Raw genomic sequence first — 143726 nt, forward strand, 5'->3', positions numbered from 1 at the left:
CATATCTATGGTAATGAGTTAAAGGGAAACATACAATTCTGTACTGACTAATCTGAGATAGTTGGCTTAGCTGTTACTAAACAGCAGCTGTAGAAGCTTTGACCAACTTAGTGGTGCATAAAAATAATGTTTTCAAGGCATGCATAAGGAATATACAGAGAGCACATGCCTGTAAATTAGCAGACTGCAATTAAGAAGCTGAACTGTGGAATAAAACTTGTACACCTGTCCTATTTTATATTTGGATGTATTACGTTACAGAATGCAAAGTAGAAGATTGCTGAAGTACAGTTTTAAAAAAAATACCTTGGTCTGAATGAATAAATACCTCTCAGAAGCCACAGCATTAATGTTTTAATTTGTTGTACATCTATTGCTGCTAAAATGACCTGCTGTGTTGAGTGGGTGAAGGACCAGACAAGCCCAGTCTGCTGCAGGGCTGCCCAGGGCTGTATGACTGCTTACCATTCCCACAGCCCCTGGCCACACTGGCTGTGTAATATCAACAAAGAAACAAAGTTATCTTCTCCAACAAAAAGCACCATTAGCTCTGGCAATACTGTCAAGCACATCTTGAATGATCGCTTAAATAAGAGGCAACTACAGAAGTGAGGACAAAACAGTCATGCACATTTGACAGTCCTCAAATGACATGTAAGGAAGCATTGAAAAAGTCAGTGACGATTTGACTCTAGTAAAGAGTCATTTAAGTAGAGATTTATTTGTCCCCCTTCCACACCAAAAAAACAAACCCAAACCAACCTAGAAATTCCTACCACCATTGATTCTTCTGCACACTACTGAAAAGATATAAAATACATCATCTTCCTAATCAGGATTAGCCTGCTGAAAATGAGTACCGACACAGGAAGAAGCCATATGAAAGAACAGTGAGAGTCAACCAGTCATTAAAGACAAGGGAAGGAATTGTTGCTTATTACCTATTCTTTATTTATCTTTGAAAGAATTATTTTTCTTTTAATATTTGCATCTCTTTAAGCCCTATAGCTTAATTTTATGCATGCCCATACACTTCAGTTCTTCAGTGCTGCTCCTCTACCCTAAAACTTTACCTAAACTAATTTAGTTGGTTAAATTAATCCCTGACATCCACTGCATGTAGCAGAGTTGTGGTAGAATTTTACTGGACACAATCTAATTTTTATTTATTCAGGCAGCTTTGAGGGAACAGTAAAGGTGATTGTTCTTTCTGAAGACCTCTGAAGGTCAAAAGTAGAAAAATAAGAAAAATATAAGCATGCACTGAAAACACTTGACTGTTCCTCGTCTAGGGAGTCTAAAAGGGTACTTTTACCAAATGCAAGCTGAAAATATCTCCAGCTGGAAAAACAAAACAAAGCCCACAAAAAAACCATAAAATCCAGAAGTGTCATTTTCTACCTAAACTTTCCGTCTAAACTGTTTGGGACTAGTTCCTTACAGGAAGTTCTACTGAATAAACCTTGGTAAATGTCTTTCCGGAGTGATGATAAACTGAAATGATGATTACAACAAAACAAAATATAAGCGAGAGGGATTTTAGAAATAACCAAAACTCCTATCAAGTCCTTAATGAGGCTGGAGTCATTAAATTTATAGGTACTACCCTTGGCAAGGGAACAACTAGGAACAAGGAAAAAATATTTGTTTTAGATACATCAAAAACAATTAGACATTAGTTTTAACAACCTAAAGTTAAACAGAGTGAAACAACAGAGCATTCTCCCACTTGCATCATTTAAAGTCCACAGCCTGGAGAAAGCACAGTGTAAAAAGAAAACAGTGTCTTATGTGAATTGTGTATCAAATATCTAATTACCTTTGATAACATCAGGTGCAAACCTTCAAGCAAAAAAGCTTTAAAGAGCTTTTGCAGGTGAGAGCATATAAGGAGAATGAAAAGGCTAATAGGAGGAGAGTGCATTGGGCTCTGAAATCAGTACTGTGTTCCTGATTACAGGGATAAGCTATGGACAGGAGTTACACAGCAGCTACTGTTTCACATTTGTCAAGTCTAAATGCAGCATTTCACCATGGGAAAGAGAGATCGGGAGGCTAAGTGAGTTTCTGTTTTGACTCTTCCTTTACTTCAAAGTTGGAGCATTACTATGTGTGTTCTTGCTAGTCTGGAAGCAAAGGAGTATCTAAACCTGGCTCCTGTTTTCTTGCCTCCATCTCTTCTCTGCAAGGGTTGTGAGTGGGAAAAGGTGAGGGCAGGTGTGATTCTCCTGAATGAGCAGCTCTTTGTGCAGGAGGAAGGCTGCTCAAAAGGGTAGGCCAGTAGCAGAAGCTAAAAGATCTAAGCCTCCAGATACAGCTCCATGTTAGCAGCAGCCCTTCAGAAATGGTTGCTGAGTGCAGCTGCTCCTTCCATCATGAAAAGCCTGTGATTCCACCAGCTCCTGCAGTAGCTCCATGCACTGGCTGCCCGTTAGCTCAATGGTGACACATTCTGCTCATTGTTGATTTCCTGCTATCCATGGAGACCTGTTGCCTGTCTGCATAACTGGCAATGCCATGAATTTTGGTTAACAAACTGCCTCAGATAGGTGGGAAGGACACATCTGTGCATTCCTGGTCAGCAGCAGGTCTCCTTGGTTTTCAGGAGTGACTGTGGTGACCTTTACAATTGGAGGCTTTGGGGAGTGGGTACAGAAGAGGATGTCTGGTGGAGTCCTTGTGTTTGGATTGCTCAAATTAGATTCTTCTTTTTGGCTTTTGCAATAAGGTGGAAAATCAGTTTTTGATTTGTTTTCTTCTGCCTAAGTGGTCCTTTCACGGTGTTCACTGATGTCTTCGTTAAATATGTCTCCTGACTAAGCATCTACTTTAAGGAATAGCCAGGATAATCTTTCATTCTGTCAAGGTGAAAAAACTGACAAGTAGAAGGAAAGCAGCTCCCAACGGGCAGACAGGCAAGTGGGAAGAGATGAGAAAACCCGGCCAGGGGACTAACCCTGTAGGAGGAACTGTAAGCTAATAACTTGAAGCCCTTTGCCAAAGAAGTTGACTTGGTGCCTACTGCCTGAACTAGATGAAAATACGGGCATTGTATCTGGATTACTTGGTTATCCTTGTCTCCTCAAGTGCTTTCCAGAACCCAAAGGCAGAGCAGGAAGCCAGTCACCGTGAGCATCCCCCTGAGGTGTCTCCTTTGGCCACCTCACGCATTTCAAATGAGCTGGAGAGTCCATGCTAACACCAGCAGCACCATTGGCACAGGAGGCTGCAGCTGCAGGAAGCTGCTGCCATCCGAGCAATCCCTTGTCTCCCAGCAATTCACCAGTCCCATACAGCAGCAGACCATACTGAAGGTTGTACCAAGGCTTTACAGATGCATTCTCAAGGTATTTTAGAGCTGTTTTGCTTCAGGGGCTCCTGTTTGTGCCTCCTGATTAGTCACCAGCTGTGACACTATTTTCACGCCAATAAACCTTCACCTACAGCCTTTTAAGAAGATATCATCCTGACTCTCCAGGTAGTGAGATACATAACTGAAAAGAAACCATACCAACACAAAATCAAGTCAGTGTCTGAACTATTTGGTCTTGGTAAATCACATGTCAGAACCATAAGGGAGCTCATCAAGTCATTTGCAGTTGTTTCTCAGACCTGAAAGTGAGAACTGTCTATTTAACTGTTCCTGAAATAGCAGCTGGGATGGAGAAGGAAAGGCGGGGAGACAAAATTGCAATGTTTGTCCATTAAGAGTGCAATGGTTTTGCTACTAAGACCTTATAAATGTGGTACCAAGAGGGGACACTAGCAGTCTGGAACACAGGTCTTGAATAACTGTGGACATAGGAATGAAAAACTTACGGCAGGCTACATTTGCTGTTTTCAGTTGATTTCTACTAAACAGTGTGCTACAAAATTACAATCTGTGCATCTGACCTTTTAGGAGCTCTAGCCTGCTTTTCAAGGGCTAAGCTCAAGAAACTAGAGCCTGGCATATCTGCTTGCTGGCCACTCAGCAAGGGTGGTGGTGCAACCTTCCTAAGCAAAGGCAAAAAGATATTGTTTCCCACCCCAAAAAGGTGTCAGCATACACAGTGCTATTTGTGTCACTGCTGTGCTCATTGCTGATTCTGCTAAGGAGAAAAAACCTTTTTATGCCTTATAGGCATTACCAGGAGTTTCTTAGGCTGATGCTACAGGATGGGGAAAAAATGTAGCTTTACATCTATTACCTGGCAGAATATCTAGATAAATGGGATACTGTGTGGCAGGCTAGTGAGCATTTCTCATCTAACTTTGTGTGTGTGTAATTAATTGGGAGATTAGTACCTTGTTAAAAGCTTCGAGTACAATCTTGCCTCTCCCCTTTTTTCTGGCATAGCTTTTGCGTTAAGAAACACAACATGCTGGAAGAGGATGTTGGGTGAGAAGCTACCACATTCCAACTTTCAGTACAAGAAAACCAAAACCCAGAAATTTCATGTTCTTTGTGCTAGCTACTTTTGGTGTGGGGGATGTTGCTGAACTTTTGTTCCACGCAAAAGAAAAAAACCCATCTTCTTTCTCTTGCATCTGTCTTTTATCTGACCAATTACTGAGATAATCTTCATCTAACTTACTGGTAAAAGGCTGAAGCAGTGATGATTCTCAGGACAGACTTATCAATGCATTTATGATGAAATTAAGGAAAGTCTGGCCATGAATAAGGCCTGTAACACTTTCAGTTCCCCAGAGAGCTTCTGTCAAAATAAACCTACAGTGAAATATTTCCTTTTTAAAAGTCATGTTTGAACCAAGGTGTAATAAACATTTTTCTGTTACTTGCCTGCCAAAATATTCTTTACTTGGTATCTGAGCACGGTGGTTGGCATATGCAGCTCATTTTTTTTAAAAAGTGTGTTGTATGAGTTGTAAAGAAAACAGTTTGCATTTCAGATGAAGAGACAACAGTATATCACAAAATATTTACTCAGACGAGCAGCAATTTACAGAGAATTTAACAGCACTTTAAGAATATTTTACTGTCAGTATGTGTACACATTTAAAGCCTACAGCTTTGTTTTTAACTAAGGTTTTCATTTGTATGCTAAATCATTTTCTTTAAGTAAAAGAATTAGATCTTGACTGACTTTGAATTTGTATTCTTCCAAAAGCAGTAAGGATTTAGACCTGTTTTTATAGCATGTAACACGTAAGGTGTGTTTAGTTTCTTCTGGATTTTTTTTTTAGATATTTTTCTAACAGATCATAGTCTTTATTCACTCTTTCTGGAGAGGGCTTGTAAGCTTATGCTTAATCTCATAAGTGTTTTCTTTTAAAAAAGGTAGAAAATCTAACCCCTTGGCCTGTGTTAGTTTCATGGTCTTGGAGCATTCACCAAATAGCACCATTTTTACAGAGAATGGATCTCAGTCCTCCTCTTCCTCTATGCTATCAAAAGTTTTTAAAAAAGAAGAAATCATGATCTCATTAATAACTGGAAAGAAAAAAAAAACCTCTCCACAACATCTATTTTTCCAAGGATCCTGACAAGTGAGGGTAGGAAGTAGCAGTGTTAAGGAAGGATAGGAAGAGCTCAGTTAACACAGAGGCCTCAGACAGATGCTTGTAGTCTCTTGGTCTGGCAGTATTGTGTGAGGAGAGTAAAGAGGCACATGGGAGTTTTGTACTGCCCTCCTTGGACTTCATGTGGTCCCAAAACTGTATTACAGGACTCTCTTTAAGCTTTGTTGATCGTAATGGCAACGGCTATGTGCAAGGACCAAATATGAGCTTATTTGCATGGAGATTATCCCATAAACAAAGCCAAACCCAAGTGAAGGTGCTTGGAGTCTTCGGTGCCAGACAATTTGTAAATCTGACGGTGAACCACACCTGCTCACGTCGTGGGGGCAAGAAGTTCACTTGTTCGTAATCAAGTACAGTCTAGAAGAAGAACATCTATTGGTGCTTGGCTTGTCTCCAACAAGATGGAGCCCATGGAGCTCCTGTAACTCCCTTTGCAGGGTATGCCACCACTCACTGTGCTGAAGCACATGCTCACAGGCCACAATCGAGTTAATTAAGCATAGAAGAGCTCCAAAAATGGACCTTTTGAGTTACCAAATATACATTAAAAAGTAATTTCTCCATAATCCACATAGCTACCAATCTGTTAAGTAATGTATGTAGCATATATTTATATATCTTGGTGATACCTGAAGACTTTGCCTAATTGCTGTCTGTCTTGTGGCAGCAATGCCTCAGAAGAAAGTCCTTAAACCTTTTGACGGCAGCAGGGGCTCTGGCTCCCACTGCCATAGCAACAGAAGCACTCCCTGCTGAAAAAGCTAGCTGAGTCCAGAAAAGGTCATCAGAGACCTTTAGAAATCCTGGGAAGTTTTGTCCTCAAAGAAAAAGGAAGAGGCACAAGTCTGAGTCTGGAAAGACAAATGGTTTGCCAGTGGCAAGCATCCAAAATTCACCAGTTTACCTCAAAGCATATTTTTTGTGTGTATTGACTTTCGGACAATTTGACCTCTCAGCAGGTTTTGGGAGTGGAGGATGATAGGGATTGAGCAGCAAGGATAGGAAGGTTATGTTTGTTCTTTAGTTGTCACATCTGGAAATTATTCATAAAGCTGCAAGGACTAAGGTCTTATGGAATCAGTCTCAGAGCTTTAAGAGCTGGTATCTAAAGAGAGAAAAATGTCTTTTCTCTGGCTTCCTTTCTGCACTCACACTCCAGCACTTGGCAGAGCAGATGTAAAACACGACACAGTTTTTGGAGATGCTGGTCACAGTACCAGGTCTGGGGGCATCAGAGATAGCTTAGTCCTCCTGCTTATGACAGGCTGAACTTGTGAACTGGTGAGCCCATTTATTGGATCCAGTCAGGATCATCCTCTGGTTGGAAACCTTTTTTAAAGAACTACAGTTTTTCATGCACCTCGTCATGCTTAAGGCTGTGTATGATTGCAGGACTTTACTCTTGCAGGCTTAAAGCATTTGTATAGCACTTTCCTTAACCTGTATAAATCATGTCTGATGATAACTATTTTGGGGAAATATATAATTTTGGGGAAAATATAACTATTTCCCCCCCAAAAAAAGGTGTATTTAGGCTGCTGTAGTTAATGCAGGTAAGATGCTGACTGCACATGAGCAAATGCAGCCTGGCTCACTGACCTGGAACACTATGCTAGCCAAGGAACAAAAGCCTGACTCTACTCTCTCTGCTCTCCTTTCCTAAAGCAACTATGTCAAGTAACATCACTGGGCAGCAAAATAAGTCACACCACTCCCCTTCCTTCTATATTTAAAGAGGATAAATTAAAAGGTGCTGGATGGGAATGTGTATTGAGGATTCAGACACATGTTGGGTACTGCCGCCTCCTCTACTCCCAGTGCATGCTAAGCAAGTATGTGATTCTGAATGCAGGAAACATTTTCTTCAAAATAAAAACACTTAATTTGCCACAAAACATGCTTGGTGTTAAAATTGTCTTGCTAAGGAGTTAAGGATTTTAAAAATAATTATTAAACCACACTTGTTACAAGGAAAAAATAGAGCATAGATAAGAATGAAGCTTTTTAAACACCTTAACATGTGGAAATACTCCACAGTCTTAACTTTTATGCCTTATCTTTCTAGCTGCTGTTCAGCTTTTCACGTTATTCTTGCAGCCCTAATGTTTTCCAAGGTCTGCAGAAGTCTGCAGCTAACAGTTTAATTTTGTTTTTTCTTCCTCAGGGAATAGTTAAATCCAATCAGCGGATATTGCTGTCTTAAGTATGGACATCTCAATACACTTGCACAGCTCTGAGTAGCGTGAAGAACAGACCCAGTACAAGCCTAAGTACCTTAGTTATCAATTGATGACTTAGGCATATGTGTAACTTCATGGTCATAAAGTCACTATCTTATAATCCCTGAAGAAAAGGGAGGACAAGTAAGGCCATGTGTGAAAACCTGTACTAGATAGCTGGACTTTTTTCCTTCCCTCACTCCCCTCCCTTTGTTCCTGGATAGTTGCACAGCATTCCTGTTCTCCACTTACACGTAATTATGTTTCACATAGCTCATTTTTAATGGAATCAGATATTTAACCAAAAAGCTGACAATGAGGCAAAAACTTCGAGCTCAAAATGTGATATATGGAGGAAATAGTGCGATAATTTGCTTTTTGGGGCTGCAAAGTGTTTCAGCACGTACTTTGATTAGCTCTGAAGAAAATAGGAGTATGAGAGGTGGTTTAGCTGTGCCAGAGGAGGCAGGTGGAGGAGGAAGAAAAACAATACATGGCTACACCCTGGTTCACATCAGGGCGTGCTAACTTCTGGTTTCAGATCGCTGCAGAGGAGTGCTGGGTTTATCTTAGACAATGCAAATATTCTGGGGGAGGGGGGGGGCAACTTGCGCAATCACTGAAGCCAACCCACCTCATTTGTCATAGCCAGCCATCCACGTGGCAACCTGGCCTACCTGTACTACAGCATCAGTGGGGAAATCAACAAAGGCATCCAATCTTAGGCCCAGCAAACTCAACCCAAATTACCAGGTCATGCACACCACAGGCAGTAATTAGGTGCTCAGCAAGCTTATTTGTCATGGCACTTGATGTGGAATAATAATACAAAGAATAACAAACTATGAAATGTCAGGAACAATTGTAGCAACTTAGCCAGCCTGCAAAACCCAGGCATTTTAGATTAACATTCTAGGCATTGCTAACTTGAAAAATGTGGCACATGAGTCTACCATTTTGGATTGGACTGAAAGTTTGCATAGGATATCTACAAGTTGCTGCTGCTTACACTTTGTGTCAGATATCTAGAAGTTGTTGCCACTTATCACTGGAAATGTTTGTCAGGCAAAGGAAGAGAATGAGTCACCTATTGAAGGCATGTGTAATGCAAATATTTTATGCATACAAATGTCAACTGCAGACTGCAGGCAAATTGGACAAAAGCCACAGAGCGTATCAGCTCTTGGTTGACACACCCTTAGGTTATAAAGTTGCATGTTAAGGATAGATGTTCAGGAGCTCCTCAAGCACAGTAAGCAACCTGGAAAAGGGTAACCGTGCTGTAAAGGATGTGTGCTCAGAGCACAGCATTTACAAGGCAGCAGCACAAAGAAACTGATTTTTTGAAAGTCTTTTAACTCAAAGAGTAAACCTTTAAAGCAGCGCAAGGGAGTCATGCACGCAAATCTCATTATTCTGAAAGCTGCTTAGAAACTTTAGCCCTTAGAGTCAACATACCACAATGCATTCAGAAGTACAATTTCACAGAATTACAAATGCTTCTAACAATTAGTTAATTTTTTTAAAAATGAAGGAGAAAAAAAAAAGGATTTAAAAGGATTTAAAAGGAAAGAATTACAGAGGGGTTATATGTTAAGAAGGAGGTAATTGAAAGGGATTGAGAGGGGTGCAGTAGGAAGAGGATGTGGGTAAGGCATTTGCAAGATTAGTTGGAGTCTGGTAAAACTAGAAGTAGGAAGCCAAATCCTGGAACAAACGAATATCATTTCTTTGATGTATTTGAAGCTGCATGATATACACATACTTAGCATCTAGCCTGTGGACCCTAAGAATGATTGGGTGAAAATAGTGAAGAAAGCTTATTAAAATCAACTAGAAAAAAAAGAAAAAAGTAGTATATAGTGTTTGATGCACAAAAGGTACTTATTTTCAGAGATGAAATACTGAACAGCTGCAGGTATTTAGGCCTCAGGGGTCTTACGGAATTAAGCAACTTAACAGTAATGGAAGCTGTGACTTGCTATGCAAGCTGGTTTATTGAAAATAAAAATTGCCATAGGATTGATTACTGCTTTAGAGATGGATTTGAAAATGCATCCTCAAAGAAGCAGGATTATATGAATGTTACAACTTGACATCCCCTTATTAGAGGAGATACAAAAACCCCTCAGGTATTGCAAAATATGTATCTATAGAATATATACTGAAACTCCCAGGCAAGTATGTTGTGTGTGCATAATTGAGGTCTCACCTTCCTCCAGGATGAAGAGTCTGTAGGTACATGCACCGTCCTGTAGGCACTCTGGTAACAGACTGGACCAGCCTGTGCTAGGTACTGAGCAAACATTGGGTAAAGATACACAGCAGACAGTGTACCAAGCAAAAAAGACAGCAGAGAAAGATACACAAATAGCTGAACTAGCTCAGCACAGCAGTACCCCAACTTTGTGCTCCCTAGTTGAGCATGCAAAGCTCCTAGGATCTTTTTTGTATTTTGCATACTGAAACTTCAAATTCAGAAAGCAAGGGAATCTCTGTCCTGACATGAAGCAGACTCATTTCTAAGATGACTTATTTAATTTTCGTTGCTTTACTGATCCAGCACCATGTTCAGAGCACTATCTGCATTTAGGAAGAAGAGACAAGCACTGAGAGTTTTGTGGCCATAAAAATAAACACTGTCAGCAGGATACATAAAATAATGTATTGAATTTGAAACACAACATGACAGGAGAATGAAGAGAACCAGATGCATCTGCTAAGCATTTCTGGACGGATCAGTTTACATAATGCCGATGTTTAACTATGCAACTTTATTTAAGAAGTTGGACAGGACAGTGCTTCAGATATGGGATGAGCAGCAATCAACACCAGATCTTTATTACTTCAAAGGAAACAAACAAAAAGATATCATCTCTTTTACCTCAGTACAAAACTCCTCATGATGATCATCCTCAGAACCCATGAGCTTTTACTTGGTTGAAAGTTGGGTATGTTCAGACAATTACATGAAAATTTGTCAGCTTGATTTCTGGCACTTCTTTAGTGTTTGGGTGTAGGCACATTTAATACAAGGCCTGCTGGGACAAAGGCATGTGCTGCTGTGCAGAGGTGAGGAACCTCAAAGATACAAACTTGGGCAGGGTGCAGGTATTTGTTAAGGACTCTGCCTCTCAAATTCTTGAACTCTGACAGCCACTTACTGAATGCATCTGCCTGTTCTTTGCCTTTTATAGCAGGTCTTAGGATTCATCAGTGACAGACTGGTATTACCCTAAAGCACCAGAGGCTTATTTGATTGCTGTGAGAAGCTGCTCCCACGCCTGCAAGTAGCAGGGAGAAAGCTACAACACCAGAAACTTGAAAAAGGTCTGGCTTTTTCTTAGTGTATGTAGTGAGTGTAGGTGGTGGTGCTATTGCTAGACCTCTCCACACTCTGTGGGGAAGGGTGAAACACCTTCATAATGGAGATTATTTTGGATTGTTGAACAGAGATAATCATTTAACTGTACTCAGATAATTAACAAGGAAACTGAAAATCCTGGTATCAAGGTTAGAGCCTGATGAGGAACTCAGTCTGTATAAAACAATTTTCTTCTTTTTTTGAGGCAGGGGGAAGAACGACGTGCTTGCTAACAAAAGGGCAGTAGCAGGAAAGGAAGGATTTGGTGAAAGTTTAGAGTGATAAGAGTGGATGCCATTTTCAGATTGAGCCATTTCTGGGACACATACAATGAACTATTTTAACTCTTCAACAACAATTCCAGTTGTGAAGCCACTAATAAAAACCTAAAAGCTCTTTTTAAGATAATTGCATGCATTTTACATGTACTATACACACTCTTTCAGTGTCGCTCCTGACTAAGTTAATAGTGCATCTCTGGATTGAAAAGCAATAACTACTTGTTGAATTAACCTCTGTAGTTATTACAAGGAAAATTATGCCTAACAAAGTCTAAAATCTGGATTCTTGAATGTAGGAAAATGCTAAGTTTATGTGACTAATGCTTTTTTAATAACAGCTTTGTGGTTTTCCACTTGTGTACAGGACAAAAACACTCCAAGATTAGAGCCTGTAAAATCCCCACAAAAAAAAAAAAAAACCAAAACTTCTCCAGTGCCCATCTCCATCTCATCAAACTGATATCATGAAGACTACAGATAACTCTAGCAACTGTAACTTTCACTAATAGTCTAGAACCTGCTCAGCTTCTTGAGGCTGATGAATTTGAGAGGCTGGTCGGAATAAAGTGGTGAAAATCTAGTAGCCTAGTGGGTATTGTAAATAATGGGGAACAATGAGGTTAGAGAGCATTTAGGTGTCTTCATATCACTATCACCACCAAACCAGAATGTGTACAGTGTTTGAACTGAGTGATGAAGGAGAAGGGGTAACATCCCTAAGACAAAAGGACAAATATGCTAAAATCTCTAAGTAACTGTACTCTATCCAATAGTTTCAAGCTTATTTGGATCTCTTACTTAATACATAGCACTAGGAAGCCCATCACTGTTAGAAACACTTGTACAAATCTTGTTGATCCATCAACTCTTAATTGAGCTGCATGACCAAAATCCAAGCACAGCCTACCTGCCACGTTGCACACTGTTAACTGCATGTGCTTGTAGGACTCTGAGATTCATTGTGACCCATGTTTCTGGCTGTAAAAGATGAGTCTTCGGTACCATAGTAGGGGGCCTTGGTGGAAAACCAATGTGAATCATGGTGACTTACACTCTTGACTATAAATGCAATACACCTATATGTACTTATCCTGTAGGTGCATTCATCCAACAGCTAAGAAAATCTGCTTTCCTGGTTCTAATGTGAGCTAAAACATAAGACGGGTTCTCAAACATTGTATACAGATGGGCAGAATGTTAACGCAGGTATCCTCTGACCCACCAATATACATGTAAAGAAGTGCAAGTAAATTTTAACTTAGACAAAACTCATGATTGGTACTGATTTGACTATTTCTCAAATGAAACTTAAGAAATATAAGGTTTTCAGTATGAATTTTTTAATATCAAACATTTATGAACAGCATTTCCTGCTTTAGTAATCAACTCATAGGAAAGGAAAAGTGTGTGAAAAATCTGCATCTTATTTGCATTTGTAATATTACATAATTCTGAAGGTATCAGTAGAAGCATTTAAGTGAGGATTTTGACAACAGTGCTGTACCAAATGCAGAGAAAATCCTTTTGATGTTTAATTAATGGAGATAGTAAGGACATAATGTGAAAAGCTGAAGGTGGGGTTAAAAAAACATACCTCACCCACTACAAAAATATTTTAAGTGCATATCTCCCACAACAGGTAGTTCTTGTTCTGCAAGCAGTAAGTTGTCTTGTCATCTGGCACCTCATCATCAGATATAAAAACAATCATTGGGCTTTGTGCATAATATATTAAGGCATGTTCATAGAGCATTTATTTTAAAAGACACAAAACTTTGCCCTCAGGATGTAAATGCGGTACTGCTTTAGATACCCAGCACCTTGCATAATTTCATACAAATTTAGCCTTGCTAATTAATGCTCTGCTTTTTAGTACTGTGGTTCTGTACCTCACTACTGCGATATACAGAACATGGACGCATTATATTTTTAGCTCAGTGAAGTGTGCTGACTCATATTTTAGTGGTCACTAGTTGTATATCTACTGCTGCACAGTGGCAGCTCATCTTGATTTAAGCACCTCCCCAAACTGATGAGTGTCTTTGCAAACTGTTTATGTAATTCTAGTAATGACCATGGAATACTGAAGACTGTTGTCCAAACTACAGAAAACCCAATCTAGCCCCTTAACTTCTCCCAGTCTGCAATGGGCTTTTAAGGTGGAGTTCTGATTTTATTTTGTGGATCTCTTCCATTTCCTGAACTTAATTTGATTAAACATGTGTTATTCACTTTAGAAAAAGGGGGGGGGGGGGGGGGGGGGGGGGGAAGTGACTATTTTGAATAGCAGCATAATCTTTAAAACTGAGAAGGCCATAGCTGGTAAACTTTGTCCTAAAAACATGTGGGGGTGAAATCTTGGCTCTATCTAAATCATTGCCAACATTCCACTAATTTCAAGTGAATGTATTCACCTCTACTAAATACTTTCTATCCTAAGGGCTCTGTAAGTTGTTGCATAAACATTGTGTAGTTAAGATGACAGAAAAACCACTCCCAGTTGCCTTTAGAAAAGGGAAATTCCTCACCTAAGGTAAAACTCTTTGCTGCCAGGTTTTCATGGGAGAAGCTGACAGAGGTAATCCATCAGTGATGGAATATTCTGGGATTAATTAGACATGGCCTAGATAAACGCCAGAGAGTATCAGAGATGACCTAAATGTTGCAAGGAACAGTGCGTCTATCTCTTCCTTGCTGTTAATCAATCCTGACACCACAGGCTTATTATCAGGGCAAGTTTGAAGGAGAGTATTTGGATATAAGCCTGAAAGAAAGGCAAATTTTTTACTTTTTTTTTTTCAAATTATAAGTATGCTTATTGAAATCTAAAAGGTATTGAAGACATTTTTAGCTTTCTGTATCTCATAGCTCAGTAAGAAATCAACCAGGTTTTTCAAGCAGTCAGCCAAGAGTCTATAAAAGCCCTGCTGTGGATGGGCATACTTCAACAGAAGAGGAAGTTTTCCTATTGCTTCTACTTTGTCCCAAAACACAGTTTCAAGGAAAAAAACCCAGAACAAGGAAACAGTTAACTACACAGATGCTGTGCTCATTTTCAGATATAGATAAATATGTCAAAGTTGTTGATATTAAATGAGAAATGGAATAAACTTCACTTTGGCCTAGGCCTGAAGTTTAGAACGGCATATTTTACTACTCAAAGAGTCAGTGAATGGGAATAAGAATAAATCAGAGATTCTTCAGTTTAAGTTGAAATAATGCTAACTGGAATAGCCTCCTTCTCTCTAAGCATGCTTTTGATGTTATAACCATTGAAATAATTTGAGGTTAGGGGTTTTTTTAGGACAAAACTCTAAATTAATCTTTTCACACCTAGTCTGTAACCTCCAAATAACTTCTACACCTAAAAGATGTCCCTGAGTTGATAAAACTACTCAGAACAAAGATTTAGTTAAGCCGGAATAAAATAAAAGCACAGTCTTGAGATCTTCCTGATAATTGCATGCAATTTCTGGTATAATTGGAATACTCAGCCAACTAGTTTTTAAGACATTGCAGTTATACATGAGCAAAAGAGAGTTGAATGGCAGAGCTGAGAGATATAGAAACCTACAGTATGTGAAGGCAGATGAGATCCTTCCATTGTCACTATTACTTGTCACAGGTGATTAAAAAGCAACAGAGTTCAAGTTGCCAAGATGATGACTTTATTACAGTTCTTCACTTTTATTTCAAAGTTCTTTTTGACAGATCTAGTAATTTTTTCTTTCAAGTTGGTTGCTTTTTGAGTGGTTTTGGTTTGGTTTTGTAGGTTTATGGATTGGGGGGGCTTAGCATTCAGTTTGGGAAAATAATGGAAAACATACTTTTTTTTTGTATCTATATCAATACCCAAGCTTAAATGGTACACGTTGGAAATTGTTTCATTCATATCAAGTAACGATATCTGTATGTAACTTTGGACCTGAAAAAAGGGAGAAACTTCCACAAAATGATTCATCTGCATGTTGTGCTGAAGCCCTTATGATATCTATTTCATTATGATTATATTTAGTCAAAGTCTTGAATGTGTGCAGTGTTATGATCCAACAGCTGCTATTGCCTGCAATTCCACAAGCAATTCCCACAAAACATGTCTTTTATAACAGAATCATTCCATTGAATTACCAATCCATACAACTCAGTGTCAGATGATACATAATAGAAATAATCTACTGTTTTAAGAATTTCTCTCCAAATAGCAACTCGGTAAGAAAAGAGCCTGCTGAGTACCTTGGTACTGGTTCTCAGCTGCTAGTAGCATCAAGCTTACAGCTTATGAAATGTGCAAATACGCAAGGAGGCTCATATCTGCCAAGCAATGCTTTTATGATTCATTGCTATTAAGACTCTCAACTTGCAGTTACCAATTTGTGATGGGGGCTCTGTACTGCAAACTTCAAATGACTAATGGCGATAGTCTGGCTGTTTTCTGTTGCAGACACCTTCTCCATTCCCCAGCAACCCAGGGATTCCAGTTTGAAAATCAGAGCCTAGTGGATCCCTGTGATGTTGTTCAGCTTCAATCATTTCAATGTTAATGTGTAAACCTCTCTACTGGACTGGACTTTTCCAGTAATTATTAATTGACCTTTTATCTATTTATGCAAAATGAGGCAGACAGTGCTCTCTCAAATAGCACTTTGCTCTCTTACCCTGTGGCTAACTTAAGGAACAACATGAGATAACTTATTTTAAGGGCTAGTAACTGTTGCACATCCACGCTTTTCATGTAACAACTTTCAAGTGTCTTTTTTCATATGCCTCTGAAGATTCATAGGGCTTTATCTTGTTCAGATTTGAAAGGCAGGCTTTAGTGAACTTATCTAATGCTTTACAAATGTTTACTGTGTTCAGTAGATAGAATTTGTTTAATTTTGGACAACATACCAGAATACATGCTAAAGAAAAACTCTCAAAATTTTTTAAGACTTAGAGGCAATATAGTAGGTATCAAGACTGAATTGATAGCACCCAAGAAACCAGTTACTTATTAGACTGTCAACAGTTTATTACTAAATAATAGAAGTCCACAGAAATAAGGATCTAATTAATTTATAGTTGCAAATTGTTCCATTTTGTACCTCAAATAAACAGTAGATCTTGTGCAGACTGACAATTTCATCAAATAAACTCCACCAATTTACTATATTTTCTAAGTTTTTTGGAAAAGCAAATAGCATCTGAAATGTGGGTGTTTACACCATTCATTTTTTCAGCATAACAGAAACTGCAGCAACCTATTCCAATTTTTGCTGCCCTAGATTCAGAAAATTATGCAAGTCAATTTCCGTTTGAAGTGCTCAGAAACATGACAGCTTGGAAAAGGATATTTTCTGAACCTGAGATATATGACTATATACATCTGGCTCAATATACAGGTGAGAATTAAAAAAAAAAAAGAAAGAAAAAAAATCCATTTAAAATATATATTCTACTTTTTAAATGGAAAAACCATGCTTAGAGTCATTCCAGTTCTTTTCAAACTTAAATGAAACACCCACGTAACAGACCATCCTTTCGACTCTTTTAACAAGATCTAAATCTGTCAAAGATCGTCAATGCTCATCATAGTGTAGGTACTTCGAGGACTTGCAAATCCAAGAGAAGTTGTTACATTTCTTTAGAAAAAAGCAGTATTAATAATACAACATCTTTGATAAAGATTGATTGTTACTCAATATCAGAAAGGGCAGCTGAAAAAAAAAAAAAATATTTTTTGCATTCCAGTCTTCAAGACATAGGTAGAATCCAGACCAATGCAAAATCATGAGCTCACTTACTGTTGTTATGTGGGAAAATAGAAGAGAAGCTAGAGGTGGTATTGAAGGAGGAAAAACGACTAAGTAGGCATGACAGGAGTGTGGGGGCTAAATGTAATGACAAGAACTTCATAACATGTTCTTCATAAAAGTGACAGGAAAAGCAAAGGAGGCAAACTGTGCTCTGACAAAAACATCCATTTGAATCCTGAAGTACTGAAGGATAATTTTTGTAGGACACACGTTGCTAAACCTCTGTCTTAAAAGAAAGAAAGATAAAGGAGAATTAGAGGAAGTATTGTACTGAAGACTAGAGATCACGAACACAAAACAATTCAGATGAAGCCCATTTCAGTCTAATTTGCAAAAGTATGTATTATTACTGAGAGACACTTATTTGATTAAAGTATTTTTTAAACAATCACAGAAATTAGGAAGAATTTAAAATCCTGTATTTCAGTTCGTTTTTATCAACTCTGTAGTGAAACATACACATGTTGTAAATATTTAAGGCACAGCTTCACCTCCATGGTAGTGTATACCAAACTTTGCCCTTCTATACTATTCCAATCAGCAACCACCTCGTTAATCCAGAATCTCACCACAAACCCTTCAAAGCTGGGGACAGTGTATAACATAAGGTATATCTGTCCAGGCTTCTCCAGCCCCTCAAGGTTGAATTTCCACCTTCTCAGATGCAAACTAGGGAAGGAGTAACTTGGATTCCACCTGGACACCCCAGGACTTCAATATGCAATACTAATCAATACACAGATCTGCTGTAGTGCTGATTTACTACGTATTTTCCATAAGTGTCAATGGCCAGCTTGCCTTAGATCCAAAGTAATAAAATGGAAAACTGCATAAGCTGTTTTCAAATATGACCCTTAAATGCAAATGACCCTAAAAGTGCTGACAGTGGAGTACAGAAGGTCAGAAGGGACAGGAAAAAAGATTGCATGTATCTGTAAGTTTTCACTGCAGTAGAGGTGTTGCTTGTGTTAAAGGTAGTCAGTTTAGGAAAGCAAAGTACTGTCTGCCAGCTAGCATTTTCCAGCACTTTCTTCTTTAATCAAAGCATAACCAAGTTTGCTGTTGCATGTAGCCCAGAGTACATTATGTAGTGAAATACTGCACTGAATGAAGTGTCCATAGTTAAATCTGGAAACTTCTAAGGAAAGTAAAATTGCTTGAGGTCTACAATCCACTGCTAATTTCAAAGAATCTATTTACATGGAAAGAGATTTTGAGAGAATGTGTTTTGTGCTTGCTCACTGTACTCAGTGGAAAGACTCTGACTTGCAGATTTTACAAGGGAGATGTACGTGTTGTCAGAAAACAACCCACAGACAGGCAAAACGGATGAGTTTATGTACAGTGAAGACTTTACAGAACCTTGTTATATTATGGAACTTTCTCCTACATGGTTTTCATCTCTATAGGTAGAAAAGTCTACAGGAATTTCCTTTCAAACATTTCATTAATGGACAAGCTGAGCACTTTCTTGTAGCCAAATACCCAGGACAAGAGTTAGGAGGCATATCCAGGTCCTGACACTTCTCCAATGCGAGCAACTGCATGAGATTTTGACATTTGTTACTGACCCTGACACCATTGCCCAAATCCCCAGCAATAAGGCATCTGCATGGCTTAGGGGATTGGTAATCGGATACTTCACCTCTAGGTCAATGTAGGTCTCTGGTTCAAGACCAGCAAGGCTTTGTAATGACCTAAATGTATTATTTGGAGGCATATGGAAAGGCGAATATATGATTTCCATGCAGCAAGCAGGATCAGGTCCACATATAGATACAAACATTGTGACAGTTGCCAGTCTGTTAGAAACATTTGAATGACAGAGTATCAATATCACAGAGGCTGATTAACTCCCTAATAACAGTCAGGATTGCATCTTGTTTTAGTGCTGTCTGGGTAGCAAAAGCATCACGGTTTATACAGAGTTTTGCAACCAGAAGAGGCAAAAATTCACATTTAACCCCCCCAACCTCTTCCACTCCATGTCATAAAAAGGCTTTTAACAATGTTTTAGAATGTTACTAGAGGTAATACAAAGCCAACTTTAAATTTTCTGTCTTAGCTGGTACAAAGTCAGCAAGAGAAAAAAAAAAAAAAAAAAAGTATTGCAGGTGTTTTTAGGCACTTCACTACACTGGAAAAAACTAAGTGCAGAATTTGAAATTCCAGCATGTCCTTAATGAGGACAAAACAAACAAACAAAAAAACCCTAATTCCAAAGTTAATCTGATACCTCTGGAGTCAGACTATATGGCTTGTGTGTGAGGGAAAAAAGAAATGGGTGGATGATGCTCCCTGTTGCGGACATGCTGGTGTAAGGGTAAAACAGAAACACGAAGCTTTCTCCCATCCTCTGTCAGTGTCAGCTTCAGGAGAGAGGGCCTGGCTGGCATGAACACCTTGTCCATTGGTCCGTACTGCCTCCCAGTGGGCATCAAGTGCTTCTTTCAGTGGGCAGGAGGGTGAAGGCAGGGATTTTTAAAATGCCAGTACAGAAACCACTGTCCTTAGACAACTAATGGGGAAATCCACTGACGGCAAGACTTTTGGCATCAAAAACCAAACCATACAAAACTTCTGGTCACCTTCCAGTGTGCAGCTCTCTGTGATTATCGCAGACGCATGGGTCTCCCATGGGTTTCTGCAGAACATAAGCCTCCATTAAAAAACAAACAAACAAAAAACCCTCAAAAACCCCCAGAGTAGACAAACAGTTTCATCCGGCAGCCTTACAAATGTGAATTCATGTAGTATCGACTCACAGGCAGAGGGCCCTGTCCCTGTCAGCCCCAGCTTTGACAAGCAGCAGCAGAGCGGTATCATATCACATGGCTGCAGACAGTTTTACAGTACCCTCTGTGCTGTGCTATGAGTAACTTATTTTTTTCTTTTCACTCTTCTTGAGTGTGCTCAAACTACCAGCACAGAACAGTAAAAAGGGATCCCAAAAATGGAGAGTAGAACAACAGGAGGAGAGAGCAGCTTTTGCTGCAGTAAGGTCTCTGGAAAGCTGGGAAAGAAGATTTGGGGAGGGACATTTCCACACTTCTTTGGCAGACTGCGGAGCTGTAGTTTGTAGCCCTAAATGACGTACCAGGCTCAACAAGACACAGAATCTGTTCAGAGACAAGTTTCTCAACTGTATGCCTATACCTCAACTCAATCCATCTCGGCCCTGTGCAGGTGCTGTTTACCAACCTGAAAAGTCAAGAAAATCTTTGTGTTGGGATACTTGTGTGGTTACTGCAAATGCAAACAGGGAGGGTACTTTGGAGAAAACACCTCTGGGGACCTGCAGAAGTCACAGGGCTGTGCAAACTCATACGGATTAAAGCTGTTGCCTATGCTTTAAAGATTGCATTTGTCTAAGTCTCATATAATGATCTTACAGAAGGGAGGGGGGTGGGTGTGCAGGGAATCACACAGTACTACAGCATAACTTGAATGAATAAACAAGGACTTCTGTATCTAGGTGCGTCCAACTACAAAGGTCACTAAGGTGTGGACTGTTTTTTTTTTTTTCCCTCTTCAGAGTGATCCTGTTCAGGATGTAATATCCGTTTTTATTTCTATGGTGCTTGCCATCAAAAGCTAATGTTCAGGATCCTTGGATCTGATACCTTCCTGGTACACACATGAAGTAGAACTGAAAGATGTCAAAGCAAGTGGATAGTACTGAATACACAGAAAAGGCAGAAGTATTACATTGGAAGTGAGGTTCCTGCATCACTCTTCTTTGTGGAAAGCTCGTTATCGAGTTTGTGTGTGTGCATGTGTTAGACTGTCAAAGGAAGAACCAGTATGCCTAACTTTCAGTGCAGAAAATTAGTAACAAAACACACACAAACTATGGGCTGACAATATCTCTAATCTCATTATCTGCTACCCTCAAGAAAAATCAGTTGACTTCTCGACGTTATTGTGCCCAGGCTGTGACTGATACATGGCCTGGTTATCCCGCTCCCATGACAATCACTGAGGTCAAGCGTTTACGCCTTCATTTTCACAAGCCGGTGCTCAGAAAGGCGCTGCCCCTTAAGGAAAGCCCAAACCGTCCTCGAGCTCTTCCATCCCTTCCGACGTGGGCAGGCGGGGTGCTGGCGCGGTCACCCGCCGCCCAGGCTGAGGCAGGTGCAGCGGGCGCCAGGGCCGGGGCTGAGGCCGGGGCTGGTGCGGGGCGGCCACGTGGACCCGGGGCTCTCACTTCCTGCTCCGCATCACCCCGGCGCGGCGCCCGGTGGGGAGGGCACGCAGGGGCGGCAGCCCGTAGCTGGGGAGCCGCGGAAGGAGCGGGGAAGGAAAGAGAGGGGCGGGGAGGGAAAAAAAAAGTTTGTACGTGCAGCGGCGGCAGGCGGCAAGCCTCGGCTGGCTGGCGACTGCCGGAGAGCAGCGGCGGCTGCTGCGGGAGTAGGAGAGGAGGAGGAGGCGGGGGCAGCGGCGGCGGCGGGGCCGAGCCGAGCCGAGCCGAGCCGCGCCGGGCGGGGGGCGGAAGCCCGCCGGTGCGCGGGGCCGGGCGCTGCGTGCGCGGCGCCGGCGGGCGGGAGGATGCGGCTGAAGCTGGGCTTCCTGCTGCGCGCCGTGCTGCTGGCGGGCAGCTTCTTAGGGCTGCTGCTGCTCTGGTCTTCGCTGTCGCCCCGCGCCGAGGAGTCGTCTCCCCCGGGACGGACGCGGGTGAGCGTACGGCCGCGCCGGGCGGTTGGGCGGGCGGGACGGAGCGGGTGGCGCCTCCGCTGCTCGGGATGTGACCAGCGGCGGCAGCGGGCGGGTGGGGGGCGGCTGCCCGAGCTGCGGCCTGCGGCGCCTGCAGGCCCTAGAGGGGAGCGCGAAGCGGCGGGGCCAGCCCCGGCCGACCCCCGGATCCGGCGGCCCTGCCCGGGCGGCCCCGCTGCCGCCGTGCGGCTGCTCGGGCCGCAGCGGGGCCCGGGGTCACTGTAGTCCGGTGGGCCCCGGCGACCGGGCCCGGCGGAGGTACGGTCCAGGCTGGTCTGCGCCGCCTCCCCTCACCCTGCGCGAGGCCGCCGCAGCTCCCCCCACTCACCGAAGCCCGGGTTCGGGTCGTGCTGCCGCTGTCCGCTGCCGCCGTCTCGGTGCGGGCGATGCCCGACGGGCCCTTCTCCGGGACCGCCCCGCTGGCGATGCCCAAGGCACTTACACCACCTGGATCCGTGTCTCTTTCGGGGATTTTTCCATCCCTAAAATGACCACATTGGGGTAAGCTACCCAAGCACCCTGTGAAGGTCTCCCCCAGAGCTTCAACAAAGGGTGCAGGTGTTCCCCTTTCCCCAGTCACTCCACCACTGTGGGTCAGCATCCCGAGGGTTTACAGACCAAACAGCAGGTTTCACCAAGGAGAAGCATCATAACAGGTAATTTAAGAACAGCGCAGGGAAAGCCCAGAGGTATTGGATTAGTCATGCTGGTGGTGCAATCTCCCACCCCAAAATGGTGGGGTGATCCCTGACTTGTGGGGTGGACAGCAGTAATGTCTAGAAATGCTACAGGAGACCAAGCACACAAATCTGCAGAGCAAGCCTTGCCATGGCCTCAAATTAGTCTATCAAGTGAGAATAATCTGACCCTTTGACACCAGGGTCTCAGAAGGAGTTAAAAGTGTTAATTCTGTTTTCGCCAGACACTTTAAAGCTGTGGAACATAACTGGACTTAAGGAGGTCAGCTTGGAGTAAGATCAGTCAAGATTAAAATAGTCTTGGTAAAGTCATAACATTTTACAGTGGTTATCTTAAATATCATACGTTTGCTCGGACCTGTCTAGTGGGCTGCTTTGAGTAATTGTGGAAGGCAAGTGAGCTGACAGGATTCTTGCTTTTGAAATCTGGAAATGACTTTGTGCTCCTTCAGCAGATGCTCTATCTTCTGAATCTGTTAGTTTGCTGTATCTTGGCAGTTACTGCTGAGATAATAAGCCATAGCACTTCTTTTGGAGATATGCAGTTTATTAAGTGGCAAAGTTTCTGTAATCTGTGCTTCTAGACACAACATGGGCTTTTCTCTGTGCCTAAGAATCTTGAGGAATTTTACTTGCATACCTAAAAAACCAAGAATTTATTTGCAAGAAAACGTGAGGCAGTAAAGATTTTGCAAGGAAACCAGTTGAATTTTCCTGCATAGGAAACAGTAAGAGACCTATGGAATTACATCCTCTAGGGAAAAAAAATAAAAAAGAGAAGAAAAAGTTAGGGTTGTGTTGCTGTGTAGGGCAGTGACCAGCTTCAGATGATTATTCTGGGGTGACAACTGAAATATTGCTGTTCTGGAGTGTGCGTGCTGTAGCAATTTGTTCAGGAGCTGTGATGAATTGTGCTGTCCTTTCTCATGAGCCTGAAGGCTTTCGCTCAGAGACTTTTGAGCTGAACCCTTGTATCATTCTCCATTTGCGCTTGAGGTCTAATTTGGAAGTCTTTTCTAGATAGTGCACGTGGCAATAAAGGAGACGGAACAATTTCTATAGTCCAGCCCTCATAAAGCAGCATTCTGTCTTGATTATCCCTGCCTTGACTAAAGGAGGAAATATTTGTGACAGCCACACCAGGAAATAATTCATTCTTTGTTGGGAACAAATATAATTATATTAAGTAAACACTGTCAAAGATGAAATCTAAACAGAGTATCTGGTTCATTAACTGGATCAGCAGTTTACTTGTCATGGTGATATGTATGAGAGTGGGTAACACATGCCTGCCTCTTCATCATTTTCAGGGAAACAGTGTTGTTATTACTAAACTTGTGTTTTGATTTGGACTGCTTTCCTCCTCCAAAGCTGCTCAGGTGAGGAATAGTAGCTCCACAGCAGTGCGTGGCCTCCCTAAGCAGCAGTGAGAGGACCGTTGTTAGTTGCTGGAAAGTTTGTTAAGCTCAGAGATAACAGAATGATTCTTCTGCTTCCCATACAACACCCTCCTCCCTTCTGCTTACACTGAAGCCTCTAGCTAACAAATGTAAATTCCTCTTGAGACACTACCAGCTTAAAATAGAACTCAACTTTTTATAGCTAACCTCAGGCAGTACCCTTTCCTTCCGTGCACTGTAACCCTGGGCACTTTTTAATAACACTAAGGTATTAAAGAAGCAAATACAAAAAAGTTCTGCTGTGTTACTCTTTCTGTGTTTATAACCTTGAATCTTTTCCTGCATACAGCAACAGACAAAAACAGATAATACTGAAGATTTTGCAGTAGTGTTATAACTTTGTGCTTTTAAAAGAGGGGTTTTTTTGTTCTTTCACACATTGTCAGGGTTTTTTTCTACTGATTTAGAAAGATTTCTGAGATCTTTTGTAGAGGCAAGCTGATTAATGTACAGAGTTTTCAAAGAAAAAGTGAAAGTGGTGAAGTGGCTGTTTAGGAAGGAAATGAGAGAACACAGAGGTATTGACTGTAGTACAGGCAGCTGAGGAGAAGACCTACATTTCTGATAGAAGGCTACCACAGATGTGTATGTTCACTGAAAGCATATTCAGAAGTTGTGAGGACAAAGCTATTCTCCAGGTAACCTAACTGTGGAACATTGTTTCTGCAAGACACTATTTGAGGAAAAAGTGCTTGTAGGATTTGGAGGGGGAGGTTAAGTATTTATTATCTGCATTACTAGAAATGTCCAAACAGAAAAAAAAAATACTAAAGAGCTTTTAGTTTCCAATCTAAACCAAGTGGAAACAATAAGTTAAGGTCTGTCCTCAGAGTCTTTAAAAGCATATCTGCTTTTGTGTACATAAGGACACCTGCTATCTGATGGCAAGGATTACAGCATAGATTTAGGCAGGAACACTCTCCTTTATGACTGTGAGGAAAAGATAAGGCAGAATCATCCATTTTATTATTATGTGCATGTTGTGGGGTGTTTTGGATTTTTTATGATGCCTTCTGCTGTTTTGGATCAGGGGATCATGGTTATGGAGCTAGCAGGAGATGATTGAGGCTATTCATTGTAAGAAGATTGCTGTAGGGATCCCAGCTATAGTATTTGTTGGTCTCCAGCGAGATGTGTCGCTAATGATCAGCCTCGGAGGTACAGCCTTAAAAGCTGGTGTCATCAAGGAGTGGATAGTACAGCAGGCAGAACTAATGGACTGAAACAGTAAAGAAAGATTCATTACTGAAAAGTGGAAAACAGCGTATTTCCAGGAGTAAATGTTGTATAGGTCAGCTTTGACTCTCAAAATCCAACCAACTGTAAAGTGATGGAGTGACCAGATCAGTATTCAGAAGCTTTAAAAGCTATGTATAATTGAGATTGATGGCTTGTTTTGGTTTTTTTTTTTTTTTTTTAAAGATCTGTTTAGCGTACATGACACAAAACTCAAAGTACAGCTTTGTATGTTCAAAGTCTGTGTGGTGGTAGTATGATGAGTGGTGTCATACTTCTCTGATCTTCACTGAGCACACCAAGAAGCCAATAGAAATTTCCCTACTTGTTTATCCATATGAAGGCCAGTAAGAAAGAAAGGTGTGTCCAGTGTGTTACTAATCCCCTTCCAGAGCCCAGGAAGGCAATAAAAGGTTTGCTAGAAGTGTTGCACAAGCCAGAAATGCAGTGGTGAAACAGCAAACCCCACAAAAGAAATTCCCTATTCTGCCGTTTTCTTACGTGCAGCAAGGAGAACTTCCTGAAATCTTGGCACAGGCCACCTGGCTTCATGTCTGGGAACTCAGTGCTTCAGATTTGAAGTGCTGCAATTTTTGGGGTGTTTCCCAACTTCAGCTAGCCCATAGCCACTGCCCCTGAGCCACTCATGGGCTGCCTTTAACGTGCCTCACCAAGTATTGAATGCATTTAATTTTCTATGTCTGTAAGTGACATGTTATTAGTGGGCTCTTTTTTTAGGGAGTATTTGTTTATCAATAGTTCTCAGACTTCCTGGACTGAGTTCTCAGGGCTTTTTTTGTGTTTTTAAGTAATTGAACCTCTGTCCTTCCTACCACTCCTGAAAGCATGCACATCTACACTAGATGTGCTCTCAGTGCTCTGTAACTTCACAGGAGGTTTTTGAGGTGGCAGCCTCCCACTGTGCCATCTTCCCACCAGCACAGTTAGTCATCCTTGCTGCTGGGAGTAGTGGCAGAAGAGCTGTCACGGTCACCCTTGGATTGGGAAGTGGGGCTCTGCCGAGGGCCCTGGTGCAGGTTGTAATTCTGACATGGCCCTCTCTTCTTCAGGAAACCAGATGATGGTTGTGCAGCTGACGATGTAGGCCCTCACCAACCACCAAATTTAAACAGCATAATTCCCACATGGCCACTAGAAGGTGGAGAATTTGTGGAGGTGGAGGAGTGAGAGGGAAAAAACCTCAAAAATAAAAGCTGAATGGACATTTTCTGAGCTTTCTGGTGACACTCCTTCTCCCTCACTTTGACTGCTAATATCCTGTATGCCTTGGCTGGATTGTCACTGAGAACTTAATGACAAGTTGCAGACTGAACTTGAAGTGTTATTGTGGTTTAAATTAGATTCTTTGCAGTGAAGGTCCCAGCGGAAATTCTCCACTTTCCCTTAAGGAGTAATGGCAAATATGCTTAGAAAACAAACCAAGATGCAGGAATTTGAAGTTGATAGCATTACTGAAGGAAAGGCGGGAATTGGAATAAGATGATAAATCTAATATAACGGAGAGCAGCGTTCAGTAGGGAAGGGATTAAAATTGTCAGTGTTTGGTAAAAACATGATGCATTGTGGAACGTAAGCAATCAAAGAGCAAAATAATAACTCTCTCTCCCCTCAATTGCTTTGTATAGTTGTCTGTACGTTGGTCACTTTTTTTCACTGGTTTGCATTCTGTAACTGGGTGAGACCCAACACAAAGTAGTGCCACGTCAGTTCTGCCACTCTGGCATTATCTGAGAGCTCAGTGCACTCATTCATCATCTGGGTGTGAAAAGCTTCCTACAGGTGTGAGGCTAGACCGCCTTCTACAATCAAAGCTGTAATAAGTCACCACTTCTTGTGTGGTCACTCAGCAGAAGTGAACACCTTGGCAAAGTTCTGTGCATATGGAGGCAATGAGCTTACCATAGCCAAAGTATTGCTGTTGGAAGAAGTAAGCATCACTTTCTTTCCCCCTCTCTGTTTATTACAATAATCTTTAGTGTTGCTAGGGACAGTAATAGGCAAAATGTTTTGACATATTAAATGCTAATTTTTTTAATGCATGCTTTCATCTAATTTGACTTTGAAAAAGCTTGTAAAAATCTGTCATCCTTGGGAGGGTGTAAAAACCCCAATCCCTATCATGTTAAATGTGAAATCTTTTGACAAATGCTTCTAGTTATGTTGCAGAATAAATGACCAGAAAGTGAATAATGTGAAGAAATGGAGGGGGGTGGAAAAAAGCCTACATAATTCCTACAATTTATGTATACAAACATAGATTGTATTAAAACTTTGTTGAACTCTTTTGTCACTAAGATCCCTTGTAATGTTTGGTAAATAACCCATTATTTTCTCAAGACTGTTAACAATGTAAACATCTAGTCCTCTAGAGAGAGCAGTTTCACACCATTTTGTATCTGTGTGACAGGATTTCTTTTGTCCTGTTCTAGCCCTAAGTGTTACCATTTATTAGTAACATAAAAGAACTGAAAGATCTCAAGGCTGGTGTTTGCTTTTCAAGAGTCTCATTGCAGGAGAAGGGAATCTAGAGCATCCAGGGAGCTTTTGGCAGGATCCTCACCATAGGATGAAAGTTCTATGTGCTTCTGCACTCCTAGATGAGATGATGTAACAAAAAACTTAGTAATTGTGTCTGTTTTGGGGACTGCACAGGTAAAACTATTGCAGTACCTACTGGAGAAACTGTGAATAAGACCACAGAAACCAGGAAGGATCAACATAACAAGTTGGGTAGGCTGTCACTTATTTTAAAAACAAACAAAAGCAGCTTGTAATAAAGTCTTTATAGAAATAAAAATCTAGGTAGTAGTTAACTCTTTGAAAGTGGTGAATTAAGGTATGATGGCTAAGCTGAAGTAGTAGAAATTCTGGTGCGAGTATAAATTTAGTTACTGGAAAAGGCTCGGCAGGTCGTCAGGATACCGGTCCTGAGAGAAGGCATGTCATCCAGAACTATATACATGGGTTTTTTGCCACATGGCCAAGCAGCATGCACCTTCCCTAACCCAAGCTCAGCAGAGTTAAAATTGCTTGCGTTGAGCTGGCGTTCCCTAATGAAAAATGACAGTATCTTTGTCCTATTTTTGTCAGATATTAAATCAGCATTACAGGATACTGCCAAGTGGAAATAGGGCAAGATAAGCTGTTACATTAATAGGTTCGACTTCTACCTAGGGAGGCGGGGGGAGAGTGCTTTTTACAGAAATTAGGCCATATAATCTGAGACAAGAATTCCAAGTCTGGTAACAGTTACATTTAATTACTAGATTTCCTCCATAAGTATAGAAAACAAACGTCTAGTGTGAACGATTAGTTTAAAAATAGCAACATGCTTCTTAAAAGGCTGCCTCCTCCATCAGCTTTCTTTAATCTTTTTGTGAATTAAAGGGAATTTATCTCGCTTGAATCTTTAGCAGTCCACCTCCACCCACAATGCTCTAGATTTAGACACTGTTTTGGTGAGTGGGGTTCCCCTCCTCCCCCCCCGCCCCATCCCCCCATGACTAATAGCAGTGCCAAGGTAGCTGTTGAGTAAGGAAGATGTTGCCAGAACTGCCCAACAAAGAGAAGCCACAAGCAGCCAGCAGCATGCATGTCTTTACAGCCTGTGTTAATGAGGTTAGGGGAGTATTGGTTTGGGGAGTATTCTTATCTTTCATCTAATATAGGTTTTAGGAAGAAAGAAAATTTAACTCAGTACAGTTTTGTAAACTTGAACCAAAGGTTAAGGTTGTACCTCATATCAGATTTCTAAATTGAGATTTATCAGTTTAATTTTAGCCTCCTCCTTGAGGAAGCTTGCCAGGAAAGTTGCCTTTTTGCAGAAAAGGAGTATTTGTTGTTAACAATTGCTAAAATATATAGAAGAGAAAGCTAATACTTGTATTCTATTTTTGGGTTTCAAATAAACATCCTTATTGTGTTTCCCTTGCTTGGGATTGAACATTTGAAATGTTTGCTTACTCATTGGAATATCATTTCAATTGCTAGGTCTGAAATTAAGAAAATATCTTTATGTGAGCTGGTTTTGAAAGTTTGCTGCATTCCCAGGGATGCATTTTATAGCACAGAATTCCCATTTTCTGAAAAAGCACTGACTTCCCACATGGGAATTAAAATATTATTCTTACTGGGCTACTACATACATTATCACTAAACCAAAAATGACTACTTTTTGTAGTGAAGAGGATTGTGTTAAGCAGGAATTAAGCATGCCTCTCCACACATAAGCATGCTTTCTTGCAACTCACAGAACAAACTGCTTTTTTTTTTTCTGTTAAAATCAACTAATTGTTTGCTGCTCTGTGGTGATATGTGTTTCTTTTAAGTTTCTTTCTTACCATGTCTTCTCGAATCCTTTATACTAATTGCTGACTCCCGTAAATTTTAGTATTTCTTCAGCTTTCCTAAGCTACTACTTATTTTCCTTTGATTTCCTCGTGAAACATTCAGTTGCAAATAGCAGCAGTCGGCACTGATATGTGGTAAAACCCTGAGCAGCGTGAAAGTATAAGGTAAAAACAGTTTATACTGTTTTACCTGCTGTTTACATTTGGAAAACTTTCTTTACAGGGGAAGGTCTCAAAATATAACTGTTAATGAAATTAAAATATAAGCAGGTGGTGCTCAGCCGACAAAGTTTCTTATTTATTTTGTTGTCTTTTAAAAAAAACTGTCAACAAAAATGGCTTAGCAAGAACTATTCTAACTTAAGCAAATACAGTGGATTTTCTTTTTTTAATAATATTAATAAGTATTATGTTAAATAGTGTACTTCAGAAAAAAAACACAGGATTTTAAATGCAGTTTAATATGGTTTCATATATCAAAGTTTTTTGTTGGGTTTTAAAATTTGCTTTGATTTTCACAAAATCTCAGAATGGTAGGGTTTGGAAAGGACCTTTAGAGATCATCTATTCCAACCTCCCTGCTAAAGTAGGTCCATCTAGATCAGGTCACACAGGAATGTGTCCAGGCAGGTTTTGAAAACTTCCAGAGAAGGAGACTCCACAACCTCTCTGGGCAGCCTGTGCCAGGACTCCCTCACCTTTACTGGAAAGAAGTTTTTCCTTAAGTGGAACTTTTTGTTTTCCAGCTTTTGTTCATTACCCCTTGTTCTGTCACTGGACACTACAGAAAAAAGTGTCACCCCATCCTCTTGACATCCACCTTTTAAATACTTTGAAGTATTAATGAGATCCTCCCTCGGTCTCCTCCAGGCTGAACAGCCCCAGTTCCCTCAGTTTTCCTCATAAGGAAGGTGCTCCAGTCACCTGACTGTCTTGGTGGCCCAGCACTGGACTCTCTCTAGAAGTTCCCTATTCCTCTCAAGCTGGGGAGCCTACAACTGGACACAGTACTCCAGATGAGATAGTAAAAGGTTCTCCTTTTAAGAATGACTAAAAACCCCCAAGGAATAACATTTCAATAGGGCTGAAGCATAGCAGCACCCTATTTTACTTCTCAATTCCTACCTGTTTGGATTTAAGACATTTAAACAATGTCTTTGTTTTGAACTATAGTAAGAGTTCTAGAAATGTCAGAAAAACAGGTATTTATCCCTAAGTTGGCTGTAAAAAATGCCTCATCTGTAATAACATTTTGAAGCAAAACTGAAAAGAAAGTAACCAAGCTAACCTCTTAGAAGTGTCTGGGGTGGTGATGTCATGGCTTTTTGATTCTTTCTATTGAGGAAGGAAGACCAAGACAGACAATATTAAGGTAAGGCATTCTTCAGAGAAAATAGATTGTTCTCTCCACACTTTAGTCTTGAAACAAGATTTGCTGTACTTACACTTAAATGAGGTCTTGAAGTCAGCTCTTCAAGGCTTATAATATATGTCTTTTATAAGCCGTGCATGTGTCAGTGGTGCATTTATCATGAACCTTAGACTCCTTCACCTGCTCTCTCTCAGCTAATCCATCTCACACAGTGTTAGTCTAACATGCCAAAGCCTCTGAGAAGCTTTAAACAGTAGTCATTAAATATATTGGATTTTTCTCATGTCTTCCATGTTTTCCACCCTTATTTCCCTCCCCTCTATGAAGTACATTCCTTCTGTATGGGACCAGGACCTTCACTAGCTATTGGCTTAGAAACAGGATCTCAGTAGTCTACAGAGGTGGAAAAGAGTGTGAAGGGTTTTTTTGTTGTTTGCTTCCTTTGATGGAGTGCTAGCTTTTAGTGAGTGTCTGTAAATGTATCACCTGCCTCTGATTGTAGAGTTCTTAGCCAGCAGCTCTCAAGTCCAGAAGAATGGTTCATGGGTTTCCAGTGCATCACTTTTTGGAGATACTCGGCTCCAAATTCTGATATGTCACTCAATGTAAGATACTCCTATGGCATGAGATAGTTACTGCATATGTAAAGTGGTCTTGAGTACTCTCTATGAAGGTATTCCAGCTCTGGGTGTCTGAAATAAGACTGCCAATTAGTTTCTGTGATGCATTTGTGTGATCTCAGTGTTTTAAGAGTGAAAGACTCTTTGTGCCTTCTGTCCCTTCCTGTGTTTTACAATACCAGTCTAAAGTATTTGTCCTGAACACTTTGTAATTTTTTTAGATATGAAAAGAGTACATGAAGGGTTGTGCTAGGGAAGGCCAAGAAGTGTTGGTTTGACACTGAGGCTGTGAAGCTCTTTGAGCAGCGTCAGACATGAGCAGCTCCTTCTTCAGTATTACCAGCAGAAAAAACATCCTGGAGGGCAGCAGCTATCTATGGCACTGGAATCAAGTCTGGGAGAGGACTTTGATGTCAGACCAGGGGCAAATGGTTATTCTGGAACAGTGAGGAGGTGTCCAAAGTGCCAATGCTATTCACCATGATTTCATGTAGAGAAACAGGAGAATCTGTGTAAGATACAGAATCACCATGTTAGAGAGCAGAATTACCTTTTCCATGAATAGTCATGTCAGTCACCTCTTAGGGAGCTAACAAGTTTTGCTCCCATTGTTATCTTCTACCGAGGCTAGTGATGACAGGGGAGTTGTCAAGCTGTTGTGATAAAAGGGAGCAAACTGCCAGGATAGTTCATGTAGCCTTTAATCTTTGTATATGCCTGAGGGAGCTTGGGAAAAGAGGATGGCAGGGAGCAGGCTGGATTAATTTTTCTGGATGAAATGGATGTGTCCTGGGGGTTGGCCTACTTTAAAAATAATTAGAATTCTTTGAAATCTGCTGTCCTTGAGCACATTTCATCTGTCCTACATCTCCTTTTTCCCATTCCTGTGTGCCTAGATCTTGTGGTTGAGAGATGCCTCATGCCTCTTTGGGAAAGTGTTTTGGCAGTGTTCCCCAGAGGTGCATAATTTCTAAACCCAAGCTGACTTGAGTGTAAGTGTGTGGTAAAACATGCACAGGGACTACAGGTAGTCAGAGGTACATGATTATGTTTTTGCTGTTAAGCTGAGAATAGTAAGGCATATAAGACACTTAAGTTTCAGATCTTAACATAGTTTTGATAGTTACTTGGAAAAGTAGGATACCAGTTTTAGTTGGGTTGTTGTGGGGTTTTTTTAATAAACTTTTAAAAACAATACTGTATGTTTGTATTGGGTGACGAAGATATAATTGGATCCTTACAAAAAGGCTTGATGATCATTGATTGACTGCAGCCAGCACAAGTTCATGTTATTGTAATGAGGCAAATTGATCTGTGTTATTCCAGGTTCTTATTCCGGCCTCATTCTCAGCTGAAGGATAATACCTCAATTTTATTTTATTTTTTCCTGATCATTTTTTTTCTTTGTCCCTTCTTTGTGGGAACATTTTTTAGAGTTTTCTTGTGCTGCAGAAAGATATTAAGTGATATGGATATCAAAGTAGGGAAGAAAGATAAATGATCAGATTACTTCTCTTGACTTTATTCTCTGTAATAGCACAGGGAATCTATCTTCTAACAGGTTAGTCACAGAATATAAAATGCTAACACTTTAATGGAAAATCCTATTTAATTTTAAACTCAATAATTCATGCCTATGATTAAAGAAGTCTTCACAGCCTTAAATGCTAAACTGAGAGACTTGGCCAGTTAGTGTTGCTGCAAAGGAGAGGCAGCTTGAACAGGTTTTTTAACAGGTTTTATCTTGCACTATATTTGGAAGAATTTAGTCTGTACTGATAACCTGTCAACATTCAGTTTTCCCTCTAATCCCACACATCCTAATTTTCAGGAATGTTTCGCAACTGTTGATTTCTAAGAAACAGACAGAACTTTATCTATTAATTTGGTTTCTTCTATGATTCTTTAACAACTATGATGTACTCTGTTACCAAAAGCATAGTGTTACAAGCAGACTTCATTATACTTTTTAGGTCAGTGCTCTAAAAATATTTTTTTAAACTGGATAATCTTGACTCTGATGCCTTAAAATGTTCATCATTGTGAATTCTTTCATGTATCAGAAATAATACTATTTAATCATCTTCCTTTTTTCATTCTCAAACCTGAGATTTCCTAAGTACAGGGCAATATACTTTTCAGATATTTACTAAAATGCATGGACATTTATTAAGCCCAGTTTTACTGATGAGGAAGTTAAGGTTTCAGATACAGAATAAGTGTCTTATAGCTGAGCCCATTAAATATTCCTGGATGAAGTTGTATGTAGGTGACATTCTGTAAGTCACTTTGGCTTTGCAAATGGAAGTCATCCAGCAGTGTATATTTAGGAGATCTATCAATAGTCTAACACCAAACCTCAAGAACTTTTCTGTAGGAAGTCCATTTTCTCCTCTGCAGGCATTTGTTAGTTTTGTCAGACTTTAATATTGCTTTGTTTTTAAAGTTTTGGTTTCTGTACTGATTTTGGTTTATTTTGTCTGTAGACTGAAGAGCTGTGGCCAGCACTAGACTGGCACATTCTCTAATACCCTTTCTTAACCAGCTGTAGTGACGTAAAAGATTGGGTACAAGATGGAGAAATACTTCATGTGGAAGGGAGTCCTGCCTGACATTTGGCTGCATTTTCTAAGGAAAGGGTAGTGCTCAAGTTGTCATCCTGTGAAAAGTCACCATTTTTATGTGCATATTTAATTTTCTATGGAGACTTGGAGCTTTCCTGTAAAGGGTGAAAAGCCATCACCTAGTGCAGAGCAATTGCTAGTTATGCAGGTCTTTCCTCCCAGAATTTAAGAGCATTCAGCTGTCTCCTTAATTCTGTAGCAAGAGAGAGACTTAATCTTTTTGTAGCTTTGGATTAAAAGAAGAAAGGGAGATTCATATTGCCAAGAATATTTAACAGAAATGTCCTTCTGTTTAGAGGGTAAAAGTGCTCGTGCATGACCATTAGCACTTATCACGGGGAGCCCTGGAAGACAGAAAAATCCTTGATGCCTTGAGAAGTGCAAAAATAGCCATTGCCCACTGAAACAGTCTTAGCAGTCTCTTCTGCTGTTGCAGGCTTTCTGTGTGCAGGAACACTTGGATTTTTTCTGACAGTCAGAAATTATTTCTGGGGTCAGGGTGTGGTGACTCAGAAAAATCACACAACTGGGAAAGCATGCATTTTTTTTTCTGATGCTCTCAGAGAATCTGACCCCTAAAGTCAGTGGGGACATGAGCCTTTATGGCTCTGCTGCCTCAGCACAGCAAGTGGATTTCAGGTTTAGAGAGAGGTACCTGTACACAAATAATGGCTTTCAGCATCTGGAGGACCTGGCTATGATTGATGTGTCTTGCTGCTTGGGCACTCTGGTTTTCAGCTACACCTTGCTTCCAGCAGCCTTTGATTTCTTTCGTGCTACTGTTTTGAACTCTCAACACTGGTATTTGCCCTGCTCATGGATGCCAGATCCATTTGGCTGACCCCTGCAGCCAGCTGCAGGGAGTCCTTGGATCCTGCTCAGTGTAAGGTATAAAAGTATTCATGTTGGTGCACAGGCAGGATAAAAATGTGTACTGGGTAAGTAAACTGACTGTAGAAAAGTATCCATCTTACTCTGGAACATCAGCTTGAAAAATCCAGCAGCTGTCAGACAGAGTCTTAAATCCACAACAAATTAAGGAAAACAAAAATCTAAAGGCATCTTGTCTGCAGCAACTAAAAAATATAGTTTTCATTAATTTTCTGCAAGAGCTGGGTGCATCTTGTAATTCATATTCCTGCTATTACACAGTTCACCTTGCAGCAGAGATGAAAAATATCACCTTCAGGTTTTACTGTATATCTGCAATCTTGGGAAGATAAACGTCAGTGTAATGCATCATAGTATTGACATTCAGAAGTCTTCCAAACTTTGCTTTTAAAATAAAACAGGGAAGTCAACCTAGAGTCCCTTTACTCAGTAGGAAGAGTAGGCAAGTGATTTTTTTTTTTTGCCACATCTTATATAAATCTGGCTTCCCTTACAAATCTGCAATTGTCATACTGTCAAGAATTATAGAACTGGAAATGCCATACTAAACAAAAGGAAAATACACTGTTTCCAGGTAAAATATTATGTCTGAAGTAACTTCTATTGCTTATGGCTTTTAACTCCTTGTCTGCTAAAGAGATGCATGGAATTTCTGTTGTTTCTATTCTGTTGAAATTATTAAAAGATTAAAAGCTGAATAGTACCTTATTTTTAAGCTTTTAATTTTTGAGGTGAGTTGAAAAGTCAAAAATTCCAGCTTTAATGATGTCAGAAAGGCTAATCCAAATTTCTTGCATAATATCATAGGATTATTCAATTGGAAAGGGACCTGAGGAGATCCCTAGTCCAACCACTTGTTCAGAGGATCAGCTGTGCAGTCAGACAGGCTGCTTGAGGCTTTGTCCAGTGGGCCTTGAAAACCCCCAAGGAGGGAGATGGCACAGCTGCTTTGCCTGATGTGTCCCACTGTTTGGCCTTCCTTATGGTGCAAGATTTTTTTATATTAAGATGGGTATTTTCATCAGTTTCACTAAAGAACATGTTGACACTTCTTCATTCCTGTCCCTGATATTTTTAGTTTTCCATGAGACTTAAAACTGTAGAACTGTTTAATTGTAATTTAAGAAAAAAACATAATGTTTCCTTGTTGATTTTTGCATTGGGTTTTTTTGTTTGTTCTAATTTACTGGAACTGTTTAGTGGGATAGTGACTCAATCTGCTTTTCTCTGTTTTAACTTAGAAGATTTGTCCAAATCTACATTGGATGATAATGTATTGAGAAAATATTGATTTGTGTAACTTGTATATGATAGTTTTAAACAGAGCATATACATGTTGTCCTGTTGTTACTTGTGTGCAAGAACTTTTAAAAAAGAAAGCACCAAAAGGCAACTGATTAATGACAGCAATGATATTGGCTCAGTTGACAACCATGTGGCTGTATTGTCTCTTACAAAAGAAACTGTTCTATATTGCTTTTCCTTACTGTTTCCAGTATGAGAGTCTTACAAGTTATTGAAAGGCAGCAAAACACAGTGGATTTTATTTCTTTTGTATTTTGATTAGAATATCTTCCTTGTGGATTTGAGGGTTTGTTTTGCTGATTCTGTTTTCATATACAGTAAACAAGTCTATATTGTTTCCTCCTGGTACATCCATCAGTTTATACTTCTCTGGAATTTGATGACTCAGGCATGTAGCTTCTCTTTCTTACTGAGGATTGAAATACTGACATCTTTCTTTTCTTGCAATTTTTTCTCTTGGGAGGCGTCATCCCCACCCAGGCATAAGCATGAACTGCCTCACTGACTCTTCTTTCTTCAGCCACTGGCCAGATTTTGCCTTTTTAGAGACAACAGACTCTTTCTCAGGGACTGCAGAGGGCTTTTGAAATTACTTTTCTGACAGGCTTTAATAAAATTGTCTTTATTAGAAGTTAAAGTGCAAGGCTAGCATGCAAAGGTCTTGATTCAGCGAACTACAATCCGATTTAAATACCTATTTAATGGACTGGATAGATCATAATTCATATGCCTTGCCCATATCTTTTCTATGTTAGATGCAGTAAGTGAAGGGAACAGCAGTAGCGCACATGCTTTAGGGCTTGTGGAAATCTCTCCAACTGGGAACAGTGTTACTGGGGTGAGTATAACTTGAGGAAAGGCTCACCAGCATTTTTTGAGATTAACCAAATTCCATTTTCATTATTTACATGGAGAGTCTGAATTACCAAGACTTCTGATTTCATAACAAAAATGTTTACAAGGTGTGAACCTTTGTGGAAAAGATTACAGTGCTTCAAAGAAATGCTTCTTGCCATGCTGTGTAGAATGGCGGGGATATCCTGCACTTTGACCCAGCACTGAGAACACTGACTTCCATTCATTGCAAGCAAGAAAGATCCTTGTGCATTGTTCTTTGTGTGTGTTCTACGCCAAATAATTTAAACAGTAGAATGCTGCAGTCTAAATGCAAAGGAATAAATGCACTTGGGAAGCTGACATTCGTTTACATCTTCTCCAGACGTGTGGTGAGAAATTCTGGCCAGTGTGCCTGTACTGAAAATGCAAAGGGCACATGAAAACTCTCCTTGGGATTTGACAGATATAGGAGGGTTCCTTGGAAGATGTTCGGGCCTAGAGGCTCATCTTTGATCACAGAATCACACAGAGAAAGCAGTAGGATGTCAGTTCCCCAAGTCAGCTTTGAGAATTGTGTTTTGAATGTTAGTCTCAGGCAGCTTCAAGTTTGGATTGCTGGCTCCACCATGAAGCCTCTGCACTAACAAAGTAAATGTTAAGGCAGTCCATTTCTAGAAGATGAGGTGCGGTGTGTCTGGCTCTCTGCTAGGTGTTGTGGTCTCACCATGAGCACAGTGACTTCCATAGTCAAAAGATGCATGGATGAGGTGCTGAGGGGTATGGTTTAGTTTAGTTATGGGCCTGGCAGTGTTAGGTTAATGGTTGGACTCTATCTTAAAGGTCTTTTCCAACCGTAATGATTCTGTGATTCTGTAATAGAAGATATTGCATGGAGAGTGCAGACTTAAGGGCAAGCCTGAAAGCATACAGAGTGCAAACAGCTTCAATGGAGTCCATTTGAAGAAGTTTGCAGATTATACTACAGTATTCTTGTTGACTGTCTAAAAGATGCGAAGAACTTGAGTGTGCTAACAAATGATAAGGCTTCTAAAGCAAGGCTATGACATAGATTTTTGATACTCATCATTTTTACTTCACAGCAAAGTAAGTAACATCACTAGCTGTACTTGTCACAGAAAGAGTAGTCAGTTTATTGAGACTGACTTATCTGTTCAATTAGTTCTTACTAGTTTAGTATTATTGCAAATCTTTCTTTCTTATGCTTCAAATGCATGCATTGTGTTGATTTTATTTTTTTTTTCTTTTACAATTATTTAGGACAGGTAAGAACTTACCTCAACAATTCAGAAGAATGTAACTAATTTATTGGCAAATACCAGACAGAGTCTCTTTAATATCCTATGTAGAAAACAGATGCAGGAATGAAGGGTCAAAGAAAGATGAGACAGAAAACATAATAAATTGTGAGAAGTGATTTCCCCTCACTTAAATAGTCAAGTAGTACACCAGTAATTATGTAAATAGTTCGAATTTCTGAAATTTTCTAGGAGTTCGGATAAAGCTTTAAGAAATGGGTTTTAGACTATATGTGTAATTTTTATACAGTGCAGTTTTTGGTAGCGTTGATCAAGTTGTAAAATATAGTTAAAAAAAAAAAGGACAGAAATGAGCCATTGTAAAGCTTGAGAACGGTAACAATATTTCAAGATAAATGAAAATTTAATCATACAGTTTGCTTCTTAACAGCAAGAAATATGAAATGAGGTTGATGTATGTGTCTAAAACTTGAGACAGATAAGATATAACACAGAAAGCTGCATCCCTTATCAAGCCTGTCCATCAGTGATGGATTTATTGTATTGTATATGTCATTTACTTGCTGAGGTATATAAAACAAAGGCATTATTTTTAAATATCCATCCGTCTCAGTTGATTGAGAAACAAGAATGAAGTTTTTCTGAGGGCTTTAACCAGTGCAGTGTTCATAGCTGATGCCTGGAGGGCCAGAAAAGGTGTCCTCAGCCGCTTAGTACATGAAGATTGATGGTAGGTTTTGTTTCTTTCTGAGACTTTTTCTCTCTGGAGGGAAAAAGAATATGTTAGATATCTTCAGTAGCAAAGTTATGCATTATAACTTTTAACTCTTTGGTCACTTTTTAAAATTCAAAGCATATACTTGCTTTTATCTGCTTATATTTACAGCTTAAAATATGATTAAAAATTAAAATTTGATTAGTTAAATTTGGATTGTTTAAGTTCAAAAGAAACAGCTTTGTCTATTTGTTTCCTCAGTCTACAGAGAATGTTCCTAAAAGTGGCTTGTTTTTAGTGAAATGAAAAACTTTGCCTCCTCATAATCCACCATGTAAAGCTACTACACAGGAGAAGGAGAATAGTCCTTCCTTTATGGAAGGGAATGAAACTGGACAGAGGACATCATAGAAGTCCATAAGAATTTCAATTGTCCATATGAATAAACATGAATTCTATTTGTAAGCTCTTGTTCAAATATTGGCATAAAATGAAGGATATTGCTGGAGCGAGACAGAACCTGGAAGGAGCAACAGTCGCTCAAGTAGAAAGGTCACAAACTTCAGTTAGTGTTGAAATGTAGTAAAGAACAAATCTTGTATTGAAACCTCTTCAGTGATGCTGTGTTTTAAGCCTTTCACCTTGGAGGGCACGACTTCCCAGGAAAAAAGATGACAGAGGTTTTCAGGATGGGAAAGAGATGGCTTCTTAATTGCTGAACCATTAAGGGCTGTGAAGAGATCTTAGCAACTGTAGCAACTGAATGTAGTAGGACAGGATGAGACTAGCTGATTGGCACAAAATGTGAGGTGATGGAGCCAGAGATAATGGAGTGAAATGAGAAAGTGCCAGAGAGAAGGTCTTAGTGATAGAAATGATAGTGTTCTGGATTATGGCAACGTTGCAGTAAAATAATTCATTCTTATGGCTGGTTCCTCTGTGTCTTCCATCTGATTGTGAAAAATATTGGGATTGTTTGTCAAGTACCTGAAAGCCTGTGCATGTGGCAGTAGTGGAATAATACTGTAGAAGTAGTTAAACTACATGAATCAGTATATATTAAATTGACAAGATATCAATGCAACATTATATTTCTTTTCAGGTATTCAGTATTGTTTTTTCCTAATTTTTATTTAGTGTTAAAGTTGAATAGCATTAAGGATCTACAAGGGAAGTAGGACATGTAAGCTACTTTCCTGTGTGAATACCATTTTACTAATCTGCTTCACTAACAGAATATCTACTATTCTACTGGCCTCCAACTGGCAGTACAGAGAAAGAGAGTGAAGCTTAGATGAAAGTCAATGCTTTTGGGGTTTTTTCTGAAGTAAGGAAAACAGTCAAACAGTCAAAGATGCATAAATACCAGGTCTTTATCTGGAGGGATTTTTGCATCTTGCAGGCAGCTCTGATGGAGGTGGCTTCTTAAGCAATTGTTCGTTTTGTTCGTAATACTCAGGTTTTCCAGTTTAGCATTTATGAAATCTCTCTAGAGAGAAAAATTGTGGACAGTTGTCTAATTATGGTATGGTCCTCTTATGCCTTGTAATCTGGGGGAAAAAGTTCATAGGCCAGCAAGGTGTGGCTATTTAAATTAGTATGAAACAATTTAATATAGCCCAAGTATACTTCTCATGAATTTTATTGTAAGTGAATGATAATAAATGCCTTTATCGTCACTCTGGTCTGCTGGTCTTGACTTACAAGTCTATTTTTCTATTAACAAAAAATGGATTTTTATCAAGCTGCATTAAAAAACTGTGTCCTGTGGTTGTGAGATGTCCTATATTATATGGTCCAAGCATATATCTCTTAGGAAGAGTTTTGGGAAGATGGAGAAAAGCATCTAATACTTGAAGCTCTTGTGTGCAAGTTGAAGGGCAGGGTTATGTTTTCCTTTTTTGTTGATTTTACTGCTTTCTAGCTGTGTTACGTGAGCCATTTAGCACTGTGTTCAAAGTCTGATTGAATGCATAGCACTGCTTCAAACCACATAGCCACATACAAATGCAATACTCCTGATCAGTTGGAGGAGGGAGACAGGGGAAAAAAATCTTGCATTTTCTGCCATCCATTTCTGCAGTCCATTTTTCAAAAAGTATTTCCTGATATTCACCTTTTGTCTAGAAGAAAGAGTTGGAAAAAATTTTGCCTCCGCCGTCTGCTCCTCTAAAATAGGGTAAGCAATGACAGCATCTTAAAGCACTGTAAACAAAACTGGAAATTTGAGAGAAAATAAAGGAGAACAGAACGTTACATTTGAACAAAATATGTAACAACAGGTGTTTACAGAAATGAGATATTATAATATTGATTAGAGCCAGACAGACTTCTGAGCATTTGGAGACTTCCCACAGTCTTCATCTGTTTAAGCTTTTTTCTGGAGTTGGCTGTGTCCTTAGAAGACAATTTGTTGCACTTTTTTGTTTAGAAATGCATCAGTTTGCCTACCACTTTGCTGCTCCTGTGATACTTACAGCAGCTGGCACATTGGCTTAAGGAACAAGTCACCTTCCTGAACCTCTAACACAGCAGGGTACCCCATGATTGCCTGTGGATTGAAAAGCTGAAAAAAGGTTATTTTCATTAAGTTTCTTCAGCAAAAACAAGGCTTAACTTTCTAGGCAGTAAGTACTGTCCTTCCTATGTAAGTAGTTGTAACTTGATATCTCCTAAGACCTCAAGCAGATAGTTCCTTCAGGAAAAGAAGGAAAACTGAAAGCAATCAGTCCTTAGAGTCTCTGCTCTCAGAATTAGACAAGAAACTAGAGTTTGTTTTGCAAACAGGGGTCAGTGTCTGGTGGGTTTGTCTTACCTGGGACAGATTTTTTTCTCTGGTGCTGCAGTGAAATAACAACTGTGCCCCAGGGCTTGGTGCTCTTCTTGCTCTTCAGCCTTCTCATGAGGCTTGGCTGTTATCGTAACAGAATCATAGAATCATAAAATCATTTCAGCTGGAATAGACCTTTGAGATCATTGAGTCCAGCCTTTGTCCCAGCACTATCAACCACTAGACCATTTCCCTCAGTGCAACATCCAGTCATCCCTTAAACACCTCCAAGGGACTGTGACTCCACCACCTCTCTGGGCAGCCCATTCCAATGTCTGACAACCCTTTCAGTAAAGAAATTCCTCCTAATATCCAACCTGAACCTCCCCTGGAGCAACTTGAGGCCATTTTCTCTTGTTCTATTGCTTGTCACTAGGGAGAACAGACTGACCCCCACCTTGCTACAACTTCCTTTCAGGTAGTTGTAGATAGCAGTAAGGTCTCCCCCCAGCCTTCTTTTCTCCATGCTAAACAGCCTCAGATCCCTCAGCCATTCCTCATATTGAATGTGTTCCAAATTCTTGATATCCTGCCTCTATATCCTCTCCAGCACCTCAATGTCCTTCTTGTAAAGAGGGGCCCAAAACTAGACACAGTGTTCGAGATGCGGCCTCATCAAAGCTGAGTACAGGGGAATGATCACCTCCCTCCTCCAGCTGACAACACTGTTCCTGACGCAGGACAGGATGCCATTGGCCTTATTGGCCACCTGGGCACACTGCTGGCTCATGGCTATCAATCAACACTCCCAGGTCCCTCTCTGCCTGGCAGTTTTCCAGCCACTCCTCCCCAGGCCTGTAGCACTGCTGGAGGTTGTTGTGGCCCAAGTGCAGAACCCAGCACTTGGCCTTAGTGAAACTCATGGCATAGGCCTTGGCCCAGCCATCCAGCCTATCTAGATCTCTCTGTAGAACTTCCCTACCCTCAAGCAGATCAACACTTCCTTCCAGCTTGGTGTCATCTGCAAACTTACTTAGAGTAATCCATATCATTAATAAAGATGTTAAAACAGCTTTCAGAACTGCTAAACAACAATAAAATATTTTAAGTGGACAAATATAGCATGAAGTGAGTCAGCCAGCATACAAAGTGGATTTTTTTTTTTTTTACTTTAATTAATTTGTGTGGCATCTCATCTCTGATGCCATATGATGCCTTTGAGGGTAAACATATCAAACAGATGCTGCTTTGTTGGTTTGGAGGTCCAAGTCACTGCAGTCTCCATTTGAGAATTAATTACTATGGATGATGCTCTCCAGAAGTTTGCGATTGAAATACCATGCTAAATACATGCTAATAACCTTCAGTACATAGAATTTGTTGCACAAAGAAAGAAGGAAGTTTATGGGCATGTGAAAAGCAGTTGATGGCAGCCTCTTAGTTGAAGCACAGTCTATGGGCCAGCTGGTAGTTGATTATACCAGTCTTAAGTACTTAAACTAAACAGACTTACCTTGTGTGATGTACAGTACTTGTCTTCTTTCTATTTGTGTCATATTCCATTAAGAAAAGTGGACCAGGATCAGTGCAGGCAACCTTCTTGACAGGCAAGGCGAGCATGTGGTTTGTTGTGGTCTCTGGTTTCCTGGGGGCCAGAGAAATTGCATTGTGATGCCAGAGAGAATGCCACTTAATTAACAAGAAGCAAAAACACACCTAAAAAGATGTAGTGTTCAGGGCGATTCTTTCTTTTATGCTCTTTTAGTTATGTTCTGTCTTTTTCACTTTGGCTTTCTTCTGCTGAAAATGTTGATTATTCTAGTTGTAATAAACTTGTAATTGATTCTTGATGTTTTAAGTTTAAAAGCCTTTCTGTTATCTTTGGTGTGCTGTCTGTAAAGAAAGGGTCTAGTAGGCTCTGGATCATATTTCTGTCTTATCCAAGGTCCTCCAACAACTCTTCTATTATTCTTCAGCAAGCACCTACATATGTGCTTTGGTTTTTTGATTGTACAGGCTGTTAGTACCATCATCTTTACATTTCTAGAACATGGGAGAGGCTAAAATGCACATTGTCTTAGGTAATAACTGCAGCTTCATTTGTTATTCAATTTAAGAATGTGTTACTTGAAAAACATTGTAATTTTACTGATAAAAAGACTATTTTGCCCGCTTTAAACCAGCCTTAGGTTACAAAGTTAAGCAGAGATTCTTTAATATCTATTTACTCGGGTATTTGAGTCTATTTTAGATCCCTTAATTACCATCCCAGATTACATGATGCTCTCCGTAGCCATGAGGAGAGGTGTATTGCTTGTGGTGACTTGCACAAATTCTTGGGTATTTCTTAAGAGGAGGCTTTTAGTGAACTGTATCTCTGGCAAAACATCTTTAATACAGTATGACTATTGAACTACAGATGGGACCAGTGGCAGTACTGGACAGTAAACTATGACAATACCAGTAATGGAAGGATGAGATATGTAAAACCCGAGTAAGAGCTGAATCTCAGTCAACAAGGAGGGCAAGCTGGAAGGCTTACCAGCTGATTCAATATTCCTCAAACACTGTGTGCCAGTAAAAATGAGGGCACTAAAAGACTGCTGGTTTTGAGAGCTTCAGAACAAATTACTGTCAGTGTCTTTATTTTCACTTGTTTTCAGTCAGAGTCTAATTACGAAGCTGCCAGTTGCACGAGAATTGAAGTAGTACTGCCTCTCCTAAAGAGGCACCATATAAGATAGGTCAGGCACAGACCATGTTCTCGCTGTCATTTTGTACTCTTAAATCTCACTGAAGACAGGAGAGGCAGAGAAGTTTGCTGCTTTTGGGTGGCCAGTGGTATCCCCAATAAGAGACCAAGGCTTGCACAAAGCACTCTGCCCAGGCCTCCTGGTAGTTTCTGCTTTTGATGAAGGTAACTGAATTTTGTTAAGTGAAGGAAGTTGCTCAGTCTGGAGCTAATGGATATGAGTGTGACGATTACATTTATAGAAAATCTGGATTTCTTCAGGAGGAGGGACATTGAAAAAGAGGATGTAGGAGCAAGGGCAGGGGCTAAGGCAATACAAGCTGAAACAGTCCTTGTGGTAGGGTTGCATTGACCTGCAGGAGTTTGTGGTATGTGCACAAGGCTAAAGACAGAAGCATCATTAGTTCGGACAAATTCCCCTTGCAAGCGAAAGATAATAAAACCATTTAATTTAAAGGGGGTGCTTAGATGGGTATCATACTCATCTAAATGTGGATATGTATCTTTAAACAAGGTACTCTGCAGGTAAATGGGTAAAGCTCCAGATTTATGGTGTTCTCAGTTAGGCAAATAGCTGGGCAATCAAGTTATTTCAGCTGAAAACAAGCATTCTTGCTTTGTTAGAAATCTGAATATCAGAGTTACTTGTATTAGTGGATAGCCCACAAAAAAAAGGGGAAAGACAAGGAGCAGAGGCAGTCTCCATATGATTTATTACCTGTGAGCTTGCATGGCTTAATGAAGTGGTGTACACGATGATCGTGTGTGATAGCTAGAGCTTCTGATTGCTCAGATGGAGGTCAGAAATGGTGGAAAGTGTGCAATCATACAGAGTCCCTTTGACAGCACATTGGGAATAATTGCTTATTTTATTTATTTTGTTTGTTCAGAAGTTAATGCTTATCTAGAGCAAAATGTGTTCTGAAATACATTCTTGGATGTGTTGATTTCCTGCTTTGTCTGTATTTGATCGTGTATACTGGAAAGTTTTTTGGTCATAAGTTGTGGAGTCTTTTTCTATCATATGGCACAAAAATAGTTGCAGGACTACATAATTCAGTATGACACTTCATTTTTCCATTTATGCCTCGAACGGTAACCTGGTAAGAATCACACATAAAGATTTGAAGCAAACCAAAATATACTTAATATACTTAATACTCGGGTTTTTTCCTCTGTCTTTTTAGTTGGTAGAGCAGAATCATGTTAGAAGCTTGGCTGAGAATAGACATTATTTTAGTATCTTCCCAGCATGAGTAGTCAATAAGGAAATCTGTGAATCCAGCTCATAGTAGTTTTGCTCTTTTTTTTTTCATTAAAAAACCCAACCAAACAAATGTGGTAGCTGTGAGTAAATAAAAACAATCCTCTCCTATTTACTCAAATAATTGGAAATTCTGGGCTCTATATGATTTATCTGGAGTGACCTTTTTCCTATGATAAACTAGGAGTGTGACTGCATTAAGTTGAGGAAAACAAAGCAAAATACTTTAAATAATGTTGAACTAAACTGATAGCTTTGTGGTCTCTGACAGCGTATCTGTGACAGATGCTCCATAAAAAATGCTGCTTTTTTGCAAAGAAGAAGGACTTACAGCAAGGGAGCTGAGAGCTATTGATTCATCCTCAGTTGGAAGTCCTTGAACCCTACCTTACAGTAGAACGTGCATTGTGTTTGCCTTTTATGATAAGTGCAGTGGTGTTGATGGCAGTCAAGAGTTAAGAAAGGTAAAAGCTGGACTCGAGAAAATAGAATTAGGTAGGGATTGTCCTACTAGGTTACCAAAATATTAAACTGTGTCATTTTTTTTAGTTTATTTTCAAGAAAAACACCAGAATGTTGTGACACTCTGTATATCTTTAATCAGCTGGCTATTAACATGTCTATACTGAGAGGGTTTTTTTTAATTTCCTTTTGTGTCCTTGAGTAGTGAGTACTACTGGATTCTACCTAACTGTTCCCCTTTTAATTTTTTGTCTGTCAACAATTTTTGTCTAGATGAGCCAGTTGTTTCTAGGGACATTGCTTTGAATTAGCAAACTTTTTTTGTGGTATGATAATCTTTTAGAAATGAAGCAAATCCACTTTTTTAATATCACTTTGTGCTTCAGACATTATTTCATAGGGAGTTGCCAGCCTTGAACTGCTTGACCAAAGAGAAGCAGATTACTTCTACATTTGCAGTTTTACTGCCAGCTACAACTCCAACCCTCCTACTAGTTGACCAATCTGGAAACCCTATGAAGACCTCTCCCAGTTCTAACTTGCATAATTTAGAAATATGTTTCCAAAGGGATACAGTTATGTTCCCTGTATGTTGATTTCCATTCTTCTCTTTCACAGGAAGAGAAACCTAATTTGCAGCAGAAGAACCTGTTTTGCAAAAAGCACTACACCAAATAACATTTGAGTTTGTTTTGGGGTTTTTTTGTACAAGCCGGGGACTGACTGTATTTTATAGTGTCTCACTGTTTCCAAATCACCCATTGCAGTGATTCACATAATCCCCTAAGGAGTGAAAAGAACATTTGAAAAATAAAGCAGCATGCACTGAGCTGAAGCTAGAAAAGCTGGCAGGAAATCCTAGACCTAGCTCTATAGAATAAAACAATGATCTGTGAAAAAAAACCACATTTTTCTTTATTGCTGCATATAAATAGCTTACTGTGTATCCTTTATAAAGATGGGATGAGTTTTTGTTGTTGTTTCTATTCAGATGTAAGAAAAATTAGTTGGTTTTTTTTTTTATCTCTCCCTCATTTTTGCATAACCTAGAAGTGTAGTGTTCAAATTTACATTGTGCTTCTTTCTTCCAAACCTTCTCTTCAGCTTGTTGTCATTGATTTGTCTCTTCAATGGTTTTTAAAATTATTGTAAGATTATCCTATTTTTCCACTTTAGAAAGGTTGTTGTGGTTTATTTTGTTTCTTTTTTAATATGCATGCCTTCCAGTTTGACTGTCATTGTATCTTTTAGAAGTTTGATACTACATTTTTAGCTGAGCCAAACTTTTTTATTCAGTGAGGCACCTTTTTTGATATGTTATTAAATATTTTTCTATTAAAAAAGGATAAGTCATAGTTACGACAACAGTAAAATAAACAAAGTACTTTCAGAAGGGTTGTATTTCAGTTGGAGAACTAAGTGGAAGCTCATAACTGTTTTATAGGTAACGAAAATGGAAAGTGCGTTTGTTTTCATACACACCAGTGGCATAAGAAGTTCCTGCCTGATTGAGGCAAGTTGTCCAGGAGGGTGTATAAGAGTGGCAGCATGTAACCCTGGCTACTTGCTATGCTCCCTTTCCTTTGGACTCTTCCAGCATCCATAGCTGCCCAGCCCTTTTGCATTACACTTGCAGACCTGTCATCCATCATCACGTCTCATGCCTTGTTCAACTGTTTGTACCATCTCTCTCTACAGCCTCCTGTGCAACATAGTCCAGGAGATCACTGTACAAAGAACATTTTTTTGGTTGATCTCCTACCAGTTTTGTCACGCTCATTTGGTTGTTGTAAACAGTGGCAAACAGTGGATTTCCATTCCATTTATAGAATCATAGAATGGTAGGGGTTGGAAGGGACCTTTAGAGATCGTCTAGTCCAACCCCACTGCAAGGCCACCTAGATCAGGTTGCATAGGAATGCGTTCCAGCGGGTCTTGAAGACCTCCAAGGAAGGAGACTCCACACCCTCCCTGGGCAGCCTGTGCCAAGGCTCCGTCACCCTCACAGTAAAATAGTTTTTTCTTATGTTTAAGTGGAACTTTTTGTGTTCCAGCTTCATCCCATTACCCCTTGTCCTGTTGCTAGATACCATAGAAAAAAGTGATGCCCCAACCTCCTGACACCCACTGTTTAGATATTTGTAAATATTAATGAGTTCCCTCTGCACTCTCCTCTTGTCTGGACTAACAGCCCCAGTTCCTGCAGCCTTTCCTCATAAGGAAGATGCTCCAGTCCCCTGATCATCTTGGTGGCTCTGTGCTGGACTCTTTCAGAAGTTCTCTGTCCCTCTTTAGGTGGGGAGCCCAAAACTGGACACACATGCATCACCTACATGATTTTCTAAATTTCAGTTGTATACTCCTCAGCTACCACATCTCCAAATTGCAGAGTCTGAAGATGAGAGGCCAGCCTTTCTCATCTTTCATCTCAAGGCAACGATCTATCTTCTCCTTCATTCAGACTGCCCTAATCTCTGCCTTCTCAAACTCCTTTTCAGATGTGGAGACCAGAACTAAATATTGGTGAAGACCTTGAATGCCTTAAAATTTTATGCAGTCAAAATTATGCCATCTTTAAGAGTCCTTTTTGATGATGCCCACCATTTTGTTGGCTTTTATAATTGCCTCTGCACTCAGAGCAGGAATTAAATGCAAGTTAGTAAGAGTTGAGTGCTCAGCAGTGTTCTGACAGTCAAGTGGCAAAGCCTTCATTTTGATTTCTAGGATGTGGGATGACACTCTCTTCAAAAATGCTCTCAAGGCTTTATTTATATCCACAGCAGCCTTCTACCTCCTTACAAAATGTGCCTTTTTACATGACCTTATCCTTCCCTTTCTCATGCTGGCTTTTGAGTTCCTCCAAAAAGGATGATGGAAGAACAGAAAAATGTGACAGTTACGCATTTTGTACTTCTTCCCTGTTTAAACTAGAACAAGCAGAGAGGTTAGAAAATTTCTTGAATAAGCTTGTTGAGTCAGTCATTAATTGGAGTCAGTCTGACTCTCATTGTTATCATGTTAACCTAAACATATTTTGTACTGGGTTTTTCTCAATTTCTGAAGTTTTATTATGCAGGATGTTATGCATGGAAAATAGTGTAGTGTCGTTGTAAGTACCATGTGGTTTAGTTAAACATGAATGTTGAGTCAGTATTGTGCCCTTGCTGTAGTAAAAGGAACTGCATAACAAGTTACACTAGGAAGAGCGTAGCCACTAAGCAAAGGGATGTGGTTTATCTCCCAGCACATAGCAGTAACAAGCCTGTGTCTCGTTTCTCCTTCTGCACTGCCCAGCACAGGAGACATGCTAACAAATGGAGAGGACCTAGCAAAGACCTGCTAAGGAGGTTAGAGGGCACATGTCACAGTCATGGAAAGTGGTAGAAGAACTCAGCCTGATTTGGTTGGAGAAAAGTCTAATGGGAAGTCTAATTGCATCTTTTCACCCTAAAAAGTGAGGTTACAGAGAATATGGAAATAAATTCTTCAGAGGGATGCATGCTGAAAGGACATGAGGCAATCATGGAAAGAGGCAAGATGCAGCATGGAAAACTTCCTCTGAGTTAGGAGGCACTGTGAGACCAGTCAAGCAACTGCAGCAGGTTGGCCAGAGAAACTGGAATTTTTTGGTGGGTGACTGGACAAGCCTCTGAGAAACTAGACCTTACTGAAGCTCTCCCCCCTTCCTGCAGGTTTGAATAAGTGATGTCTTTCTCACCTTGTTTTTTTGTTTGATTCTTTTATCTGTGAATGATAGCGAGATGTTGCTAAAATGTGTGCATTGCTATCAGCACATTTTGGTATGATCTAACATCTGTCCTGTTTACAAATAGGTAATTTTTAGCAGGAAATCTGAACTTTAAGCAATGTTTTCCTGTTGTCTTCTTGGACACTAGTATTGGAAAAAGCAATGACTGTATGTTTTGGAGGGCTTTCATGGGTGGGGCCGTTGTGTTGTGGAGACTTCACAGACAATTCAAGAGCCTTTCTGTCTTGTTTCTTTCAAAATCACCCACCCTTGTTCTAACCACACCAACCTCCCAGATCACTGAAAATTACGAGTAGTTTTCAAAATTCCAGCCTTTCTTCTCAGTGAGAACTTCAGACCTCTTGATGGGGAGGCAGGGAGGAGTGCTGTAAAATGGTGAAGTTGTTTTAAACAAGGATGAAAGAGTCATTGGTGCTAGTGTCTGTGGCAACTCTCTTCTGCTCCAGCACTGCTTCCGCAGGCACGTTGGTCTGTGTGTGGCCATGCAGCAGATCAGATCAGGGCTGCGTCTCACTTTTGCCTGCTGTCCCTGATGCCTTCAGCTTACCTCAGGGCTCTAAGTAAACAATGTCTGCTGTTGCAGCAGAGGGAGCAATGCTTGGTGGGGTAAGTCAGTAGTGGGGTGAAGGGTAGTGGTTAGATGTTGCTCGAGGCTACTGCAGATGTGTGTGCCAGATTACTCGTAGTCACAGCATATTTTCCCATCAGGAACATGCTGAGACTGTACCTAGCAACTACTGCAGAGGTCTCAGCGGCCAGGATGCATAGCCTCAGAAACACCTTGCATCCAAGAGTGACTTCAAGGATGCTATGCTCTGTGTTGCAATGCTGTCTACCTACATACCATCCTTTCCTTCATAAAATGCTCTGTCAGTGTTCTCTGTGCATTGATTTGGTGTGCAACCTGAACTGCATTCAGGTTAATGTGTACTAAATGCATATTTGGTCTTTGGGAGTGCTTTGAGCATTAGGCTGTTTCCAGGACCTACTCACCAAAGTAAGTATGGACAATGGCTGGTGAGGTTCTGCAGCACCTGGTTGCTTTATTGAAAAATGTTGGTTGAATCCCTTAACAGAGACTTCTCCTTTCTTGCCTAACAGTATTTGATACCAACTCCCAATGCATTAAATAATGTACTGGATTTAAATAAATTCAATTCATCAATTTATATGATCTCTTGGTGTTTCTCTGTGTGTATATATATAGGATGACAAAGAAGCCAACAGACCCATGCCAAACAAAGGAGAACATGGACTAGGAAATGAGAAGTTCAAACCTGTGGTACCTTGGCCTCATGTTGAAGGTGTGGAAGTGGACTTGGAATCTATTCGAAGGAAAAATAAGGCCAAAAATGAACTAAATCATCATGCTGGTGGTGATAACAAACAGCAGAACATCATCCAGAGGCAGTATCTCACATTTAAGCCTCAGACATTTGTATACCGAGATCCTGTTTTACGACCTGGAGTCCTTGGTAATTTTGAACCCAAAGAGCCTGAGCCTCATGGAGTTGTTGGTGGCCCTGGAGAGGAAGCGAAGCCATATGTTTTAGGACCAGATTACAAAGAATCCATTCAAGCCAGCATAAAAGAGTTTGGGTTTAATATGGTGGCAAGTGATATGATCTCACTAGATCGGAGCGTTAATGACTTGCGTCAAGAAGAGTAAGCACACTTTGTTTTCTTTTAGCTCTATTTTTATGGGATTTAATTATTTTCTTTCCATATATATTAATTTATGCTTAAAATAATATTATTAATTAGGCCAAACACTTAAGGCTTCTTGTTCTGACAGACAAGAGTGCTGTACTGTACCAAATGTTTCCATATATTGTTCTTAATGCTGTTTCAATGATTCCTTTCATGAATCTATATTGATTGTTCTCTGAAGTAATCTGATTTAGTGTGTGATCACATGTATTTACAAGTTCCAGGTCCAGCACAGTCTTCATTATCATATCTTTTGGTAATCCTTAACATCTTAAGATTTATTTTTAAGAAAGAGTGATTTTCTTTATTATTTCCTGCAAAAATTCCTATACTAGTTAGTTTATTCAATTTTGGTTTCACCTTGATGCTTTAAACATTAAAACTAGCTAAATAAATAAAACAAAGAGAAATATTGTTCCCCTAAATAAATCTACTTAATTACCTGCATATACAGATCTGACATAGTGGTGGTCAGGTTTTGCAGCTGACAGAATAGTAGTCTTCTAACAGTTTCTGACTTCATTTATCATAAAGAGGAAAAAAATCTTAGAAAAATAACATTTTTTTACTTGCCAAGAGTCTACTTTGGTGTGGGGAAATTCTGGGAAGTTAATAATCTTTGCTCAATGATTGCTAACAGTTTTACACAGTTTCTTCTGATCTTTGGTATATACTGGAGCCAAATTTGCTCTTGGGTTAATCTCTATTTGATATAATTTTCCTTGTTAAATATCAGCTAAGGGCAGGTCTGTAATTGATAAGGTTTTATTTTCTCTGTGTGTAGTTTTTTTGGGGGGAGAGGGATTTGTTTTGTTTTGTTTTTGCATTTGGAGAGGAGAATATATGAATTGAGATACAAAATGAGGTACTTGCCTTTTTTCACTTCCCCCTCAACCCTAGCAGTGAAGCAATAGCAATCCCTGGGTTAGGTGCCAACCTCTGGATTATATGTTGTCGCTTGCTGGTTACAGAGGCTCTGCTGTAGCCTTTTATAGTGGATGTTTTTCAGTTTTTGTGAGGTAGGAGAGAACTGGCCAGCTGTGAGGCTGACTCATAAATTTACTCATGGCTGCTTGAATTTACTGCCTGGTATGTACTCAATTGAAAGCAAATGAAGTGCACTGAGTACAGTGTTTCCCTTCCTTCTTGCCTGTCTTTGGTGGGTGACTTACTAAAGGTTTCCAGCGTTGACTGTCCTGAGATTCGCTTCAGTTTTCTTTCTTTGCTGTGGTCAGCAGCTGGATGTCTGTGCTAAAGAGATTTTTCTGAAGGGGAAGAACTGAGCTGGGTAGTCTGTGTAGGTCGGTGTTTTCTTTTAGAAGATTATTTGCTGCTGCTTCTGGTGAGGCATTTGTAGCCACTGGGCCTCCTGTTATAGGAGGCAACAGGACTAAGGAAGCTCATGGAGGAAAGCCCCTGCCCAGTCAGGTGTTGCAAGTAACTGAGCAAAGGGGAGCTGATGGCAGGAGTTGACGTTAGTAGAGCTCACTTTGGCCTTGCCTTCCCTAGAGAAAGGGAGAAGGAGGTGGGAGCATGCTCCTTTCCTCACTGTCCTGCAAAGACAGCAAAGCAGAAAGGGCAGTATGTCGTGTCCAGATGAGACTGGGCTGCCTCTTTGGCAGCAGAGCTCAAGTATTCTCTCCCTTCTTCTCTTTCCCCCGGTGGAGTGCATCAGATAGCCTACTTATTTGCCAAATGATTCTACATCTCTAGCTCCCTTAAGTATTTTTGGCATAATTTATAATAAATTTGGTTTTGCTTCTGTTGTAAAGAAAAGTAATAAATAGAAATTCCTGAAGAAGAATTGGATATTCCATGTACTTTGAGGAATAGGAGGGACAGCCATGTGACCAATCCAAGCAGAAAAGACTTAACTTCAGAAATGTTTTCCTCCAAACATGCTTGCAGATATGTCTTCCATGGAGGTCAAAGTGAGCAGCTCAAATCAAAGTTAGATTTTATTATTTAATGTTCTAAGCAAGCAAGCAAAACAGCATGAAAAACAGCATGAAAAACAACATGAAAAAAGTCAGCTTTCAGAGAACTTTACATCAAATATTTTATATATTGAATACTTGGGATGCTTGCAGTTGCCCTAATATGTTAAAGGTTTATAGCTTCTGTGTATCTCCTGAGAACAGCAGAAGAGAGGGGAAGCGATGCTGATATTGCTATAGGCTTAGGCTTTCAGGTATCAACATATTTTCCTGCTTATCCCTTATTACTGGCAAGAAATGCAACAAAAGGTAGCAGATTGACTGTTGGATGCACCTTTTCCTCCCACTGATCCGTTTAAGAAGTCCAGAAACCGTTTTGGTTGATAAGGATCAACATTTAGTAAAACCCTACAAGAGCAGTATAGTTGTCTCTTTTTGGTTAATGGTATCTTGGCATTGCTAATCAAGGAGGATCTTTCAGGTGAAAACCAGGTTATTCATTCATAGACATTCAAATCCAGGTAGGTGTCACCTCAGCCATCTCTTCCTTTCAGCATCAACATTTTTAAGATTTACCCTAAGCAGTCAGGTTTGTTCAGTGAAATGTGCCAACTGCTTTCCTAGGCAGAGCCAGTAGAAGTGAGGCAGTGCTGCAAGAACTATCTCTCTCAGCTTAAAAGCCACATGGCCTTAGGGCTTGTTCCTGCTGGAGAGGAAAGAGATGCCAATAAAGGGAGGGATTCAATCTTGCTATGTTTAGATTTGACTTTGGAGTTGGACATGTTGCCAAGACAATTTGCCAGTTGCCCGTACTGATTCAGTAGGAACATTTCAGGTGATTCTGAGCTGCTGTAAAAAGCTCTGGCTCTTGCTGTGCTCCGTAGAGAGGAATAGCATCGGATGGTGTGTTTGTCGGGTACATCAGAATATTTCTGTTCTGCCAGCACCGCATACTTTAGCTTTATGGATTTTAAGCAATCTATGCTGAGGTTGAAACCAAGTGCTTCTGTTGGCATACAGAAAGTCATAGGTTTGATTAAACAAAATGAAAAATATATAGGGATACATAAATTCGGAGTACAAAATTTCAAATATGGCATCATCTCACTGCAGCCTTTCAGCACTCTGCAGGAGGGCCAGGGAGGTCATAAACTGGGTGTAAATGGAGCAATACCTGTTTTCCATCTTATTTATAGTTGCAGAGAAGTAGAGCAAGTTTAGCAGGCCTTATCCAAAACTTCTGTACAGTTGCTGGAAGAAAGCTTTTTCTTAGACCTTAGTGATTTTTACCATTTTTGGATCTTTTTTAATTATCCTGATACGTGGCAGCCTTTTAAGACCAGTCATTTATTTTTAATTTTACATATTGTCCCTTCTGCTTGGCACACCTGCAATAAAACTAATGTTAGCTTTGGGAAAGGAGATTAATTTGATTGCTTCCTGAGTTTTATTTTCCTTTTTTTTTTTTTTTTTTAAATCAGGAATCTGCACAGAGATAGAGCTGAAGTAAAAACAGAGTGATAAACTTTCTGGATAGTCATAGATACAAGATAAACACATCATGCTAGGGAAATAAAAGATGGACCTAGGTTTGAGGATGAATGCTGCCAGGTAACAAGGTGCATCCTTTAAACAACAACGAAAATGTCACTGAAGATAATTTCTGCTAGGGAGAACAAAAACTGAGTTATTTTCCAGCATAACGAGACGTTCTTCCAGAGTATTTTAAAATAAAATGAAATTTTAAAAATACAGCTCTACTGGGTCTGACCAGAGATAATTTTTCTTGACAGTCTTGTCTCTAGCTCTAGAGAGTAACTTATTCTTGGGAGAAAACATACAAGATTGGACCAAGTGTCATTCCTGGCAACCAGTAGTCTGGGACACTTGAGCCAAAAATTGCAACAGGATTGTCATGGTTCATAAACTTTTTTTCTATGCATAGACTTGTATTTTACATGCATTTATACTCTCAGAATTTATGACATCCTGAGTCATTGACTTTTCCAGGCTGAAGAACGTGGTGTTTGTTTAACCTCTCCTCCCGGATACTGTCACGTAACTCTGTTACTCTGCCACCCTGTGATACAGGAATATCTGAGGTGGATGCATTAAGTTACTACGTAAAGGTTTCATATTATTTCTTTATTATTCCTACCATTCTATCTGCCCTTTCATTTAACTCTGAGCTAAAATGCTTAGAGCTGTCCACATTTGACTCCATGATTTTTTTTTTTAAGGGACAATGCCAAGTTTAGGGTCTGTCACTGAATATATGCACTCAGAGTTATCTAACACTCCACGTACATTCATTTGCCCTTGCAATGAGCTCTCCTGACAACTCATTTCCTTGGTAGTATCCTTGAGTTATTCTGCAGCCATTTATAGTCATTTTAGCTGCAACTACCAAGAACGTTTTTATTGTTCAGTAATGACCTGGAAGAGGAGGTAGACAGCTTGGCTCTCAACACAGACACTTATGCTGTTACAGTCATAGAGCTGCTTAAAAAAATCAGAATGAATGGACAGTTTTCATACTTGGCAGTTATTAATCCAAGAGGTCTTCCATTTTACCCTGCCATACTTTGAAGAAGAACTTTGCTTGTAAAGAAAGCAAACAACCTCATCAAAGGCTTTGGAAATTCAGTTGCTGTCTTAGTAGGCTTACCTGTGTCCCCATAGTTTTTTATTTCTTCGAAAGATAATATTTTTCTGCAGCATGGCTTTCTTCTATGAAAGCTGTATCTATGGCTTACTAATTTTGTTATTTTTTTTCCTATCTTCTTTTCAACACAGAAGTCAGACGTAGTGGCATGCAATTGTTTAGCTCCCCAGGACCCTTTGATAAAAATTGGTGTCATGTTTTCTTCCTGTTTGTTTGATAACGAGGCCGGTGTCAGCAATAGTTATACACCATAGTAGTTCACCAGTCAGTGTAGGTAGCGTTCTTTTGGGAATAGTGGGTTTATTTAAAAAAATGAAAAAAGCATTTAGACTATTCAGAAAAATCCAGTAGAAGCTATCATGCCAATATCTGTTTTCTCCAAATTATTAAGTCTGTAAGCTTTAGGTAGCTGAAGACAGGAGCAATATAGTGGGAAGTATGATTGTACGCTTGCCCTGTTTTTGTTCTCTTCTCTGAGTAGCTGGCATTGGTCACTGCTAAGAGTTCAATGGAAATACTTAATTTAGCTTTCCTGCTTCTGAAATGATCTCTTTTCATTTTGATCATCTATCAGACCAAGAGACTTACTGGCAGGAATCCTACTTGAGGTGTTTGAAAAAAAGAATAGTAACTCAATAACAGTTTTTGTACTTCAGTAAGCTATTCTCAAACTTTTTTTTTTCATCTATCATATTATTTATATTCAGTTTGCTCATTTTTGTTTTACTTGTTTGGACACCACCCTGTGACAAAACGTCTGTCTTGCTACTAACAGTGTCTGGTTTTTAATCATACTGGCTTTCCCTAGTTCCTGTCTGGGCTTTTTTTATGATTAATGATAAACTCTCACAGCTTCTAATATGGTGTCTTTGAAAAAGCTCCATGCTACCTGAAAGCATTTTACCCTTAGTTTATCCTTTCAGTAAGCCAAATCACTTCTTTGTAGTTCACCTTTTCAAAAGGTGGTGCTATTAGGACACCTTTCTCTTGGCACTAGAACTTCATTGTGCTGTGGCCACAGTTAAAGCCTGGCTTCTACACAGGTACATCTTCAGCCGAGGTCCACTTTGTGCTGAGGACTCAGTGTTCTGCTTCTCTTGTGGGTTCTGCCCCCTGGAAAATTAAAAATTGTTCATGTCTACTCGGCCACACGACTAAGGGTATGAGATGCTGAATGAGTCCTTGGGCCAGGCCTCTTGTTGTGCTTCTTCCAGTCTGTTTTATTACTTTCCATGGTATAGCTAAAGGTAGGCATGGCAAAGCAGGCACAGTGCTGGCCAAAGGGACATTTGTAGTTGTAGGTAAAAGCCTAACTGAAGAAATCTGCTTGCAAAATCAGTCCTCCAACTCAATAGGTTTAAAATAGAGACCCAAGTGCAATGATTATCACTCTTTTAATATGCCTGTCATATCAGTGAAAAATGTTCTTTCTTATACTTTCATGGAAGAAAACATTCTGCTGCATAACTATCTAAGCAGAACAGGTTGTATAATAATCTCAATATATTTTAAATTAATACTAATACAAATCCCAGTGTAAATGTCATCATTGTGTGTTGTCCTGTCTCTGATATGGCAGAGTCAAACTGCATTTTGCTATTTAGGTCATTATTCTAAATTGATCCTTGCAGGATGTAGCTTTATGCTTTTTATTCCCAGAGGCTGTTGTTAATAGCTCATTTGTGGGAGAGAAGTTATTCATTTTGAGTTGGATGCTTTTTCACAGTCAGGATGATGGATGTGCCCTTGGTAAAACAACGCTGGCTACTCCAGATCACCTTCGCCTTTGTGTACTACTTGGAAGTGGCTTCCAGCAGCATATGCTCTGCCATTTTTCCAGGGGCTGAGATTAGGCTGGCTGGCTCACCATAGTTCCCTGGATCCTCCTCCTTGAAAGTGGTCATGGCATTTGCCTTTGCTAGTCCTCAGGAACCACTGTCAGGCACCAGGACCTTGTAAAAATGGTAGCGCATGACCTCAAAATCACAGCACAAGCTCCCTCAGTGCATTCCGATGCAGCTCATGTGGTCCTGTGGACTTGTGCTGCATTTATCTCATTTGCTGTGATCTGTCCAGTGAAGTGGTCACCAATCCACGCTTCCTCTGTAGTGGATATTCCTTCACTTCTGCAGACTTTTCCACTATACACAGAGTCTTGGGAGGTGTGACAGCAAACCTTGCAAGTAAAGACTGAGGGAAACCAGATGTTGAGTGTCTCAGTCTTTCCTGTGTCCTTTGAGACTAAGTTGCATCTCATTCAGCAGTAAACATGTCTTGTCTTTAGAATTCTTTTTGCCTACAAGCATGTGGGAATTGGCCGTTGCTGTATTTTGAAGAGGTTGTCCTTAAAGACTTATATTCCTGGGCCCTCTTTGGCAAGATTGTAACACCTGAAGTCACGAACTTCTTATGACAGATAGGAAATGTTTAATAATGGTTTCACTATGGAAGAGTCAAAAAGGAAGATAAAACTTCCTGATGGACAAAACCACTGATGACTACAGGTCATCTACTAGCTGTCTGGTGTATGGCTCATATCAAGAGCTGCACCTGGTTATGCAAGACCAAAGAATCTATATTCAGTATTTCTAAAAAAATATTTATCTATCATGCATTTGTTGCAATTGTCTCTTTGCAGTTTCTTTTCTCTCAAAAGTGCTAGGAAACAATGCAAATTTTCCTTTATGAAGTTCATTTTCTCAGCAGAATACTCCAATCAACATTCACCAGTTGCACTGGTACATTTTGCTTGACTTGGGACATGATTTTATTGCACTTCAGGTTGAAATTTAAGTCAAGAAGCATTCTCTCAAAGTATATTGTAAGTGATGCTCTGTGAAACTCCCTATCTGTCCTATTAACCAACTTACATTACTGTGAAGCCCTTAAGCCAGAGATATGCATGCTGTTGATAATATTTCATGCCAGGGTAATTAACTGTGTTAGCTGTAAGAAAGGATCAGTGCTCATCATGCTTTCCTCAGTCTTGATATGCATTTGTGATTCAGCCCATGGAGGACTTGCTTACAAACTGTTTTTACTGACCCAGAGGTTTTCATTTTATGTCTGTGTTTAAGCTAGATTCTTTTTTTGGCAGATTCTTTTGACAAACATTGTAGGACTTTTATCATAGAATGGTAGGGGTTGGAAGGAACCTTTAGAGATCATCTAGTCCAACCCCCCTGCAGAAGCAGAGTCACCTAGATCAGGTCGCATAGGAACATGTGCAGGCGGGTCTTGAAGACCTCCAAGGAGTGGTTTGACTGGGAGAGGAAGCATCATGACTGTGTGTGAATCTTTATGGCACATGACAAATTAATCTTTTACTGGATCTTTCTTCCCCAATATGACAATAGATAATTGCTATCTGCTCATGAGCCAGACTGCTGTCTGCGTGAGCCAGACTTTCAGCTGCATCACCTACATGCATCTCTTAGTCTGATCGAGGCAAAATAAATACTGTGTTTTTTCCTTCTGTGGATTATCCAGTTTAAATTTTGCTTTTTAATGACATTGCTGTTACGGGGCATGCCCTCCAGGGCAGTGCAAATTCATACTTGAATAATTGGGTCTCTTGCCATGGTCACCTTTTTACTTCAAACAGAAGAGGTGGCAATCAATTTCTGTTGAAAAACCTGAAAAAGTAGCTCTTTCTTTCTTGAGTGTAATGCTCCTTGTGTATGAAAATGTATTTTTGGACAACTGTTTTTGCAGCTCATGACATTTTATAAAATAAATCAAAAAGGTGCAAGAATTGGCGTGTTTTTAAAAATTGTACATGTGGCTTTGAAGGGTATTTGGTTTATTTTTTTATTATTCTTAGTATAAGCAGAGACGGGGATTCTTGCCAAAAATACTTCTGACTTAATACACATGTGTAGAGCTGTGTATTAACAAAGCAGAGCTGTTAGTAAAGATGTTTTTTACTATCGTAGTTTATGGCAACAGCTTGGACCCCTTGGTCAGTCCTAGTGCTATTAAAAGGATCAAAATGTATAGAAAATTTTTAGTGCTGGACTGGAGTAAAAAATGTACCAAACCCTTTAGTTGTAAACAGTTGCTCAGCGTATGAAATAAGGCAGATGAATCTTGGCTCCTCATTAGAAATTGATGTTCTTTTTATTGTGGGCAAGTAACATGAGTTTAATATGTTCTCTTACAGTAAGTAGTTAATCGTCCACTCAGTTTTGTCATAGCTAAGGAGAGTGAATATAAAAGCTCTGGAGTGGAGCCTGCTTTCTTCAGGAATATGATTAGTTCCTTAATGATAGCACAGTGCAAATTACATATTTGTTACTGTTATAGAAAAAAAGATTTCTGTAATTACTATTGGTATCTGTGTCACTGGAAATGGAGCATTAGGGACTTGGTTTTATTTCATATGGTACCTTGGGAAAATCTTTTATTTAAATGCCACATAGTACACTGGAACTGTTCTGTAACCAAGAAAACTAATTTTATGGTATGCACATAAATTTTGTGTGCTTCAGTGAGAGCTGGGGTTGAGAATCAGGTGAATTATAGTGGTCACACTAAATCAGGAAGGCAGGCTTTGCACTGCAGGATGTCAGGTACCTTACTCCTGGCAAGACTCCTGGAGGAAAGGAAAAAAAAAAATGATGTTTAAAATGTAATTAGCCATGTGTTGTAAGAGCATCTCCTTGTGGTCATGAAAGATTTGAATTCCAGGCATTGGCTTTAAAGCAAAACCAAGCATTTTCTGTTAAGGTTTCAGGTCCCAGTAGTGAAAGCTACAGTGAAGGTGCATCCTCTATCTCTCTAGTGTTGTCTGATTGCATTTCAAATCTTAACAGGGAAAAAAGTTCACCCAAAAAGTACAAAGAAGTTGGCAGAGGCACCAAGTGTGTTATACATAGCTTGATTTACTTACCTATGTGTATGCATCCGAAATGAGATCTGAACGGGACTTCCTACTCAGCAAAAATGTGTATAGCACAGTGTCTGGAATATATTTAAATTCTGCCTTAGATGTTGACTTTGAAGGAGGGGACAGAGAAAAGTCTAAGAGCAGCACCTGCTTGTGAAACCCTCCAGGTGCTGACTTGCATCATAGAAATTTGAGGGCAAATGGAGGTAGCATTCTGTCAAATGAGTTGTAATCTGAACATGAAACTAAAAAAATTAAATTAACTTCTTATGCTCTGTCTTGCTGCTGTTAACCAGAACTTACTGTGGTCGGCATTTAAGTAAACTTCTGTGAAAGTAGTTATAATTCAGTCCAGCTGAGCATGGACAGGAGCTTCATATCAGCTTAATATCTGATGGGCAAGGCAAGGTGGAAATAAAATCTTGCTGTGGAATGGAGCCCACTGCCCCAAGTTTCTTTCTAGCCTTTTGTTTGTTATATTAGGTAAAGCCTTGTCAGAGTTTTACAAATCCAAAGTAAGTCCACAGCCTGGACTCTCTTGAGCTATATGTAAGTGAATCACAGGATCATTTTGGTTGGAAAAGAGCTTTGAGATTGAGTCCAACTGCTAACCTCACACTACCCAGCCCACCACTATACCATGTCCCTCAGAACCTCATCAACATATCTTTTAAGTGCCTCCAGGGATGGTGACTCTACCACCTCCCTGGGCAGCCTGTTTTAATGTCTTAACAACCCTCTCAGTGGAAAAGTTCTTCCTAATCTCCAATCTAAACCTCCTCTGCCACAACTTGAGGCTGTTTACCTCTTGTCCTATCACTTGGTTGAAGAGACTGACCTCCACCTCACTACAACCTCCTTTCAGAAATGTCTCCTCTCAGCCTTTTATTCTCCAGGTTAAACAACTCCAGCTCCCACAGCTGCTCCTCCAGGTTCTTCAGACCCTTCACCAGCTTCATTGCCCATTTCTGGATACTGTCCAGTACCTCCGTGTTCTTCTTGTAGTGAGGCACCAAAAACTAAACACACTCTTTGAGGTGCAGCCTCACCAGGCCTAGTACAGGGGGATAATCACTTCCCTGGTCCAGCTGGTCACACTATTTCTGATACAAGCCAGGATGCCATTGGCCACCTGGGCACACTGCTGGCTCATATGCAGCTGGCTGTTATTTAACGCCCCCAGGTCCTTTTCCGCAGGACAGCTCTCCAGCCACACATCACCAAGCCGGTAGCGTTGCAAGGGTTTGTTGTGGCTGAAGTGCAGGACCTAGCACTCAGCCTTGTTGATCCTCATACAATTAGCCTCAGCCCATCAATCTGAATCTCTCAGTGGGGAAATGACAGGAGTTGCTACATGCAGTGAGTTATAGCTGCTTCCTTGTGTTTTCTGAGGATGTATCTCTAGCTGCTGCTAGAAGGGGGAGGGGAGTGCATGACCTCAAACTGTTCTTGTTCAGCTAACCCACAGCAACATCCGGTACAAGGGATGGGCTTTGCCTGGTCACCTCACTGCAGTAGTATGCAGTGTGTCATGGTGCTGGAGAAGGGATGGAGACATGAGGGAAGGTACTGCACTGCTTTAAACCAAAGCAGGAAAGAAGAGGGCTTTGACTCCATTTTTGTAAAGGGGCTTCCAATTCCCTAAGGAAGAGAATTTATTTTAGCAGCCCTCCTGCCCCGTGGTGTTTATTTCTTCAGGTTTTTCAGTGTTGGGCAAATGATAGGACAGGAATCTTCTGATTAAAAAAACAACCCAAAGTCTATTATATTGATTTTACTGTTAGCCCTAATGCTGGGTCTTGTACAAACCTTGACCTGAATTCAGATTGTGGCACTTAACAGAGATTTGATAGGGGATGTAGTTTGTGCTTCCAGGAACACTAATAATAAAATTTAGTCACATGGCCTTGCAGGCTATTTCATGAATGGAAGTAGTCAAAGCTTGTAGCTATTGTAAAAATAGGAAATGCTTTTTCAGCATAGGTTTAAGCTGTTGGGTAATGTGTAGGAGAGGTTTTACTCTTGTCCAATGAATGGTAAAAAAAAATCTAGCTGATCAAACTGTCCTTCTTTGGTGGTCTGTTCACATCTCTTCCAGAGCTCCTGTTTTGTAAGTTAACTGCTACAATATTAATATTGATGCTGACGATACATAAAAATTCCCTGCAAGTAACAAATTTGTAAGTAACAAATGCAGTATTAACATTAGATTTACTGAGTCGTATCTTAACAAAGAAATGTCCAGTTCTGTAGTCTGTTTCTACCTGCCCTAGACTTAAGCAATGATTCCACTGACTTGCAAGCATCGAGCAGCCAGTCTCAGCTAGGGCTGTAGATGCAGTTCACTGCAGTAGTCATAATAAATAGATTATTTAAAATAGCAAGGAGCCCTGAATTCACTATTAAAGTTCATAAGCCGTGTGTTCTCTGATGAATGACTGTCTTCTTATAAGAACAGGGCTTACTAGAAAAGAAAACTAGAAATGAAAACAGAGCTCCTAACTTAGTTTTAAGTTTTTCTAGTGCTAGACCCTCTGAAAGTGAGAAAAATGCATGCACTATAAAGCAGTTGTCAATAGGTGATAATTGATAACACTATGAATCTCATACCACGTTAAACATGAAATAAAACTTAAAATTTTAAATTGTGAACAGTTTTATATTAATGGAGAAGAGAGATTCCTGTTTTAATGTCAATTACAATTTCAGCACAAATGCTAAATTGAAACCTTCAGCTTTGTACTAATTCATGGCTCTCAGCTTGAAACAACTGAGCTTAGGAGGAGGATGCTGGAGTAGTTACAGGAATGTGATGGCAACTGCCTGCTATCTCAGTGAAATCTGTGCTGCTATATTTTGGTCTGAGCACACAAGTAGTGCCTTAAATCCAGAGGGAAGACTGATGTGCCAATGGTAAGCACAGGTGCTGGTTAGATTGTTGACCTGAGAGAGATGGAGTCAGTTGTGGTCATGATAGCTGTTACTTTTCTCTGGAACTTAGGTGCTGTTATCCTAGGGGAGTTAGGAATTCAGAATGGCATGAGAAGCACTTTTGTTAGATCGAGATCTCATATTGTCCTCTATGTGTCTATATGATTGCAGCTCACCCTTGAATTGTTGTCAAGGTCTTCTCTTTGTTCACTTCTTGCATTTTTGCTTGATGTCTGGATTACTCTTCTAGGAGAAGCAGATTCTAGCCTGGACTATTTTGCCCTGAGGAAATTTGAGCTCACATCTGCGGCTGCAGTGGTGGCTAGCAGGGAGCCTGTACAGTCATTCGATTCGCTGGAGTATGTACTCATGACGATGTTTGTGGGGCCAGGGGACGTAGGTAAGAGCAAGTCAATGAGTAGAAAGCTGTAATAGCAGAAATTTCCTCAAGGAGTGCTCCAGTCCAGATATCTGGTTTCTTGTGCAGAGGAGTCCCCTGCAAAAGGGCTCTTCTCCTGCTGTGGCTGGTGCACAGCTTTGTCACAGAGGGGCAGAAATGTACGTGTGGCACACTCTCCAACAGTGCTTTTTCCTCCCAGGGGTGGAGAGAGAGTAGAACTAATTCACACTTTAAGTATGTAAGCTAATAGTCAGGAAAAACATTACTCACCCTGTTTCTCCATTAGATCACTACTGTGTCTCTCAAAAGGTTTCTTCTCGGCCCAATCCAACGATGTTTTTGCTCAGTAATGGAAGTACTGATTCAAGGACGGGAAGTTTTTATTCATAGACTGATCTGAGTGTGTTGCTTGCTTTCAACCATGAGTTCCCTGAGGAAAAATTAAGCAAACAGAGCTGCTACTCCACTGCAATGCCTCCCAGGGAAGCTGTTGCCAGCCCTTCACAGATGTGTGCACACCTGCTCCTGCTTGCCCCATACAGTAAGTCTTCACAGGGGTCAGGATAAGTAATGTAAAGTTCTAGAAGGAAGGCTAGTTTAAGGATGCTACCCTCTCATTCAGGTATATCTGCTGCAGTATGCCACCCTCTCAGCTATGCCAGTAAGAATTCAAGAATAACTTTTTTTAAGATTTGTTGACTAATTTCATTCACAGCATATCACCACAGCTGGCCTGCAGGCTGCAGCTGAAGGGACACCATGCTACTGTACATAGGCAGGACAGCACCCAGGGGATGAAGCTAGAAGGTGAATCATATTTAAATCCTTTTGTCCCAGACTCTTCTGTACTTTGAATCTGCCTGTACCAACTTTCAGTAGCTTGCTGCTTTTGCCTGGATGCTCATGTCTACTTGACCCTATCGTAAAAAAATGCAGCACGAGTCTGGAGATTCAGTCCTATTATTTTCCTTTTCTAGTGCCTAAAATTTACAGGGAAACTAGTACTGTAAAAGTCATCTTCAAACAGATGGAAAATGCATTTATGGTGTCTTGGTATTCAGTTTGCCAACCACTGGATGTCAGTGGTGCTCCACTGGAGAAACGCTCTTTCCCTGTGGATGTGAATGAAATGAGGGCTGAGGCTCCTGGTTTTTGTCATGCAGATACACTAGCAACGTTTATGTTTCTTGGAAAAAATTGCCTCAAGATTAAAATATTTATTAATTTCACACATCTGAAACAACCACCATGTTTCAAATCTCTCATTCTCAATGCGAGAGTAGAGACAAGATTGTGCATAGGAGTTACAGCAATTTGTTGGAGCTTATGGGCTCAATGAGTCAGTCTGTGTACTGTCCAATAAGTGAAATAAAGCCTCTGGAAAAAACTAAAAGTGCGATCTTACTGGAGGTATAAATGTAGTGCTTTTATGGCTTGCAAATGACACATTTAGCAACACATGATTTTTCAAGTTAAAGAAGTAAAACGTGCTGACAGATTTGAGGAGATTAAGTTGGATGTGTAGCAAAAAGCCTGTCTAGACCTCTGGTTTTATGTTTTTAAAATGTATTAAATACAGATAAAAAAAAGGTTATACATTACTTGCAGATGTATTCAATTCAGACTTTTGTAATAAGTTTGGCTTTTAAAAATTATGTTGTTATCTTTCACTCTTATGCTTTTCACCATTTTGTTCTTAAATATGGCTTATCAACACTGCAGGAAGTGGGAGAAACAAGCAGCCAAAAGATTTGGGTTGTTTTTTTGTTCAGTATTTGCTTCATTTCTTTTGTTGAAGGCAGTCTGAAATGTCATAGATATCTTTCTTGTTGGAAAGCAGAGAAAATTTCCTACCTAAACTGCTGAAGGTGCAGGTCAGAAGCTCAGTGCAACCTGCATCAGGTGCTTACTACCTTCTCCTTTGAGGCTAAGGGTGCTATTCATTTCTACTGCCTTTTATATTTAGCATTCAGCTGGCATGCTGATTTTGAACGTATAACATCCCGTACTTCTCCGTTTTAACATATCAGCAGAATTAATCCAGATTAGTAGATATGTAAAGCAACACCGTTCTGCTATTAATCTGTTATTAAATACATAATGGAAAATCTTTCTTTTACACAGTACCTTAGGTAGCATATCCATTCTGTGTCTGTAAATGGCAACAACTTAAATGCATGTGGTACAAATGGAAACACTGTGATCTGTAATCAGCTGAGAGAGGGTTATGTGGAAAGCAGGCATCAGTGGCCTCAACTTCAGTCAGTCTGGGACTTGTATATTGGTAGCTTATAAATGTGATTGTCTCGGGCTACTTGAGGCATCGGAACAATTGAGCTGGAGGATTTTAGTCAGTAAACCATACTTGTAGAGAATATGCTGTTTCAGAGGTTACAGCATGCCTAAGAGAACAAATGCCTTATTAGATCTGTCTTCATTATTGGCTGGTTTGATTCTGTAGTTTTCTTTTCCCACTGGACCAAAATTAGTAAGGTGTTGCTACCAATTTATTTTGTTTCTGGTGGGTGAGAAATATATAATGATGCTGTTACCTGATAATAAATGAAACACATCCTTCTTCACCAAATAAGTACTGTTTAAATACCTATAGATCTGTTATGTGAGTTCTTTCCATATTTAACTTTAGTTTCAAAAAAATCTACTGATTCTGATGATTAAGGTCATTTCTTTTCAAACACAGGAATGTTTCTGTGCTCAGGCTTTTTACAGTGTAAAGAGAAATCTAACCATTGAAGCTTGTACATCCATAAGTTTAGAAGTTTCTGTGTATCAGTTATATGATAGCTGTCTTTGAAAAGTCTTATTCTCTCCAGTGGGGACTTTACTTGCTGAAAGATGAAAAAAGGAGGTCTTTGGCTTATTGAAATCACCAGGGAATAGCATTTGTGATAGGAATTGTAGTATTGTAGTTGGAAAAGGGACCTAGTGATCAAGTAGGGAAACTTCCAGGTAAGGAAATACCTGGAGTGGTTGTAATTAGGGAGGCTGTGAACATTCACATTCAGGGATGCATTTGGGGAAACGGGCGTTACAGTTACAAATAAAATCCATTGTTGATAAATGTGATTAATACTGGATTGAATCACTCGTATTGCTTATATCTGGATCATCTTTAATCCCTCAAAAAAAAATTGAATCAAAGTCCACAGTTAAATTGAAGTGCCATATTTTAAATGGGTACAGAAGTGTTCTTCATGACACGCTGAGCTGAAACCCACTGATACAGATGATTACATTGTAAAAAAAAAAAAAATAGGAACGAGCATAGGCAACACTCTTTCTGACTCTGGTTAGTCTTGCACATTTGCTTGATGCATTTGTAATCTGTCACATTGTCTACTAGAAAGATGTTTGACCAAAGCTGTTACCTTCTTCCATCTGGTGAAACATGTGACTCAGCATTTTGACGAGGGGAATGGACAGTTGAATGGGATTGATAAGCTTGGGGTTTTTTAGTTACATTTACTATACCTCAGTTAAACCATGAATACTAAACAGTAAAGACCATGTCTTCATTGCCATGGAATTACGTATTTCCCATAAGTAACTATGCTTTTGTGTCAGTTTTTGCAAATGTTTTATGCAGAGCAGTGGATATGACTCTCAGCAGGGCCATGCAATGCTGTCCATCTACCCAGGAGGAAACATGTAGCTGTTGAGGCAGGGGTCATTGTTCACCAGCTGCATCCTGCCTCTTTCAGGAGGAAAAATGACATACTGTCTGGAAGCAAGCTGCTTTTTGCACCTTAATGCCTCTATGATGCACTTAAGCTACAGTTCCTTTTATATCGTATTGGCTTTTAATCTGAAGGTATCAGTGGAGGTTGGATTTGCACAAAGATGTCGTTAAGTACTTCTGTAAATCACGATGTGCAAACTAATAAAATCTTTTTACAGATGCAAATACTGGCATTACGATGAAAACCTGCTCACCTCCAGCGTTGTCATTGTCTTCCATAATGAAGGATGGTCCACACTCATGAGGACAGTCCACAGCGTCATTAAGAGAACACCAAGGAAATACTTGGCGGAAATTGTGCTGATTGATGATTTTAGCAACAAAGGTATGTTTGGAATATTAACTCACTACTTGTAGAAAAATAAACTTTTTTTTTCCCCTTTAAATAGTTTTCTTTTGATTTATTACCTGCCATGGATTGAGTTGACTCTGCAAGAAAAGTGAGTTTTTTCTTCACAGTCCTTTCAGTTTTCAGTGAAGGGAAAACTCTTTTCCAATTGACTGCTTTCATAAAGGTGGCAACCCTTTATGTGTATTCAGCTGTTTGAAATACAGGATTTGTGCTTGACTGTCTACTGCAGTTCTGGAGTAGTACATAGTAGAAAACTAGAATAGCTAGTACCTCTCAGCTCTTGTGAAAACAAGTAGTTTTAGGTTATTGAAGAAATATGAGTTAAGACTGTTAGGAATAATTTCTTTCTTTATATAGGAATCCAGATTCCTGATTGGATTTTTTCTTTAACTGTAATAAAAAATTATCTTAAGGCTACTGATTTACTCTGATTAGTTTTCTTTCTTTTTTTTTTTTTTTTTTTTACTTTCCAACATCTTTTTTTTAATTAAGCATCACAATAAGGTGTTTAATGTTCCTTATTGAGGAAGGGAGTTTTTAAGAATTTAAGTGTATTTTAATTTCTGCCTTTGTTTGAGTCCTGCTTATCGACATTTTCAGAAGTCCTTAGATTTTCCTCTTCCTTTGTAATACACATTCTGATCTTGATCTATAGTCACAATGTATGTACTTGCATTAGATTCTTAGAAATATTAAAATAATATTAAAATATATGCTGACTTTTTTCCTTTAATTATGATATCTTCAGCATTAATGCAAATCAAAGCTGAATATATAGAAGAACTGAAAGTGGTATGCTAGATAGATAAGATGATTGATATAGAGGAAATCTATCTGGTTTTCAGCTTTATGAACAGATTTCATAGTAGTTCACCAAAGCTGCACTTTCTGCAAGGTTTTATTGCATCATAGCTCTTGAATAGAAATTGGCAAAGAGTAGAAGCATAAATAAAAACCTAGCTTTGAGTGTGTGGGATGTCAGTCTCCTCTAGACAAGGATGATGATGTGTTTTAAGAGCACAGGCAATTTTGAACTGCTCAGCAGCACAGGATACATTCCCTTTAGCCTCCTCTTTGCTTTTATAATAGCTTAATTGAGTAATGGCCTGGAAAGCAGATGACTGTTCAAAACTCTCCGTTTTATCAGGTGATCTTGGGCTTCTTCCAGTTCCAGCCTCCTGGGAGGAGTTGTTTTCTGCAGGCGTACCTGCCATAAATTTTAAAACTCAACTCATCACACAGTTGTTGCTTTTTTGAGTATAAATAACTATTAAAAGTAGTTACTGTATGCCAATTTTTACATCACTCCTGTAGATAGGTAGGTAGCATTTTCTTTTTTTCTACATGAGGGGAAAAGTTACCTGTATTGAAAAGTTGAATACATCTGGCTTAGTATAATAAACATGCTGAATGCTACATTATAGTCTCCTGTATCCTTTTACAGCTTTAGAGAATTTGACTTATATATACACACATGGTATGAAAATATCTTCTCTCCAAAGGGATATAGTTTTAATAATTCAGTCAGCAATACTGTGCTGTGGTTTACCTTTTGAGCTGCGACCATGGCTTTCCTTCAGAGCTGTTCAAGGACTGAGTTAGCTGTATAAAGTAACTATGGCACTGATGGTCTCCAGAAAAATTAGCAGATTTTTCAGTAGTGATTGGATTTAATACTTGGGTTTCACATGAGTTGTAGCTGACTCTATGCTTTCTTTATGTAATTTATGGAATGAGTTTGTCTGGCATAACAACTCGTACTACAGGTTTCCAATATATGGCTATTATTGAATAAAAGCAGTATTTTTCAATAAATTTCTTATTATATACAGAACTTTACTTATGCTTTCTGCTCATAAATGAATGGTTAGCAGATACAGCCACTCTATACCTAACATCCAGCAGACCCTTGTATCTATATTTCCCACACCTCATTTTCCCAAATAACTTTGCTGAGTCAGAAAATTCCATAAAGCAAGCTCAGGATGTACTTTTCCCATGTATGAGTGTCTGGAAAACAAGCATGGGCTGGAATGGCTCTGAACACCATGTTGCAATTGTATGGTTTCACTAGAATAATTCTTGAAAGTGCTTTAGGCTATCACTTGGTAAACATAATTAACTTAATTTCAGTAATTCAAATTGCCTTCTAGATGAAAAATGGCTGAGAGAGTAGAATCTTGCCCCACTTTTTTTCTCCTCAGAGAGAAGCACGAGCTAGTATGGGCTGCAAAGCATGCCAAGCCTCACAAAGAGATCTCCAGTTATTAGGAGAGCTGCAAAACACAGACACGCTTAATCATAGCAGAACTGCTGATAGCCTTTTGCTTTTTCAGACAGAAGATCAAGCAGTGCTGACGGCACAGATACAGGATTTTCTTTCTCGTTCTCCACCTGCTTTCAGACTGCATACTTCATGTCTGCCTTTCCACTCAGCAAAGAGCATCTTAACACTTTCAGATCAATGTTGAGGGACACAGGTGCCTGACTGAATAGGTGTTTGCCTACATTCAGCGTGACTGTCCTTATTTCTTAGCCACTGCCTTCTGCGGTGATATGAAATTAAAATAGAGCAAAAGTGGTTGCAAGCACTTCCAAAGGCTGGTTCATAAAGAGCATTGCCTGATCTTCTTTATGAGAAATCCGCTTTCATCAGAAGGGAGTTACAGCTGCATAGAAGCTTATAGATATAGTATACCTTACAGGGAGAAACAGATACAGTGCTTGGAAAATGTTATTTTTATTATAATTCTTTGTATTTGGGAGCAGTCTCTTTGGTACCGACACTCTGCTTTCCTTCTTTAATCTCTTCTGCAAACAGCAGGGTTTGACTGTGGAGAACTATGCAGAGAGATGTGCTCAATTCTGCTCAGGCCTTTTTTCCTTTGTAACAGGAACAGGGAACAGTAACAAGAAGATGACGCCAAGCTAATTGAATGATGCTAGTTCTGATATTTTCAATGGAGACCTCTATACTAATGCATGTGAGAGTCCCAGAGAGTTGCAGCAGCTTCTACTGTGGTGTCAGTGTGGCCACGCTGCTGCATGCGGGGTTTTTTTTTCCCCCGTTTTTTCTTGATGGAAACAGTTTATTTTGTGGTAAGTCCTAGCTGTGTGGAGGCTACAGCTGTTCTCAAAGGTCAATGAGAATTCATAACACCAGATTTTCTGGACTTCCCTGCAATTACAGCTGTATGTTATGTATTTAGGTGTACCAGCTTTATTTCTTTTTGAAGCATAGAGGTTAATATCTCTGCTGGTGCAGCTTGCTTTTGTAGCCTGTGCTACCTGTAAAGAGTGACTGCAAGTTAAAATATTGGTGTTCCTAGTAGTGTTTAAAGGCTTTGTCTGCCTTTTCCTTTTACTTGTTTTTTCTTTAGCACTCTCTGTATTTCCCACTGATACAGCAGTCCGTAAGATAACCCAAGGGGAAATAATGAGCATAGATAGGTAACAGTATTTTTATTAACTTGTTTAATGGTGCTTGCAGCAGAGAAACTGAAGCGTTAATTGTTGCTTGTGTTAGAGCTGAGAGACTCATGTTAGTAGTATTACAGTAGAGGAGACTCAGAGGCTGCTGCTTTAGGGAAGACTTTGATACCATTTTTCTAGCTCTCAAACTGACATCCATAAGTCAAGGGGGAAAAAAGCTGCTTCCCTACTCCTCTCTTCCTTGTAGTCTCCAATGCTTAAGATCTTTTGGAGCAAGGACATGTTTTTAAAAAAGTCATTCATGCTTTAATCATGCACTGAGACATGAGAGAAGAACCCAAATGAGGGAAGGCCAGATTGATGGTTCTGATTTTTTGAAAGGTAAACAGTATAAATTTTTAAACAAAATCCAGAATGCTGTAAGGATGTTGACAGATATTACAAACATATGTCTTGGGTGAACAAAATGTAACAGTATTTCTAATTGTAAAAGTATCAGGGTTTTATACACTACTGTTATGCTGGCTTTGTAGTATGGGAATGAAGGAAAATTCAGTTTTCCTGTGGGGAAATAGCACTTGCTGCTAACCCTGGCACAATTTCAGATAATGGACTGCAAAGTCCTGAGACTCATTCTGTAGAAAAGCTTTACACAATCAATATGACAGGTTTTTACAGCTCCCTGTGAGCCTTGCATAGTTGAACATTTGATAACTAAAACATTTGGCTTCATAGGCAGGAGAGCTAGAAATAACATCAGGTTTTAAATCTTTAAAACAATCCTGACAGTCCTTCTGTAACATGTACTTAGAATTTGGAGAAAAAAAAATAATGGTGTGATATAAAGATTGTCTCAGTACCACTTCAGTATGACCTCGTAACTGTTGATTTTATCCTATAAAAATTTCTATCACAGCTATCATATCATATGTATTCTACATATATTATGTGGCATGTTATTCTATACCGCATACCCAATAAAATTGCTCTTTCTCTAGTTGAATATTTATGTATCCTAAAGTTTTCCTAACACAGAAGGTTTTACAAAAGAAACGAAATGTGTGTGGGAAAGAAGAGGATAAGTAAAGCTTATCTGGGAAAAGTTATTGTTTTATAAGAGTGAAGACAAGATAATAAAAGTATTAAAAAACAATCGTTTCTGAAGGTTTTTCTTTAGTAGGATTGTTGAATTTTCAAGTTTGGAAATGTCACTTCCCCAAAAAAACTCTTTCCATTTCAATTATTTATATGCATCTTTTATTTAAACTAGATTTTTTTTCAATACTGTTGGCAAGAATATAAAACGTAGAGAACTTAAGTTGCAGCAAGATGCAGACTTCAATCATTTTCATTTAGAGTGCAGAAAGTGTTGCTATTGATTCAACCTAGTGGCTTGTTGCTGCTGAAAAAGACATCCTTCCACCTTGGCACGTCCCCTCTCCTGTTAGATCAGCACAGATATGGCATCTTGCAGCCCCTCAGAGCTGGTACAAACCAGCACATGGATGCCTCAGCTGTAGTTAGGTGGCTTGTTTTAGTTCCGGACTAAGAAAAGCTGTAGGCAATTCTTTTGAGCCTTTCAGTACAAAAATAGATTTAAAATGAACAGCAGCAGTTAAATCAGTGTAGCCTCAAACGGTAAGTGCCGGACTGCCAGCCCTTTCGCCTTTCTAAGCATTCTCAGTAGAATCATCTGTGCAAAAATATTATGCAACAGTAGGATCCTCTTTTCAAATTGTGTGGTAGGAATGTGGTTTCCAGATTAGTTTGGCAAAGACCAATGTGCAAGTACAAATCTGTAATCATTTAAGCGTAGCCCAGCTTGATTCTTATGTGGTTACTTGTCCCTTTGCTGACCAAATCCCTTTGTCTAAAGGTATACTATCTCATCAGTATGATGAGCCATGGCTTTTTCACTACAGTCCTGGCTCTCCAATTATTATTAAATTCATTAGAAAATTGACATAAGATTACTCCGACTCCAAAAGGGAACAGGTTTAGTTAAGGGAGGGCAATAATTTGAGTATGGTGAGTTTTCTGTCTCTGGTGTCTGGATTATTTAATAGAATGACAGAAAATGTTGTGAGACAGAAAGTGAGTGAAGAGAAACATTTAACTGAAAAGTGATGTCTTCAACTGTACATGTGACATTGTCTGATAAGGCAAGACCACCTGCTTAAGTGTAGAAACTTCCCTTCCTGGTGAAAGCGCAGCCAAAGATCTGAAAGAACTATACGACAGACTGAATTGACTGGGAATTGTCTGCTCATCTACCCTGTGGTGTGGCCAACCACTTCAGCTGCTTCAAATGTGCCAGAGACAAACCTTCACTGTGATCTCAGAGTGCTCCAAGTTTTGATCTCTTCAGTGTTTGTGAGTGGTAGTAAAAGCAATTGAATTAAATATTCTCTTAAATGTCTGTAGGTGTCTTTTAGTTGGATTTGGGTTCTATTAAGAGTAAAAAACTTTATTATTAAACCTCACCAAAATAATTTTTTGTTTGTGTTTTGATAGCACACTTAAAAGAGAGGCTGGATGAGTATATTAAGCAGTGGAACGGCCTTGTAAAGGTATTTCGAAATGACAGGAGAGAAGGTTTAATCCAGGCTAGAAGCATTGGAGCTCAGAAGGCTAAACTTGGACAGGTAGGAGCCAGTTCACACACGAGCCTGTCCTTTTTTTTTTTGGGGGGTGGGGGCAGGGGGTGGGCACGGGGCGGAGATTCTGTGTTCAGATTGATGTGTATAAACAGTATTATTGATACTGTTTTTAAAATACAGTAATTTTACTCATTTAAGCTTCATTTTTAATTGAAGTAATGACGTGTAAAGAAGCTTAATTAAATCATCCTGATCTCGTATAGAGAAATATAATTTTTATTTTTCTTTTGAAGGTTTTGGTTTACCTTGATGCCCATTGTGAAGTAGGAATTAATTGGTATGCGCCACTTATAGCTCCTATATCTAAGGACAGGTAATGTTCTCCCATTATTTCTGGCATCTGGCCTCTTAGGAAGAAAAAGTCACAGTAACAATCTTCACTTTTCAAACTACAGTCAATATGTTTCATATCTAAATCAATAACTATTTCCATCTATATCAATATTTGCTGTATGATGATTTTGTTTTCTCTCAACATAAAAGCTATGTAAGGAGGAAAGAAAATAGTCAGGCAACTAAGTCTCTGGATAGTTTATTTTAATACATGTCTGAAATATTTTGCTTAGTATAGATTAAATGTAAGTCAGCTCTTGTCCTTTGCAGTGATCTGAGAGTCTGTTACACAAATGTTCTGTTCTGGTTGAATAAGGAGTCTGATTAAACAAAATAACTACACAAAAACGTTATTTTTGGTAGAAGAAAAGTAGCAGTAAGCGTTTTGATTTTTAAAGGGGATTTAAAATTCCTGTGATCCCAAGAGTTTGATTACTTTCATATCTTTGGTCTTGCAATATGATCTTCTTTGTTTCCTTTGGAGCATTGTCTGTAGCAAACTGAGGCTGTGGCTGGAAGTCCGTGCTGGAGCGGCCTGCCCTGCGTTCATGGGCACATCTGTGAGGGTTGACAGAGGAGGGAAGCCCTGGGGCCTTTGTTGCTTCCAGCTGTTAAAATGCTGTTGTTGCTGTGTGCTACCGAGCTCTTAGTTTGTATGGTCGGGGGGGGGTATGTGTATTTAGGAAACCATGTGCTTGTTTAAACTCTTTAATCCCATAAAATAACTGCTTAATCCTAAAAAAAAAGTTTGTTAACCTATCATACTACTGGAACTTTCTTGAAGAGGTGGGTTTTGTTTGTTTTGAAGGCTGTAACTCAGCTTCAAGACTACCTTTCAGACAGGATGCTAGAAAGAAGATGGAAATGCTTGTGTGCTTCCATCGAACATGGTGTTACACATTTTACACGAAAAAAGGCCGGTGAGAAGAGGCAGCTTCAGAGGCAGCTCCAGCACTGCCTGCAGAAGCAGAGGCTGTGGGAGGACCAGCAGCACCAAGGTGTGCAGTGCTAGAGAGCAGCACTGGGCAGCCTTCTTTCAAGCCGTGGTACCCTGGGTGCAGCGTGCTGTCGCTTCTGCCTCAAAGAAGAGCATGGCATTAGTGTTTCTTTTCCCCCCAACTTATTTTCTCTCATAGGATTTGAAAAGGTGGAATTGCTCCAAGTTTGGTCACCAGGAAACTCATTTGGAAAATTTGGGGAGAATGACAAGACAATGACTTTTCCTTGGTGAAGATTGTGTGTCATAGATCACAACCAGGAACATACTACAAATCAAACAGGGAAAATTTTACTGAATACTGCTGCTAGGAGAGCACCAGTAACGATTTCTTACCCTGAAAGGCTGGATTTGCTGGGCATTTGAATAGGACAGGATAGTGAAAATCTGTGTTTACAATAGGTAAAACTATGAGTTTGTCATACTTGTTGGCAGATAAGATCTGATGTGCATGGAAATTATGGGAAGTAGTCATTCTGTGAGAAACACACCTCTCTGAGGGCTCCTCTGTTGCCTCCAGCAGTGCTTTCTTAGAAGAGCGGTGTCAAGGAGTACACATAAAGGGAAAAGTAGTGATAAATTATATTAGTGATATAGATATTATAGTAGTGATAAATTATATATTAGCATTTCAGACTTGACTTTTCTGTTTTCAGAACCTGTTAAAACAACATAAAGGACTCACTTTTTTCTTTCAATGAAGCTTCTTTTTTTAATAATATGTTCACAAGTAACTTTTCATATAAACTGCTCTATAAGCTTAATAATTAATGGTGTAAATTTCAGATCAGACAGATTACTCTTCTGAAAATGTATTTTGCTCTTTCTTTCCTTTCTATAAATGTTTCAGAACTACATGTACTGTACCTCTAATAGATTACATAGATGGCAATGATTATTCCATTGAGCCGCAACAAGGTGGGGACGAAGATGGTTTTGCCAGAGGGGCCTGGGACTGGAGTTTGCTATGGAAAAGAATTCCATTAAGCCACAAGGAAAAGTCCAAACGAACACATAAAACTGAGCCTTATCGGTAAAGAGAGCTGTTTATATACTGTAAATCATGATGAATAATTGTTTAAACCCTTTCGTTTTTCCCTCCCCCTTCTCTTTCCCCACCAATCACGGTCGGTGCACACGCGCCACGTGGACCCTTGCTCATAACCGCATCTTCCCCGCCACCATCCGCCACCCCGCAGAACCATATGCACTGTGCCGCTAATAGATGTCATAGATGGCAACACTTATAAGATTGTGCCACAAGGGGGTGGTGACGAAGATGGGTTTGCTAGAGGAGCGTGGGATTGGAGTATGCTATGGAAGAGGGTGCCCTTGACCAAGCGCGAGAAGGAAAGCAGAAAGACAAAAACTGAACCGTATCGGTAATCACTAAATCACTTACCCCTCTCTTCTCTTTTTTCTGAAGTCGATATTGATCCACTAAAACTTGCATGTACTTCTAGCCTGAAAATCCTTGTATTTCTAACCACACCAGCTGCTTTGTTTAGTCAGACCTTTGCCACAGCTATTTGCTCAAAATACCTTTGCTGCTTTGTGTTGCTTCTCCATTCCTGCTGTTGTGTGGGTGCACAATAGAATGACAGGGTTTTGTCTGGCAAAAATAAACATTATGTGACTTTGTTTCCAGGGAAAACTCTGCTTAGCCATATTTTTTTTTTCTTAAACAAAAAAAAGTAGTGTTGGAAGCAACAATACCTATTTAACCATTTTATTTGAAATAATGAGCTTGCTTGTGAGTATTTATAGTAGCCGGTAATGCATAAAATCCATAGCCTGCTGTCATGGCTTGGTGCATGCATACAGCTTGTGGGCTATGCATGTGCATCAAAAAAATCCCATTTTGTCATATTTTTCCCACTTACTCCATAATAGATCATATCTGACAAAGTAATATACTGTTTAAGAATCTTGGCTAGGTATTTGCTAAGAAATTTTATTAATAAACATAACCCAAAAAAAGAAGAGGAAAAAAAAAGGAAAAAACACCTCCTTATTTTCTGGGAAAACTCCAATGACTTTCACAGAAGTTCCTCCTTCTTCTTACACTTCGTAGGGGAGTATGTTTTCTACTGAGGAAGCAGAAACTGGCTAGAAATCCTAGCGTAGAAACTAGGGTTTCTGGATGGCTCTTCAAGACTGGAGGACTGTGGTTCTGCTGGTTTTTATTACTTTCCCCTTCACACTTAACTAATCGTGTTACTACATTTGAAAGCAATCCTCACATCTTCAGAATCTAATGTCCTCTATTGCTTGTTTATATGATTTAAACATTATAAGAGCTGATGTTGGTAATTCCTTATCCTCACTTGTGATTGTTCTCTGCTAAAATGGCAACACATGCAAGGAAGTTATGAAGCTTTGATCTGGTTTGTATGCAGTATAAATAATACCATTTTCTGACAAGGCTGTCCACATTGGAACTTTTAATATTTGCTTAGAAGGGGATAAACTATTTCAAACATTGCTGTTGTGTTCTGTGTTTACCATTCAAACAGGTCTTAAAGTCCTTTAAACTGTTCCCAGAAATACAGAACACATGTTCTCAGAATGGTTTAAAAGACGACTTTCTGTTTAATAATGCTTTCAGACTTACCATGCTTCTTTTAAAAAAGAGACATTCCCTGCATCTGTTTGTGTCCAGTCTGTATGCATTTTGTTGCAGCAATACCAAGGCAAGTAAAAGTCTTGTTGAAAACGTAGCCAAAATTGCTTAGTTTATAAGAAAACAAACAAACAAAAAAAACACCTCAACAGCTTAAAGAGCAGAAACAACCTTTTTCTAATGTGAGAATTGCCTCAGGACAGAATCCTTCTTTCAGTAATATTATCCTTACCTCTTCATATCCTATAAAATAAACTACTGAGCTTATGTGGATTTTACTGTGTTCTTTAACACACTTGATAGCATATTGGAAGCCAAGATCTGAAAGTTTAGTGTCTGAGGCCTCCACACTTGCCAAGTCTTTATGATACTGAGGAAAACCAAAACTACAGGAATGCCACAGGGCTGTGCTCTGCAATGTGTTTCTCCCTGCTTTGCTCACTAGCTTCCTACTCTTTGAACCCCTGTGATGCAAAAGCAGTGTTGGAGTACAGTATACAGTAGACAGAGAAGTAGAAGACAACCTAGCATCTGATCAATTGATCTGGAGAGCCACTAAACTGATAACCATTGCACTTCGCTGATAGACCCAGCAGCTTTGGCTTTGTTGTTGCCCTGCCCCTGCTCTGAAGAGGGGATATACGTTAACCCTGTGGGTTACCTTTTCTTAAGCAGTTTTTCTCCAGACATTTATATGCAGAAAGGAAATATGTAATCATTGTTATTGTTAAAAGAAGCACCACTAAATTGAAAATCTAATGGGATGAAGAGACTGAATAGTGCTAGAAGTGACCCATCTCTCTATAATTTGGTCAGGAAGGAATATTTCACTTGTGTTTTACTTGGCTCACCAGAGTCATCTGGACTCTTGGATCCTTTTCCTTTCAGTGCTGCAGATCATCTGAAGTCAGAAAGAATTCGCTTTTTCCTTACCTTTTTTTTTAAATTGCCAACTTAGTAGGGACCCCAGCTTGTATCCATTAGGAGTTTTATGTATTTATTGATCCTCAGGTGAAAAATGCTTGGTATGTGCACTGGAAATGGCTTAACATTCCCTAAGCTCTATTTCAGTGTGGGCAAGCTACCAAAACCATTCCACAGAAGTGGTCTAATCCAAACCTCAATGTCTTCTCGACACTTTAAAACTTACTAATTGAACCTTGTCATACATGAGGGGATTTACAAAGCCATTAAAAAAAAAAAAAAAAAACACACACAAACAAAAAAAACAAACTAAACCAAAATGAAAACCTTGACGCAGGCCCTCTTAAAAATTTCACTGTGTATACAGGAAAGTGTCTCATCTGGCAGTGGTGGAAAAAGAGCCAGAAGGAGAAGATTAAAAAGGTATTGTTTAGCTGGAAAAACTCTGTTGCTTGTTTAGTAGACAATAAGTTTCAATGTTGGCAGCCCCTCAGAACGTAACTTCAGTCTGTTATGCAGTCTCATCTTTTATATTGAAAACTTGAGCAAATTTCAAGAGCAAAATGTCTCATCACATTGATTATTACCTTTTTTCATTGTAAAAGAAGCATGCTGACTACCCCAAAGGATAATTCCAAATAGAATTTTGTGTAGTGTAATTTTTAAAAAATATAAAAACTGTGACTTCACTAGAAATTACAGAGAAGTCTCGTCAGACTATTGCTAGAAGCTGGTGACAAAGCTTTATGATTTTTTCAGTGTACAGCCATTTATCTAATCTTTGTTATATGTTAACAGTGAATTGCTTCCTTAATAAATGCTTTCTCCGAGCATTATCATATCCTTTTTGACAGAAGGAGTTACACTGTCTTTCTCTTTCAGGTCCCCTGCAATGGCTGGTGGATTATTTGCCATTGAACGAGATTTCTTCTTTGAACTGGGTCTCTATGATCCAGGGCTTCAGATTTGGGGTGGTGAAAATTTTGAAATTTCTTACAAGGTAACACCAAATATTGAAAACTAATTCACTTCAGTAGATCTTTTTTCTCTAAATACTTGTGTTTGGCATTCAGACAGGCCTGCCTCTGGTTTGCACCTCTGCCTCATGAAGCCTAGGAGGCTTTTTTTGTGAGGAGATGTGGCAAAGATGTGTGTCCTTGATGTTTCCTTGTGGGCTCAGGGCAGAAATGTTCAGAGAGGTGGCCTGGTGCTGGGTAATCCAGATTTTTTTAATGGTTTGGGATCACACACATCCCTAAACATCTAATCTGAAACCAGACTGGCAGATTTCATTGGGACGAGGCAGGGGGAGGAACTAAGTGCTCTCATGGTGAATATAGAAAAATGTTTCTGATGAAAGTGATTATGGAGAACAAGTAGCATTCGGCATAGGTGCCTGTAAAGTGTAAACTGCCACAAGAGAAAGGTATTTGCCATGGTTTCCTCCTCTCTACCATTTTTATGGGTGAAAAAATTATTTCGTATACTTTTCAAAATTTCAAGAACTTCTTCACAAGAGAAATCATCATAATTGAAACGCTAACTGCATAATTCATAATCACTGCACAAGATGTTATTTTCACTCCTAGGCATATGCATGCTCTTCAGTTAGCAGGAAACGTAAGATGATAATCATTAGCTTCTTGTAGCATCAGTATTCATAATGACACAAGTGGCAGACAGCAGGAATCTGTCCCAATTAACAAACCAAAGTGGAGACATCCAATATCCTCAGCAGAGTTCTGTGAAACCCTAGCTGAATTTTACTAGTGCATTCAGAACTCCCCTAGCTTCTCTTGCTCTTCCTGATTTTGAGGAAAGCTTTCAGTGCACTTGCTCGGCTGTAAATCCATATGCAAAAGGTAGTTACAGAGGACATAACACATATGGGCTCTTTATCCTTCTGATTCTCTATCTTGCTTAGAGACAAATCGTGATTGAAATTATATATAGTAGTTTTGTAATTCAAGTGCTGATTTATGTAGAGACCTCCAAATTGGTTTAATGTAGATCACAAGCAGTCTTCAAAACTCCTCACATTTATTGGTCTTACATGCTGACTCCTAGGCAGCAAATTTAACACCCTTGCATATCTGAGGAGGCTTTTTTGATGAAACTTAAGAAATTTAATATGATGATGCAATGCAGGAAGCAAACTATTCCGCTAATCTTTACTGATTCTGTTAAACCAGAATTTGGACTAATTTGGAACATCCCCAAATTTAGCTTGAATTTGGATTTGCTGCTAAATTTCAAACTCCTTAAAACTATAAGCAACCTAAAATTATATTGAGGTATGTTTTCCCCATAAATGGACTGTCCAAGGATGAGAGAGAGGGAGGGAATTTCAGAATAGTAATACCTTTTATCCTTTTTTTATTATTATTTTCAGCTAGTATAGTTACAGAAAAATCTGTTTGTAGTTGGAAAAGTGGATTACCAAAGACATCTTTATCTCCTATTAGTCTTTAGTGAGAAAAACTTTAATGTAATGGGCATCTAACTAAAACCCGTCTTTGTGATGGTACATGAATTGCTTTAATAAGATTTTAAAATAAATAAATCTGTCAGAGTAAAAATTACCCAGTTTCAGATTTTGTGCATTAATTCATTACTATTGTTTTAAAATATCAGTGGGCTGAGATAGCAAACTTCTTCAAAAGCTTTTTAAAAATAATTTCATTGATTAATTTCATTTCAATAGAGCCTTTCATTTCAGACACCCTGTTTATGCTTACAACTGAAGTGAAACTATTTGAATATGTACACAGTTGGTATAGTAACAGAAGTCATTGACTTTTCTTCTGTAATTAATGTTCTGTTTGTCTGCCTTAAATATCTGTGCATATATATTGACTATACTTTTGCTTTAACTTGTAGATCTGGCAGTGTGGGGGAAAACTGTTGTTTGTTCCCTGTTCTCGTGTTGGACACATTTATCGTCTCCAGGGTTGGCAAGGAAATCCACCTCCTGTGTATGTTGGGTCTTCTCCTACATTAAAGGTACCGTTTTGATGCAACTTGAAGGTAGTTTTTTAATTTAGGTAACTACAGTTTTAGATAAATCTATTTAAATTACCAGTAGCAATTTGGAGAGCACTTCGTCCAAAGCTATGTGGTGTCTAAACCTAAGATGGTTGCCCCCACAGGAGGGAAAACATTGTTGCCAGTCCCACTGTTGTTAAGAGTAGAGATTCCTGGAACCCATCTTTTTGCACAATCCCTTGCCATCTTTGAGGTGCAAATGAGATTTCTTATTACTTACTGTCAGTGTCCCAAGTCTTTGCTGTGCTGTGCCTAACTGAAGTACAAGCAGCTCTAGTAACTACAACACACTCCTGGATGATGGTCATGGATTTGAAATCCCCCTTTGGCCCGATAGGGTGTGATCCTAGGCTGACATAACAAATGCATCTCACAGACCTTTGTGGCTGCATTTGCTAATTAAGAAGCAGTGATTGGCACCTGGGAAAATGGCATATTCTGCACTTCATTACAAAAGCTGGTAACTCCTTAGGCAACTTGCAGGTTCAGAAGTGTTGCTCAAGCCATGACATTAAAAGTAGAGATCACCTCAAGAAAAGAGTGAGCCAGCTGCCTATATCTGAAGAGGTAATTTGAGTCAAGGAAAATAATTTCATATAAGATTGTATCTACCAGCAGGAAGAGAGACAACCTTCCTATTAGGTTTTCCTGTTGCCTAGTTTAAGCTTTCTCTTGTGAAGTGTTTTGCCATTGGTAAATTCTGTTCCCTAAGACCCAATTATTGGTAAATTCCAATCCCAGAGCCATTTTCCTAGATGTAACCTGTGACAATGACAGAGTATATGGCTGGAGTCAGTATAGCCGTTGGTTTTGTTGAAAAGGAAACCTCTCAGCCTAGCTTAATGGTAGAAAACTAACCTGGCACCAAAAAAAAGGCATCTATTAGCAATGTGAATTGAGTAACATTTTGATCAAACAAGCACTAGGACCAGTACAAGGGAGGATAGGTGGAAATGAGCATAGCTGGGAGTATAGACAGGACATTGAGAGACAGGATAGCAAATGATAAACTCCATTGCTCATTTAAGACGTTTGTTTGTCTTGTGTGAAGTTACAGAAACCATTTCATTCTTCTGAAAAGCTGATAAAAAATATTTACTGCATATCTGTTGTAGTTTAAGCCCAACTAGAAATAAAGCACCACACAGACATTCCCTTATTCCTCCCCTTCACCCCACTCCATGGTGGGATGGGGAAAAGGTAACCAAAGGTCTTGTGGATCGAGACAAGGGCAGGGAGGGCTCAGTCACCAGTTATGCTCTTGGGCAAAACAGACTCGACTACTGAGCTTGGGAAAGAAAACAAAATCAGTTTCATCTGCCATCAACAGAAAAAAAATCAGAAAACTAGATTAGGATGACAAGAAAATACAATCAGCCATTTAAGGTCTCCTTCCTACTCCTCTTTCCCAGGGTCAGCTCACTGCTCCTGATGACTCTTCCTCCTTCTCCCCTCAGTAGCACAGGGAGTAGGGAATGAGGGATGTGGTCAGTTCCTTACAGATGGTCTCTGCCACTTCTTCTCAGAGGAAGACTCCTCACGTTCTTCCTGTGCTCCAAAGCAAGGTCCCTCCCACAGGACATAGTCCCTAAAGAACCTCTCCAGCATGAGTTCTTCCCAAGGGCAGCAGCTCCTCACAGACTGCCCCAGTATGGGTCCCTTCTGTGGCCTGCAATCTTCAGGCACATTCTGCTCCAACACCACCTCCTATAGAGTCACAGCTCCTCTGTGCACAGCCACCCCTCTGCCTCAGGGTCCTCCACAACCTGCCAGCTGATCTCAGCTCCACCATTGCCTTCTGTGGGTTGCAGGGAAACAGCTGCTGTCTCACCATGGGATGCAGGGGAGTCACTGCTCCAGGACACCTCCTCCTCACTGACCTTGGGGTCTGCATGTTCACTTCTCTCTCATCCCACTCCTTCCAGATCTCTCCCACTGCAGATTCCTCTTCTTAAATAGTGATGGCAGAGGTGCCAGACAGGCCTGGCCAGGCTGAAGGTGGGTCCAACTTAGAGCCAGGGGGAGTCTGAAGCAAGTTCTTAAAGGGGGCCACTCTTATAACCCCTCCCTCTGTTACCAAGAGAAACAGCTCTACACAAACCCAACTCAGTCTCTAGAGAACTTTACATGAGTCTGCTCATCTGCTTACCGAATACAGCAAAACACAGCTGAGTGTTCTTAAATATTGTTTCTTCTCAGTAGAAGGGAGAATGCAGAAATAGCTTTCTTCCTCTTTGGTCACCCTCCTCTCCCCATAGTAACATGTTTTTTTATAGCTTTGTTCAGTTTATGCTGGATGTGGAATAAAGTAAAACAATAATTTTTGCCTTTAGTCAGACCTGTTAAGACTGGTTTAACACCAGGTCATTAGTCCTAGAAGAACAGTACAAAGTGGCATGTATATCTGGAGCATGTACAGGTAATGTAGAGATAAGAGTCATTAAAGACACAGAAAAAAGATACGAGGGAGAGGTGCGTTCACCAGGCAAGCTATCCATTTTTCTCTGTCTCCAAGCAGCAATGAACTACTTAAGAAGATAAAATCTCCTTGGTGTATCATACCTGACCTGTTTAAGACTTAATTTTTTCACCCTTGATGGACCATTGTGTATTATTCTCTGTATTAAAAATGTAGAAAGTGAACAGAAACTCTTAAATTGCAGCCCTGGCACACAGCAAATGATTGCAACATTTTATTACACTCATAACTGAAGAGTCTTTGCTTTCAAATAAACATTTTCTAAGCTTAGAAAAAGAGTTCCTGCTGTCATTAAGCAAACCATTTTATCTTGCTCGCTTCAGTCTTAAGCTATCATTTGAAAGTAATAGTCATGTTTCATGGATAATCGTCTGAAGGTGGCAAATTATTGGTGCTGTACAGTAATCCCATGCTGTCACTTTAAGAGGAGAAATCCTTACATTTCTGGAATTAACATGCAGTTCTGTCTGACCTGTTGTGTGTGCTTTGAGGTCACAGCAATGTCCTTGCTCTTCACAGAACTATGTCAGAGTTGTGGAAGTGTGGTGGGACGAATACAAAGATTATTTTTATGCCAGTCGGCCGGAGACAAAAGCTCTACCCTATGGAGACATATCTGAGCTGAAAAAATTCCGTGAAGATCACAACTGCAAAAGTTTTAAGTGGTTTATGGAAGAAATAGCGTATGACATACCTTCATATTATCCCTTACCACCTAAAAATGTGGACTGGGGAGAGGTAAGTACAGCACATAAACCTCAATTTATCTTAGGAGCTTTTTTTTCAAAATGGCAAATGTGAAAGGAAGTGAGTGTTACTTGACATCAATCTGAGAACGGCCTCTTTGATTACTGCCATATTAAGGTATATGATACTAGCCAGAGAGCTATAGAGATAGAACCCTGGGGAAAAGAGATTTGGAAATACTTTCAAGTGGTGTGGTTTTTGTTGTTGTTGTTGTTGTTCAATTAGCCTCACAGGTCCACAAAGGACGATGTTATCTCTAGCCCTGTGTTCAGTTGGGTCTAAAGCTCTTTTTTCCATAGTTGGAATTTAAGGTTTGTTTTTCTTAAACAAAAAATGTGTGTGTCAGAGTATTGGTGAAAATTAATAGATGAAGATCTTTTTTTTGTGAAGGCTTAGAGGATAGGTCATGAAATCCAGGTGATGTACATCCTGCTTAAGTTTACAAGCCTGGGATGTACTCATACAGTTAGAGCCTCACTAAGTATCCTACCTGCATGTAATAATTTGATAGGATTTCTTAACAGTGACTTCCAGCATTTGTGTCTGAGAACAACTTTGCTAAATTAAGAATACGGTTACAAATTTGGCATTTCTGTGTGGTTGACAGAGAGAGACAGCGTGTCACCAGGTTAGTGCAGGACACCTCACTGAACCCTGCCTGGTTTGTTCTGACATTTAGCCCACACCTTGAGAAGATCTCTCTCTTACTGCACATCTCATGCCTGCTTTCAGGTTTTTTTCCCTTTTCAATTGATTCCAGACTTGTCCCATCTCTCCTATTAATTTCAATTTTGCAGATTGTGAAGGCAAAATCAGAAAATCACAGGAGTACAGAGGAGCACTCCTATGTCCCACAAAATTAAACAATCTCCTTTCCCAAGATATGTTGGACCCATTATTGTAATTTCAAAGGAGCATTAGAAAGTACAGAAGTGTCATCTCTTAACTTCTATGAGAAATTAGTGATATGGAGCATGTGTGTCATGGAAGGGAGTACAAATAGTCTTGTATCCAAGAGACCATCTGAACAATGCCACGTTCATTTCTTACCTAAAAGCTAGCACAGAGGCACAGAGCATCAGTTACTACATTAGCCTTAGACCTCATTTTGAATTGACAGAAAGGATTCAGGAGGCACATTATATATTACTGTTCACTGAGGTGAAATTAGCTGAAGATGATAAAATAATGATGGCCACCTTGTGGGAAATCGTCCCTGATAAAGCAAGCTGCTTGGGTGAAGCAACAGGAAAGTTCGAAGTTCAGAGACTTCTCTGAAGTTTTCTTCAACTCTTCTTCACTAGCTGATATATCTAAGGAATTCCACCACCCCCCTTCCCCCCTCCCCCATTTGTAACACCATACTAATTGCATTTCCAAACCATCAGGAATGAAAGTGTGGGGATTCATCTTCCCTAACGCTCTTTGGAAGTCAAGTCTAAGCTTAGTCCTCCAGACTTTATTCTACTGTCACAAAGAAGAAAGAGGCTCTGGCAAAGAAAATACGTCTGGAAAAAATGTTATTTGTGTCATAAAGCCTTTGTAAAGCTGTTTGTTGGTCCTTCTGAGAAGGGGATGAGATAATCAGCAGCTGAGGAATGCTTTCTGACAGGACTTTTGTTCTTTATGCCTGTGCTTGCCCCTCATCAACTTTCTCTCTTTTTTTTTATGTGTAATTGCTGCTCCAGACGGTACATATGAGCAGCTGGGTCAGTGGGCTGTGCCTGTTTGCAGTTAGTAACTGCCATGTGTAGCTTCTCTGCGTCCCCTTTCCCTCATCCACAAGATGAGAGTGACTTAGCTGAGCTCCTGCTTTGTTTATGAAGACCTGAGAGATTGAACATGCTTTGACAGGAGATTGAATAAATTAAAATACTTGGAAGTCCTAATTTCGGTGTCATTAATTTGGATCTGAGCTGAGCTCTGCAGCTCTAGCTGCATCAATGTACTCTAGCTCATCAGCGACTGCAAATTAGCAGGGATAGTTTGAAGCTCCACCTCCCAGAATGATTAACATCAGTACTTATATGCAGATTTGTCTCTTTCTGTCAGATATCTGTTTCTGGTTTGCGAGATAAGTGGGAATTTTCTGAACTTCTTCATGTTTATTTTTACCTTGAGACTGATTTAAGACTACAAAACCTCTTTTCCAGATTAGAGGCCTTGAAACCTCTTACTGCATCGATAGCATGGGGCACACCAATGGTGGGATTGTTGAGCTTGGGCCATGCCACAGAATGGGAGGAAATCAGGTAAGGAGCTCGGAGGCAAGCCTGAAAGAGAATCGCTTGCTGTGGATGATAACTGGCCAGTTTTCTGTTAAGCCTGCACATAAATTCACATAGGTGCCAGCTACAAAGATGGGAGTTAGGGATTTTCCATAAGCATACTGACATTGCAAAAGTATGGGGGATCTGAAAATATAATTTCAAACGCAAATGGTACAAAATTAAAGCCAAATTCATAATCTCCTCTTCAGGGAAGCAAGTATGTGAGGAAGCAAGAAATGTGTTTTAAAGCAACCATATCACTGCATCAGAATAACTCTTAGCATTGCTGCTGATTCATCATTTATCTTCACTTAATAATTATAGGAAATAACCCTGTTACTTGCTTTGGCTTCACAAAGTTGATTTACTCTAACTGCACTTTTATGCAGTAACACATCTTCCACCACAGGAGACGAGAAATTGAATACAAATTTGTCTCTGCTTCTGGTAGAACAGAACTGATAAATGATTCTGTGATTCTACATTTGAGTCAGAAAAGACCCTTAAGATTGAGTCCAACGTTAACCTTAGCACTGCCACATCCGCCACTAATCCATGTCTCTTAAGTCCCACATCTTTTGAAAATCTCCAAGGATGGTGACTCCACCACCACCCAGGGCAGCCTGTTCCATGGCTGGACAATGCTTTTTGTGAAGAAATTTTTCCTAATATCCAATCTAAACCTCCCCTGGCACAACTTGAAGTCATGTCCTCTTGTCCTGTCACTTGTTACTTGGGAAAAGAGACTGACCCCCACCTCACTACAACCTCCTTTCAGGTAGTTGTAGAGAGTGATAAGGTCTTCTCTTAGCCTCTTTTTCTCCAGACTAAACAACCCCAGTTCCCTCAACCGCTCCTCATAAGACTTGTCCTCCAGACCCTTACCAGCTTCATTGGCTGTCTCTGGATATGCTCCAGCACCTCGGTGTCATTCGTGTAGTGAGGGCCCAGAACTGAACACCATTTGAGGTGCGGCCTTACCAGCACTGAGTACAGGGACATAGTCACTTTGCTAGTCCTGCTGGCTACATTTGGCCTTTTTGGCCACCTAGGCACGCTGCTGGCTCATGTCCATTAACACCTCTAGTTGGACAGCTTTCCAGTCACTCTGCCCCAGGCCTGTAGCATTGCATGGGGTTGTTATGGCCCAAGTGCAGGACCCAACACTTGGCCTTGTTGAACCTCACACAGTTGGCCTCAGCCCATCTATCCAGCCTGTCCAGGTCCTTCTGAAGAACCTTCCTGCCCTCAAGCATGTCTGTACCTGCCCAGCTTGGTGTCATCTGCAAACGTACTGAGGGCGCACTTGAACCTCTCATGCAGATCAACAGGCCCCAGCACTGAGCCCAGGGTAACACCACTGGTGACCAGCCACCAATTGGGTTTAACTCCATTCACCACCACCCTCTGGGCCCTGACATCCAGCCAGTTTTTGACTCAACGAAGAGCATGGCTGTCCAAGCCATGAGCAGCTAGTTTCTCCAGGAGAATGCTGGAGACAATAGATGGTTGCACTCCAAGCTGCTTTTGTGTTTGACCTGTATCTTCACAAACCTACCAACATTACCACACAAACATGCTGTTCTGTCTTTACATTTCCTTTTTTACTTGGAAAACTTTCCAGATTTTAAAATCTTTTTTTATGCTGATGTAGACTTGAACCACTATTATCACAGCAGCCATGATATCACGTGCAGGATGATGCTTTTGAAAATCAAATTTGGGCTACCTCTTAGTAGCCACTGTCTGTTTTATTTTGATATTTAATGAAAAAGTTCACTAAAGTGCTTTTTCTGTATATATTCCCCCAAAACCACTGTAACAATTCTTTTGTAAGAAGTAGCTAATATTTTTGTATCTGGATGCAATTGTTTGATTTCCTCTGTGGATAAAAGGCCAAAGTTTTGCTGTCTTCACATGAAATTACAGTCCAGGACCAAGGTCTTGCTACCAGATGTTTTGAATAATAGTGGGTTGTTTGACCATAAAATCATATGGAAGCTTTTAATCAAACACTTTAAGAAGTCTCCCAAACAGGAATCCCTTTATTTTTATCATTTTTATCTTGCTAAGTAAGTTTCTTAAGTTTTCTAAGTCCTACAGGAAAGTTATCCATGAAATTTTATGTTGTAACAAACTTGTACTATCACATCATGTAGAATAAAGAACCTTCCTGAAAGACAAGTGTAATAACACCAGAGGATGTTTTTGATGGTGCAGTCTTGTTGATGTTTTCAGTGTTTCTAAACAGGTGGGATTTTTTTTCTGTTAGCTTTTCAGAATCAATGAAGCTAATCAACTCATGCAGTACGATCAGTGCTTAACTAAAGGACTGGATGGATCCAAAGTTTTGATTATACATTGTAATCAGAATGAACACAAGGACTGGCAATACTTCAAGGTATGCAACAGATACATGTCAGAAAAGAAATTACAATTTGCATCCTGTTTTTTTGCACCTTTTTAACATGATGTGTATCTGAAAACATAGATCTATGACAAGGTTAACTGAATCTTAGAGGAAGTTGTTAATTGCATGGTCTTGGGAATTTATGCTTGCTGGGAAAACTTCCTCTAGGGAAAGATGCTTTTCTGCAGCAAAATCTTAAAGGAAAGTCTCATGAGGCTACATGTGCTGCCACAGGTACGTTAGGAGTTAGCCCTTGTCTCAGAGGAACCAAAGAGGATGTCTGCTACCAGTGACAGAGTTTCTAAAAGCTTTTAGTGCCTTCTCTGCCTGTATGCTTTCTGCCAAGAAGGTTTCTTTAATGCATGCTGTGAGAAGATTGCTTAAATGCTGGAGTGCATTTAACAGCTTGGGTCAATATTAGGTATTTTGAGAGGTCTGAATTGAAGTGTTGCTCTGTTTAAAGAGATAAAATCTTTTTAGTCTTAGATAGGAATAGGTAAACGTAGCGTTACTCTTTGCCTTTTTGTGTTGTCTTTGCTTTTTTCAGCATTTCTTTTTCCTATTCATTAGCTGTTCCCTCATAACATGCTCTTGTGAATTCTGGGTGTGGCACCATTATAATGCTATTGCAAAATATAAATTTTTAATAAAGATGTGGAATGTTGGCTGAATCACATGTGAGGGCTCTGTTTAGTCACAACATCTGTAATTCCTCTATTAATACTAGTTTTGAAGGTGTTACTTTAAAAAATATCTAGGGTTACATTTCTGATTTGTCTTTTAAAAATGAGACAATAGTATAAGGCTTGGCTATAGCCACATGTGACTTGATTCTGTGTCCAAGAAACCATTCTGTATCAATTTTTCTTCAGTCTACATAGCATATTGCATATTTACTAATTCATTAGCTGCTTATCTGGACTGTGTTTGTCTGAAGGACACTGTTGAGTGCAGTGAAACTTGTTTGTTATCCTTTAAGCCATTCCAGTTTTTCTGATATTAGCTTAAAGCAAGCACCACAGTGCCATTTCCACCCAAATTTCTTGTGCCATATAGATAGACAAAATTCTTTAAACCTGAAATTTAAAAATCAATAAGCAGTGTTTCAGTGTTTGCTAACTTATACTTTAATGTTAGAATAGCATACATATACATGAGAGAGAAATACAGAGATATAAGTAAATAAATAACTCACTTGTTAACTCTTCAACCATTCCAGTGTGTCCCACCATGTTACTTGGCTCTTCTCTAAGCATTTCTTTTGCAAAAGATTTCTCTTTTGGGTTTACACTCCATTTTCCTCACAGTGGTACCAAGTCTTGCAATTGTTTGCTTATTACAACCAGTTATAAGGAAGCCCAGTAGGCATGGTCTGGGCTGTAGAACAAAACACTGACTGGTTTCTAGAAGGGGGGGAAAAAGGGAGGAGGATGAGAGTGAAAGGCTCAACAAGGATATGTAACCAAGCAAATCTAGAGATTTAGCAGTCTACTGTGCAGTAGAGAGAATATGACCATTTCCTCTAATGAGGAGGGTGTAAGGAATGAAATGCTTATGAACTGCTGAAAAATGTTGTAGCCTCATGTAAATGAAAGCTGCCAGGAGATTTTATCTGTTTGGTCGGTTGATTGTTTCTGGAATGAACATTTGTGTGCCAGTTTGACAAGCCACTTGACTGTTGAGCAGCAGCAGGGCTTCAGTGCCCAGAAGTAAAATGAAGAACAGGGCTGGCAGTGATCCGCCTGTTGTGCTTGTGTTGGGACATCTATTTACCTCTCCAAGCAGAGGACCCCCACCCACATCTGGCTGCATGGAAGGAGCAGGTATCGAGCTGAACCAGTGTTTTGATATGGGAGTGGTGAGGTGATGGAGAGGGTCCTGTGCCACAGAAGCTGGATGTTCAGATGTGGGCACACTGCAGTGCCCCGTGTTTTCTTCAGTTCTGTTGCTCTCCAGCCCAGATGCAGCCAGGCAGTCGGTTGGGGCTGCACCGAGCACAAGGGGTCAGCAAGCAGGAGAGGAGCCATGGGCTGCTCTGTGAACCGTGAGGCTCAGGCACGGCAGCACAGAGGGGACATGGAAGGAGCCAGACATGTGAGTGTCAGCCTGAATGTGCTAGACACGATAGGTCTGCAGTTACTTAGGCAGCCTTCCGTAGCTCTGGAGGCCAGAATTGCTCTCATAGCCTCTTCTCTTCCTTCTACCACTCAAAGCGGATGCAAAGTTACTGCTTTTTTTGTTTTTCCCCAGCGTGAGTAATTTTAGTGCTGGGCAGTTGCTTTATGTGGGGGCTAACTGAAGGAGGATCTGCCTAGCGACGTCACTTCTCATCCACCCAGTGAGTTAGCTGTCCTTGAGAGATAATCCTTTGGTTTGGTTATAGGATGGATGAAAATGCCAGAAGAATTGTAGACACGGTTTTGCTCATTTTCTCAGCAGTTTGTTGCCTAAGGGAAATGGGAGGCATCTCAAGTGGACCTACACATATCAAACCTTTCATAATACAAGGGCTGTGAAAGTCTAGGTTTAACAAAGACTAAGATAAGTATAGAACTGATCTGTTCTGCGACCCTGAAACCTGGTTTTGTAGGTAGTTATATTGCAGTCATGAAGAAAATGTTAAAAAAAAAAAAAAAAAACCAACCCAGAAACCAACACATGTTCCTGATGGTTTTGTTTTCCAGAATCTGCACAGATTTACCCACATTCCATCGGGGAAGTGCTTGGATCGCTCCGAAGTCCTCCATCAAGTTTTCATTTCAGAGTGTGACTCCAGTAAAGCAACACAAAAATGGGAAATGAACAACATCCTTAGCGTGTAGACAGACAAAACCTACCTACTGACACATTAATTTGTACAGGACTGAAAATAGCCTGAAAACTGCTGCAATTATTAACTTTGTACAGCTGCGAGCCTCCCGGCTTGGATGAAGGACATAGACAAACTGTGATTATTACAATAACATTATCATCCGCAGTTAATGTTTACAAAACTGCTTTACCTTAAACTCTGTAGATGTTTACATCTTTTTGTTTTAAGATATTGGTAAATTAATGTGCTGTTAGCTATGTTTCATAGGAACATAGTTAAAAGCGTTGTCGTCTTCTTTGGGATTACACTCAGGGGTCTGAAGGCAGTTTTTTTACACACACTTGAAAAGGTTGGAGTAACCAGATTTTCATAGAACTTGGTGATTATCAACCTGTTGTATATTTTTATTTAATTTTACATCTTACTAAGCACTGCCACAGGTTATTAGCCAGGGTGGCCTTCTCTCACAATCATGCTGCTTTTTTGGAAAGTGGTTTTCAACATATTTAGTGCCTCTTTCATTTCTCTCTTTCACAAGAAGAGCATTTGTTGGATATTATACAATGGATTTATCCTAGCTGTCACCAGGGGTAGGGACCAAGCATACCACCCCGTGTAATTATTGTGTTAATGAAGACAGATTGTCAGTTTGGCTGCTCTGCTTGGACTGGACACTATGTACAGTGCGAGGAAGAGCTTAGTGTTGAGTTTAGTGCTGATGTGGTATACTTCAACGGGAGTAAGCAAACACACTTGCAATTCCAGTTCAGAATTTCTAAGCACTAACCTGCTTGTTTAAACCATGCCTTACATTAAAATGATTTTAATAAAATAAAGCTGCACAATCATGTAAAACTTAGAAATAATCCAATGCTTTGCTTATATTGTTATTTTAAATGGAAATCACTTAGGGGTGGACTAAAACTTTTAATTGGGAAGACAAAAAAATCAGGCTTCTTAACACACCTGTGTAATTCTTTACAAGGACTAGTTCAGATGTCAGATTTAAGTTTGTAAAGAGAAATGGAAATCCTGAAACTGCATTTATTCGTACTAGTTTCCTTCTTATTTTTGTCATTGGGAACTTCTCCTGAGGGATTACAAACATGAAATACAAACGCTTGGTGCTACAGTGTGTAGAATAGAATGTGAAGAAGTTTCTAACATTGTTCTGGAAAGGAGTTGATGCAAACTCCCTTAGGAGTATAAATATTTACTCTGAAGGAACAGAGAGGTGGAGGAGAAATGACTTACCCTCCCTTCCTCATTCCAGATTTTGTGACTGTTAATTGTTGACATCGGTGTACTGGTTTCGTAAGAGTTACGCTTATAACATGTCACACTCTTGAATATGACTAGAGACTTCTCTGGAATCTAGAATAGCGTTGCATGCAGCTTCCATTGATGTTAACAAGGGTTGTGTATCATATTTGGTGACAGAATTTGATTTTTTTTAGGGCTGTCTGCACTGATCTATTAGTTTTGGATCTTTCCTAGTTTCTTTAAACTTCTCAACTATCCTTTCAGAGCTATGGAAAATAGAAAATAAAAGAGGGAGAAACTGGGGGGAAAAAAGGAAAATAAGGGTGTGCACCGGTACTTGTTCCTTGTGTGTATGAAAACTGACTCCATTTTTGTGTGTTGAGTAGATTAATCATACGACTATGCATAAGAGGAAGAGTGGTGGCACATACATTGTGCGGGTGTGCGTTTTAACTGGGTGTTTTGTGCAATTCGTTGAAAGCCGATGCTGTATGTGAATATGAGTTTGTATGTGAGATGAAACCTTACAAAACATGAGATCATAAGAAGCTGTTGCTGTAATGATTTTTTTCCTACTATAGCCAGCTTGGAAAAGAAAAATAATTCCCATATTCTTACTTTGTAAGTTGATGATAATATCACTATGCATTTCTACATATTTTATAAATTTGATTTATGCAGATTTTGATACACTGTATGTTTCTGTAGAAATTGTATAAATCTTTAAAAAATTTATTAGGGATAAATCTGGGAAACCTGTGTATATCTTCCTTATGGGTTGCTTGTTTTTTAGGTGAAGAAAATAAAATATTTGGATTTTTGGGTTTACTATACTTTTACAGAATAAAAATGGATTATTCTCTTTATAGAAACCCCATCTCTCGAAACCTAGACAACTTCAATGCTACAAACTTACAAATATTAAAAGTGGTTTATTTTCATTTTTATCTAGGGTACCTTTTGTTGCATCTTCAGGGACTCAGGTTTGGTTTTGTTTTGTTTTTTTTCCAGTGAAATGAAAAATTAAATTCCCACTGAGAGCTACCTCATGGACACATTTGGATTTTTGTATCACCTGCCCTGATCTAATTAGGTAGATTTAATATACTCGTAGAAAATGGACTCAAAAATGATTCCTAAAGTAAAACTGAAGGTCAGGGCCAGCTGCTAGTGTTTTGACTGTATATTTTATCTTGATCTCTCTGTGTTTCCATGAACAAACATGTTGGGTTTGTTGGAGTTTTTTTTTCCTGAGCAAGTTTCTTAGCAAAAGAGTATGCAATTAAATTGGGACATGGAAGACACAAGTTCTGGCCTAAGAGCAAATCTACATGTGGAAATCTACAGCATTTCTGTGCTGGTGGGGTTCTTATTTCACAGACATGTCTGTCAATGCACTTTTGTGTATTCTGATTTCAACAGCCTCTTTTTTGCCAAAACCCTGGGGACGTGGCAGGAGATCGTTTCTGTATGGAATGCCCTTTTATGTAGGGAAATAGGAACTGATAGGAAGCAGGAGACAACTGTCTTCCATTACCAGAGATCCTAACATCCTAACAGAGGAAAACCAACGGCACCCTTTGGGCAGTACCAAAGATGCTGTGCCCACTGGTGGCGTCCTAGAACCAATTCATTTCCTTAATCCCAGTAAATCTCCTTTACTCCTATCCGCTTTTTCCGTCACATCTGCCTCCAAATTGCAGTCCCTGAAGCCAAAAGTTAACAACTTACTGCTTGGAAAAAAGACCAAGAAGCCTGAAATGCCAGGGATGTAAAAATTTTATGCTCATCTCTGATCTGTGACTTTTCATAAGAAAAGCATAGTGTTGTCTATAAAAAAACACAAAAGATGTTTTGGTAGATTTTGCTGTGTATCATAGAATCATAGAATGGTAGGGGTTGGAAGGGATCTTTAGAGATCATCTAGTCCAACCCCCCTGCAGATGCAGGTTCACCTAGATCAGGTTGCATAGGAACATGTCCAGGCGGGTCTTGAAGACCTCCAAGGAAGGAGACTCCACAACCCCTCTGGGCAGCCTGTGCCAGGGCTCCCTCACCCTCACAGTCCATTTAGGTTAAAAAATATTAAATTTGTGCAAGATCCATGAAGCCATAGAGATAATTAGAGGAATTTCAGAACATGCAAAATAAATTAACTACACCATTGAACACAAACTTGTTTTTTTGTAAAAGCATTTATTGTTTGGTCCCTGCTGGTGAGCTTGGATCTATCAGTTGTAATAGCTGAAAAGCAACAACTTGAGGCAAAACAAATTAGTGGTGTTTCTGGTGGTCGTTCTCCTTACTATAAAAGGCATGGGAATACGAGGTCATGTTGTGTTTTAAAATCTTATCTTGCTTACATTCATGAGAGTAGTCCATGAAGTGTCAGTGGTTATCTTACAGGGTAATGGTTGCATTCTGGGAACATCAGAAGCTGTTGCCGGCATTTAGTCCTCTGGTTGTCGACTTTAATTACCATGCAAGCCTCCTCTGAACTCCTGTAGTGTTGGAATGCATGGCTGGTGCTGTGTAGGAGGAGACTCTTAAGTATAGGGTGACTCTAGGTAGAGAAAGTGATAGGTTATCCATAAATGTGGTGAGCTTGTCTCCCTTTGGGTTTAAGACAAAAAGTACATAAACCGTGAGTGACCCCTAATGGCTGAAGCTGCTTTGCCCCCCACTTTCATTGTGGGGAGCCTCTGCTCATCTTCCCCTGGCGCTGCTGCCAGGAGTGTGTGCTGCCTCACTCCTCACACCCTCAGCTGCACTAAATGGCGTGGAGCGTTGCAAAAGCGGGAAGAGGTCTGTCTGGATTATACATCTCAGTAACTCAGTTAATGGTTAAGAACCTTTGGTTTTTAAATCTTAAAAACATAAGTCTGCTCCTTGAAAACAATATTCTCCATTACCATATAACACGGTCCAGGTAAAAGAAATCTGTCTGCACAACCCTTAAGGTTTTTACTGCACTGCACAGCTCTCTGACCATTCTGAACAACCATGGGGAGGGAAAGTGCAGCAAGGTTAGTGGCATAGCTTATGGTCTGATGAATCTTAACAGACTGATGAGAAATGCACGTTAATTTGGTTAACAGGTCAACGAAGATGACAGGGATCACAGCCTGTAAGGAGCTGTTCAGACACCAAGATGAAAAGGTAAGTTTGAGTGTTAGATCCCTTCTTCTCACTAATTATACTGCGCTGAAAGGAAGGGTGATTGGTGTGGGGACAAGAATGGTGCCCCATCTGAAGCAGAGTGCAGGTGAAGCAGGGCTGAGGGCCAGGTGGATCCCACGGGTCCCCTGCACGCAGTCATTCGGTGTGAAAGCGGAACTGCCTCCAGTGGGCTTCCAGTTCAAACAACTCAGCAGTGTTTCTTGTGAAAGAATAATGTCTCCTGTACAAAAAAGAAGCAAAAAGGTGGGAGAAGCAGCATAGCACTAACACTTGGTAAAAACACCACAAAGCAGACAAGCAAACTCTAATGCCTGAAATGCACATCATGGCAACAGCAGGCCTCTGGCTTAGTATCCCTGAAAGCGGAAGAGAAGGAATGTAGAGGATATTTTCCTTTCCTGGAAAGGACTGCTGGTGGCACTGTGTGTCAGTCAAGAAGGCAGCATGCCCAGACAGTTGTTAAAACATATTCTTTAAATGAAGGTGAGGAAATCCTACTTGGAATATACTTTCTGAATCATTTGGAAGCACTAGAGTGGAAATAGATATTAAAAAGCAGCCTTTTCCCCTTGAAATTTGTGGAAGGATTTCCCCAGGAAAATAATTTAGGCCAGTATCTTTGAACAAGTTCTGATGCTAAACAGCAGTGGATCTTGGAATAAAGTCCTCTAGATCTCTGGCATGTGGATGCACATTCTCTGGGTTAGGCCTCTCACATTAGCACCTAGGGGTAAGAGCTATGGCCAGTGCTACTAAGGCTGGTACTTACATTTCCAAGGGCTGATGGGCAAAACCTTGCCCTCTGCAAGCTGTGCTTCTGCAGAGCTCAGGGTCTCATCCCCAAAGCCCCCTGGGGAAGCACCATGGCATTCTGTTGTACGCTAAGAGGACTGGTGCCCGCTGTGGCAGTGGACGCCTCGCTAGCCTGAGCCTGCAGGATGGCAACATTTGCCAGAGCCCTCGAGGCCATCATGGTTTTCCAACACACAGCCACAATTGCAATTTTCATGTTCTTCTGAGGCAGCAGAAACAGTGAGTTCAAGTACAATTGTCTGAAAGTAAAGGTCTTCTGGAGGATTCTTGTAAGTTCATAAGGAGAGAGAGATTTGGGAAGAGCCAACCAGGAGATAAAGCATGCCAAGCTCTGGAAGGGCTTCAAGGCATACTGCTCTTTCTGCTGCATTGAGGAATGCCCTAAATTCTTACCTGCCCTGAAGATGTGAAGGAGCTAATCAACCTGTCAATGGCAGGGGAAAGCTGCCAGTCCTGGTGTCTGGGAGTGAAGGTAGGATAGTGTGGGATGCTTCTGAGGAAAGTAATTCTGTGACCCTGTAGCAGGGTGGTTACTGCTGATACTAAAGCTGTTGGGAATAAAGTAATGTTGAACTGAGCCATGCTGAGTTGGAGATATGGACCAATCTTTCTGCTTCTTTTTACCTGTTAATGGTATCATGTTATCTTCCATGTGATGTTTATGAGAGGAATGGAGTCCATACTCCTGAGGTATCAGGACTTTTTGTCTCTGATGGATGAAGCTGAAAAATATTTTGACTTGGGGTAAGAACTGAGCTTCACATAAGAACTTAAGAAGATCAGGTCCAGCTAGCACAGTAGCCTGTCACCCTCAGCAGTCAGTAGGATTAATGTGGTCAGGCAGTGCAGGACAGTGAAAGGACAGGACAAGGATACTTGTCTAACAATCTCCCTGCTACTGGCAGCGTACAACTCAAACACTTTCTGAGAGAGATGGTATTGTCTGTTTAATAGTCCAGAATTTATCTAACCACCATTTTACTTTGGTCATCCGTCATATCTGATAGTCAGGAAGTTTCAGTGTTTCTGAGGAGACACACCAGCACTGCAGTTCACTCCTGGGCTGACACAAATCAGTGTTATACAGGAAAATTGTGAAGGCTTGTTAAAGGCCTTAATTCCTGAAGGACTAGTTAGTGCTAGGTCAGTGCTGGGTCCAGCCAGCCAGGAGCTGGCTTCAAGATGGCAGCATTGACAACAGTATCATCACAGCACATTTTTTAAAGGACTTTTTAGAAGAATGCATTCTTGTCTACAAAAACATCATCCCTACAGCTCTGCTGGAGAATTGATTTATGGGTACAAACTTTACCAAAAGGTTTGGGCCAGGAAACACTGAGAATAACTATATGATTTATAGGTAGAGCACTGGATTTGCAGATTTTTCTGCTGGTTGACTCCATGTTTAGTCCTGGAACACTAAGACCCTCTCCAGTACTAAGGCTGAGAAGGACAGTTGGTCTCAGGACATCAGGACAGTCAGAGCAACGTACAGGTTCACTCACTAGTTGGTGCTGGCTTGTGACAATTCATTACACCAATGAAGATAAATTTATGTAGGCAGTCAACTTTCTGACTGTGCAGGTCTGAACCTCATGCACACCCCACAGTTAGCAGAGGTATGTGTCCCTCAAGGGCTGCGTGCACTGGAGAATGCAGCAGTGAGCTCGACATCTGGGCTTCGTTATGGGATTCTTGTCACCAGATTCAAAAGGAATCATGGAAAAGCAGATGGGGCTGTGATGCAGCTCATACAAGAGGCCTGGCAATGCCAGAAATTCTGAGGGTGCTGGCAAAACACATGTATATTTCAAGATGTGGAAAGAAATACAAGCCAAAATGAGAAAACAAACAGAAAAATACATACATACTAAAGCAAGTGAAACACCATCAGTGACAGTCACCACCACAGTAAATAATCAGTCCATCACCTAGCAGTAAGGACTAGATTATGTACCCATGTTATATACAGGATGTTTGTGATGTATTGTTATGAAACAGCTCAATAGAATATTAGGTACTCAAAGATAAAATTCCTATTTGGGTTTCTCTGATTTTTTTTTTCAGGCCCATTTGCAATCTTACTTTTGTTATTTGAGCTCTAAAGCCTGTATATATTCAGTTCCAAGGTCTATAGCTATTCTGATCAAGGTCTTCCTTTTGAAAACACCAAAAAAGAAAAAGGGGAAAAAAAAAAAAAACAAACCAAAACCCAAAGAGAAACATATTTACTGTTCTTCAGACCATAGGTTTCACTTGGGAAAAACAAGACAAACTTTGCAAACGGGCTTTGTTCAAGAAGTCAATGTAAGAAAAAGGAAACTATCTGTTCCTTCAAGAAGACAGTAATGAAATACAAAATACTTGGTGTGTTCTTACCTCATTACCTAATAATACCTAACATCCTATTTGCTTTTCTAGCAAATATCTTCACAGAATGATGTGTTACAGCAGCAACATCTCCTCCAGACTGATGTAATGTAGTTTATTGTCACCCTCATTGTCGATGGCACAAATGTTAAGCTTGCTTTTTCCCTCTTAGCATGTGTTGGGGGAGCACATATTAACATGTAATACCTTTTGTATTAACACCATATTTCACCTGCTGGGGTTATTACCTTGTCGCTGCAGGCTGGCTTTGCAGTTCTTCACTCTGATCTCTCATCTTATAGCACCATTCACCTTTTTTTTTCCCCAAAGTTACTGAAGTATGGATTAAGCAATCACTCTACATTAACCCCATCTCCAAAAATAACCTATAGGTTTTCATAGGTGATTTTTCCTCCCCTGATGAAACTGACTAATTCCTATTTTGTTCCTGTATTGTAAACCAGCTATTTATTCATGCCAGGCCTTTAATGATGACTTCTTTCTTTTATGAGAAGTAGACCAGTCTTTGCTCAGGTAGGCCAGAACTACCTGATCTCCTTTACCTTCATGTTCACTGATTTCTTCGAAGAACATTTGCACGTCTGTACAACAGGATTTCCTCTCATGAAATCACAAGTTCTGTTTAGCCATTTGTCCAACATCTCTCAGATGTACTATGGCTCCTATCAATTTGCCATATGGACATTTACTGGTCTGAAGTTCCTTATATCTCCACAGAATGCATTCTAAAAATTGGTGGTGTTATTTGTGACCTTCCATTCCCCTAGCACTATGGCAGTTTTAAGTGAAAAAATATAAAGTACAGTTCATAGTTCAGCCATTTCATCCTTGAGTTTCCTTAGAACTCTTGAATGAATACCATCTGTCCTGTCATTTTGTTTCAAAACCTTTTACACTTGGATTTGAGACAGATGCTCCACCATGCCTCCCCCATTAAAAAATTCTATTGTGAAAACTCCCTGAAGCTCTTCTACAAGGTTAAAAAAAAAAGAAAGAAAGAAAAAAAAAGACATTTTCCTGAAATCTTTTGTAGGCATTGCTACTGTATCTTGACCGTCTATAGTCCCTAGGACTGCTTGGCTTGACTCCTTTCTGCAGTCAGTCTGATGTTGCTTTTCCTCTGCCAGAGGTTGCTATCTGTACTGTGGGAGTGCAGGTTTCTCCTGGCTTACTGGTTTAGAAATAACTTCAACTTTTTAAAGACTGCTTGCCTGCATTTGTTACTTTCTCATACCTGCTCTTTATCCACCTCAGTCTTTTTTGGGTGGTCTTTTGTTCTGCTTTACTGAGTGGTATGCTGTTACACTGGACCTCTAGGGCAATGCCAGCAGACTCCCTGATGCCTGCAACCGTTCTGGGGGTCTCTTTTAGCTTTGATTTGAGACAGAGTTCCCCACTCACCTTCAGTGAAAATTTTCCAGTGAGTAATTTCCTAAGATAGTCCATATTGAAGATGGATGTGAAAAACTAATTCTATGACCTTATCTTTTTTGATCATTCCTGTTATACCTTGATCACTCACTAGTCCTTTCCAGTTCTCTCTGTGCTCACAGATGGTCGTTATCTGAATGAAACCCCTGACCTTACATATAGTATACTTTTTAAAACTTAATTTGAAAGCAGTAATTTCCACATGCTCTTTTTCCCCTTGCCTATATTCATCACCCTTCTTATTGAAAGGACAAAATCTTATCTCAAAAAAATCAGGGATTGTCTTTAGTTCTGACATCATTCTTTGTCGATAGATCATCCTGATGTAGAGTGTTGGCACAGCTCACACTGGCTCAGCCAGCACACAAACTGACCCATGTGATGATATGAGTTGAGCTAGGAAGATGGTGCAGTAGGCTGTATCTGCAGTAAAGATCTCTCCATCTGTCAGGATGTGTTTGTAAATGAGATCTTAAGTGGAAGTATCCCACAGGTGGCTTTTTCATAGAGGATGGTTAGGATGTGGCACAGCAGAGCAGCAACATGAGGCAGTTCTGCACTGACTGGTACAGAAGTTGTGCTGAAGCTAGATTAGTGTCATGGTTTAGGCCCATCCAGGGACAAAAGATCATGATTAGGCTCAAATACCACAGACTTGAGAATTCCTAAAGGGCAGGGAGAGCTTAATTGCCACTTATGGTCCAGGACAAAACAGACCAGGCTAAGCTTGGGGAAGAAAACGGAAAATATTTTAATCCACCACCAGCCATAATATAACCATAAAACCCCAAAACATAACCAACATAAAACAACACAGAGTGGTACAATGATGAAGAGCACAACCAGCCCTTTAAGACCACCTTCTCCCCATCCCTCCCCTCTTCCCGAGCTCAGAGCCCTGATCTTGGTGTCTTTATCTCCTCCACCGCTGAACGGCTCAGGGGGGTAGGGAATAGGGGTTTCAGTCAGTCTATTCCTGACAGCTTCCGCCATTTGTCTCTCCTCAGAGGCAGGTTGGCTTCTCACCGGTCCTCCCTGCACCTCTGCGGGGTACCTCACACAGCAGCCCTGCATGGGCCACTCCGACATGTGTTCATCCCAAACGGTGCAGCTCCTTTTTGCCTCTCGTGTGGTTCTGCTCTGCAGCCCGCAGGCTCTCCAGCACAGCCTGAGCCATGGCCACCTCCTCACAGTCTCTCTCCTGTCCAGGTGCACTAACACAGAGCTGATGGTGGTTCTCAGTCCTGCCATTGCCCTCCATGCGTTGCAGGGGCACAGCCTACGTTCTCACCACAGGTTGCAGAGGGGTCTCCAGTCCAGCGCTCCTTCTTCCTTCCTCCTTCTCTGACTGTGGGGTCTGCATGGTCGCCTCCATCTTGTACCACCCCTACACGTCCTCCCAAGCATTTCAAATTCCCATCCTTAAATAGTGATGGCAGAGGCACCAGATTGGCCCAGACGGGCCAGAAGTGGGTCTGAACCCAAGAGCAGGGGAAAGTCCAAGAACTCTAGAACTCTTTACCGGATCTGCACTGCAGCCCCATTCCCCTGTTACCAAGCAAAAGCGGCTCCTTGCTAAACCATGACACTTAGCCAATTAATGCTAAATGAAATAGAACCCCAAAGCCATTTCACCTCAGTGAGGAAGGTATTAGAAGAGCTTCTTTATTCTGTCCTGCCTCAGGATATGGTCTTATTCTGACACAGTATTTAAAATTGTAACCCATGCAGCTTCCTAGGACACCTGTAGGGTTATTTCTCATTTCAAGTTAAAAGCACTTGAGTAGAAGTAAATAAACCATTTCAAATAATCAAACTAGTCAATTTCTGCTACTGCTCCACTACAAAAGATTTATTTAAGTCTAATCAGAAAGACTTCTTGAGACATCACTGTTCTGTTTGGGGATGGAGTCTGAGAACTGAGGGGAGGTGATGGCACATTTCTCCCAGGGAATGTGAGCAGAATGTGCTGAAAATGAAGGAGGACCAGCATGGTCACAGCTACACACCCCAACAGGGAATTGCCTGTAGCTGGAAGAATTTTTGAGTTAAGAGTAAAGGTGCGCTAGAATTGCTGACTCTTTACAGGAGAAAGTTCCCCAGCACTGGATGTACTTCCCAGAACAAATGCCTTTCGCTTCCAGTTCACACCTGTGGCTTCCCAGAATCTGAGCTTGCAAAACGGAATATCTCTGGCAGGTTCAACAGATAAAACAGCAGCTAATCCTTCTGATACTGCTTCAAGTATCTCAGGGGCAGCGTGGGGAGTAAAAAACTACCCTGGGTTTCTAAGGCCTTCCCAGTTTACCTACTTCAGTATAAAAATGTTTGAATTGCCTTTACAGGAACCTCATTTCCATGCTTTCAGGAATACAGAAGGTGTTTGTGTTGAGACTCTCGTTTCAGGAAGTGTTATGCTACCTTTAACCTCTCACAGCAACACTTACCCTGCAATCACTTATCTTACACCTGTACGACTGTGCAAAAGTGTATTTCAGAAGTCCACGGGCAGTCTAAAAACAAACAAACAAACAGAACTGGAAGCCTGACCTTCACAGCGCTTGGTATTTAAACACTTTTCAGCACTAGGCTTCCTAAGGCTAGCAAAAGCTAGCACCTAATGTTTATCATCTCCGCTGATGGGCTTAAGCTAGGAGTTTAGCTGTGGTATCTTCCATCTCCTCCTTGCAAATAGTTAGATGTCTAGATTTAGACTTTATATTTACCAAAAGTAGACCTAAAAAAAAAAACCCATGAGGAACAAGAAATGCTGCAACTGGCGCTGTTAGCACCACAAGCAGGAACATACCAGGAGCACATGCTGCTCAGAAATGCCTCCTCCTCCTCGCTGCAGGAATCCGTTGGCACATGTGGAGATAACATTCCAAGGCTTTCCGTGCTGTTCAGCAAGCTGTGGATTTTATGAGCCACCACTAACAGTGGGGCCAGGGGGAGAGAAGGAGGAGGGAACATGTGGGGAGATGTTACCTCTACCCGCATCTGCCTCCCAGCCAACCTCCCTGTCCCACGACAGGACCGAGCAGGGAGAAGAGGCCCCTGACCCTGAGCTCTGGGACACAGAGCTCCTCAGATTCACTCCTTATCAGCTAATGCACCAAGACAAAACTTTAAGGGCTGCTGTGGAGCAGCAGCAGAAGACAATCCAGGAGTAATTATCACTACTTAAAACCTGGAGGCTTTTTTTTTTTCTCCACTGAGGAGGTGACAGGAGCACAGGGAAGCTTAAGGAAAACAGCAGCAGCAAAGAAGGGCAGCAAATGTGAGAGAGAGGAGGAATACCCAGCCCCTCACAAACACCAAGAATCCACCACTCCTCATGTACAACATTTTATTACAAAACTGTTAAAAAAGTAATACAATGCAATATACTACAAAATATAAGATCAGCTATTAAGCTACCTCCTTTGTTTTACTTAGCTATAAAGAAACACCTGGCTATCAGTCACTGAATTTCAACAAAACCATTAAATATGCAGAAACGTTCCACAACTTTTTTTTTTCTTTTTTCTTTAACCGAACTGCAGCAGCCCTTGGCTACCACTTACATTAAAAATAGAGGTCTCCCTACAAAGAACCACATTACCTATACACAATTCTGTACAGATTTTTATACTGAAGCTAACAATGAGCTGCACTCGAGTTCACATTCTTAGCAAAATATTGTGTTTTGAGCATAAATCTTTACAGCAGGACATTCATTTATTCCTCATCCTCCTCTTCTTCCTCCTCTTCTTCATCTTCTTCCTCTTCCTCCTCCTCTTCTGGTTCTGCTTTCTTCTTAGATCCTGCAGGCCTTCCTGGGCCCTTTTTTCCTGTGTCGCTCTTGCTCTTGGCACGATATGCAGCAATATCCTGCAGGAAAAATGCTGCTCAGTTGCTGCTAACACAATCCTGAAGACAAATCTGTACTGCTCCAATAATGCTTAATAATACAACACTGTGCTAGTACTAAACAGAGAACATGTAGAAAAGCAGGGTTTCAACCTTGGGACCTGCATGCTTACACCTTGTGGCAAGAAAACACGTGATCCCAACAGCTTTCAGACTTTTATGGCTGCAGTGCTATCGAGTACAACTGTGTATTGTATCAAGGAAGTAACCAACTTCCAGGAGTAAAGCATCTTAGTGGTGAAATCTCTAGATATGGAAAAGCCACATCCAGCTTCCCTCCCTGTGAGGGCTCCAGATGCCTCCCACACCCTGCCTTTTCCCCACGTTCCAAAGCCTGATGTAAGCCTTTAACATTACAAACGGTATACAGCTTAGATGCAAAACAAAGTCACAGATTTACAGTGACCTCCACAACTTTAGCTGTTCTTTTATCACTCTCACTGTACCTTTTCATACTTCTCCTTTAGTTTTGCAGCCTTCTGTTCATATGGCTGTTTATCTTTGGCTGACTGTTCAGACCACATTTCTCCCAACTTCTTTGCTGTGTCTCCAATAGACAAGCCAGGATGATCATTTTTTATTTTTGGACGGTGTTCAGAACAGAAAAGGAAGAATGCAGACCTAAAATGAGAGACAGTGAATAAAATGAGGTGCCAGACTCTTAGAACTAATACTTTTTTTTTTCCCTTTGGTCAGAGAAACACTCACGGCGGTCTTTTAGGAGCATTGGGGTCCTTCTTCTTTCCCTTCTTCTCGCCTTTGGGAGGAACATAGTTTTTCATCTCCCTGTCATAACGAGCTTTGTCTCCTTTAGCCATTTCCTCAAACTTTCCTTTTTCCTTGCTCGACATCGTCTGCAGACACACGGAGAGGGGAAAGGAGAAGAGTCTGGATCAGATAAAGCACCTAGTGACCTACTAACGCCTCAGCAGCAGCTGCGAGCGGGGATCTCTTCCCGGCTTCCCGCGGCAGGGGCGGGGGTCGGGCCGGACCGGGCTAGCGGGGCTAAGCACAGCGCAGCACGGCCCAGCTCCGCTCACCTTCCACCGCTCCGAGCACTTCCGCGAGAACTCGGCGAAGTTGACGGACGAGTCCGGGTGCTTCTTCTTGTGCTCCTCGCGGCAGGTCTGCACGAAGTAGGCGTACGAGGACATCTTGCCCCGCGGCTTGTTGGGGTCGCCTTTGCCCATGGCGGTGTCGGCGGCGGGACCCTGCGGGGCCGCCGGGGGTGGGATGGTGGGCGGGCAGGGGAGGGGCGTCGCGCGGGCGGTGCGCGCCTCAGGGTGCTCCCGCCTCTCGCGGCCCCGCACCTTCCCGCCCGCCCCCCGCGGCCGCCGGCCCCTCTCCCGCCCTCCCCCGCGAGCCTCCACCTGCCCCCCGCGGCGGCCGAGGCAGGCGGCCTGCGCGGCGCCGAAGCGCGCAGCCCGGCGCTCCCGGCCGCCCGCCCAAGCCGCTCACCCACCGGGAATCCCCCCTCAGACCCGGGCGCGCGGCCGGCCCGCCCGCCCCAGAGCCCCGTGCTCCCTCCGGGACCGGAGGCGGCGGCGCCGCCCGCTCCTGCCCGCTCCCCCTCGCTGCCCCGCGGTCTCCGCCGGTGGGGAGCGCGCAGGGCCGGGCCTTGCCTTGGCTGTGTGGGTGAGGCGGGCGGCGCGGGGCTCTCCTCTCTCCGCTGCTGCTGCTCAATGGTTTCCCGGCGGCGCACTTACAGCCTCTTGTTTTCCACAACCCTACCCGCCACAGCAACTTGACCCGCGGCGGCCGAAGACCCGCCTCCCGCCGCAGCGGATTGGCCGCCGCGCCGGTTCAAACTGCCTGCGGCACCGCCCCGTAGGGCCGGAGCCGCCAGGGATTGGCTGGCTGCCGTCCAGACGTCAGCGGCCGAGCAGCACCTCGGCTAGGTCGAGCGTGAGGGGGTCGTTAGCGCTCATACTCGTTGGAACCGGTTGAGGTGAGGATAGCGAAGGGGGCGGGACTAAAGGCTCTGGGCGGCGATTGGGGGAGAGGGATGGTTTAAAAAACCGCGGGGGCCGCCGCCATTGGCCGCTGGGGTCTGTGCGCGTTTTGATTGGGCGGAGCAGGATGCTGCAGCGTGGTTTAAAAATACAAAGGGAGCGGTGAAGGGTGATGGAGCGGGTACAGCTGAGCGGCGTCCCGGGACGGGCGGGCTGCGCAGCAGGCTTCTGCCGGCCGCAGCTCACGCCAGGGCAGAGCAGGGGGCAGATGGTTCACGGCTCGCTCGCCGTGGCACGCAGCGTCCCCGCGGCGCTACCTTCGTCCTGCCTGGGAGGACAGCCAGGGGTGGGCCGTGCCGCCACCGCGCCTCCCGCCTTCGCTCCCTCCTCGAGTCTGGCGGCCGCCAGCCGGGAAACTGGGCTCTAACGGGGGCTAAGGGGCCGGGCGGCGTCACGGCTTGCCCCGAGCCGGCTGGGCTGCGCGGGACCCCAGGCCGGGAGGGAATGCCGCCGCGGTGCCGGGCCTGGCCCTCAGCAGCCCTTCGGAAAAGAGCGGGCTGCTGTGCTGGAAAGGATCAGCCGCTCCCTTCATGGGCTTGGCAGCGTGTAAAAAACAGCCTGGGGGTGGGAGTTTCCCTCACGCCGGGTAAAACCAGCGATTTGGCGGAAGGAAAGTATCTTTCCCCCCCCCACCCCACCGTGTAAAGTGACAGTAGCAGTAGCAGAAAGCCTGGGAGCAAAACTCGGTCGAAGATGTAACACCTGTGGCTTGCAGCAATTCTTTCAAGGCAACCGCCAGTAGAGATCCCGACCCTGTCGTTTTGCCAATAAACCCAAAGCTTCTGTGCAGGCATTTAGTCTGTTTTACTGGGATCTGACCCTAGTCCACGTGACACAGGTTTTACTGATGTTGATTGTCTTCTGTCATAGCTTTAGGTAAATATTCTTAATGATCAAAACAGTTTCTGACATTTGCTTTTTCAGGTGTAGTGTATAGCACTGATGATGAAAAGCAAGTTGCTTACTGAAGATACCATGCCATCAGTAGAGATTAAATCATGTTAACCTCTCACAACAATGGTTAAAACCAAAACAACCAACCAACCAAAACCTTAAAAAGACAGGAGCTAGAACTCTTAACCTGACTGAGGGTATGAAAGCAGTCAGTGTCTTGGATCTCCACATCTTCCTCATTCCAGTTTGGCTCGGCGTGAGGAGCACTGGATAAGAAGCACTTACCAGGTCCAGCCCTTCAAGCTCTTTTTTTTTTTTTCATTTTTTCCTCTGATGAAGACATATTCTTGCAGAACTGTTTGCTAATGTGGTAGTAAATGCCTTCTTTATCTCTGTTTCATTTTGAGCTTTATGTATTTGCCCAAACTGCAGTCCTAAAAGACATATGTAAACTGGAAAATGTGAGTCAAAATCTGTGAAGAGAAGGTAACTGGGAGGTAACTTGGCAGAGCAGTGCGGAGATAATGTATTCCCTTTGCTGAAGTCCAAGCCAGTTACCCATATTCTTATATCAACTAACTTCTATGGCTGTTCCTTTTGATAGTGTTTAACCTACAAACAAAGCTTATGTGTATCTTCTAAAATAAACATTTACACAGGGGATATTCCATCTTGCAGTTTTGTCTATTACAGTAAACCATTCCACTACTACTCAGTAGCAAACTAATGTCCTCAGTTACGTGGTACTGAGTTCTGTGAAGGCCTAGCCACTTTGCAAGGAGTTGTTTTAACTTGTCATGTAGGTTTAAAGATGCCTTTATTTCGTGGGTTATTTGGAAAGCGCTATTTTGTTTGGTGAATTAAGCTGCCTGATGGGGTTACTTGTTCACTTTGTGGTAAACCACCCGCATGTGACAGTTTCTTGCATAGTGTTTTCTAGTAAATAAAGCAGTTTTGTAATGGATGGTAGAATCTTAAAATAGTAGTGTGTATGGAATGCATTGTACTACAGCCATTGGTACCTCTGGTGTAAAACCATTCTATGTCCACCAGATTTCCCGAGAGCTCTCGGTGTCACACCATTCAAACATATTAAGTTCCTTCTGCATTGTTTACAGCCACATAAAAAGTAGGTTAACTCCATCAGTTTTAATTCTCGGTCCTCACCAATGCAGTTGAAAGAACAATGAAGTGGTCCACTAGTTTTCAGGAAACAGATTTTTTTCTATGTCAGTGCTTCTAAAATAACAAGTGATGATCTCTGGGAGTTTGTCACTACCAGGATGGCAACAGGCACCAGAATTTTTTTTTTAACAGTTAAAAAGGGAAGAAGAATTTTTCCCATTTTACCCTTGCAAATCCACTCTCAGTTCTTGAGCAAGTAAAGCAAACAACAAAATGCTCCACATTAATTTATTATTAACATACTTTTAACATTAATATAACAAGTCTATGGAAAAAATTACTTTGGAACAGTCTTTGGAAATGGTGGGATGCAATTGCAGTAAGGTTTCCTTTGTTGCATCTGTTTTCATATCTACTCTAAGAATATGAAGAAAATGATTGTGGAAAAGCAGGTAGGTTGAGAAAGTGTAATTACTGCTATGGGGGAAAAAAAGAGAGACCTGCCTTTCAAATTATTTAATCAAATGATTTAAGAAATAAATTTGCTTCTTTGTTCTTTCAAAGATAGTCTAGATTATCTTCTCTGGAAAAGAAAGCTTTTGTACAATTAAATATGTACATAAAGGGTTATGTCATGCAACATAGGAAGCAGCGTAGGAAGCCCAACAGTTGTGCTCTTTAACATCTGTCTGTCCTGCAACAAGGAAGGCAGTATTGAAAATTTTCCACACTTGAACATGACACTGGAAGCTTTCCACAGCAGCGCTGATGTTAGAAACTTGTCATTCCCAAAGCCGTGCTCTCCTCCCAATTCCCTCGTGCCTGGAAAAACACTTCTCTGCACACCCGATTCCGCACAAAGCTGTCGTCGTTATTTCATTATACCACACTGTTCCTTTTCAGACAAAACCACAATTTCTGTCTCGAGAGAGTCAGTCACTGCTGCTCTTCTGAAGCAGTAATGTATTCGGTCAGTCTGCATGGTTAATTTATTAACCACATGTGGGTGACAGTTGTGGGGAAGAAGCATAAACTCTAGAACTTGAAGCTTACTTGTGCTTGAATAATTCAGCTCATGAAATGACTGTTAAGTTTTATAGCTCCCTGGCTTCGAGCCCTTTTGAGTTTCTAATCTGCTCAACAATTACGATTTTGAGCACTACTGTTAACTTCACTTAATCTTCAGTAAACTGCATGTGAGGAGAGCTAAGCAACTTAGTCACTGGAAACACTGGATAAAAGGAAAAGACCAGCTGAGTGAGACTGGTTACAGAGATGACAAATGGATTTGAAGAAAAGTATGTCACGGACAGCAAAAATGTGAGATTGGAGCACTAATACTTTACATCATATTATATCTCTGGGCTTGCCCAGCCTTTCTGGATGCTGGTGTAAGTGTGAACAAAGCATGGGAAGAAAGTAACACAGACCCTTTATTTGAATTAACGTTTCCATTGGTGGATCTATTGCAACAGATAGCATTGAGCTGAGGAAATGGCAAACTACAGCTGCATGACCTTAATTCTGACCAAACTTTTGTTCTGATGTAAGTGTATTATATGGTGACACTGTCAGTTTCAATTCAGTCGGTTGGATGAAGGAGCTCCACTGTCTCTCCCTAGAGACTCTGCCATTACCCAAATTCCTGTATGGAATATGCTGTAATGTAGCCTTAAGGGCAACACAATTCTGCTTTGGAAAGTGATGGTTCTTGATAAATTACTGCTGAAAGGGTCTCTTTTGTGGACCTGAGAAGTCAATGTTTACTGGAGGAATAATGAAAGTGAGTTACAGCTGCTCTGGATTTTAATGTCACCTGACTTCCCTAATAGTAATGCAACATGTTGAAAGAAAAAGCAAATTTAGGTTTAATCAGCTTTTTTGTTTACGCTGTTAAAGGAAAATGTTAAAACTCAGGACACAAATAGGATTTAAATAGGTTGCTGCTTTAAAACCTCCCTTTTAATGTAAGTTACGAAGTCTATGTTTTTTGGCCTGTGTCATATGAACATCTCATACTAGATACGTGGTGTGAGCTTTAGGATGAAAAGCAAAAACCAGAACTACCTAGGACAGTGCTTACCTAAATTCAAAACAAAACTGACTTTATTGTAGTGTTCCAATTATAAGCAGTTACTTTCTCTGTGCTTTCATAAAAACATATATAACTACAGCTGTCCAAAAATTTTCAAAAGTGATATTTCTGTCAATATCCAAAAGAATTGCATTTGAGATAATATATTAGAACTTTTCCCATGTTTTCTGTTGTTGTGTTACGTGCAAGCAGTATGTATTATATAAGAATTAAATATATTTAGTCTTTAAACATTAGTGTTTTATTGTAAGTGCTATCGTAAAGCCTGCATAACCAGTTAAGCAGCTCGTAGGCAAACAGCAGCCACATTACACCAGGCTGCTTTAGTCTGAAAGCTCAGGAACTTGTTTTGACTTTGTGCTGTGTACCAAATAGCTAAAACAAAGGCAGCCTACATCAGATGCTGCTGGGACAGCTGCAGAGCACTGACTGAACTCCAGTGGTCATATGATAGGAAATAAACACAACAAATTTATTGTGTCACTAATGCAGATAATATTAGGAACACCAGCTGTTCCTGGTCACAATAATTGTTAACTGTACTTTTTCAGTCTTGATTTGACAACAACTTTTTTCCACTTCCAAAATCCACTGCGGATTTTGGTCTGATGGGAGTTTTTGTTGTTGTTATATACTTTTCTATTCCTAGAGCTCCCTTTCATTTATTTCCTTTTTTTACATTCAAAGGAGTACTTTTTAATAGACCTCCTTTATATTTTGCCATGTTGTCAATCCCTTTTTACAGGTATGAGAAGAAAGCGCTAATTTGCCTTTGTCTAACCATTAGTCTAACTTTATCTTACCATTTGATAGTTTCACAGGCAGTTTAGAAGGGCTCTAAAATGTGGATAGCTATAACTTACTTTATTAAATCAGTTTAAAGGGGTAAAAAAAAAATGTTTCTATCCTTCTGTTCCCCACCCTTAGACTTTTCCAGCTTTGGTAAACTTTGGTACTTTACCTGAAATATATGCATGACTTACTCTTAAGAAATAAAATGTAATTAGTAATAAAAATGTTGTGTCATTTGAGAATTGGAGAATCTAGTTCCAGGAGGGTTTGTTGTTTTTCTTTTTTCTCCTTCTAAGAAGTAAGACAAAGGGTTGCACTGTGTCTGGCCCTGGAGGTGTGACTTTCAGTGGGCAGAGCTGAAGAGGCTGTCCAGCTCACAAATAGTCAAGGCACCTATGTGAGGACAGCTGCTGGTGCTCACTGCTGCCAAAATGAAGTACCTGGCAACCCGTGGTGACTTAGAAATGTTGAAACTTCTACAGAACAAATCAGAATATTTTGTTTGTACCTTGCCCATTCTGTGGGACTCTTATTCTGCAGTCATGAAGGCTAGAAATTTAAAAATAAGCTGAACCTGGCAGTAGAAGCAATTTGCTATGTACTTGCAGCTCTAAAATCTTTTAGGAAGGAGAATGCATAGGCTGAGTTGACAAGGCTGTGTGCCATGGACCACAAGAGGAAGAAGGAATCATGCCCTCCTGTGTCCCACAGCCAGAAGACAGATGCAGGTTTGTCTCGTAACAGCCTGGTTCCTATTAAGCACCGTGATACTTGTCAACATGTTGGTCTTGGGTCCACATGGTGGAATAACTTAAATGAATTCCAATGGGTCTCAAGTTTCAGTTGTGTGGGGTACATCCTGTGCTGTTGCTAATGCAGGTGTTGTCATAGTAGAATTATGATTTTTGCCTCTTATTTCTCCAAATAGCACAGTCATATATGCCAGAAATGATAGGATACACAGGTCATCTGCTGAGACCAGAAAGAAAATGCTCAGGAAATTTTGAAATTGTTGATTAAACCATTGGCCTCACTTTTAGTTACGGATCCTGTGTGGTTTTTCAGCAATTGGTGATATAAAAGGAAGAAGCAATGCATTTAATCAGCTGTTGCATATTGAATGAATGATAGCAGTAGGTGCTATTCAAATGTAGGAAACTATAGTGTGATCAGCAGGACCAAGGAAGTGATTGTCCCCCTGTACTTGGCACTGGTGAGGCCACACCTCAAATACTATGTTCAGTTTTGGGCCCCTCACTATTGGAAGGGCGTTGAAGTGTTGGACTGTGTCCAGAGATAGGTGAAGGGTCTGGAGCTCAAGTCTTAGGAGCAGCTGAGGGACCTGGGGATGTTTAGTCTGGAGGAGGCTGAGTGCAGACCTTATCACTCTCTACAGCTACCTGAAAGGAGGCTGTAGTGAAGTGGGGGTCATTCTCCCAAGTAACAAATGATAGGACAAGAGGTAAACAGCTTCAGGTTGTGGCAGAGGAGGTTTAGATTGGACATTAGGAAGAACTTTTTCACTGAGAGGGTAGTTAAACACTGAAATAGGCTGCCCAGGGATGTAGTGGAATCACCATCCCTGGAGATATTTAAAAGAGGTATAGATGAGATAGGAGCTGAGTGACATGGTTTAGTGGTGGGCTTGACAGTATTAGGTTAGTGGTTGAACTTGATGATCTTAAAGGTCTTTTCCAACTAAAATGATTCCATGATTCTGCCTGGTGGTCTTTTTTTTTATGAAAAAAAAATGCAAAACATTTTAGCTGATACTTTCCCATAATATTTGTCAGTTAAGGATTTATTATCAAGTAACAGGCTGCCTGGGGAAGCTGTGGAGTCTCATTTTCTAGAGGTTTTCAAAACTCACCTGAACATGTTCCTGTGTGACCTGATCGAGGTGAACTTGCCATAGCAGGGGATTGAACTAGGTGATCTGTAGAGGTCCCTTCCATTATTCTAACATCAGGAAAAAACAACTGCAGTTCAAAACTATCATTATATTTGAGTTTGTTGGAGTTTACTCAGAATGAGCTCTGCAGGAAGTCAGGAGAACATTTAAACCCCAAACTAACATGCAATTTTACTCATTTTATTTTTATAAAGACATCTGTATTAGTATCAAACTCTGTTTTGTTTTTACTAGTGGAATACAGATATCTTCTAAAACCTTCAAATGATGCAGTCTGGACTCATGTGGAGGAAGCGTTCACCTGCTCCCAAGGGCCACTTAAAACCTGCAGTTAACTTCAAGAATAGCTAAGTCAGACCTAGGGATGCTTTGACTATTGTAAAGAGAAGCATACTGGAAGAGGCTTCAGAGCTACAAAAGTTTCATGTTTTCCTTTCTCTAGAACAAATCCAAATCAGAGGAAGACATAATGGTGTAAAGCAGCAATGTAGTTTCTAGGACCCTCTGACAAAACTGTGAAGGTGGTGTAATAGGTTTTATTCAAAGCAAAATACAAGTCATTAGAGATGGTGTCAAATCTGAATATCTGTAAGAAGAATACAATGGTTCACAAAATATAAGGCTGTAGAAAAGAGTTTACAGTGCTTTTTGTAGTATCAAGAATGTGTTAGACACCAGCAAAATATAATGAAAAGATCTGACAGTTTCTCTTATAGGGAAAAAAATGCCTAGCAAGCTTTTTAGTTCTTTTCAAGGGATTAAAAAAATAACTCTTCAGCAATACACTACATTGGTCTATTACTGATAGCTAACTTTTTATTCCATTAGTACACAAAACCTCTGGCAGTGATACTTTTCCACTATACATTGCAGATAGTTAGATTTCAGAAAAGCACTAATGATGATTTCATTGGGTCTCTTTCAGACTGCAAGATCTCATATAACGTGAAACAAAACAAGAGTTGAAGCATATGGATGCATACTTTTAACAGCACTGAATGGGAGATTGTGAAGAGGGGTATAGGAACTGAGGAGGTGCTTCAGTGTAAAGCTGGAGGTTAGCTTCTCTGCTCCTGAGCAGTTGTGTTTGAGGTATCTCCCTTATACTTCACTGTTTAAGTCCTCCAACAATTTGTCACATCCATTCAACAAAAACCATCTGAAGTTTCTGTACTAGTGTTTCTGTATTTTTGCACACAAGGAAAAAACCTTCTAACGGGATTTTTTGGTGCTTCCTGTAACCAGTGGTTTCTTGCAAAAGTGAATTGGTGCAAACTGTTAGGAGGCATGTATTACAAATCTTTAAAGCTTTTACAGTACACAGGCTTATCAGCTTTAATCCTGTAACACCTAGATTATTCTTCAAATGTAATGTTTGGTTTTGGACCCTGTTTATTGCTTTAAATCTTTTAATAAAGCCTTAGTTTCCATTGTATAAACAATGCTTAAAAAAGGAACATTGACTTCAGATGGGTTACTAAAAGACATGGAAATATCAGTTTCATGCCAGTTTCACTCTTTTCATTTAGATATGATTTTTTTCTCTAACTATATTACTTGAATCACATACAATAAGCTCTGTGTGTGCCAAAACAGATTGAGTTTTCTTATACAATGAAGTATCTGAAGAGACATTTTCATTGTCATATAAAGAAGTAAAGAAAAATGGCACTCTGTAGGTAAGTCCAAATATTCCTGTGCTTTGGGCTCTATGTTTAACAGATTTAGACAATAAATTTGAGGCAGGGCAACAGGCAATAGCATAGTTAGTTTGTGCTGGAGTGGGAAGAGAAAACCAGAGATTCCAAAATCAGTAGAGAGCAATAAAAAGAACTGGACTTGTTTCTGACATGGAAGGAGAGATTTGGTCACTGTTCTTTATCACAGCCCGTGAATGCCTATCAAGTACGTTGCCCTTTTATCAAAAACTCCAGAATGTGTGGCAGAATTTGCAGATTTTTTTAAAGTATTTTAAAGGAATCTATTTTTCACTGAAACAGGTACAATCCGAAACAAAGGAAATGTATGTTTGCTGTGAAAAAAAAAAAAGGCATAGAAATAATTTCCCTTATTATTCCATTTGCTAACAGGATAGTTTCAGGTGCTGCACAGAAGTGCACTAATGTCCACTTAGACTTCAGATGAATGGTACCTGTTGGAGAAGGGAATAGTCATCCCCAGCTGAACCTTATCACATGAAGATGTATACACAGTTACAAGCCACATTTCTTTTCCAAGATTAATTACTAATAATATGTTTGCAGTGTGTTTGTCATATATCCAAGGTGATAAGTCCAATTATCATTCTTCTCTCTCAAATTACAAAACATATCAGTCAAAAGCTAACAGGAGCCACACCATATGGCATCTCAGGGAGGCACAAGCTGCTCAGCTCCCACCTGTGTCTGGCCCACTTCAGTGCCAGGAGAGGCTACTGGGTCCAGCTGACTTCAAAGCCTGGGAGCCCATGCTACCCACCAGTCGCCCAGGCTCTGGTTTTGGCACCCATGAGGGATGTAGATTACTGCTGCTTTCTGCACGATTCAGCTCTGCGTGGCCTGTGCGTGGCCTGCAAGTAATAGTGAAGTCTCGTGTACAGGGCTGCTAGTTTGCAGCTGCTGTTTCCTTTGAACTGATTCAATTTTTTTAAGTTTTACTCTAATCAGTATATTGTTGCAATACTGTATGTTCCTGTTTATTTAAAATATCTGTCTGTATATATTTTAGTTTTACCTGAACACTTCAACTAACCACCACTAGAGCTTATGTTATAAAATCCTACTTTTAGATGACATACACTGTGACAATAAATTTTTTGTTTCCTGGTGCCCAGGCTTCATGAAAGTTTGTAGTATTAAACTTGATACTTGATAAGCCCATCTATTTGTAGTTCTCTGTATTTTTTTAAATTCCCATATGATGCAAGATTCATAAGTGACATGATTTCTTTGCTACTGTAAGCTTGCATTCATACCAAAGGAGGTGGTCATCCCAGTGCACCAGTCACATGGTCCTGCCCTTCCACTGGACCTTCCCATGTGTGCTGGGGCACCAATCAACTGAGCAGTAAAGCAGCTCAGGGTTAAACTTAATCGATTTTCTTGTTGCTGGTCTACTTGTAACACAACCTCGTTTTCCATGCAGCCATAGCAATGCTACAGGCACAAAGAAGGACAGGGTACAAGTGCGAAAATGAGCAGCTTACAGCAGAGTTAGAACCATCTTTCTCAGCCTCACTTATCATGATCTAATTGTGAAACTATGATACTGCTCTACTCAAAATTCTGCTTATAAATTAACATATTGGCAAGCATGGCTGGGTAACATAATCAGGCTTTTATCTGCTCACAAACTGCACAAAGAGGATCTGAAAGATTTAAAATGCACAAGTGGTCTTCCCATCTTACCAAATCAGCCAGATCCAGACTGACATATTTAGTGCTCACAGTAAGGTCGAACCAATCTGAAGAAATAAAAGTGACCTCAAAAGGACATAGCCTAAGAGTCTAGAAATTGCTATTCATGACCCAATTTCCACTGAAGAATCCTGGAACTCACCCTTGTCCCACTTTTCCCAGCTCATACTTTTTATGTTCTTCCTTAAGGCTGCTATCATTGATGCTGGCTTGAAAAAAAAAATAGCATTTTTTTAAAAGTATGAAATTGCAAGAAACTCAAAAAGTGAGTTAAACATCTGTTGCCTGAGATGACTGTACAGCGGTAGAGCATGGAATTAAACCCAGGCACTCTATGCAGCCTTCAGCTGAGCCGATAACAGAATGTATTCAGTAGGGTTTTTTTCCCCAATTCTTACCCAATCCCCCTCTCTAATCACTGAAAAGTGCCTTCTAGGTAACTGCTCTCTGTGACTTAAAGTTCAGTGTAGCTCCAGTTACTGTATCTTTCATACAATTGTGACCGTGGGGAGTGCGAGGGGGGACCTACGCCTATTCTCTAACACCAGGTTATGCAAAAGGATTAAGAAGCCATCTGCAGCGCAAACCGAAACTGCGCTATAATCGCGTCCCCGACTCACGCAGAACTTTGGCTTACACAGGATCTGTGTCTCCTCGAATCATTCACCGGCCTCGCCGCTACTCCTCTCCTCCTCCTGCAAGCCGAAAATGTGGAAATCTGGCAAGCGACACGGTCGAATATTTCAGCGATTAAATCATTACTCTTCGAGTATGGTCAGCTCAGCTCGGATGCCGTTCCCGAGATTTAAAAGGCATATTCACGGCAGTTCAAAAGGAAAGGAAAACCTCGCCCTTCATTGCGGGCACTTTGAATGTGCTTGAAGAAACATACTAGGTCAAAGCTTGCTGCTCTGCTACCAACAGCCGAATTGCTAAAGAGTTTCGTGCCAATGCACCTCTTACGTAGTTTTGCGAGTCTCAAAACTGAAACCACTTTTATCGAGTATTTTCACAGCATCTGTTTTAGCTAGTTGCGTGCACGTCTAAGTCTTGGATCATCACTAGCAAAAAGAATAGTTCTACGCTCTCGTTATTGTTGTTAAAGCCACCTTTATTAATAAACAAAAAGTCCTTTTAAATGACAAAACTGGAAACCTGCACTGCAAGTGGTCTTTGTCTTCACTGAAGGAATGCAAAACGGACTTTTGATTACACGTGTTTTAAGGGCAGCTGGAAGACAAAGGCCGGAGGCTGGGGCGCTCTCGGTGCAGGGGCACGCTCGGAGACTCCCAGGAACAGCCTCCCTCCCCCCGCCTCTGCCGCCCGGAGTAGGGCTGCCCTCGCTCGCTGCGACCGGCCGGACCCGCTCTCCAGCCGTGACTAACAGAAGAGAAAGCCTGAAAGGCAGTGAAGGACAGGACCGAGAGGGAAGGCAGAAGGGAAAATAGGAAAAAATCAAAACAAAACCACCCAAAACTTGAAGTGCGAGCAGTGCTAAGGAAAGCAGAAAGTGGGGAACTGATGCCAAAGCGAGAGGTGCAGCGGGGAACAGGCGGGAAGAAGCGTGGGTGCTGGAACCTTTTTTTGGTTGAAGCAAAGGTTTTAATTGGATCGGGGCTTGCCCGATCTCTGACCCCGGAGAGATGCTGCACGCCCCCTGCCCCCGCCGGGGCTGCCCAGTGCCCTTCTCAGCTTCGCCCCAGCAGGGCCGGGCCAGGCTCGGCCGCTGCCGCCCGGCTGCCTTTCAAACTCCAACGGCCGCGCCGCCAGGGAGGAGCAAAGCGGGGGGCAGGGGGGGGAAGGGGCCTTTTAAAAGTGGGCTGAGCGAGTGCCGCTGCTCCGGCACGGCGGGCCAAGCCCCTTGGCTGCAGGATAACGACAGCGCAGCGCGGCGAGAACAGCCGTATCTGCCCGCGCCGCCCCTGGCTGCCGCCGCCGCGGAGGGACGCTCTGTCCGGCCCAGCGCCGCAGCGCGGCACGCCGAGCCCGGCCGCCCAGCGCGCGGCGCCTCGGGAGCTGTAGTTCTGACGCTGCGCCGGCCGCGGAGGAGGCTGTGGACGGAAGAACTGCATTTCCCATAGCGCCCCGCGGCGGGGGAGCCGGCATGCGCGGCCCGGACAGGCGGGGCGGGGCAGTGCGGCGCGGCGGGCAGGTTGCTGTTGTTACATAGGAAACAGCTGAAGAGTCTCCACATGACAGGGGGGGAAGGAGGAAGTGGGGCGACCCGCGGGGCGCTCCCGCTCCGGTAGCCGCGGGGCTCGGGCGGCGGCGGTGGCCGCGAGGGCCCTTTCCGCGGCGTGAGGGCTGGCCCCGTCTGAGGGAAGACTTGCGCCCCGGCGTCGCCACTGAGAGGAGGCGGTCGGGGAGCGGGGGAGCGCCCCGCCGGGCCGCAGCGTCTCGCTTGTGAAGTTTGGTGCGGGGCGGGACCCCGCCGCCCTTCTCCCGGGCTTCCCGCCAGCCGCGGAGGTGGCGCCGGGCATGAACGGGTTTGCCCCCGAGGAGGTGACCCAACGCGGGGCGGACCCCGCCACCGCCGCCGCCGTGGTGGGCAATGCGGGCGCCGCCGTGGAGGTGCCGCCGCCGCCAGCGCCGCCGGGGCTGGGTCCGGCCGCCGCCGCGGGCTCGGCGAGCGCCGGGGGTGCGGGCGGCCCCGGGGCCGGGCAGCTGTGCTGCTTGCGGGAGGAGGGGGAGCGGTGCAGCCGCGCCGCCGGCAACGCCAGCTTCAGCAAGCGGATCCAGAAAAGCATCTCGCAGAAGAAGGTGAAGATCGAGCTGGACAAGAGCGTAAGTCCGGGGAGGAGGGGAGACACGGGCGGGACCCCCAGCGGGCGGGCGGGCGGACAAAAGCGGCCGGCCAGTTTCGGCGGTACGTGCCCGGGCATTGGCAGCGTGTCCGGCAGCAGCCCCGCTCCGCGCCGGCCGGATGCTTTCATGGCTTAGTTGGTTTGGGGGCTTTTAATAAAGTTTAGGGTTCGTTGTTTTGGGTTGCTTTTTTGTTGTTGTTGTTTTTCTCTTTGGCGGCGGTGAAGAGTTGTTTCCCCTTTTGCCGCAGCACAGTGGAGTTAGGCTGGCCCTGCAGAAGCACGGCCTCAAAGTGCGCTTCCTTTATGGGGCTGGGCGGAGCGCCTGTCCTCCCTGCCAGTTCCAGGGGTGCCCAGAACTGGGGACATCGGCTGTGTGTAGCTGAAGCGGGAGGAAGCGTGGTTGGGAAGCGCTCCTCCTCCCTGGAGCGGAGCCCGCATGGCTCCCGGCGCGCTAGTTTGTGTCTGTTCCTGGCGAGGGCAGCGCTGGGCTGCTCCGCCTCGCGTTGCAATGCTGCACGTCTCCCCTGCCCGCTCCATCTTCCGCCCGGCAGCCATCAGCGCTGCGCAGCGCGGCTCGGATCGTCTCGGCACGGCCGCGAGGAGCGGATCCCCGCATCCCCTGGCGCAGGGGCGGCCGTCCTCGGGCGCCTGTCTGCGGGATGAAACGCCCGGCCGATTCGGAGGCGTGCGTGCCCTTGCCCGGGACCGTGGGGGCAAAGTAGCTGGAAATGCGCGGGGGCCGGCGTGACTGCTCCGTGCGCCCCAGGACGGCCCTCCGGCCAGCCCGGGGCTGACCCACCTCCCTCTCGGTGCCGCTCAAGCACCCAGCTCTGAGAATTGGGGTGGCACGTGCCGCGGAGTTCTGCCAAAGCTGATCCGTGCAAAGGGAACATAAAAAAAAAACCACAACGAAAAAACCACCCCAAAACGGGAAAGTGTTGCTTGACCTCCCCTATGTATTGGCAGTAAAACAAGGAAAGGAGGATATCATGGGAAATAGGAGACGCTGTGAAATGAGAGGCGGCCTTTTGCTCTCCAAAGAACAACCGAAAGCTTGGGTTTTGTTTGTTTGCTTCCCTATGCCCGAGTTGCGATGAGTGGCTGGAGGGAGGGTTGTACTTCTCTTGTGTCTGCAGCCTGTTAACGACCGTATCGGTTGATTGCAGCGCTTCAGCGTCCTCTGGGCCAACGCTGTGCCAGTGATCTACTGCGTAACACAGGCTTTATTTAGAGGAATCCGGTAGAAAAGCTTTCTCAGCTCAGTTAATTGTGGCTGCGGTTGCTGAAGGGTTGTATCTGTACATGCATTTATATCGTAAGTCTGGCAGTTACTTACGTGGATTTAATTGAAAGACACCATATTACTCTTCTAGGCAAGACATCTGTATATTTGTGACTTCCACAAAAACTTAATTCAGAGTGTGAGAAATAGAAGAAAGAGGAAAGGCAGCGATGATGACGGTGACTCACCAGTACAAGACATCGACACTCCAGAGGTAGCTAAATAGTTGTGGGGGTTTTTTACTAGTTATTGTGTTAAGCTTGCTCTAATTGGCTACCAAGTCTGCACAGATACATCATTTCCAGTCTTGCAGCTCTCATTTTGGGTTGGGGGAGGGGAAGGGAAGACTCTTGGTTCACTCTGTTATTTGGTCAGCAGAAGCTGATGAGCTCGTTCTATTATTCAGAATAGCATGAACAAGACTCTATTTTTAAGCACTTTCTCCTTAGTACATCCTCTCCAGCGTGCTAGTAGAAAAGATGCTTTGCAATGTATCAGCAAAATCTGTCTTCTGCAGGAGTTGACAACTTGAAAGAAATTACATGCAGGACTCGGGATATAAATGCTTCACTGCTCCTTCCTCTGATCCTTTCCTTCCACACTAAATGTGTTGCAGATGGCTCTTGCAGTTACTATATTACCTTAGTCACACTAAACACAAAGTTTCATGATAGTAGCTCTTCATTTTAACCCCTTGCTGAGGGAAGAGATGTTCAGGGAACTGTGCTAGAAAGGAGTGGAAAAGGATGGTGTTTTTCTTACCTGTTTTCTCTACTCCAGACCAGTGAAACCTCACCTATGATACAAGTGACCTGCATCTTTCAGACCTTTTGCATAGAATAATGCAAGAGACTGCACCTAAGGCTGTCTTTTTCCTGCATGTACTCTGGATTTTGCTACAGTGTGCCAATTTTGAGAAGAGACTGTCATGCCTACCTGGCCTCTTCTAAGAGGGATTTTTTAAAAACTTTTAAAGAAATTGGTCTGTAAGTGCCAATTGAATGGCATCTTGTGGTCAGCATCTGCAGAGGCCAGTAGCATAAGTGCTGAAACTTTGTACATGAATCTGTGCCTAAAGGCACATGTCTCCTGCCTGAAGTCTTTGGCGAAGAGGATTTTAGGGGATTGGGAGTAGTTTTATGTTGGGCCATGTTGTCTGTTAAATATCTGGGATTGTTTCCTTGAAAGGTCTATCTAAAGCTAATACTCTGTGTGACTTCAGTTAGCTCTTTGACACAGAGCTCAGCAGCTTTCCTGCATACCTGTTTTGCTTTCTCACCCAAGGGTTACAAAACATGGCACAACTGATGTTTAGAATAAGAAAGCAAGCCTTTTTTTTTTTTTTTTTCTGGTGGTACTACTGCAAGAAAGAAATCTGCCTGGGAGGTGTTTTTGAGGAGTTTCAGCCAGCTGTTTGGACAATAACAGTATGTTCATCCCATGTGATGACTGTGTGCCTTAGATGTCCGTTGGCCTTCTCTGTTTTCAATTGCTCTACAATTTACTCAGGAAAAAAAAAAAAAAGCAGTATCATTCTTCTGAAGACTTGTAAGGCCTTCCACTTTCCATCTCAGTCATCACCATGATTACCTGTGTAGAAGCGATTCCTACAGGAGGGGAAGTGGCTTCTGCAGTACGGTAGCTTCTGGGACTTCATGGGGAGCTGTCGCCACTCCTCTGCATGATGCTTTGAGGTGTGGGTTCCCCACTATGATTTGGGTAGTGGAGTTTGTACCATGTAAGCTTTAGAATACCAAAATATGCCCTTCCTATGTCATGCAAGGTGGCATCACATCAGGTCTGGCCAGGATACCAAATACATGATAGCCCTACTGTTGTTTAACTGTTCTATAGTAAGGCCGCTGAATGAATTTATAGCATCTCTAATCCAGTATGCTTGGAGAATGCTACTGTAATTGCAACTCATCTAGCAGAATTTCTCCTTCAGCCTGCTTTCTCAGCTTGCTTTCCCACTCAGTCACCTGATTAAGCTCTCTGAAATTGTCAAGGAGGGTGGGAGGGTAAGCTGTTGCCAGGGGAAGTGACTGTTGAGGGAGTACTGAGTTAAGGTTGTGTATGTGTAACCTGAAGAGGACCTTCTGTGATTCTCTTAACTGTCAGATTGTGCTGAAAAATCGTTTTAGGCAACTATGCCTGTGCACATATGTGGGATATGTTTGGAGAGCAAGAGCAGCTGTTTCCTTCTCTCACCTCAAGCCAAGAAAGCTTTGTGCTCCAGACTGTCTCCTAATTCTAATATGTGCTATCTCATGGTGCAGATGTGCTGTACCTTGCGTGTAACTTGTGTAAAATTTGATGGCCAAAAGCACAATACAGGGGCCTCCTTTGAATCTTCATAGGTGTCACATGAATGTTGTTAATGGGCTGTGTGTTGTCATGCTTGAACTGAGGAGCAAACAAAAACCTCAGAACTGTGTAAAGTACAATAATGAGTTGCAAATATTGCCTACAACTAGAGGGAGGCAGAGCCATGCTTGGTAACAATCATCTGCTCTTAAACTGAGCTGGCTGTTTTCCTTTCTGATGGAAGGTGCGGGGTGGAGTTTGTTTTTTGTCAGACATCTGCCGAGCTGACTTAGGTATCTGTGAGACTCAAAAATATTTTTGAGAGGAGAACTATTAATGACTGAATCCTTTTCAGTTACATTAGATTATTTTCCTCCCTTTTTCTTCTAGGTTGATTTGTATCAGTTACAAGTAAACACACTTCGAAGATACAAAAGACACTTCAAGCTACAGACCAGACCAGGACTTAACAAAGCACAGCTTGTTGAAGTACGTATGAGTGTTTGTTCCATAATAGAATATGCAACTTGCTCTGGCATGTGGATTTCTATACAATGTGATCCTTGCATAAAGAACATACATAATCTGGATTTTAGGAGAACAAAAGGGAACTGCTTATCTGGCTTCCTTCATTGGCCACAGCTCCCAGGCCAAGTAAAATCAAAAGTAAAAGTTCTTTCTGCAGGAGGGGCTCAGCTTCTGAAAGGAGTGTGTGCTGCTTAAAAATGCAAAATGTGGAGTTGGAACAGTAATGTGATCTGCCTGTTCCTGAATGTCAGTCACGGATTTATAGTCTGCCCATCAGTCCCACCTTCACCCAAAGCATCCTGCTGAAAAGAACAAGAAACTCAGAGGCAGCAGTGGAGTTGTAGCAAGGTTCAGACTTTGCTTTAAAAAAAGTAGTTACTGCAAACTTATGTGTTTCTGTATATGTAAAGTATTGAAGCATGAAAAATGTGTTTCTATGGATAATTATCAATTCCATTAAGTAAAGGTGTTGGGATCTGCCAGCAGAAAGCGGCAGCTTTATGAAACTGAGGTTTTTCTTACCAGTATTTGTAAAAGTGCTGAGGCTATGTGTGAGTACAGCTGTATGCAAGCATGTGAGTGTAATTTTAAAGGAGTTCTGTGCTGCAAAGAGGTAGTTACAGTATGTTGATGTAAATATGTGGGAGAAGTGAAGGTCTCTTAATGGAGAGATACAGCTACAGTGTTTTTTTGGTTTTTTTTTTTACTTCTATGCAACCATACACTCAGTTCTGCTTTGGTGCAGATGTTTTGTTGGTCTTTCTGTTAATCTCTGGGGATCAAAAGCAGTGTTCTTAAATGTGTGGGGGATACCAAGGCTGAGCTTTAAAAGAATAGAGCTGCTCCCACTATGAGTAAGAATTTTAAATTTGTCTTCTGTTTTCTTATGTGAGCTGAAGTAGAGCTGGCTCTTGAATTAGCAGGATTGTGATTTTTTTTTTTTTTCCCCTTTTTTTTTTTTTCCCCAAAAGGCCACGCAGCTTTTGTTCTGCAAAACTAGCATTTCTAAGGGTCTGCTTTAGGTATATCTCATGAGATGATTGTCCTGACACATGCTTCTTTCACTGCTTGATGTGAACAGGCAAAGCTTCTGTCACGTGCTTTGTTAGACCTGCAGGTGCTTGTGAGCTGTAGGTGCAGAGCTTCCATAGTTTACAGTGCATGCAGTTCCTTGTAATGTATGATAGATGCTCCTTGAGCTGTTGCTTAGAAGTACACTTTAAAGGGCTCTGTCAAACTGTTTCCGTGTTAGTTTTTTGAGGGTGGGGTTTGGAAAGCTTATTAACTTGCTAATTATGCTAAACATTTGTACCCTGTAGTAGTTAAATGAACAGTCTCATTTTTTCTCACTTCCTCTTGATAATTTTAGTCTACCAAAGCATTCTGCAAAAGGTCAGGGAATAGGTTTGGGCAGGTATAATATTTTGAGTTCTTTCTCTTGAAGCTGGCATTAATTTTCATGAAGAAAAAGACTTCTGGAATGACAAAAGAGACTCAAAGTATTTGGAGATTTTCATATTGTAGTGGTTACTGCATGGTGAATTTTCTGGAAACTTGGTTCAATGTAGTCAGTTTGAATCTTCAGTTTCTGCATATGAGTGGTTACTTAATTTCCTTGCATTCTTCCTTTATAGATAATTGGCTGCCATTTTAGGACAATTCCAGTGAATGAAAAGGACACCTTAACGTATTTCATCTACTCGGTGAAGCATGACAAGAACAAACCAGATCTAAAGATGGATAGTGGGGTTCATTAGATGGAAAAGGTTGGGACTGTGACTCAGGCCGCAAATCAAAAGACTGAGGGTTTTTGTTGTTATGCAAAAGCTTTCTTTGTAACTTTTTTTTTCTTTCAGAGAGTTTGTCTCTTATTTTTCATAACCTTGCTGATTTGTTTGAAAACCATCTCTTATGAAACAAATTTGCTCAGCAAAAGTATTTTAAATAAATATCACTGATATTGTTGCTCAAGTGGGTGTGTCTGTAGCTTATTTAGTGAGTTACTTGTACCTCATAGTTAAACTTTGAGTAACTATGTGCTAATATTAAAATATTTTTCAGTTGAAGTATGCCAAGGATATATTTATGAATGTACTTCAAGTTCTCATGATGCAATGCCTTAAAACAAACAAAAAAAGAGAGTAAAAAAAGCTGTAGCAGGCTTGGCAATAGGCTTTTTTTCCGAAGGTAAAAGGCTTTAAGTGACAGTTCCAGTTGTTAGCTGGCAGAAATGGCTAAATAATGTTTTCTTCTTTTTTTTTCCTCCTGTTGGAAACAAGAGTTGATGGGAGCTTTGATTTGTTTATTCATCTTGTCATTGCTGGGATATGTACTTCCAAGCACCAAGGCCTTCCTGCTCCTATATTAAAACAGAAAAAAATGCAGCTCTCAAATTTCAAAGCTGTAACTGTGGATGAAAAGACCGCTGCAGCTTACTGTGCTGAGAAATCCTTCTACTCGGTAAGAAATCCTTTAGCTGCTGACTTCCATTCTTCTGCACAGACTGTGGCTAAGAACTTAATTGGAGAATGGAAGACAGAGTCTGTGCTGCGTCAGCATGGGATCTTCTAATTAGCATGCTGGTTCTGTGCATGCATTAGCTCAGATCTGTTTGAAAGAAAGAAACAACCAAAACTTATAATAACTTATGAAAGAAGAATGTACAGCAATACTTTTGCTTTTAGTGAACTGTATGAGTGAAGTCTGATGCTGAAGATGATATTGTGAATGACTCCTTGTATTGTTTAACTGTTGTGCCAGTCTAAATGCTAGTGTATGGAATGTGATTTCTTTCTGCTTTAAGCTGGGCCACAAACTTGAAGAAAAGGTGGAAGAAGAAGAGCTCTCATCTTAAAGCAGAGGAGGATGCAACTTCAGCTTGTTCAGTTAGTATTTACTGCAACACTCAACCTTATCAAGATGTTTAAAAGCTTTCTCTTAATTTGGGATAAACAAGAAAGTAGTATTTCTAATCTGCTCAGTGTTAATCTTGTTTTTTTGAAAACTACTGCTTTGCTGGTGTCATTCCAACAATGATGCTTCGCTATGCTTTTTTGACCTGTGACACTTGCACAGAACTGAATGATGATAAACCCTAACCTCAAACTGGCTGCCTTCCCGGTAGCTCTCAGTGGCCCGATTTCTTTCCCTTCTAGTGTCTTACATATTTCCACAGCAAAGTTCTGCTGTGTTGGTCTGAGTTCAAGACTTTTAGTGATATCTAGCTGGTAGCAGCTAAAATTGGTATTCCTTTGACGAGAAGTTGTAGTGCCTGTTTCACTACAGTGACTAAATTTTCTTGCCAGATATCTTTTGCACAAATTCAATTTGTCATCTTCGAAGTGCTAAGTGGAGAAACAGTCAGAGAACCTGACCATGGATAGGAAGGATAAAGGCTTTTTCATTGAGTGAGTGCATGGCAAGGGTGAATGTTCTCACAGAGGCATGGCAGGACCTGTAGAAGCAGCAAGATTCTATGGGAAAACAGTCTTAAAATAGTAGCCCAAGTGACCCTATCCTGCTGCATGCAGAAAGTAGCAATATTTCTCTCCAGTGGATTATGAATTTTGGGTTTTCCAGTAGTGGTGGAAGGAAAGTAACTGGAAACCACCTACTAACTTTACTACCCAGCTTTATATCTGCCTTGATTTTTTTTGCTACTGCTCCTTTGGAAAGCTGTGAATGCTAAGCATATGCAACATGATTTATGTATAAGCTAGACGGCAAAACCAACAGAAGTTACGTGCCTTTATTACTGCTAGAAGCTTATAGAGGACTTTGCACAAGAGCAGATACCATATGTTTTCTTTGCAGAGCACTGACTTTGGATATTTTGACTGTGGGTTGCCAGATTTATTGGGGGGGGGGTTCACTCTTAATTGATGATTTGGTAGGAAGCCCAAATGACTTGGGAATAATTACACGAGCTAGGCTTAGAAAGGCTGGTGACACAAACTGTTTGTTTAACAGTCGGTAGCCTAAAAATTACTTGGCAAAAATAGTACACACAGATTTCCTCGAAACATTTATTATTAGCTATGTATAATCACCCCCCTCCCCCCATCCAACACTCGTTTACTAACAGAGGAAGAAAAATAGTCATTGCAATATTTCATGCTCTGTGTAAACTAAGTCTTGTAAACTGGTGATAGCAGTTTTTGTGGTGCAGTGGTGTGAGATTATTAGATTAAGAGTACACTTTGAGCGGTAAAGACTAAGTAATTACTTCAGTAGTACACGCCTTCCATGTGACTGACTTGCTAGGTAAAGAGATTGTATATGAAAGGCAATAAACCAGGCTTATTACTATCTGTAAGCCTGTCTTCAGTAGCTTTGCTTAAACTTACAAAGATAAATTGATTTTAGGCTGTTTTTTCTCTTGCACCATCATCATTATTGGCAGATGTTTAGATCTAGACTGTGTATCTACAGTCTAGATCATGATACCTCTTGAGCATTAAGAGCATGTAATATTTTGAGACGCCTCTTTGTTTTCATTTTCCTAGGTATTTCCCTACAAAGCTTGATTTTAAAAGCTGATTAAGTGTATATTTTTATGTTGCCTTAACAGGCCTTCCATCAGTCTCCTTATCAATTGTCTTCATTGTAACTGTTCTAGTATTTTAAAGGTTCAGTGTTAAGATTAACCGACTGAAGGTTTTACTGATTACACAGTTAACACAGGTGACTAGTTAGACAAAATCAATGTTCTTTAGTACTATTAATGTGAGTTTAGACCTTCCCCCCCACAGTGGAATTTTCAACTATGAGTGGTGAAAGTTCGCCTTTTGTATGTGTGTGTGGGTTTTTAAGATGCCTAAAAAGAACGTGAGAGTCTGGCTGCAGAAGTGCTAGATACTGAGTGGCTTTGGCTTCAAATGACATTAACTGTGGTGGCAATAAAGCAACAGAAAGCTACACTTGCTACAAAAGTCACATAAATAACCACATGAAGACTGAAGCTTGGAGTTTCTCCATCTAAACTAGTTGATAATGTGCTGAGTAACACAACTTTGGCTTTTTGCTGGGGGATGCGTTAAGAGCTCGTGCAGTCTTACAGCGTTACAGAGATTAAGGCAGCTACCAGATTTGAAAGGAGAACTTCTGGCACACGTATTTGAGATTCTAAAAAAGATACAGAAAAGATATTTTTCTGCAGTGCAAAGATACCCTGTCTTGTGGTTAGAAAGGAAGGTTTTTTTGTTGGTAGTGGTTTTGGTTTTACCCGTGAAAGTGTTATTACATGACTGTAGAGTGATGTATGTTGTCTTCACCAGCAGACTTGATGTCCATCATTGACTGTTGCAGGGGATCACAAAAGATATTTTTGGTCCAAAGAAAATATCCCTGAAAGATATTATTAGATGTTTAATTAATTAAATCATTGGTTTATCAGAACATTAACAGTACATGCATCTCCAGTCGTGGATTTTTCTATCTTATGGTGGGATGTGTGTGGAATTACCATATATGTGGGATGCCCTTCCAGCAGTGCAGCTGCAGGTCTGGATGATGATCCTGCACCTCTACCTCTGCTGGTGTGATTTGGAAGTGATGGCAAAACTTTCATTGACTGACCGGAGTGCCAGGACACAACCCTGGTATTTTAACTTTGCTAAACTTACCAAATATATAATACTGTAAAAATAAAGAACTTTGGTACATGCATGCATCCTGTTTAGTGCAATTTGTCCCAAGAGCAGGCCTTAAAAGTAGTAGGTCTTCTGTACCTCAAGATAGTACAGAATGCCTTCCTTTGAAGGCATTTGTGAACCTCTCTTTCCCCTGTTTGCCTTCCTCCTTCCTACTTTAAACAGCTGTCTTCACAGAATCATTTATTAGACATATCTCCGTTCACCTTGGAATAGCAATACAGTTCTTTACCATGAAACAGAAATCAAACAGTTTTGTTTATGGTCCTGAAAACATCTTCGTTGCAAAGCATTGTGAATAAAGGTTTGATGTAGTTCTCATATGTAGTTTAGATCAAACAGAAGAGTCAAAAATGGGGTGATGTAATGTCCCTTGTAACAGGACATGCAGGTTTTCAAAATAAGGTAAGCATGTCCTAGGTGAGCCCTTGAAAAACAAATTGAAAACTGGCAGCGTGTTGCGTAATTGGCTATATCTTGGCATAATTTCAAACCCTCTGAAGTAGTACATTTCTTCAGACTGGCTTTTTCTGCCACTGGAAACTGTAGAACAATGGGAATATAAGGGGCAGTCATATAGACCTGTACAAGTGTGTATGAAATGAGCATGGCCTTACTTTGGGCAGCAGAGCAATTCGTTCAAGTTGCAGTAACAGATCACCTTGCAGCCTTTCCCTTCCCAAAAGTGATCCTGCAGACCATCATCGATTTGCCGAAGGTTCATGGTGCCCTCGGGGATGTTGTGACAGCTGTGGCCTTTGAGGGCCCTCTTGTAACAAGAGGGGTTTCGGGAAGGCACCGCAGGGGTACCCAGGAGGGTGCTCAGCAGAAGCAGCGCCGACACCATCTTCATCTTTGCGGCGCCTCCTGCAGCAGGGTGCTAAAGAGAAAGGAAGTACGTGACATGCAGCTGCTGAATGCATCTCCCTCCCCACTTTGCTTTCAGGCTTGCATTTTTCTCGTCTTTCCTGTGAACTTTTGGAAAGAGGTTTGAGCCTGAGTGCTGGAGTGTTGCCTCCTAGGAGGTAAATAATATTGCAGCAGGATTGATATTCATTACTTTCTGTAAAACCTTGGGAATCCTTTCATTGGGAATTGAGGCTTCTGTTGCTGGCAATTTTGTTGTTTCTTTGGCCTCTCACCTTGAGAAAATTGCTTTGAGCTAGAATCTGTTCTCTATGGTGAAAGTGAATGTGTTGTTTGCTACCAAACCAGGGGAAAAATGTCTGCGTGTGTTTCCTTGTCTTCCTGGCCATTTTGACTGTTGAAACAGGAGTCATATAAAATTAATAGTATCTTCCCCCATCAAAGTTGTGGAAAAACTGTCTGCTGATTTGAATCCTCAGTCATGGACTACTTGAGGAACTGAAGTGTTAAACAGCAAAGGAAGCTGAAGCTTTCTACAGTGTTGCCAGGTGACATTGTCCTGGAGTGGCAGCCTTTTTTAAATTATTTTTTGGGATACTCCAAGCTGCTTAGATGAGTCTTGCTACAGAGGGTCCTTATAGTTTAATTGACTCTTCAAAAGACAAGAGAAGATATGCTTTGCAAAACTCTTCTGTTGGTGACTAGGCTTTCTACTGTCTGCATGAGCTTGTTTAATGCTAGCTGTGCTATTCTGTGATGTTTTGCACAGACTGATCATGCCACAAAGCTTTGGCTAAGACCCTGGAACTTGTATTCACTTTCAAATTAGCATTTTGAACAGTGTATCAACCTAGACTTTATTAATACTAGGAGAGAGAGAAGAGTGGGCTTTTCTACCTTTCCCCATACTTGAATGAAAGGGGTCTGATACCTTACTGAATTTAAATAGGAATTCTCCTCTGAAAACTAACCTAAAGCAATGTCCAGCTCTGCACAGCGAGCTCCTGCTGAGAGCTTCTCACTGTACATGTGTTAGCCTAAAGGAAGACTTTGCTGCCCTTCATCCTGTTGGCACTTTGAAGCCAATCCCCCAATGCTACAACATTGTAGCCTGGTTCTTGTCTTTTTCTTGTGGGGCTGCAGAGTCAAATGCTCTAGGCTAACCCCAAAATAACTGGGAATACAGCAATGTCTGATCAAACACTGTCAAATGACAAGTTAAGATGGCAGAGCTATTATTTAAATAAGATTGAAAAAAAAGAAACATGCCAGCTATAGAAGTCACTTAAGACAATAGTCCCACTTGGGTTATTTTGTAAAACTCTTGAGGTGACCTTTAAAAAAACCAACAAATATTTATAAATTTATTGTACTTTGCACTAAGTTTTCCTGAGTAGCTACATCACCACTGTAGCAATATTGCTGATTTTCACAGAATGGTAAGGCTATAGGAAGGGACCTTTAGAGATTATCTAGTCCAACCTCCTGCAGAAGTAGGTCCACCTAGATCAGGTCATGTAGGAACACATCCAGGCAGATTTCAAAAACCTCCAGAGTAGGAGACTCCACATTCTCTCTGGGCAGCTTGTGCCAGGGCTCCCTCGCCATCAAAGGAAAGAATTTTGTCTTCGTATTCATGTGGAACTTCCTATGTTCCAGCTTGTGCTCGTTACCTCTTGTCCTGTCACTGGGCACAAGAGAAAAAAGACTCATCCTCTCAATACCTGCCTGTCAGATATAAATTTATAAGTGTTGATGAAGTCTCCCCTCAGCCTTCTATTTTCCAGGCTCAACAGCCCCATGTCTTGCAGCCTTTTCTTTTCAGAGGGATGTTCCAGTGCCCTGATCATCTTAGTAGCCCTGTGTTGTACTCTTCCTCTGAAGTTCACTGTCCCTCTTGAGCTGGGGAGCTCAGAACTGGATACAGGACTCCAGATGAGGCCTCACCATGAGGGCAGAACAGAGGGGAAGAACCTCCCTCGACCTGCTGGACACACTGTTCTTAGAATAATAGAATCATTTCAGCTGGAAGAAACCTTTTAAGATTGAGTCGCCCCTGTGTCCTAGCCCTATCAACCACTATACCATTTCCCTAAGTACAACATCCAACTGTCTAAGTCTTAAACACTTCTTAATGCACCCCAGAATGCCACTGGTCTTCTGGGCCACAAGGATGCATTCCTAATTCGTGTTTAGTTTATCAGGCACAGCTCCCATGTGCCTCTCCACTGAGCTGCTCTCCAGCAGGCCAATCCCCAGCCTGTACTGGTGCATGGGGTTGTTCCTCTCCAGGTGCACTTGTCCTTTTGTTGAACCTCATGAGGTTCCTCTCTGCCCAGCTCTCAAGCCATCTTCCGTTTCTTCAGCCAGTGAATGACATACCAGAGACTGGCTAAGAAAGTCTGAGAATTTGGATTCATATTAGATTCATATTAGAAGTAAAATACTACACCTTAATGCTCTTTGATTGTATTTTTCCATAAGACTTTTTGAACGCCTGTAGCCAAATAAAATACTGAAGAGTGGCCAATATAGTAAAGAAAATGAATGAAGTGAAAATAAGCTCCTATGTATTTTTTAACTTCTGTCATAGAAGCAAAATTCATTGAATGATCCCTTTACATTTCCATGAAATTGTATGTGAACTTTTGAGCAGGAGACTCCTATAAACTACTAGTAATGGAGCCTTAGGGATCTGTTTTTAAATTAGAGTGTGGTATTGAATAACATACTATCTTTATTAGTTTTTAGAGCTCAGAAGTACTTCAAATAAAGTAAAATTGTTCCAACTTTGCCTGATGTAGTTTTTAGACTTGAGTAAAGAATCTGTAGTATTATAATAATGATTTTATTTTGTAGGAGTATAAACATTGCAGTTATGAGGGTTCTGCTCAGGGAAGTCTAATGCTTAAAGAGAATAAGTTTGTTTATACTATACCTTGATAAATGTTGATGACAAGTACAGTTTGAGCATTTTTCTGTTCAAATAACGGAGCTTAATTATTTAAGTTTTTAATGTTAGAAAATGTCCATTAAATATTTAGGAAGCAGTGGGTTTATGACTTTGTTTCCTGTGATTAGATTATTCTGTGAGCTCTTTCCCCTGAGGATGAGGAACCGTCATATCTTGATCTTGTGTACCTTTTTTTTTTTTCCTGATAATTTGGATGTTCTTTCCCTGCATGGAGACTGACAAATTGCTGGATTAAAAAAAATCACAACCTACAGTTTAAGGTAGCTCACTACTTGCCTTGGAATAGAACAGGATATTGCTGTAACGTGTCATCAAGAGGGCTTACATGGATAACTGCCAAAATCAGTGTTAGCAAAGACAATATGCTGGTGAGCCATAGGATAGACAGCTTCACTATCTAGTCAGTTATGCATCTTAACAATGCTCAGTGTTGTTATTATTCAAAAAAAACAAATTTAATTTTATTACTATTTTGTTTCTGCCTAAATATTTCCTCTATAGGTTTGTTCCTTTTTTAAAGTCATAACTGAAAGGAAACTTTTGCTCAAAAGACCTTTCTTCAAAAGATTATTCCTTTCCTGTGTGAGAGAGGTCCCTATTTGCAGATGAAAGATTGCCAAGGAGCTGAAGTGTTTCATCAGCTCCCTACACAGGATTGATGCTGATAAATCTGCCCAGGCCTTGCAGATGCAGCATCTTTTTCTGACAAATGTCTGAAACTTCTTTTCCCAAACATAGTTGCACAGATGATGGGATGTCACTGATTGTCTGGGTAAAGGACAGAGCGAGCACGTGCACATTTGTTTCAAACTACATTTCAAAGACCTTACGTGCTTTTACATGCTGCGGAAATGATCTTTTCTCATAAAACAAATAAGGGAAATGCAGCGAGCAAATCCTTTCACTAAGGTGGCTCAAAGGCTCGTTGCCAACAAGCACCCTCTTCTATTCCTTTATTTTACAAAACCTTCTGAAAAAGCAATGATGTCAATTATGCAAAGCCTGGACAGATTGCTCTATCCAGATCACGTAATTTCAAATTCTAGCAGGAGTAGAGCCTGTCTAAACGTATGTAAAATGAACCCTCAGTGTTTGCATAAGTTCTTTTCAGCTAATTACTTTGGTTACTCTGACATGGTGTAAGTAAAGTTTTGAGTCTTGCATCTGGGAAAGAATAACCCCATATACCAGTGCAGGTCGGGGAATGAACTCTTACAGAGTAGTGTAGAGGACAGAGACCTGGGGGTCTTGGTGACCATGAGCCAGCCACATGCCCTCGTGGCCAAGAAGACCAATGTCATCCTGGGGTGTATGAGAAGGGCTGTGGGCAGTAGGTTGAGAGAGGTTCTCCTCCCCCTCTACTCTGCCCTCATGAGACTGCATCTGGAATATTGTGTCCAGTTCTGGGCCCCTCAGTTCAAGAAGGACAGGGACCTGCTGGAGAGAGTTCAGCGCAGGGCCACCAAGATGACTGAGTGAAGCATCCTCCTTACAATGAAAGGCTGAGGGACCTGGGGCTCTTCAGCTTGGAGGAGACTGAGGGATGACCTCATTAGTGTTTACAAATATGTGAAAGGCAGGTGTCAGGAGGATGGAGCCAGGCTGTTCTCAGTGATGGCCAATGATAGGACAAGGGACAATGGGTATAAGCTGGAACATAAGGGGTTCCAAAGAAATACAGGAAGAATTTCTTCACTGTGAGGGTGACAGAGCAAAGGAACAGGCTGCCCAGATGGGTTGTGGAGTCTCCTTCTCTGAAGACATTCAAAACCCACTTGGATGAGTTCCTGTGTGACTTCTCTAGGTGCTCCTGCTCTAACAGTGGGCTTGGACTAGGTGATCTTTCGAAGTCCCTTCCAGCCCTTGAGATTCTGTGAATTGGGAAAAGGTCATACACCAAAAGGGTACCATCTGTCCAGTGACAGGTGCTGCGTTAACAATTTGCACTTAAAGTCAAGTTTAATATATATTTGCTTTTTAACATGCATTGAATTTAAGAGCTAAAACTACTTATCCAAAATAAAATGTATTTTATTTGTTTGTCAAGTTTCTGTTCCAGAAACACCTGTAAAATGTAGAGCTAAGCATTTAATATTTAGCTGTATTAATCTATTCATAAGAAATCATTACACTAGAACTACATAATTGATAATATTGCGAAGAAGTTTTTTTCTATTTTGAAAAAGCAATACTTCAAATCTATTGCTTGAACAGTTGATGCATTGTAAGGACAGCAGCTAGTCCACTGAGAATTTATTTGGTGAATTACTGCATTGTAGTTGCCATCAATACTATGATTCTTCCCACAAATTGAGTTCTCATTAAAACCCATCTAGTTTTCTTAAAGACTACAATTCATTGTCAACATACCTCTCTCCATATTCACCAATTTTACAACAATATTGACTGAGGGAAGGCAATACAGTGTGTTTAATGACTTCAGATGTTAATAAGTAGCATCCAACTTTGAAGAAGAGCAAGATAGTAAAAGAATTCTCTTTAGCTGGATCATACCCATGCATCTGTCTAGAACTGTATCTCTTGCCTACAGTATATGTATCTCTCAATCTTGTCCTCCACATTCCCATATATATTTCTAATTCTGTACTTTGTAACTAGCATCAGCAGAACAAGTGCACAAGGATAATTTCAGGAGCAAGACATACCTTTCTCTTCTGCTTCACTCCCTTTCACTTTTCTTGGCAGCTGTATCTTTTTAAATGTACCCAGAGAGAGGAGATCTATCAGGGATGAGATGAGGGAGGGCTGATGGGAGATGATGTACAAACATCCCTTTGTCCTGACTTCTGCCTGTGACTGACATGTTCTCTTATCCAGTGAGGGGCCAGAGGATGGGCTTCAGGAACTACCTCTTTCAGTTACTGCCAATCTAGACTAAGAAGTTAAAAATGAAGTATCCAGCAGGAAATGATTAGTTCATCCAGGATTCAATAAGCAGGTGTCTCCTCGGAGAGCAAAGCATAACATCCTGAACAGGGAAAGAGGAAATACCTTGTGGAATACCGTATCTTGCTGTGGATTATGAACAGGCAGTGGGAAGGACTGGGCTCCCAGGATCACACAGGCAGAAGAATCTAGGTACTGGGCTGATGTCTTGTTTTGCATTGGATAGAGAAGAGCAAACCTCACCAACAATCTCATGCAATACTTCGATTCCTGTCTTTGGTATTCCTTTGTTATTTTGAAACTGACATAATACAAAACCTGTAGTTGCTTTAACCAGGCTGTTTGTGGAGCATACTCAATAATGCCACACGTTTCCTCAGTGACAATTAAATCAAGAGGTAAAGCATTACACTGAGCAGTATTTCAGAGGAAGTTACTTTAGACTATTACAGCTAATCAAATGATCTGGTACCATAAAAACACATAATGAGATTCTTAAATGGAGCTGAAGTATTATGTATTAATGAGAAAATAGTCCTGAGGGTGAAGCATGTGTCCTCATATTTCTGTTGCAATTTTATCTTTGTTCTATTACAACCATCCTGGATCTGTTTTGTAATGTAAATAGAAAAGTAGGATTGCACGTTAGCTGTTGAACTTTTATTCTTATATTTCCTGGTCTGCATCATTTAGATTCTAATGTTGCTTTATAAGAGCTCATTTTTCTCTATCTTTAGGACTGCTTCCAGTAGAGAGAGAGGCTTGTTAGGAATACAAAAAGGTGTATCTGCTCAGCTGACTCAGCTTACAGTTTGATACTTTGGTGCTTGTTCAGTTTGATTTATATCATGTGTCAGAAGTGAATTAGGGCATCTGTAAGACATGCATGTCCCATCTTCTGCTGTGTAAGCAAGGAGAGCAGGCAAAGGGCACAGATGCTTAGAAGAAAACGTCTTGAAACTGAGCCTAACTGCTCATGCTGGTCCCATCCATCAGGGTACTCCACCTCTATTAGAGATGGGCAGCCAGGACAGCAAAGAGTGTGATGCATGATTGTACCTCTGCCTCTAACTAGAAAAGTTAGAAAGAGGAGGGAGGAGGTAGCTGCAGGCAACTACTGTCAGAATAGCACATCTTTGTCTTTTCAGGTTGACAAAATGTCTGATGCTGCCTCTGCTTTTCTACAGAAATTCTTTTACTGGTGCAGATTCTGGCCACAGCAGTACAAGCCTGAAACAGGATTACCTGAATGCTTTTGGTAATATGCAGTGTTCCAGGGCATCCCCATACCGGGAGAGAAGGCTGTGGGCTTGCTATGGATGGAAAGCAGCAGGGGACTGGCTATAAGCAGGGATAAAACTCATAGGAGGGAATGAGGCTAGAGTGAGCTGATGCTTCCAATATGGATATATTTTTAGTTAGCTGCAAATAAACTTTGTTACAAATAATTTCTTTTTATACAAATAATAAACTTTTATCAGAAGATGTAACAGAAGAGTATTAGGATTATTTCTTTGCTGACCATTTAAGTTTCTCTTGTGTTTTCCAGGGAGTATCCGTGTTTCCAGAACACATCTTGGGAGCCCTGGTTGGACAGCAGTTCAGTTTTGTTTATGAAGTGAAGTGTGTGGGACAGAGTTTCCTTCAGGAAACATCCTGCTGCATTTTGAGAAAAGACAGCTCTAACAAAGCTGCTCTTTTGCTAGTGATTTTTTTTTCTCCCTCCATAGCTCCATGTACGATAGTTTCAGTCACTGAAAACATTCAGGAATAGGAGGAAATTTTCTCCCTCTCGATGCTACTCTAAAGCAGAGACTAGGAAGCAAATTGGGCTTTAGAAAAAGCAACATTTTTAGGGGATTTTGGCAAGGAAATGCAACCCCAGAGGAGGTATGAGAAAGACACTGTAGAAATGACTTTTTGAGGTGTGAAAAATAAGACAGTTTGTAGGAAAATGAATTGAAGGGCAGAGTATCCTGCAATGGGAGAAAGCAAAGTGCAAACCAGCACTTCCAGATGTTACCTCGTTTCCCCTTTCTCCACTTTGGCCCTAACCCATTGCCCTGACTATCCCTAAGCTGACTGTAATTCCCTTCCTATTTCCAGCCCTGGTGCCTCTTTCTTTCTTTATTTTTAGTTTCCTTCTGCCTTTTCTCTCCAGCACCGCATCCCCAGCGGGCTTGGCAGCCAGTGTCTGGCACAGGCTGGCAGGATGCCAGCAGTGACAGAGGGGTATTGAAAATGGCAGAGGCTTTTTGTTCCCCACTATGGCATCTGGGAGCTGCAGGAGAACTTTAAGCAAGTCCTGCTTTTTCACCCTCCTTTGTTGTGTAAAGACAGTAATCATGAATCGTGTTCAACCCCTCATCTTTAGAGATCCTGTTTCACATCTATGTGTATCTTTATGCCTGTCTGAAGGGATATGGCAATGTTAGAGGTAAGATGCAAAGTAGAGCTGTTCTGGCTTCCCCTCGTCCCCCTGGGCTGGATTTGTTGGAGCCAGCAAGAACTGACGGCCCATGAGGAGTTAGTGGCAGATGGAGGCAGGAGGAGGTGGTGACAAGGTAGCAGCAGCAGTCCATAGGAGAGAAGTAGTTTTCAAAGGAGAATGGCCCCTGTCAGGGTGAGAAAGAAGAAAGAAAAGGCAGCACTGAAATTCAGCTGCAAAAGCACGTCTGCCTCTGACATACGTTGTTACTAAATTTGTGTAGCATGCCCTGGGAAAATAATATGACTTTTCATTTTATGGGGTTTTTTTTGAGTACTCAGCATTCTAAATGTGCTTTGCATTTTTAATGTAAGCCACACAGGTTTAGCTTTTTCCTGTAAACAAAAAATCACTATTGTATCCTTGATATCAACACTCAGCTTTTTGCAGGCTGACAGTGAGAAACACCAATGCTTCTCCACTCATGTTAAATCTTCTTAAAAGATACCTCTTAACCTATGAGTCAGCCAGCTTATTAATATGTAGAGTTTATATAAGGAGATCTATAAGGAATTTCAGAACCTGATTTTGGCAGACAATGCTGTCTAAACCTGTACTTTATTATGGAGGAATGTCAGTTTTGTAAAGATGCACAAAGACTTTGGAGACTTAATGCCAGTAGTAATGACAATGCCAGTACAGACAAGATATTAACTGCTGTCATCTGTTTTTACAGGGTGACAGTGGATAGGGTGCCTTGGAGTCAATGTTGGGCACAATGGATTTTTAAGCAAAGATAAAAGTTTTATATGCTCATTTATATGCTCATTTTGCTCATTCACATGTATAAACAAAACACAACTTGCGTTGCACCCCTCATCACTCAACATTCTATAATGTCAGTCAGAAAAAGTATATGAAATCAGTATTTTGTGCTTTTGCTTTGCACAATTTTAATTTTTTATCCTTTGTTCTGTTGATGATTGTCTTGAGAAAACGTCTGTGCTGTTAAATACTCTTCAATTGCCTTTTCAATTCCTGCATCTGATAATTTGCTTTGTATTTTGTACCTGTGCTAGCCTGGGGGGAATTCATCTGGGTTTTGTGGAACGCTATTCATCGTTTGTTCTGAAGAAATCAGGACTACAGTAGTTCTTGTCTGTGCAACACTTTTTCTGTCTCTTGCCTTTATTGTTGGGTGCTGCTTTACTTCCAGTGTCTCTTCTATGGAGTCTCAGAGCCCGTCTGTTTCCTCTTTCTCTGATGTTTGGCTTCCTGGTTTTGCTGCTAGTTTTCTTGACGTTTTCTGCAGACTGCAATCTGTGCTTGGTTAAAATAAGTGACACAAAAGTTCTGGGCTAATCAAATGCATCTTTTTAGTGTATTTCGTCAGAACAGTGGTCTATTGACATGCTCAGGCTGTTGTTGGTTTTCTGTGGAAAGCAGAGAGGGTGCAATATATTCAGAGCCTGCTGATGCTATGAGCCATCAATTCCAGACAGGCCAAATGAGTTAATGTTGTTAGCATGTATATATAAAGTCTGGGGTCTCAGAATGGCAAATGAAGCCGAACGGATGATGGAAAATTTTTTTTAAATTTGGAAATGGTTCCCAGTTGCCAGCCATCACAGATGTTGGTTGTCTGATACCGAAAAATCCATGCCTGGTCTGATACTTTGTTGATTCAGAATGTTATGAGGTTTAGGGCTTTGGTTTTTTACTGCTTTGCTATGAATTAGCTACTGATGCTTAAAGGCACCTGTCCATGAGGATAGGAAGCATTCTGCAGCTGCTGAAGTTGGTTGGTATCAGGAGACTGATAGAAAACTGAGGCACATTTGCTTCTGTCACCTGTGATAATTACTCTATAGCAAAAGAGGGGGAAAAAAAAGCAACACAAGTAGTTCTGACCGTACACAAGGCTCCTTGCTGAGTGCTTAGCTCTGGGATGTTGTAGAGAGTTTAAAGGCTTGTCTAGCACTCTGTTTTTTACCCCTGCTGCTCATCCATGTGGTCACCAACAGTGAAGTCAGCAGAGACCTAGAAAGTATCAAGTGTGATTGTGTGGGGCAAAAGCATCTTTGGCAACAGGGTGGCCATCCTAGTGAGGAGAGCTTTAAATGAAGAACAACAGGGGAGGGAGATGGCAACCCCCAGCTGAGTAAGGAAGCGGTGGCAGCCTCATAAACTTTGCAAAAGAAGCACAAACGGACAAAGACCATGCACCTAATGGTTAGACTGTCCCTCAAAGGGCCTGGAGAAATAGACTGTCTGGGACACTATGATGTTCAACAAAAGCAAATGCAACATCCTGGCTCTGGGGAAGAATGATCTCGTGCACTAGGATAGGCTGTCTGGAATGCAGCTTTGGAGAGTCAGACCTACATGTTCCGATGGGCACCAAGTTCGACATGAGCCAGCAGCAATGGACCGTTGTAGCAAAGGAGGCCAATAGTGTTCTGGCCTGCATTAGATGGAGGATTGCCAGCAAGTTGAGGGAGGTGGTCTGCCCTCTCTGCTCTTTGCTGATGAGACACACCTGGAGTGCTGGATCCAGATCTGGGTGACCAAGTATGAAGGAGATGTGGACAAACTGGAGTGAGTCCAGTGAAGACTCACAAAGACAATTAAGGAATCAGAGCGTAATACATTCCTGGGCAACCTGCTATAGTTGACCCTGCCTGGGTAGGGAGTTGATCTACAGAGGTGCCCTTCAACTTCAGCTACTCTGTGTGTTCAGTCTCATGGTCAAACAGCAGTTCAGCAGAAGCTCCAGAACTGTGATTACCTGTACTGAGTGCACCATCTTTAATGAGCTCACATAACTGTGGTTTGACAAAGCAAAGCTTTTGTTTGCAGATTCCTTATTGGTCCCTGACACTCTTTGTCAGGTCACACCCCAAATGCTCTGTGAGAACACCAACCTCCCTGCATCGTGGCAAGTAACTGTATGTGCTACCATTTGTTTATGAACTTTTAAGTATAAATAGACAATTTAGTTTCCTTAAGAGCCTCTAATGATGGATTTTTGCCAAAAGCTTTCTGGA

At 41.1% G+C, this 143726-nt stretch overlaps 4 protein-coding genes across 6 annotated transcripts; 2 read left to right on the top strand and 2 right to left on the bottom strand.

Moving 5' to 3' along the window:
• The first annotated feature begins 21733 nt into the window (after positions 1-21733).
• GALNT7 (polypeptide N-acetylgalactosaminyltransferase 7) lies at positions 21734-95650 on the top strand. Of its 2 annotated transcripts, none has more exons than XM_061992689.1 (12): positions 21734-21859; positions 51528-51985; positions 68770-68936; positions 74910-75040; positions 75289-75368; positions 77236-77418; positions 80815-80932; positions 82813-82935; positions 85976-86194; positions 88357-88455; positions 90746-90874; positions 93568-95650. In XM_061992689.1, the coding sequence occupies exons 1-12, from the start codon at positions 21734-21736 to the stop codon at positions 93703-93705; spliced, it is 1971 nt and encodes a 656-aa protein (XP_061848673.1). In that variant the 3' UTR covers positions 93706-95650. The 2 variants fall into 2 exon arrangements, with proteins under 2 accessions (XP_061848673.1, XP_061848674.1); XM_061992690.1 differs by lacking the exon at positions 77236-77418 and adding an exon at positions 77585-77767.
• A 10547-nt stretch (positions 95651-106197) lies between these two features.
• HMGB2 (high mobility group box 2) lies at positions 106198-108426 on the bottom strand. The gene is made up of 5 exons (XM_061993143.1): positions 108308-108426; positions 107726-107896; positions 107394-107539; positions 107132-107306; positions 106198-106646 (listed from the first exon to the last, which is right to left on the bottom strand). Exons 2-5 carry the CDS (start codon positions 107873-107875, stop codon positions 106494-106496), a joined length of 624 nt encoding a protein of 207 aa, XP_061849127.1. The 5' UTR covers positions 107876-107896; positions 108308-108426; the 3' UTR covers positions 106198-106493.
• Positions 108427-121051: 12625 nt separating this feature from the next.
• On the top strand, positions 121052-128824 carry SAP30 (Sin3A associated protein 30). 2 transcript variants are annotated; one of them, XR_009818507.1, is made up of 6 exons: positions 121052-121715; positions 123109-123231; positions 125715-125813; positions 127487-127618; positions 128132-128312; positions 128656-128824. XR_009818507.1 is itself a non-coding variant. In XM_061993775.1 (5 exons), the coding sequence occupies exons 1-4, from the start codon at positions 121410-121412 to the stop codon at positions 127607-127609; spliced, it is 651 nt and encodes a 216-aa protein (XP_061849759.1). In that variant the 5' UTR covers positions 121052-121409; the 3' UTR covers positions 127610-127618; positions 128132-128824. The 2 variants fall into 2 exon arrangements, 1 of the variants encoding a protein (XP_061849759.1); XM_061993775.1 differs by having other exon boundaries at positions 128132-128824.
• Positions 128825-131143: 2319 nt separating this feature from the next.
• Positions 131144-132356, bottom strand: SCRG1 (stimulator of chondrogenesis 1). Its single transcript, XM_010207663.1, has 2 exons — positions 132121-132356; positions 131144-131198 (listed from the first exon to the last, which is right to left on the bottom strand). The coding sequence occupies exons 1-2, from the start codon at positions 132354-132356 to the stop codon at positions 131144-131146; spliced, it is 291 nt and encodes a 96-aa protein (XP_010205965.1).
• Positions 132357-143726: the final 11370 nt, after the last annotated feature.

The sequence above is a fragment of the Colius striatus genome, chromosome 3 (assembly GCF_028858725.1).
Source record: "Colius striatus isolate bColStr4 chromosome 3, bColStr4.1.hap1, whole genome shotgun sequence".
Classification (NCBI taxonomy): Eukaryota; Metazoa; Chordata; class Aves; order Coliiformes; family Coliidae; genus Colius; species Colius striatus.

Bases quoted from the DNA above. Each gene is read 5' to 3' on its own strand.
- SAP30 (XM_061993775.1), top strand. From the start codon at position 121,410: ATGAACGGGTTTGCCCCCGAGGAGGTGACCCAACGCGGGGCGGACCCC. The intron at 121,716-123,108 runs GTAAGTCCGGGG...TTACTCTTCTAG, and splicing joins AGATCGAGCTGGACAAGAGC to GCAAGACATCTGTATATTTG. The intron at 123,232-125,714 runs GTAGCTAAATAG...TTTTTCTTCTAG, and splicing joins AAGACATCGACACTCCAGAG to GTTGATTTGTATCAGTTACA.
- HMGB2 (XM_061993143.1), bottom strand. From the start codon at position 107,875: ATGGGCAAAGGCGACCCCAACAAGCCGCGGGGCAAGATGTCCTCGTAC. The intron at 107,540-107,725 runs GTGAGCGGAGCT...GTGTGTCTGCAG, and splicing joins AGTGCTCGGAGCGGTGGAAG to ACGATGTCGAGCAAGGAAAA. The intron at 106,647-107,131 runs GTACAGTGAGAG...TTTTTCCTGCAG, and splicing joins TAAAGGAGAAGTATGAAAAG to GATATTGCTGCATATCGTGC.
- GALNT7 (XM_061992689.1), top strand. From the start codon at position 21,734: ATGCGGCTGAAGCTGGGCTTCCTGCTGCGCGCCGTGCTGCTGGCGGGC. The intron at 21,860-51,527 runs GTGAGCGTACGG...GTATATATATAG, and splicing joins CTCCCCCGGGACGGACGCGG to GATGACAAAGAAGCCAACAG. The intron at 80,933-82,812 runs GTAACACCAAAT...TTTAACTTGTAG, and splicing joins ATTTTGAAATTTCTTACAAG to ATCTGGCAGTGTGGGGGAAA.
- SCRG1 (XM_010207663.1), bottom strand. From the start codon at position 132,356: ATGAAGATGGTGTCGGCGCTGCTTCTGCTGAGCACCCTCCTGGGTACC. The intron at 131,199-132,120 runs GTAAGGCCATGC...AATATCTTTCAG, and splicing joins GAATTGCTCTGCTGCCCAAA to GGATATTTTCTTTGGACCAA.